The sequence below is a fragment of the Pseudorasbora parva genome, chromosome 20 (assembly GCF_024679245.1).
Source record: "Pseudorasbora parva isolate DD20220531a chromosome 20, ASM2467924v1, whole genome shotgun sequence".
In the NCBI taxonomy this organism is placed as follows: domain Eukaryota; kingdom Metazoa; phylum Chordata; class Actinopteri; order Cypriniformes; family Gobionidae; genus Pseudorasbora; species Pseudorasbora parva.
The window spans coordinates 27741284-27885462 of NC_090191.1; the positions used below are offsets into that span (position 1 = coordinate 27741284).

The 144179-nt window shown below is 37.2% G+C and overlaps 7 protein-coding genes and 1 long non-coding RNA gene across 12 annotated transcripts; 4 read left to right on the forward strand and 4 right to left on the reverse strand.

The window, feature by feature from the left end:
• The first annotated feature begins 13353 nt into the window (after window positions 1-13353).
• Window positions 13354-82153, forward strand: rap1b (RAP1B, member of RAS oncogene family). The gene is made up of 8 exons (XM_067427077.1): window positions 13354-13490; window positions 55380-55459; window positions 65594-65662; window positions 68443-68499; window positions 72691-72831; window positions 75381-75524; window positions 81575-81690; window positions 81849-82153. The coding sequence occupies exons 2-7, from the start codon at window positions 55403-55405 to the stop codon at window positions 81659-81661; spliced, it is 555 nt and encodes a 184-aa protein (XP_067283178.1). The 5' UTR covers window positions 13354-13490; window positions 55380-55402; the 3' UTR covers window positions 81662-81690; window positions 81849-82153.
• A 3110-nt stretch (window positions 82154-85263) lies between these two features.
• mcat (malonyl CoA:ACP acyltransferase (mitochondrial)) lies at window positions 85264-89679 on the forward strand. The gene is made up of 4 exons (XM_067427102.1): window positions 85264-86020; window positions 86165-86252; window positions 86396-86613; window positions 89206-89679. Exons 1-4 carry the CDS (start codon window positions 85616-85618, stop codon window positions 89614-89616), a joined length of 1122 nt encoding a protein of 373 aa, XP_067283203.1. The 5' UTR covers window positions 85264-85615; the 3' UTR covers window positions 89617-89679.
• A 6-nt stretch (window positions 89680-89685) lies between these two features.
• On the reverse strand, window positions 89686-92709 carry bik (BCL2 interacting killer). Of its 2 annotated transcripts, none has more exons than XM_067427103.1 (6): window positions 92588-92709; window positions 92472-92500; window positions 91287-91387; window positions 91063-91203; window positions 90836-90947; window positions 89686-90091 (listed from the first exon to the last, which is right to left on the reverse strand). In XM_067427103.1, the coding sequence occupies exons 3-6, from the start codon at window positions 91379-91381 to the stop codon at window positions 89999-90001; spliced, it is 441 nt and encodes a 146-aa protein (XP_067283204.1). In that variant the 5' UTR covers window positions 91382-91387; window positions 92472-92500; window positions 92588-92709; the 3' UTR covers window positions 89686-89998. The 2 variants fall into 2 exon arrangements, with proteins under 2 accessions (XP_067283204.1, XP_067283205.1); XM_067427104.1 differs by having other exon boundaries at window positions 90836-90944; window positions 92588-92704.
• Window positions 92710-93647: 938 nt separating this feature from the next.
• cbll1 (Cbl proto-oncogene-like 1, E3 ubiquitin protein ligase) lies at window positions 93648-100455 on the forward strand. 3 transcript variants are annotated; one of them, XM_067427100.1, is made up of 7 exons: window positions 93648-93802; window positions 94258-94315; window positions 94966-95124; window positions 95244-95350; window positions 95441-95524; window positions 95605-95678; window positions 99141-100455. In XM_067427100.1, exons 2-7 carry the CDS (start codon window positions 94303-94305, stop codon window positions 100165-100167), a joined length of 1464 nt encoding a protein of 487 aa, XP_067283201.1. In that variant the 5' UTR covers window positions 93648-93802; window positions 94258-94302; the 3' UTR covers window positions 100168-100455. The 3 variants fall into 3 exon arrangements, with proteins under 3 accessions (XP_067283201.1, XP_067283200.1, XP_067283202.1); XM_067427099.1 differs by lacking the exon at window positions 93648-93802 and having other exon boundaries at window positions 94118-94315; XM_067427101.1 differs by lacking the exon at window positions 93648-93802 and having other exon boundaries at window positions 94118-94315; window positions 95247-95350.
• Window positions 100456-101934: 1479 nt separating this feature from the next.
• Window positions 101935-108985, reverse strand: slc26a3.1 (solute carrier family 26 member 3). Its single transcript, XM_067426906.1, has 19 exons — window positions 108646-108985; window positions 108300-108439; window positions 108086-108196; window positions 107362-107522; window positions 107109-107273; window positions 106848-107000; window positions 106660-106742; window positions 105684-105831; window positions 105465-105578; window positions 105302-105379; window positions 104428-104523; window positions 104151-104257; window positions 103993-104062; window positions 103812-103904; window positions 103639-103734; window positions 103141-103365; window positions 102968-103022; window positions 102746-102879; window positions 101935-102644 (listed from the first exon to the last, which is right to left on the reverse strand). The coding sequence occupies exons 1-19, from the start codon at window positions 108771-108773 to the stop codon at window positions 102594-102596; spliced, it is 2208 nt and encodes a 735-aa protein (XP_067283007.1). The 5' UTR covers window positions 108774-108985; the 3' UTR covers window positions 101935-102593.
• Window positions 108986-114436: 5451 nt separating this feature from the next.
• slc26a3.2 (solute carrier family 26 member 3, tandem duplicate 2) lies at window positions 114437-131062 on the reverse strand. The gene is made up of 21 exons (XM_067426905.1): window positions 130803-131062; window positions 124613-124780; window positions 124053-124192; window positions 123286-123396; window positions 121338-121498; window positions 121080-121244; window positions 120553-120705; window positions 120199-120281; window positions 119582-119729; window positions 119371-119484; window positions 118294-118371; window positions 118082-118177; window positions 117756-117862; window positions 116874-116943; window positions 116201-116293; window positions 116023-116118; window positions 115600-115827; window positions 115401-115455; window positions 115093-115226; window positions 114911-114985; window positions 114437-114771 (listed from the first exon to the last, which is right to left on the reverse strand). The coding sequence occupies exons 2-21, from the start codon at window positions 124741-124743 to the stop codon at window positions 114721-114723; spliced, it is 2289 nt and encodes a 762-aa protein (XP_067283006.1). The 5' UTR covers window positions 124744-124780; window positions 130803-131062; the 3' UTR covers window positions 114437-114720.
• On the forward strand, window positions 117796-134243 carry LOC137048691 (uncharacterized). Its single transcript, XR_010899500.1, has 6 exons — window positions 117796-117931; window positions 118059-118108; window positions 121082-121202; window positions 121404-121523; window positions 131891-131971; window positions 134090-134243. It is a non-coding gene; the product is annotated as an uncharacterized lncRNA (long non-coding RNA).
• Window positions 131896-143247, reverse strand: slc26a4 (solute carrier family 26 member 4). Of its 2 annotated transcripts, XM_067426903.1 has the most exons (21): window positions 143147-143247; window positions 142437-142607; window positions 142231-142370; window positions 142034-142144; window positions 140893-141095; window positions 140479-140643; window positions 140140-140292; window positions 139949-140031; window positions 139540-139687; window positions 138550-138663; window positions 138371-138448; window positions 138163-138258; window positions 137807-137913; window positions 137315-137384; window positions 136558-136650; window positions 136347-136442; window positions 135636-135872; window positions 134336-134390; window positions 134082-134227; window positions 132162-132245; window positions 131896-132081 (listed from the first exon to the last, which is right to left on the reverse strand). In XM_067426903.1, exons 2-21 carry the CDS (start codon window positions 142571-142573, stop codon window positions 132058-132060), a joined length of 2340 nt encoding a protein of 779 aa, XP_067283004.1. In that variant the 5' UTR covers window positions 142574-142607; window positions 143147-143247; the 3' UTR covers window positions 131896-132057. The 2 variants fall into 2 exon arrangements, with proteins under 2 accessions (XP_067283004.1, XP_067283003.1); XM_067426902.1 differs by lacking the exon at window positions 143147-143247 and having other exon boundaries at window positions 142437-142753.
• Window positions 143248-144179: the final 932 nt, after the last annotated feature.

Below are 144179 nucleotides of genomic sequence, written 5' to 3' on the forward strand. Positions count from 1 at the left end.
CTCAAAACATAGATAAAACAACCAGACATAAACTAGACAAAACAAGCAAACAGAACAAACTAGAAGAAACGCATTAGCTTAAGCAAACTCAAAAAATAGATAAAACAACCAGACAACCCCTCCTTCTTCTTTCAGCTGTTCCCTTCAGGGGTCGCCACAACAAATCATCTGCCTCCATCTAGTCCTATCCTCTGTATCCTCTTCTCTCAGACCGACTACCTTCATGTCCTCCTTCACTACATCCATAAACCTCCTCTTTGGTCTTCCTCTTGACCTCCTGCCTGGCAGCTCTAACCTCAGCATCCTTTTACCAATATATTCACTCTCCCTCCTCTGAACATGTCCAAACCATCTCAACCTGGCCTCTCTTACTTTGTCTCCAAAACATCTCACATGTGCTGTCCCTCTGATGTATGTACTCATTCCTGATCCTATCCATCCCCGTCACTCCCAAAGAGAACCTCAATATCTTAAGCTCTGCTACTAGCTCTTCCTCCTGTCTAGACAAAACAAGCAAACAGAACAAACTAGAAGAAACACATTAGCTAAAGCAAACTCAAAACATAGAAGATAAAACAACCAGACATAACAAACTACACAAAACAAACAAACTAGAAAAATACAAGCTAAGAACCAGACACGAAGAAACAAAGGATAAAAACAAACCACACAAAATAATAACATTTTGTCTATTACTAGGGTATTGCTATGCATTTTGTTTGCCTTTTAGCATTTAATGTGGTTGCTGGAGTGTTTTTGGTGGTGGTGGTTAGGCCAGTAAACGGAAAACAGCACCTAAGTTGAAAAAGCGTCCATCCCTAAGTATTTGATATTCTGTGGTCTCTGATAAAATTGCTTAACCCATCTATTCTGAAGTATCCTTCATGTCTGTTGCACTTGTCAGGGGTTTACTTTTAACATTTAAGATTACCAGGTCATAAATAAGCATGCCGCAAAATGACAAGGACAGGCTCAGCATCAAAACACAGTCACTGATAAGTGTTGTGCACAGTAACTGACTATTTTATTTTCATGTATACTGTACTTTACACTAAGCAAAAGCAGGTGGTTGCTGGTTGGAGACTGTAGCTTAAGCTGGAAATCCTCTTAGACCTTATGGAAAAACTAGCTGACTGTCTTCAAAACCACATTTATTAAACCTGACACAGTGCATGCAAGACAAACCATGCAAAATCATTTATCTACATGGACGTCTAAAATATGATATGCATTTGTCGTCTCGTGGTTTCCATGATAATGAATCTCATGAACCATTTTTGGGAGTCCAATTCATTAAACAGTGTGACAGACTCATGACACTCTCCCTTTGCTGTGTGTGTGTGTGTGTGTGTGGGGGGGGGGGGGGGGGGGGTTGTGGGTGTGTTAAAATTTCTCCACAAAGATGGAAATATGTGAAATCCTTGTCCTTGTGGAGACGTGTTGGTCTCCATGATGAAAACCGCTTTTAAAACAGCCTATATGTAATGTTTTTGAAAAACAAACAAAAAATGCAGAACGTTTTCTGTGATGGGTAGGGTTAAGAGGTTTCAAATTGGGGTCTGGGGTCCTCCAAAAGGTTCTAAGGGGTCCCCAGAAAATTTCAGAGGAAAAAAAAAAAAAAAGATAAAGCAAAAATGTCTACCAAACATTGTTTCAGTTCTATATGTTTCTCCCCTTTATTGCCATATACATAATTTCCAGAATTGTTGGTTTTCTTTGTATCTCTCTATTGAGTTTTTCTCACTATTTTCCCCTTTATCGTAAACTGCTTACATACATATTGTGAAAGTTGCTTATACAAATAATTTTAAATTGAAAATTGTTCTTCTTCGGGTTTATACATCCAACATTAAAGGGATAGTTCAACCAAAAATGAAAATTCTGCAATCATTTACTCACCCTCATGTTGTTCCAAACCTGTACGAGTTTCTTTCTTCTGCTGAACACAATACAAGATAGTATGAAGAAAGAACAACTATTCTCTTCTATTTTTCCTCTACTATGGTAGTAAATGGCTGTTCTAGGCTATTACAAAAAAAAGGTTTTATTTATCTAATAGTTTAAATGTTTTTTCCGTACATTTTTTTAAGGAAGGGGGTCACATTTGGGGGTTATTTGCAGCATAAAGTTTGGAACTCCCATGGTGTAGGGGAGAGAATATACCGTTTGTACAGTATAAAAACCTTGAATGTCCCCATAAAAAGTGTGTGTGACTATTAATCTCCCCATACCAAATATTACTGTATAACAATGTACTGCAATGGCACTTTGAGAGATAGGCCTATATGATAGTGAATTATCATGTTCAGGTAGGCTACTATGGTATTTACATGGTATTGCCTTAAATGTGGTAGGACTACACTATTTTGGGCTCCCTCTGGCGTCATTAAAAAAATCCCCGCCACCAATTTTTCACCAGCAGAGGGCTGCATAGACCACTGTTACGTTTTTTTTTTTTTTACCCTTCAATGTTGCGCAATTGCTCCAATGGTATTTCTCACTGTGTGCAAAAGCCCGACAAAATATAAAGGCTCATCAGTCAACTGTTCGTTTTTTGCACAACATAATTATGATAGCTAAATATTGGTTAAAACAAAGCCATATGTAGTAATGCACATCTTTGTTTCAAAGATGTTTCACTTTCGCTTGTTTCTCTTACATTTTCTTTTGATGATTCATAAAGCACATCTTGTTTCACATAACCGTTTCACCATAAGTTCATATAGTGTTATGACTAACTGATAATAAAACATTAAATCAGTAGTTTTTTTTCTTAGCATAATAGATTCATTGTCTAAGAATTATGTCTGCTGATTCATATTCATACTGATAACTTTAATGGCAGAACCGCGGCGTTTCATCGAACCGGTTCTTTTGAGTCGTTTCAATTAAAAAACATTCAATGATCCTTTTAGGCTACGTTCTGCTGACATTTTAAGTCTTCACGCATTGTCTACCGCTTGATATTACGTGCTTAAAACATCCCCAGAAAACCATATGTGGGTGTTTATAACGTTTTTAGTTTGTTTCATGTGTCCCAGCTCATAAAAAATAACGTCACTTAGGAAATACGTTAATAAAACGGTCATACCATCGTCCCAAACACATTTCCAATACATTTAATTTGCAACATTCCTACTGTTTGCTATTTGGCTGAATTCGGAACCGCTGACTGGCCTATTATCAAATTCTATAGCAGAAATAGTATAACCGTATTTCTGCTGTTCCGGGCTCGGCCAACTTTTTACGCTAACTAGCTTTTGATTTGAGACCGTTTGAAAAGTGAATCTGTTCAAGCCGTTCATTGAAAAGCTCCGACTCAAAAGAACTGCTAAGTTCACATCGCGGGAATTTCTACAGGTTAGAAGATGTTGGAAACTCCCACAGTATGGAAGGATTAATGTGATGTCATGACATGTAAAAAGGAAATCAGCTCACACATCGGCTGACACAGCTACATTACCACACCAGTAGGACCAGCATTCCTGGTAAGAATTCGAACACTTTTACTTTTGTGTTGGATATTTGGAGGCATTTTGTCTCGCATCTCAATATTTCCCTTATTCAGCGAAACGTTATTTTCGTGTGAAATGTTATAAGCAAAATACACGTTTTTTAAATTAAATAATCGTAGGCTACTTTTAAGATTAGATATATTAATTAGCCTACTTCCGGTGCAAGCGTGGCTAATATGTGCTTCTGTTGTTGCTTCTGTGGACCTCCCAGTCAAAGGCATCCGTAATAAAACATGTCTGGAATCGGCTTTCTGAAGATCTATTTCGTCGGAACCGCGATTTCCCTTCTGGTGGCTCTGTTTGGACTGGTTGATGCAGTTGGGGGTCTGATGTACCCTCAAGGATCCGACTGGGCAGACGACAGCTGGACAGAGAAACATCCCCCCGTGTCTCCATCACGGACTGCTGTTGCTGCCAACAACAAGCGAGTCGGATCGAGATGATATGGATCTTCTCCGCTGCCATCAGTGGCGAGTCTTTGCACTAGAAGAAATAATCGGATTCTTTTTAGGTTGGGCTACTGACCTACTAAAACCTAATATGGAATTGTTTCGTCCTTCGCACTACTGTGAGCTTAGTGATTCATTTGAAATATGAGACTATACACCAATGGCGACTACTAGCCTACAGATGAAATGCAAACGCTTCACATGTTGTTCTGGAAAAACAGGTTGAAACCTAAAAAATACTTTAAAAAAAAGACTGTTCTAAAATATTGAAATAAGAGATAAAAATACCTTTGTTTTTAATGATTGTTCCTTTTTATTCTTACGAATGACAATTAGAATGTTGAAATGTATATATTTTTTGCAACTGTAGGCTATTTACTGACACATTGTTTGTTTTTATTTTTTACTTGTTCTTATTTGTGGGATGAAGGGGGTCTGAAAGAGATGATCAGCCAAACCAAATTCTGTTACTGTTACATTGCCTATGTGTGCACCGAAATAACCACAGAACATCAATCATGGGGAAGTCCCACAGTAAAATGATCAATATGCAAGGAAATAAATGTATTCTTATTTTTATAACTATTTTACTAAAAGAGCACTGTGACCGACTGATACTGTATTTTATTTTTGCATCCTGTTTTATTCTAAACATTTGTACTTTTTTTATTCTTAACTGTTATAATCTGTTTTATATATTTTTTAAATTCTCACATTTTATTATTTTTATTTCTTTGGCTTATTTTATTTCCTTTTATGTAGAGCTCTTTGAATTAACACTGTGTATGAAATGTACTGTAAATAAACTTGCCTTGCTTTACTGAAATTCACTGTGTTCTATGCAACTGAATGCAAATATGTAGCCTACATTAGCACTATTTATCTCTAGCATGCTGATTTTAGGCATTTATGCAATAAAGGTTTGATAAACTTTTTAAACGTATCCTTTATTTATATATATACTATAACTTTATGATGGGTAAAATACACTGTAAAAAAAAAAATTCAGGTCTCTAATTGAAACTTTTTTAGTGACTGATCACATCTAAGTTTTTCAGTTGGCCAAATAGAATATCTGTGAATTGATGCAGTTTAATTCACAGAAATTCAATTTGGCCAACTGAAAAATTTAGATGTGATCAGTCACTAGAACATTTTCAATTGGAGACATTAATTTTCTTTTACAGTGTAAATAACACTGATTATCTCTTTATCACTGCACTTGTTAGTGAGTGGGATATATTAGCAAGTAAACATTTTGTCCTCAAAGTTGATTTGTTAGAAGCAGGAAAATTGTTTGATTTTTGCAAGTATTTGAGTGAGTTGGCCAAATTGTGATGGTTAGACGACTGGGTCAGAGCATCTCCAAAACTGCAGCTCTTGTGGGGTGTTCCCGATCTGCGGTGATCAGTTTCTTTCAAAAGTGGTCCAAGGAAGGAACAGTGGTGAACCGGCGACAGGGTCATGGGCGGCTAAGGCTCATTGATGCCTGTGGGGAGCTAAGGCTGGCCTGTGTGGTCCGATTAAACAGAAGCTACCTCACTAAACTAAAGGATTATTAGGAACAACTGCTCAATTTCTCATTAATGCAATTATCTAATCAACCAATCACATGGTTGTTGCAATGCATTTAGGGGTGTGGTCCTGGTCAAGACAATCTCCTGAACTTCAAACTGAATGTCAAAATGGGAATGAAAGGTGATTTAAGCAATTTTGAGTGTGGTATAGTTGTTGGTGTAAGAAGGGCCTGTCTGAGTATTTCACAATTTGCTCAGTTACTGAGATTTCCAAGAACAACCATTTCTAGGGTTTACAAAGAATGGTGTGAAAAGGGAAAAACATTCAGTATGCGGCAGTCCTGTGAGTGAATGCCTTGTTGATGCTAGAGGTCAGAAGAGAATGGGCCGACTGATTCAAGATGATAGAAGAGCAACTTTGACTGAAATAACCACTTGTTACAACCAAGGTATGCAGCAAAGCATTTGTGAAGCCACAACACGCACAACCTTGAGGCGGATGGGCTACAACAGCAGAAGACCCCACCGGGTACCACTCATCTCCACTACAAATAGGAGAAAGAGGCTACAATTTGTACGAGCTTACCAAAATTGGACAGTTAAAGACTGGAAAAATGTTGCCTGGTCTAATGAGTCTCAATTTCTGTTGAGATATTCAGATGAGTCAGAATTTGGTGTAAACAGAATGAGAACATGGATCCATCATGCCTTGTTACCACTGTGCAGGCTGGTGGTGGTGGTGTAATGGTGTGGGGGATGTTTTCTTGGGACACTTTAGGCCCCTTAGTGCCAATTGGGCATCGTTTAAATGCCATGGCCTACCTGAGCATTGTTTCTGACCATGTCCATCCCTTTATGACCACCATGTACCCATCCTCTGATGGCTACTTCCAGCAGGATAATGCACCATTTCACAAAGCTTGAATCATTTCAAATTGGTTTCTTGAACTTAAAAATGAGTTATCTGTCCTAAAATGGCCCCCACAGTCACCAGATCTCATTCCAATAGAGCATCTTGAGCATGTGGTGGAACGGGAGCTTCATGCCCTGGATGTGCATCCCACAAATCTCCATAAACTGCAAGATGCTATCCTATTAACATGGCCCAACATTTCTAAAGAATGCTTTCAGCATCTTGTTGAATCGATGCCATGTAGAATTAAGTTCAAGTTCAAGTTCAAGTTCAAGAGTTTTATTTGTCACATACACAGTTATACAGAATACAACCGGCAGTGAAATGTAAACAGGTCCGCTCCATGGACAGCAAATAACAATTAACAAAAAAAAAGCACAATAAATTATAAAATAGGGATAGGATAAAATAGGAATAGGATAAGGTGCTATATATATACATATGTAGAATTATGAATAAATCAAGTAAAAGAAATAAGATGTGGAATAAAATAAGTGAGATAAAGTAAACTGGAGACTATAAAAATAAATCTGTGGATAACAGAAGTGCAGGAGTGTAATGTGCAAACAGCATTATAATGAGTAGTTACATGAAACACAAGAATAAAGTGCAGTGCAATATCAGTATGTGAGTTTGTTAATACTGAAGTGAGGTGAAGTCACATGTTGTTAAGTGACAGCGTTCAGGAGTCTGATGGCCTGTGGGAAGAAACTCCTCCTGAGTCTCTCAGTTTTGGCCATCAGGCTACGGAAGCGCTTACCAGAAGGCAGCCGGGTGAAGTGGGGGTTGGCCGGGTGATTAATGTCCTTGATGATTTTTGTAGCTCTGCCTCTGCATCGTTTGATGTAGATGTCCTGCAGAGACGGGAGAGCTGACCCTGAGATGCGCTCGGACAAGCGCACCACTCTTTGCAGGGCTTTGAGGTCGTGACTGGTGCTGTTACCATACCACGTTGTGATGCACTGAGTCAGTAAACTTTCTATCGCCCCTGAATAGAAAGTTTTCAGGATAGCTGGTGAGACCCGGAATTTCCTCAGCTGGCGCAGGTGGTACAGTCTTTGCCTGGCCTTTTTCACCTGAGACTGGATATGTGCAGTCCAGGTCAGGTCCTCGGAGATGTTGACACCCAGGTATTTGAAGCTGCTCACTCTCTCTACTGGTGTCCCGCTGATCATGAGAGGGGAATATGACCGCTGCTGTCTCTTCCTGAAGTCCACAATCAGTTCTTTGGTCTTGTTCACATTCAGAAGGAGACAGTTGTCTTGGCACCATGATGTCAGTTGCTCCACCTCATCCAAGTACGCGGTCTCATTGTTGTTGGAAATGTGGCCCAGGACAACAGTATCATCCACAAACTTGATGACAGAGGTGGAGCTGTGTGTGGACAAACAGTCATGCGTGTAGAGAGAGTAGAGCAGGGGACTGAGGACACAGCCCTGTGGAGCTCCCACACTCACGGTGATGGAGGTGGAGGTGAACTGTCCTACTCTCACCACCTGAGGTCTGCCAGTGAGGAAATCTTCAATCCAGTGACAGAGAGAAGAGTTCAGTCCGAGATCCAGGAGTTTGTTAGTTAGCTTAATGGGAACTATGGTGTTAAAGGCTGAACTATAGTCAATAAATAGCAGTCTTACATAGTTCCCATTCTTGCTGTCGATGTGTGTGAGGGAGGAGTGGAGGACGTGAGAGATGGCATCTTCAGTCGATCTATTGGGACGATAAGCGAACTGAAGAGGGTCCAAGGTGTCGGGGATGGAGGAGCAAATGTTGTTTTTGATGAGTCTCTCAAAGACCTTCATGACTAAAGACGTGAGAGCCACTGGGCGATAGTCATTTAGGCAAGAGGGTTTACTGTTCTTAGGGACAGGGATGATGGTGGATTTTTTGAATGAGGTTGGGACCACAGATGTAGCAAGGGACTCATTGAAGATGGATGTGAGGAGTCCAGCGAGCTGATCAGCACAGGACCGCAGGACACGACCTGAAACACCATCCGGACCAGCAGCTTTCCTAACATCCACACGTTTGAGTGTCCTACGAACCTCATCCTCCGAGACAGAGATCACGTGATTGTTGCAGCTCTGAGTGATTCTGTCTGACGCGTCACTCGGCGGTGTCGCGCTGCCGCGATTGCCATCAAAGCGAGCGTAGAAAGAGTTTAACTCGTTCACAAGCAACGGATCAGCTCTCACTTCTGCAGAGGATTTCGTTTCAAAAGCACAGATGGTCCTCAGTCCCTGCCACATCCGCCGGGAGTCGTTGAGTTGGAAATAAGACTCCACGCGATCCCTATAACGGAGCTTTGCGGCTTTAACGGCGCGTCGGAGAGCATAACAGGATGATTTATAATCCCTCATATTCCCTGTTAGTAGACCGGCGTTGTATGCGTTGTATAAGGCAGTTCTGAAGGTGAAAGGGGATCAAAAACAGTATTAGTATGGTGTTACTAATAATCCTTTAGGTGAGTGTAGCTCAAATTGCTCAAATTAATGATGGCTCTGATAGAGAGGTGTCAGAATACACAGTGCATTGCAGTTTGTTGCGTATGGGGCTGCATAGTGGCTGACCCCTGTCCACCGCCGAAAGCGCCAACAATGGGCACCTGAGCATTTAAATATTCCCAAAGCAAAACTGGTTCAGGAATGGTTAGAGGAGCACAACAACGAGTTTGAGGTGTTGACTTAGCCTCCAAATTCCCCAGATCTCAATCCAGTCGAGCATCTGAAGGATGTGCTGAACAAACATCAGATCCATGGAGCCCCCAGCTTGAAACTTACAGGACTTTAAGGATCTGCTGCTAACATCCTGGGAGGGGAAGCTCTTTTATATATATCCTGAAATAAACTGACTTAAAACCTATTAGTGAAATCAATAGAGATGGTTGGAGTAATCTTCTATCAGAATGTAGGGTTCAGGTTTTCCTGTAGAAAGTGACATGTCTTTGCAAAGCTGAAGTTGCAAATTGGCAGCTTTCAAAAGAACCTTGACGTAGACTGTTGTTATTGAGCAATATGATATTAAGCCTTTCCGTGAAAGCCACAGCCCCACTTAGTTTTTTTACTCCTATTCTGTCTTTCTTAAACATAGCAGTGTGAGTTTATCCATATAGCTTTGTTTAGATAGATTTGTCTTCATTACTGCAGTTTTTCATTTTTTGGTCTGGATAGTCCCATTAATCCAGTGACTTTTGTTTTGGTTCGCACAAGCTGACTCATGGCATCATGAAGCGCTAAAGAACATCCTGTTCCAGTGACGACTCCTTTAGCAAGGATAATTGATATTGATACAAATGTGAGCATCGTATTGGTGTATAACTAATTTAAGAATTAGCCTAGTTATTACACACTTCCTTTATAATGTAGACTTGCATACTAGTTATGCCTGTAGGCTATGTGGAGCAACAGCACTCTCTTTTGGATAAGTCATGAACAGAAGTGCACACACTCACACACAACTAGTGTATAAACTCTCTTAAAGGGATAGTTCACCCAAAATGAAAATTCTGTCAGCAAATCCTCACCCTCAAGTTGTTCCAAACCTGTATGACACAATTTCGTCTGTTGAACACAAAAGAAGATATTTTGAAGAATGTTTATAACCAAACAGTTAATGGACCCCACTGACTTCAATAGTATGGGGAAAAATACTATGGAAGTCAATGAGGCCAATCGACTGTTTGGTTATAAACATTCTTCAAAATATCTTCTTTTGTGTATTCAAAAAATTAATACAGGTTTGGAACAACATTAGCATGAGTAAAAAATTATGAATTTTCATTTTTTGGTGAATTATCCCTTTAAGGTTCAATACTCTCACTTCATATTATTGCTCCCCTTTTTGCTTGCGTTGCACTTGAATGACAACAGCAAATAATCTATTGGCTTTTAATTGTCGTAGAGAAACTGAATGTCTTCCCTGACAGGAAGATGAAGCTAAGAATAGCAAGTACTTGAGTTTCCACCCAACCTCACAGACGTTCCTCTATTAAGACTTAGTCACTCTTACAGGGGCTGATCATCTCAATACTAAGCACTTATTGTTTAAACATACATAATTTAGCAATAATACAACCATAAGTTGCTTGGAAAAAGATGACCTTTATTGATGACCTTTTTCCACTTGCATGGAAAATTAACTTTGGCCCCTCCCTCCAAGATGGAAAATTACACAATAAACATATTACAAAAAACAGGACAGAACTATTTGTGGATCCAGAGATTCACACTCTTGCATATGTTGCCTTATCTGTCTTTGTGCCATGACATTTGAGAATAAAATGCAGTGTGGCGTAGAAGAGTAAAGTAAAATACATGGTTCAGTAAAATATAATCAACTCGTGAAATGAAAAAAAATTAAATGAACAATAAAATAATAAATTTTGTTATACAATAAACATTTTACTCAGTTATTCATGTATTGGCTATTAAATTAGCAGTTTTCCTGCAAGAAATCACACTTCTTTTTCTTCTTTTTTAACTCTTAGTACATTTTAAATTTGCATAATTAAACCAAATCTTTATTTGCTAACTCTAACCAAGGATTTGAGCATGTAACAATTTGCATCTAACCAACATTTCTGCTCATTTGTGCATGTGTTAAATAGTTTGAATATTTGGATGAAAAGAATCTGAAAATTTGGATGTGTTGTATATTTTTTTAAATACGGAAATTTGCCTTAATTTTTTTTTACAGACTTATACAGTTTTGAATGCAAATGTGCAGCTCTTGTTCCTTTTTTTACCATGTTTACTGGAATTGCACACAAATTATGCCACATTGCACAAGTCTTTTATCATTAATAATTTGTTTTATTATTAAATTGTGACCCGTCATCTTAATGCTGAATAAATAAGCTTTCCATTGATATGTGTTGTTTATGACAGGACAATATTTGACTTATATACAGCTATTAAAACATTTGAATCAGAGGGTGCAAAAAAGCAATGCATATTACTTATAATAATAATTTTGTATATATATTTACTGTAGGAAATTTACAAAATATCTTAATCTACTTAATATTCTAATGATTTTTGGCATTAGAAAATCAATCATTTTGACCCATACAGTTTTGGCTATATACCTGTGCAAATTATGACTTATAATTTAATAATAATTTAATACAATTATTATACTATATACTTACTAACTATTTTTTAATTTCTTTTTAAATGTATTATTAATTGAACATGTATAAAAATGAATCTGCGGTCACATTTTACCTCCAATTCCCCCCCCCTCAATTATACAACTCATTAAATAGACTGTACTTCTATCCTACATATCCACATTTTTATCTGAGTTTAAATCGCTAAAGTGCATTTGCCTCAACACCCACATACTAGTCTCTATTCTAAAAGCAAATTTACATTTCATTCCTCTTTTCTCTATTTAGTTCAGTGGTTCAGTTTCATATGATGTTCTCCCTTTCAGCCAGTCATAAATCCGAGTGGCGACATACTAATGTTGTCTTGTCTCTCAGTTTCCTTGTTTAGAGAGACCAGCACACTGGTCACTGATCCGCATCTAAGGACCCCACCAATGGAACACATCTCACCCCTCATGTAGCTTAGGGCCACATGACTGCTGGCAGAGGGGAGGGGTGGTAGTCCACAGCAGGGAGTGGGCCTGCATTCCTGATGCCAGAGAGCATACTTGGCATTCCTGGCTTCTCCTAGTTGCTCTCAATGAGCCATTTGACTGGCGCTGAGGATTTTTCCCCCAGAGTGGCAGAGTCAGCCTCTGACAGATGAGAGTCACTGCTCAGGGAGAATAGGAGACCATTCATGCCATACTGGGACTAGAATGATGCCATTGAAATGTAGCATGCACCATGGAAGATGTTTAAATGTGCAATGTCTCAATTCACTCTGATTTGGGTTGTTTTTGGATATCATAACCCTCAAATAATTACTCAACTAGTGCACAAACATGTAGAAACACTAACAAAAAGTAAACCAAAAATATCTAGTGCAGTCTCTTGAATTGGCCGAATTTCTTTTTCACAAAATGTGATTTCTTTGTCACTATGGACCAACCTGTCCGATACAAGAATGATGTCAAATATGTTTTATAAGAAATACTAATGGTATTTCACTGTAAGACTGTTTTCTGGACATATACCATCCTTTTAAATAACATGCATTTCATTGTAAGACCTTTATTGTAATACTTTGTTTTCTGCCGTAAACCATAATGTCTTTAAATAACATGTTATTTCATTGTAAGACTGGGTTATTTGGACATATCCCTTAATACCTTTAAATAACGTGGTATTTCATTGTATGACTGTGTTTTCTGGACATATACCATAGTAATACATTTATATAAAATGAATGTTTTCACTGTAAGACCTTAATTGTAAGACCATGTTGCTATTTTATAGTAAGACTGTGTTTTTTGGACATATTATACCATCGTAATATTTTTTATTAACAGTATTTCATTGTAAGATCGTGTTTAATGGACATAAACCATATAATACCTTTAAATAACATGATATTTTATTGTAAGACTGTGCTTTCTAGACATAAACCACAGTAATACCTTCAAATAACATGCTGTTTTATTGAAAGACTTTCTGGACATACACCATAGTAATACGTTTAATTAACAGTATTTCTTTGTAAGATCGTGTTTTCTGGACATAAACAATAGTAATACATTTAAATAACATGGTATTTCATTGTAAGACCGTGTTTTCTGGACACGTTTACCCTGAAATAACATTATATATAGGCTATATCGAAGTAGCATGGCATTAGGCTACTATGGGATACAATCACATAGCATACATGGTACGCCACGGTACTTCAGAATTCTTTCCCTATCTTGTACTGTAAGTAGCCTACTGTACATATCTATCAACACTGTCATTTCCATGTGCTACATTAAGCAGCGCTCGTTCTCCGTGCTTTAAACTGCCCCGTTTCCCGTTACTCAATTGTAGGCAGAGCTCAGAAGCGTATGGTGCTGAAACCGAGGCTGTAACGTCATGCTCGACTCTAAACCTCACCCACCCTCCCAGAGGCGAGCAGCTCTTTCACACAGGCACAGGCGCAGAAGGACTGACTGGCTGGAGCTGTAGCGGATTGCTGTAAGTATCGCATTTGCGCGATATTCTGTGGCATTACAGTCGCAACGGCGCGTGTATTGCGCGGGAACTATAAAGGGATTATGATGTCACCGTTTGATTGATACATTGTAGCGGCTGAACGGCGGAATGTTTCAATGTTGTAAAGCAGACCGGCAAAAGGGTTTGCGGAAGAGCAGCTCAGATGTCTAGAATATGGCGGAGCTGGAGTGAAACAGTTCAACTCCTTAGATTTACCAGACTCCGCTTTATGGCGTGAATAATCGCTGGGAAGTTTGTGTAGAAGCGCGCGAGGTTAGCGGTGTTGTGTTGCCCGAAGAATGGCGTTTTTTTGTTGTTTCATGCTCACGGCACTGTGGAAGTTATAGCGGAAATGGAAAAGTTGTACGAATGAGTAGTTTAACGAAGCAAATATTATCAGCTTCAAACCGTCAAAGCCTCGTTTTTCGACATGGTTTACGTAAAGAGATGAGTAAGGAGTGTCAGGCGTTGTGATAAAAGGCACATTTAGCGCTTCTAGTGCTAGTCTTTCCTTCTAGATTTGACTGATTGCCGACCCCGCCTAGTTCTGTTCTGTTCCTCAGTCGAGCGAGATGTCTACTTCATTCAAGAAGAATTGAAGACTCGATTTTCTCTCACGTTGGACTGACTGTCAAATCACGGAGGAATACTTTTCAGGGTCACGGAAAGAATTATTAAAAACACTCATGTTTGCATTCCACTTCATAGACCAGAACACATCACAGGGCCCTTATGGACTCTCCTAGCATTTTGAATGTTGCCCTTTGAGAAGAGATATGAGACTGAAGTCTCTCAAAGAGGTTGTTAAAGAAGATCCTGTTGCTTCTCCATGCATTTTTAATGGCTTGATCTGTAATGATGGGGCTCTTGTCAAATTATAACAGCCTTTCTCTAAAGGCGTCTTTACACCGGCTGCACTGAGGTGGCTTTGTGTCTGCTCTGAAGTCTGTATAAAAATGCCATGTCTTATAAATAACAACTAAAATATGCTAGCTTCCACCTCAGCAAATCTTTATCTGATGCTGCTTTGCTTCTTTGTAATGAAATGCAGCCTTAAGGCGCGGTGCAGCCACATTTACTATTGTCCAGTGAATTTTTGTGGGCAAAGTCCAGTATTTTTAAAAGGAAATCCACATGATCAGGATTTTCACACGAGGGTTTCCTACTTGGAGGGTCAGGTAACTTAAATTTGCCGCACTGACCAACGGGAAGCTGCTTGGTTGACAATTGCCCATCAAATTTTGCCAAAATGTTCACATTTCCATTCATTGTAGTTTTATGTTCATAAGTTAATAGCATTTATTTGTGTTTTGTGTAATTTGTGTAAACGCACCTTTTTTTGTGGTGTAAATGCAGCTTCTGTGCCACCTTTCCAGCGTAAAAACTATTTAGAGTTTGAGGAATTTATGTGACAAATTGTGCAACTGCTAACCGAGTAAATACCATTTCCTGTTTTTGAGCAAACACTTGTCATTCCCAATCGCGGAAAAGTAGACGGCAATATATCTGTCACTGCCCTAGGCAGATAAGTGAATGGCTCCCTTACATTTCCTGTCTCAGAACTGTGTTGTCAGTTCACTAACTTTGAGTTAATGCAGTCATTGATTTTTGTCATTTCCACTTGTCATCTTAATATACGTAGATGTTTAAAAATAGTTCTGTGTAATTTATACATCATTTGTGCATGTCAGAATTCTCAAATTGAGATGCCAAGCTTGTTACTACCCCAATACTTAGCACAGATCTTTTTTGGAGTGGTGGGTCACGACGACCTCACCCTACTGGTGTCTGACCCCGATCCTGTCCCTCCTAGAGCAAGAGGAAGGAAATCCCTGTGATAGTGTGTCCTCTTGGGCACAGAGGAATGCCGGTCTGTTGGCTCTGTTGAAAATAACTAACAAAATGAAGAGATGGACTTCCTTTTTTAAAGAAGGCTGTCCGCTGTTTGAAGACAAAATGTGGGCTCAGTCCTGGAAGAAACTTCTTTAGATAGCTCCACATCAGCTTTGATGTGTCAATTTCAGGTGTATCGCTTTGGCATAGTTCCTAGTTTTGTATAATTATAGTCTCGATTGTTGCGGTTGACAGAGTGGTTTTTTGAGCTGTATCAGAACATCTCAGCAATGCTCTTGTGGGAGTCAAACCGTATGCAAACAAACACGGGGTCTGTCAAGAAAGCAAATATCTCTGACTTTTCTAAATGGCAGTTCTAATACAGCTGTCGAGACTGATTCCTCTGGAGGGCCGTGTCAGAATAACCAGCCTGCTAGCCTGAATTACGCTCTGTATTTGTCTAGTGTCACTGTATTACGGGGCTCTAACCCCTAAATGTTCAGATTATTGGTTGATTGTTCCAATTTCAGATCCCTAAACTTTACCTTTTGAGCCCCTTGAACATCGAGTATTGCAAATAGCTATGCCGTTAGTGAGCTGTGTGGTTTCCAACCAAGGCTTTGACATTTGACTAGGAAACGGAATAACGTTTTGAAGCTAGTGGGTAATGAGATGACAAAACATTAACTGCCAGCTGTCGGTAACCGTTTGAGACTTTTAGAGGAACCAACTGAGCAGAAAGGAAAGGGGATGCTCTGGAGAGGAAGAGCATGACACTGCAGGGAAAAGAAGGCTGTGGGCGTCCCTCAGCGAATTGGACCACTTCCTCTTTAGGCCAAAGGGCCTCATGAAACCTGGTGGCCCTGTCACGCCTTCCTTCCTCCTTTTAAGTCATGTGATTATTGTACGAGACAGAGCGTGTGTCAAGATAGCTGATGTATGCATTTGGTTTGGTTCGGATATTTTGAATTTGTTTTGTTTCTAAATAGTGCAGTATCAACCGGCTCTCAGTGCAGAAAACAGAACTGGCCCTCAAGCGGTTTCCAAGGGTTACTGAGCTAATGTGGTGTAGCTCAGCTTGACGCTCACGTTTTCTAACACTAATCCCAAAGCAATTCCACAATCTTATTCCCACACATCATTGTCCTCATTTAGGCGTGTAAGCCATGACTGATGACTGTGGCAGCGATTTGTGACTTGCAAGATTGGGAACTTTTATTGAGTCTATGATTCAGAAATAGAAGCTTATGATCAAATTGAAATTCCGCTATTTTTATTTTTATTTTTGATGTGCACTGCCATTCAAAATGTCAGGATCTAAATATATGTGTATGTGTGTGTATATTTCAAAAATGATTTCTGGATGGCCATGTGACATTGAAGTCTAGTGTAATGACTGCTGAAAATCACAGAAATAAATTACTTTTTAAAACATATTAATATTAAAAGCTTCATTTTAGCTTTACTGTATGTATTTTGATCAAATAAATGCAGCAGGGTCATTCCATGTTAAAGCAACCAAACTTCAGAAACTTCCCTGGCTCAAATATTTGGTTTTGTTAACATTTTTCTGAAGAAAGGAAGAAGTCTATTAGTAAAATTTGTTTAATTCAGCAATCTTTGTTGCTTTATATGGCCCACAGCGACAGTTCAAAAAAGGGGAAAAAGCACTTCTTGTTTTTTGCCCCAAGTTTGCATGCTTGTAACTCAAGAATATTTAAAATATCTTAATATCCTTTTGGATTTTGTTTTTTAACAAACATTTATTCTGCTATCTTCATTGTAAAGGCCCTATATGGTTAATTCCTGGCCTGGTTAAAACCAGACCATTCTCAGTAGTAACTGAGTTATGGTCTGGCAAAGCTTCATAGACAAATCATTTCCAAAGGCGCGTCACCAACGGACGATGACGTAGCAGTAGAGCGACGGAGAAACATCTGAGACGGCAATTCTCTGTTTGTGATTTTGAGGAAGATGTTGCAATGACTTCTGACGACTTTTGCCGTCGTTGTAAAAGAAATATGATAATAGCTGGTGTCCACCGGCACTCCATCAACATTTTTGCAAAATTCTGAAAACGTAATAGAATCTCATAAAAACTGACACATCTCAGATTGATGGTCGAACAGAAAACAGCTCTGATCGCGTTTGCCCCATTGCAAGGCATTTGTATTGCGATTAGAACGCAATTTGCAATATTTAAAAAAATAAAATTATATTGATGAGTCTTTGGAAAATTATTTCTCACAAACTTTATTCAAATTCAGTCATTTCAGATGTGTTAGAACATTTTCAGGCTTGAGCATAGTTACGCTAGTTTTTTATTTACAATTTTTTTTACATGATTACCAGATCTAGTGTGAGGAAATAAGCACAGAAAGGCCAGATCCAGAGCTCCTGTGTGGTGTTGGCACATCATGCGCACACTCCCCATCCTTCTCATCTAAGTAGCCGGTGTAATCCACATCTGGTAGCCGAGTGTTGTTCTTTGCTCGGGTTTTAACGAAAAGGAAAAGTTTAAATTGCTTAAAACAGATGTGATAGCTTATTCGAACGAGTGATATTCCACGGCGGCAATGACTGTTGCTCTGTTGTTGAAGTCCATAAAAGTGCATCTATATCCATCATAACTGCTTCAAAAGACTCTGGGAGGTTAATAAAAGCCTTCTGAAGTTAATCGATGCGCTGTGTAAGAAAATGATCCATATTTAAAACTTTATAAAGTATATTATCTGGCTTCCGGCGAATCGCTGTCCTTATTCAACTTACGTAAAAAGTGTAGCGCCTGGGCCTCTCGCAGTTCAAAATGTTTGCGCTACGTAAGCATTTTGAACTGCGAGTCGTGCGGGTGCTACACTTTTTCCTGATTGTCATATACACCTAGGATGGCTTGAGGGTGAGTAAATCATGGGCTAATTTAAATTTTTAGGTGAACTGACCCTTTAAAGGGTTAGTTCATTCAAAAATGAAATGTATGTCATTCTCACCCTAATGTCGTTCCACACCCATAAGACCTCCCTCCGTTCATCTTCGGAACACAGTTTAAGATATTTTATATTTAGTCCGAGCGTATCCAAGTGTATGCATACTATACTGTCCAGAAAGGTAAAAAAAAAACATAATTAAAGTAGTCCATATGACATAAGTTAGTTAATTGCAATCTTTTGAAGGATCGAAAATACATTTTGGTCCAAAAATAACAAAAACTACAACTTTATTCAGCATTGTCTTCTCTTCCCTGTTTGTTTTCAAACCTCAAATAAAGATTCAAACAGTTATGAATCAGTGAATCGATCAATGATTCGGATCGCCAATGTCATGTGATTTCAGCAGTTTGGCAGTTTGACACACGATTCGAATCATGAATCAATCCACTGATTCATGACCATTTGAATCTTTATTTGAGGATTGAACACAAATGCGGAAGGGAAGAAAATGCTGAATAAAGTCGTAGTTCTTGTTATTTTTGGACCAAAATGTATTTTCGATGCTTCAAGAGATTCTAATGAACTAACTGATGTCACATATGGACTACTTTGATGATGTTTTTATTCCATTTCTGGACATGGACAGTAAAGTGTGCATAGACTTGCATACACTCTCGGACTACATATAAAATATCTTAAACTGTGTTCCGAAGATGAACGGAGGTCCTACGGGTGTTGAACGACATTAGGGTGAGTCATTAAAGTCATACATTTCATTTTTGGGTGAACTAACCCTTTAATGTGGCTCCATGAGTAAATTGGTAAATTGTACAAATGTGGGTTACTTTGCAATGCATTTAGGTTTTTTTTCTTGTAAAGAACTATCTGAATAACAAATAATGTTAAAATATATATATATATTTTTTCCATCAACTCAATTGCATAGAGCATACCTGTCTGCCATACGTTTTCTTTTTCCAAAGTTTGGATGCCTGTAACTTAATAGTTTTTAAAGATATATTAATATCCTTCTAGATTCTAATTCTTAAACTTTTCTTTTGGAATCTTCATTTTTAAGGCCGTTGATGGCACGTTTTTTATTGGCTGAGATCTGATTTAGAAATTTGCAATGAAATGGTTTGAGCAACAAGTTCATGAAGGGATTTGCTCATCTGTATTACGTGTGTGTAAATGCATCCCTGGGGTCTATATGCTGTAGTCAGTCAGACGTCAGATGTCCTGCCATGTGTTGACATTTGACACTAGAGGTTGGGCTGAGTTCTCATTGATCTCGTCTCCCGTTGTTCCTTTTCCTTCCATAATCTGCCTCCCGACTCGTTGTTTTCCAGTCTCTAAGCGGCTTACTAGTTCTAGCAATAGAAATTGTGCTATTGCCTTAGTCTTAGTGACAGTGTTTTGACAGGGGATGTTTGACACCCCTGCCCTTTGAGCCAGTGTTCATAATTGTTCTGGGCATCGGTTGCCTTTTAGTTTAGTGTAACCACATCCAAAGTGGGGTGGGGTATCTCTGTGTTTACGTTTTAAAGAATATTTCGCAGTTTTCATTTAGCCACTCAAACCCAAATGGCTGCTTTCTTTTTTCCTTGAAACACAAAAGTAGATGTATTGCAGGATGTTCATGCTGCTCTTTTTCATACAATGAAAGGGACCAAAAATGATACATTTTCACTTAAAAAGTTTGAAAAAGTAACATCATACTATGTTTGATGTCAAGGATGAGTAATGTTTTTATTCAGTATATAAAAATTCAATTTGTGCATATGCAAATTGCATCAATGAGGTTTATAATCTATGACGGAGGGCAACATTTTCAGTGAATAACTATTTAAGAGGGCTTTCGCACCAGGTAGTTCTTAGCACTAGCCGCCAGGTAAATGTTCCTTATGGGTCTTTTTCCTGGTGGCTTTCGGACTGCCAGTAGGAACTCTGAAGAGATGCAAGCCACACTTGTTGTTGTTACTCTTATTTTAATGGCGCGGCGGACATTAATTTTGACAGCGCTTTGGATGCCAGAGCCTGTGCACACAGAACTCCCATTCTCCGTCTTCATTAGTTTACAGTCTGTTTAACAGTCCTGTCTAATACGTTATTAGACAGAAATGTTATACAAAAAAAATTAACAGTATATTGGCGCTTTTCCAATGCATGGGCTCTGTACGGCTGATTTAAATAGTACTAAGTGAGCTGTTCCGATAATAAAATGTTGTGTGTTAACACTGCAGATCACTGATTGGTAAGAGAGAATCGCCTCTACAGCGTCATTGAATTTGCAACACAAGACACTGAAACCACTAGAAAATTTTCGTCTCGCAGTGTAAAACATTCACATGCAGAGAATAAAGAACATCATTCTATCGATATGCTCCATTGCGTTTGTTTGTGTCGCATTCACAATGATGTCACAGCAGTAGAGGTGGCGCAACTATAACGCTAATCCCACCCACTTTGAAGCATACTAAACTGCAGTGAAAAAGCAAACCGAGCCAAAGTAAAGGGAACCGTGCCATGCTGAGTTGTACCATGCAGTGGAAATGCATTAGCATTAGCATTTGTCATGTGGTTGATGTCTTGTGTTAGCCTGACAAGCCAGACCCACATCAAGATGTTTGGTGTGGAAACTCCATAGACAGGGCTCAATCCGAGGGGCGGGATAAACGGTTGTCTTTCAAACTCCTTCTGCACGCGATAGGATAGCGCTACAACCAACCGGAGCAACGAAAGTGAAGCGGAGCTTGTTGATAGATTAAACATTCGCCGTATCCGGTCGGCTAAACTTCGAACACATCTTCCCTTTGTAAGAATGACTTGTGCCGTTCTTAGTTTTTTTCCTCAGAGAAAAGCTTAACTCCTAGTCTTCCAGAGTTGCGGTCAAAGCTGATTCGAAAGAGCGCCGTTCGAAAACCTCTGTGTTTACTAGTAGCACGCAAGCGCAACTCTGCCGTCGTTATGTTAAGCCCCACCCACTGACTCTATACACGATGTTATTGGCCTGACCAGAGTTTGGTTTTTACAGCTCAGAACTCTATTGAGCGTTGTTAGACGACACTCGCGGCAGATTAGATTTGCTGCCGCTAGGGTGCGTCTAGATTTCTAGGCTAGTCTAGTGTCGCTAGCTTTACAGAAATGCATAATTGTGTTTCTCTTGGTGTCCTCAAAGTTGCGTTGGATTTTTTCCTTGGCGTAAAGGTCGAGAGTTCCATCTATCACTGTTTTCTATGTTCATAGTTAGTTTGTGGAGTAAATATAGAGGCTATAATCTGTGTGTGTACACAGCTTTTTTTTAATGGCGGATGATGGTTTTTCGCATGCGTTCAGCCAATCAGCGTACACTTAAGTCACTGGTAGTTCCTATTGTGCTTGATTAGACCCTAGTCTGAAGTTGAAGCAAATTTAGTTCCCCAAAAAGGAGTTCTAGAACTAAAATCGCTCCCAGTTCCTGTGGTGCGAACATGCCAAAACGTGGGAACTTTAGTTCTAGTTAACCATTAGTTCTAGAACTACAAAAGGATTCCCCTGGTGCAAAAGCCCCTTAATTTTCAGTCTGTTCATTTCAAAGCTTTCAAATGGCTTCAGAAGACTATGGATCATATGAACTACTGTTTTGATATTTTCATGTTGCTTTTTGTCTTTTTTTTTGCCTTTTTTTAATTCATTTTTTTAAGCGTGGCATGCATCTCCGGGTCACCATTCACGTTTATTGTATGGAAAAAAGCAACATGAAACCTCATGCGTAACATCTTTTTTTTGGTCTGCGAAAAACAAAAAATGGTTTTGGAATGAGTTGAGGGTGAGTAAATGGTGACAGAATTTTCATTTTCTGTTTCTGTGAACAGAATTTGAGACCGCACTGGTTGAGAGGATGTGAGAAAAAGAACAAATGTTCACTTTGGTAAGTCATTTTAGATGCTTTCTCAGCAGAGCCCCCACTGATTTGTCGCATCAAAAGGAAACGCCTGATTGTGAAACAATGATTGCTACTCCATGTTTGTTTTCAGTCATTCTCTTTGACAACCTGTAACCTAGGTGAGTTGATTGACTTGCAAATAACATGTTGGGATTTTTTCTGTTACGTGGGCCCTGAGGTCACTGGATCTTTTCAAGTTTTTTTTAACGCTCCTGCAGCTCTGATCAAAAGGTTTAGCATGCTACAATTGTAAGCCCTTACATGGGCTTGATCATCATCAGTGTTGTGTCCTTCATAATCATTGCTCATAATGAGCCTTTTGTGTATTAGTAGGTCTAAGTTCTGATAGATAATTTGACACCATTAGATTTCTATTGAACCGGTTAAAAAACCATTAATGGCAAACAGTGAGCCAGACTGCTCAATGTTCACCCGTTGATAGATGCTATGTCATTGTACCTTTGATTTCAGTCTGTCTCTGATGTAATGGCCCTTGTGTTTGTTCCTAGAGATGATTGCATGGTTTCATCAAGATTTGAGTTTGAAAAAGACAACAAATACGGTGTTTGTTTTCAGCCCTGCTGTGGTTTGTGTTAATTACAGACAAGAGACCAGTTTATGTAGTCATTACCACTAGACTGTGTTGCTTTGACACAGATTTTCTGCAGGCTATGAGTTGCTATGCTAAATTTGCCAGAGCTTTGATAGCGTGTCTGTAGTCAGCTGCTAGCTGAGGTGCTAATAACTTTGCTGGCTGGTTATTGGCTCCATCCTGACTGCAACAGCACCTTTTGGCTCTCGGAGTTTCTCATGTCTGGTGGATTTAGTCTCACCTGTAGCCTTATCTACCGCAACTATCGGGTTCAATTCTGCATGGGGTTGTTTCACTTTGTGGATATTTTTACTGAATGGTTTTAAATGCCATGAAACATTCTTTTTATAAACTCTGCATAGTCTGTTAAGTGGGTAAATGACTTACTGTTGCTGTCACTATCATAGTGACATATATTTATCATATTTTTTCCTAAAAAACTCATCACGTTTCTTAAACATGTAAAGAAAGACAAATGTCCATGTTGGTTGCAACAATGTGTAAATGTTATGGCCGATATTCAAATTTAAAAAAATATTTTGTCTTAATAAAAAAACAATAATAATAAAACACAAATTAAAATCACGTGATAAAACATTGTTTATTAAATGTTATTCAATTATTGGTGTTTTTAACTATTTACTTTTTAGGTCATTTAAATGCTAATTTACTTGAAAATAGCATAAATGTAGGCCTATATCCAATATTGGCCAACAATGTCGGGGGGAAAAAATTGTAAATATTTTCAGATAAAACATATTATACTGATATTGTGCATTACTATTTTTACATTATATTTTTGTTTATTTATTTTAAAAAATCATTATAGGGAAATACAAAAATGATCAATGGAAAACGCTTAAATAAACATATTAAATAACTTAAAAACCAAGGAATGTGTGTTTATAAATTTGACATGGATAAATCCTATACATTCCCCATATGAAAATAATAATAAAGCAAAGTAAAATAAAAAATTTAAGAATACCCCAAAAAAAAAACACTGCAAAACATTGTTAACCCAATTCTTGCAAAATGCATCCCAATTTTTATAATGAATCCACATGAGGTGAAAACTAGGGGTCAACTCATGGGTTTTTCAAAAACCGATGCCAATACTCATATCAAAAGTTACTGATACGATGCAGATATATACATAATTAGATTAAAATGAACTCTTCACCCAATGTTGACCCAGTGAAACTCAAAATTGAAAATAGAAATAGGTAGACTTCTAATATAAAATGATAATGTAAGCGACTGAATATTGGCTGATTAATCGGTTCACTAATAGTAAAATGTCTTTAAGAATTTTGTGCTTTGGGGTCGTTCGTACAGAATGTGTATTTGCATTACACTGCACTGCTTTTCACTGCATTTTTTCCCCGTTCCACTTACCCCCATTGTTTTTAAATGTATTCTGTGTGAATACTTCCTTTTAAGTCCATAATTCATTGTCTTGTGCTGCAGATTTTTCTAGAAATGTTGCAATTTAGCCTAAATGTTTAAACGGACATCAAAATGCGCATTATGTTTGTGTGGGACCACTTACTGAGAGAAGTGACTCCTGCTGAAAATCCTGCAAAAGCTTCAAGAGTTTGTTTTATTTATGGCACCACAGTGAAGAGATTTTGCTCAAAGAAACCCGCTGCAGAGGGGAAAAAAAGATAACACAAACTGTATGATCGCCTGATGGGTTTCGTCTGGGTACTTGTCTTCAGGGACATGGGAAACACTTAAATGGAACCTGCAACACAAAGCCCAGCTTAAAGGATTCCAAGGACCCCTTAATCACAGTGGATATTGCCTGCTTTCTCTGCGTTTATGTTGCTTATGGCAGTTTAGTGAGGCCTTACACATGAGGAGGAGATCAGATCTAAGTCAGGGTCAGAGGTCAGGCTTTGGGCCTCATGTGTTTAGGGGTTACAGGTCATGGTAGAGACCCATAGAGCCATGTATACACAACCCCATTAAAGTAATAGATTGTGGGAAATTTAAAATGTGGTATCCAATGTTAAAAGCTGTTTTTTATAGAGTCTTGATGGAGTTCTCTGCTAACTACATCCCTTTTAAGAGGGTTAATTAGCATTCAAGCCATAGACACATGATACCATTAGGGAAGTACTCGGAAGTCAATATATTTTTCATTTCGAATATGCTAATGGAACAGAAACTACACAATTTGCTTGTAAACAATCGGTAGAGAAATGCAGAGCACATGATATTGAGAAGTTCAAATAAATAAAATGTTTAGCCTTGGTTTCTTGTAGCTACAATACAGTTCCCTTTAAAATGTGGGATGATATAATAGATATCCTCGAAGCCGTACACTTATAGATTTGTTGCTTGTCTGCTACTCTGTTTGTAGCTGTCGGCTCAGGCCAGTTGTTCTTTTGTGTGGCTTTCTAAATAGGCGTACTTAAACAGCTCTGTGGATTTTAAATGAATCCCAGCATCTTCAGTCTCAGGGACTGTTTAGCGCCCCACTGTAGAGCCCTCATGCATCATCCGTGTGTGCGCGGCCCATTCATGTGCATATGAGTCTCTCTGTTTGCGCATTTGCACATCTTTTGAACGGCAATCTCTTTTATGTTTTAAGTTGCGTTTTTTTCCCCAGCTCCAATGATTAGCACACTCATCTCTCCGAGGATGTGCACGCGCACGTATATTTGCATGCGAGCCTATGTGTGGTGCCGCACGCCACGATTTACCTCCCGCTTGCCTCTCTTGTCGAAATATGAGTTGACTTTTCTGCGGAGTGACGTTCAGACTCCCTCCGATGAATCCCGTGGGAGAACGTGGTGCTTCTCCCCACACTCCTCAGAATAGCAAAGCTAACCACCCCTGCAGATCCCAGCAGTCTGTTCAGCTCCGAGAAAAGAAAGCCGCCAGGCACCAGCAATCCCGACAGGCTGACTGTCTTTCCTCTGCTGTCCTCCTGATTCCATTTTGCACTGGAATTGTCTAAATGACTTTGTTTGCTAAAAACAGTTTTTCTTAGCTTGATTTATTCAAACAGAAAGCAATTATAGTTTTAATTATTCATCTTCCTGGGACCATAAATGGAATTGATTTGGACTTGCCTTTTGACCATAATTAGCTTAATGATTGCTGTTTATTACTGCACTTCTGTTTGCTAAAGCTGACACATCACTTTCTTTTTTGCATAGGAATTTCCCTCTGGGTGTGGATTTTTACTGATGTGCTGCTGTGGTGTAGCATCCATTTAAACTAGAAGGAACACTTTTACATTTTCCACATAGTTGTTTGAATATCATTACAAGCTTTGGCTATCATTCGAGCAATTGTTGCTGGCCACATGTAACAATGGGCGCGTTTACATGCATGTTCTTAAGCCAATTATGCCCAATAAGTCGACAATGAACATGGTCATGTAAACGCTGTAACCAGTTTTCTTTTATCAGAGTACGGTCATAAACGGCGTCAGCATAAACCGGTTGGGACAGGTAGTTTTTTGCCTCTTACCCCGATTTCGCGCAGCATGTAAACGCATTAACCTGCTTTTCTGTCTGCTTATTGAAGTGCACATAGGTGACAAAAACGCAAACTTAGAGCAGATTTAAATGCATCCAGACAGAGCGAGCTGCATGAAATAAGGACATGTATCACAAACGCGAGTCTTTTAAGACCCAGAAAATTGTAAAGATGTGTTCTCTTCTCATGCAGCAGAAGTAGAAGAAGTTCAGTCAAAACGCTTCATCTGTAACTGCATGAGGGATAACGTGAGCCGTAAATCTCCCTCTGACACGGCGCACGCTTTATTTAACATCACAACTGAAGTAACATTTGGAATACTCCGAGTCAGATACGGACATTATGTTTGACGTCACTACAAGGGAATAACCTGGTTTATTAATAAAGTCATGTAAACGAGGTTTAATTGCGTTGTCAGTTTACTGGTTTGCATGCAAACGGGGAAAACTGGTTATTTCAATAAGCTGATATTTTTGAGTGATCAGCTTACTGGTGTGCATGTAAACACACCCAATGACTTTAACGCCAATCAGAAGTCACCTACTGTGGCTACCACCCACGTATCTGCCTTTCAGAAGAACTACTGGAAAATGTTATGCAAACTAATAAATATTCACGAGTCAAGCTACAGTTTACTTTATAAAGAGTTTCTTCCACTTCTCAGAACGCACCTGCTGATGTGCATCCTCTAATGACATCTCTTGGTTTGTCGTAAATGGTACAATATTGCAGCCAATTCGTTTACTGATTGCTCATTACGTAACCAACACACTGCAGACTCAAAATTTCCAAATGAACCTGACTGATATAGTTTCCCCTTAGTTTCAGACATGTTAGGTACAAATCTGTCTCAAAAAAGACCATGATGGGGCATTTTACTAATCAAGTGACGTGGAGTTTTATAGCCCCTCCCTCATCAGACTCCCATTCTGATTGGTTATTGAACACTGTATCTTCTCTAGTAATTATTAGTAAGTAGTGCATCATTGATTAGGTTTTTTTTTTCACTAGTTGAGTGTGGAAATTCCCAAATCTTCCAGTATATGTTGAGGTTTATAGGTATTTTTCCCGTTTATCGCTTTTCATTTTTTAGAACTTATTCAGTCATTGAGAGATATATTGGTACTAGTATTTTCAACATAGGAAAAACGTGGCTCTACCTATGATATTGCAAAACTTACCTATACATTAGGAGTGGGATAAAATATCAATGGCCCTCTTATTGTGATATGAAAATCGATACACTTGTTGTAATAAAATAAGTAATAACTTTTACCATAGTAAGTGCATGCTTTGTAAGCTAATGCGTTTTGATGTTAGTACAACATAACCAGATTCTGATGTGGTAAACTTGCTTGGTAACTCACCTGTGTCCTATGAACCTCAAGCAAGCCACTGTATATTGGCATTTCTGTTAAAGCAAATGTGTTTTTATCCCACTTTTGATTTTGTTTACCGTTTAGGTTGTGTTTTTCTATTTTCAAACATTATTGAGCATTAACCTTTTTAGCGCCACTCTGCGAACTTGTCGTTTTCATGTGTTGCCAAGATACGTTTACAACAACCAACTTTATAAAACAATGGCAGATTTTCGTTCTTCTGTAGGAAAAAAATGAACATGATTTTAGTTCCACTCACTGGACATTTCTCTTGAAAGGGTCGCAGAATGTACAAGAAGTTTTGCAGAAATGTCACAACAGACGTATTTATAATGAGCCTGGGGTGTTTTTTTTACTGCTATCTGAAATGGCTTTACTTTATTATTTCTGGTGGTCTGGATATTTTTTGTTTTGGTCTATGAGTTAATTTTTCTTTTAGGTGCTCTGCCTCCAAATTGAGACTTTTTCAATTCAGAATTGTTTAGTTCAGCACTAAGCAGTATGTTTTTTCTTTTCTTGAAACAGGCAGGCAGGGTAGAATTAAAGTTCAATCCTCTTCATCTGCCTTGGACAGTATCTTTTCATCATCTTGCACAGTGGGTGTTCACTTAATCAGAGCCAGGAGAAATGTCACTGCAGAATGTCATCTGAAATGGGGTGGGTGTTTTCTGTCTTTTGAGATCTGTGGGCGTGGCCTGGATTCTTGGATGGGGGTGTGGCCTGATGGCTTTACTATTGGGTGTGTGTGGCCTGTGTGTTTTGAGACGGTGAGTGGGCGTGTTCGTAGATAAGGTGGTTGTGTTCTGCATCCTTAACATTACAAATCCTCATTACAACTGTGGTGACGTCTTTATCTATGGATACTTTGTTCATTTCCCTTTGCTGAGTTGCTTTTGTGAAGGCATTGCAGTTTACCAGTGCTGGCGGTTTAAGTAGTTTAAAGAGTTTGTCCTTCCTCCTCCAGAGAGGAAGTTGGTGTTGGTACCGAGAGCGAAGTGACGTATTTACAAGCTTCTGTCTTGTACATGAATTGAATACAAGCTCTTAGATGTCTAACAGATGTCTTAAACTGTATCTAGGGACTCGATAATACTAGTCAGCTAAAATGCAGATTAAATTTTAATAAACAGCTCATCACTTGATGTTAGGATGTTTGGATATACTTCAAAGGATTGTTTTTCCCAAAAATGTATATTCTGTTATTTTTTTACTCACCTTTATGTTGTTCCAAACCCATATGACTTTCCTTTTACTGTGGTGCACAACAATAGATGTTTAACAGAATGTTCAAACTGCTCTTTACAAATATGGAAAAAAAACATCCTAAAGGTGGCTAAAATTACTTTTATGATACTTATTCCAAGATTTCCAAAGCTGTACGAAAGCTTTGTGTGAGGAACAGACCACTATATTTACCACTAAATATTTACACTAAATGAAAATAGCATATTTTGTTAGTAATAGATGCTATTTAAAGGAATAGTTCACCCAAAAATGAACACAAATGAAGATTTTTAACTCCAACCGTTTCTCGTATAATGCATGTCAATGGGGTGTATTTCTATGAGAGGCACCATGAGAGTAAAAAAAAACATAGTCATACAAATCCAAATTAAACACAGCAGCTCATGGAGAGAACTTGATGTCTTAACACTCGAAACGATCGGTTTCTGCGGGAAACCGAACAGTATTTATATAATTCTTTACCTCAAATACAACACTATGTACAAACACCACGACCACAGCATCACTTCCTGCAAGTGTGGTCGAATGTACAAGATGGACGCTCTACTCCGAGAGTGTATGCAAGTGTATGCACACTATACTGTCCATGTCCAGAAAGGGAATAAAAACATCATCAAAGTAGTCCATATGTGACATCAGTTAGTTAGTTAGTTAGTTAGTTAGTTAGTTAGTTAGTTAGTTAGTTAGTTAGTAAGAATCTCTTGAAGCATCGAAAATACATTTTGGTTCAAAAAGAACATAAACTACGACTTTATTCAGCATTGTCTTCTCTTCTGGGTTTGTGTTCAATCATCAAATAAAGATTTGAACGGTTATAAATCAGCGTATTGATTCATGATTCGGATCGCGTGTCAAACTGCTGAAGTCACGTGACAATGCCGATCTGAATTATGAATCAATACGCTGATTCATAACCGTTAGAATCAACATACATTTCATTTTTGGGTGAACTAACCCTTTAACAATGTGAAGGGGTGTAAGTAATGACGAAATGTTAATTTTGAGGTGAACTGTTTCTTTAAAAGAAATTAATTAATTAAAGGGAGAAATGTTGTGTGAAACACAAGCTAATGTACGAAGCCTCCATTAGCCCGAGCATTTCATTTGAAACTTAAAGAGACTAATTTGAGGGCTGACATTAAAAACTCATTAGTCTTTCTCTCTCTCCTCCACAAGGATATAAACATGCCACACACACACCATCTTGCATCATTTGTGTTGCCATTATACTCTTCTCGTGATGATTGGCTTTTGTAGAGCATGCCAGTCCGCCAAGAGCATATCACTTACTGAGTTCATCTCATTTCTGAGTGGATTCAGGTTTCGGGGTTCCAGATCCAAGAGCAGATGAGTGATCAGTGCTCATGAGAGCTTTCTCATGCAAAGAACCCAGAGATGCTGGCAGTGAATCAGCGCCTGCCTCATGCGCGGTCATGTCCCCTCTGATGACATCACCTGCGGGAGTCGTGCATGCACACGCTCGGCTATGTTTGGCATTCTGCTCACACACGCATGCCTATGTATGTCAGAAAGATTAAAGAAAAAGGAGCAGAACGGTGCAGAGTGATAATGTGCTAGCGTTCCCTGTTTATTCTCCATCACACATTGTCTTTGTCCTCCTCTTGTGCCCTCCGTCTTCAGTCGCACACTCTTTAGGTCAGTGTGTTAGACAGCCTGGCCTGTTGCCAGGAGCTGTTGGTAAGGTAAGGACTCATAGATCGGCTCTTGCAGTCTGGAATGGGAAAAATAAACACTATAACCACAAGCTAACTCCCCCACTTCTCTCGCTACTGTGTCAATTTCTTTACTAACCGGAGTATTGCAGGGAAGGGTACTGGAAAATGGATGTAATATTAGGGTTCAGTCTACAAATTCGCCCAGACCATTTATGGATAATTTCTGATATCTGAATTCTGTCCGATACTGATACACCAAGCTATGGCCAATAACCAATAAATGGCTGATTTTAAATTCCTTAATTTAAATAAGAAATCAATTACTAAAAAAACTAAAAGCAGTACGTGCGATCCAATGCCCGACAACTGTGTGCTAAAAACAGAATTTGCTTTTTTTTTGCGTACATTCAAAATGATCCCGGTTCTTCTTACAGATCCATCAAAATATATAAAAACGCGGTATTCATGCCAGGCTAGTAGTTCGCAATGTCACTTGTCTTTATAAACACTAGTATATAGACCAACTCGTAATCAGATGCGCATGATTTCACCGTTTTTCACACATTTGCATTTTTGTAGTTTTGTAGAGGCAATAATGGTAGGCCTATTGGTTTCAGAAACTTGCACTTTGAAATCTGTTTTCAAAACGTTGTGTTTTTAGGCCCACAAAACGCCTTTGTCATGTAAGTGAACGGCCAATAAAAAAAGTTTTTAGTTGAAAACCGTGTAGTGTAAATGTCCCATAAGTTTGAACTATAGAATCGAACAGCATGGTCATTTGCATATAGATGTCTTGAAGGTGTGGTATGCAGGATTGCACATGAAAAGGGTACTGCGGTCCAAATTGGAAATATTAGAGACCGTTGCTTCCCCCGCACCCGCACCCTCCTCCTCAGACTCGAAACTCACGCTGGGTGCCAGCTTGAGGACATGCCACAGGAGCAAGCGCCACACTTCCCACACTGTTGATGAGTTGATTTATCGCGTCTTTATATGCTCTCGTTCATAGACATTTTTAGATGGATGATGAGGCTTTTTAGGTTGGGTAGAATCCGCAATATCTGCCCCAGTTTGTTTGCTGGCTTCCATAGCTTCAATTCGATGTGTTTTCCACCAATTGGTACCCGTGGTGTCAAACGTGCGTTATCGCACAGACCAAAACAAAAACAGACATTCCAACACTGAACACGCGTTCCAAAGTAGAATAACTGGCTGTAGAAGAGTTTTTTTCACAGAAAGGAGTTTGTGAACTCAGAATGATTCCTAAATATCTGCAGACATCATGGTATTTTTATGCATTAGGAAACTGAAAAACACACATACTGCACCTGTAACGTTACAGTAGCAAAAACAAGGTCATAGGGTTTAAAATCCGTTCAAAGTAAATGAATGCTGTTATTGGTCTCAGAAACCTTGGACTTCAGGGAAAAAGAAATGCTACCCTTTTAAGGTACACTCATGCTTACTGGGAAACTCTAATCTCTAATGCTTTTCTAAAATTGTTTAAGGCAGAATGGAGCCCAGTGTGGAGATGAACCATAAAAGCTGCCCGTTGATTGCCGGCGCATTATCTGATGCGTGCTTTGGATTCGGACTGCCAACATCACACATCAGTGACTCTGAGTTTCCTTATAAAGACACAAGACAGCGGTTGCATGGAGCCGCCCCTTGATTCTGAGAGGGCGCAGCTTGTGGTTTATTAGGCGCAGCTATCTGGTTTCCGTCACTGCAGGGAGGCCTGGGAGATGGAGGGGCCTGCTGCCTAATCACAACCAGCAAGAGCTTCCTGGCACCCCCCCGTCCACGTCAAAAAACAAAAAACAAAAAAAAACGTGCCATGCAACTTCTCCTGTCAAGCTTAGATGAAGCCCTTAAATCGACCTCAGACCAGCTGCTGCTTTCCCCACCCTCTGTTTGATTGAGTGTGTATGTGTGTGTGTGTGTGTTTAGTTTCTTACGCCAAACCACTACCTTCTTTTTGTTCTCCTGCTTTTGGCCGACAGAAGTGCAAGAGCAAATTCTGTAGTTGGTGTGTACGGCATGTGTCTCACATCTGGCTTCCCCATGCTTTTGGTTAGGGGCTTAAAGAAGGGGCCTGAAACGTAATGCACATATTTCTCAGCACAAAAATCTGTACTGTTGCAAGCTTGTTGTCTTGAATATAGTCTCACAAAATCTTGCCTTAGGGATGTAATGGATGTGCTCTAAAAAAATTTAGGTTTTAATTAATTCATTTGATTGGATGTTATAACATTTTCATTTATTGATTACTGAAAAGAAAGTTTTAGTGAATTTTATTAGCAGTACAAGAAGCACATCAGTGCCTATTTTACTAATGTAAGATTAAATCCATAAAGTATGGGTGTTTCATTATTTAATTAAATTCCTTATTGCAGTTTTGTCACAAGTTCAGTGCATGTCCCGCACATTTTAATACATTATAATATGGAGAACATTTTTTGTTTGCAATATAATTGACTAATTTAATATTGACTGCATATTTTATTTCGTAAATAAAATTATAAATATAATTTAAAAAATCCACACAAAGCCATTAATTACACGTACAATTTAATTTTGTGCAATCTTTAACACGTTAACCATAAAAATGAATTAATTATTTTAATATTGATTGATAGCCCTAATTGGTGCACATGACATTTAAAACATCTTTATGTCCCTTTTTAGTTTTTGAATAATTTATGCAACAATCGCTAATGCTTGTATTAATCTCCTCAAGACGGCAGAAAACACCACAGGTTTATTGTAGAGCTGTTCCAGTGTTCTCTAATAGGTAATCTGCTGTACTGGTAATGCCCAGACTTGTTAGTTGTGAGTGTTGGCTTGCTGATGACTGCATGTAAGTCAGCTGTGGTTGCACATCTTCAGGCTCTCTATCTAGGGTGAGTGTATCTGAATGAAGACATCTTCCCTCTAGAGATCATGTAGAGACATGAAGATTCCCAAAGGGGATGGTAAAGTTCAGATATTCTGCTACTTGTTTGCTGTCATGTTATAGTCTATAAAATCAATTTTAAAAATGTGACATGGGTATGGAAGTGGAACTCAGTTATTTGGTCCACTAAATATGCGTATACTTTTGTACATTCAAAGTTGCATTGTACCAGAAGTAGCAATTGCTCTTTTCTTCTGTATTTTGCATCGGTTGTTGATTTGGCTGGAGGCAGATCTGAATGCAAGCTGGCAGTCGATTGGAGTTTAAGCAGGCAAAATAATTGGTGAATGGATAGAAGGGATATTTAAATTCTGTCATTTACTCAACCTTGTGTCATTCCAAACCCATAAGACTTTGGTTAATATTATAATATTAATTATATATATATATATATATATATATATATATATATATATATATATATATATATATATATATATAAATTATGTGAACTTTCAGTGTTTTTTGAAGATTAACCAAAACCTTATGGGTCTGGAATGACATGAGGGTGAGTGAAGGATGTCACTAAGACATTTAGATTTAAAAATGAAAAGCTCAAAAAATAAAACATACATGGATGTGTCAATTACAATAAGTTCAATAAGATACTTAAAATATAGAAAATAATCAGGTAATTTACATTCCATACCAACTTTAAAGCTGCACTATGTAACTTTTCCGGCACCTATTCAAAACAAAGGCTTAGTTTGATGATGCCAAGTTTGAGCTCAGAATCTTGGGACATGTGGTCTTCACCTCACAGCCAGTGGAAAATAATCAGCATAGGACTCGAGCAGAAATCATGTTTATGAATGCGATTATTAACTTTACTGTAGTATGAAGCAGAGCAGGACCGAGGAGCTGAGTAAGGCCGCTGGAGTTATTGTTACGGAACACACGGCTCGCAAGCAGCAGGACTTTTATTATGACGGGACAGTCGCCGGCGCCATTTCCGCTTTTCCGGTCATGAGTATGAGGTAACGCAGCTCTGTTCATCATATCAGATACATTTAAGTGTGTTTAAAATGATGTTATGATGTTACTCTGTGCGTTCGCTCAGCGGCTGCTGCAACACTTTTTCACACTGCTAAGCGTAAAGTGTTTCTGCCAAATAAAACCGGAAACTGAGGGTAACGCAGATCTGACGCAATTGACTGGTGACTCCCTCAGACATCCCGGGTCCTTGGTTAAAGGAACTGTATGTAAGAAATGTATTTCAATTCATCATAAAATGGCCCTGATATGTCACTAGACATTAAGAAATCATGTTTATTTCAAATACTTATATCCCTGACAACAGTAGTCCGGCCAGAATATTGTCATTTAAAAGTTGTTGTTGCAGCCCTCAACTGATGTTGATGTTGACGTGTTGTGTTTTGACCTGAAACTCCTCAGGGGGTGGGGGGGGGGGGGGGGGGGGGATAGTGTTTGCAGTACCAGCTTTGGCCACAATCTTAAATACACTTCCTTTAAAATAGCAAAATGTACAAATATTTGGAAACATTTGGGATATTGTACGAACTCAAATGAACAACATACATAACACTGGCCTACTGGTTTTTGGATATTTTACTGCAAAAATCCTACATAGTGCACCTTTAACTATTGCTGAAGTTTCTGCAGGTCTAGTGGCACTTTTAAAGACTCATCAGAGGTCTTAAGAAGTAGTTTGAATTTGCTACTATTGTATCTATTACTTCTATTATTGAAAATTGTTCAATCATAGTGACAGAATATCTACTGTACATTTAGTACAACAGTTGCAGCAGTTGATTTCTGTATTAAATCCTTAATGAATGCGTGAAGGATGACATTACTGTTCATCCACTCTCATACTGCTGAATTGGATTGTTTTTGTACTCCTTTATCTCTTTCTCTCACTTTTTTCCACTCACTCGAACATGCATTTTTAGACACTTTAAATAGGCTATGGAAATGCTTCACTGTTAAGCTCTTTCCAGTTCAAACACACTGCATTTGCATTGATGTTATTTCTGGTGTGACGGAAAAACAGCCTGAACATTCTCAAGCATTTCAGTGCTTCCTCAGGCCAGAACCGGCAACGCCCAGGGTTTGGGGGGGATCCCCCCGGGGGTCTCTCCGCGCCTCTCTCTGAATCACTGCTCGCAGAGTTCCAGCCCAGGACAAAAGAGATGCGGCCCTGCTCTACATTCCAATGTGGAATTACACAGAGCACAATTCCATTCCCTCTGGTCTTCCACTTCGGGCTCGGGACCATTTGATACAAGATAGCGGGTCGGCCAAGCGGTCTGTGTAAACAACCGCATTCCACTTGCAATGGAGAAGAGGGAGAAATGCAGCTTCTCAGGCATTGTTCCGCCCTGCCTCCTGGCCTGCTTTGATTTAACTGCAGCAGGAAGTGCTCGCGTTGCACTGGATTAGAGAGTGACTGTAATCAGCTGAATCTGGACTGTGTCTTGTTGACTGTCAGTCTCTGTTGTAAAGAGCTCTTAGTTTTCCTCAAGAATGGGATTTTTTTGCAGGAGGGATCATTAGCTTGTTTGACTGTGCTTTGTGTGAATGCTGTGACTTTTTCTTGTGTGGGAGGTTTCAACCGTGTGGACGAGATAAATCAGAAACAAGTGCAGATAGTGTGCTAATGGCTTGTTGTTATCTCAGATGCTTCAGCGTTTAAAGGAGATCTAACGCAGTGGTTTTCTTTGGGTTAGCTTCTTCAAATAATTTTTTGGGTGAATTTCACAAGTATGAGGTCATGGATCTTATGAAATATCAGCTAAATATACATTTTTGTCTGGGCGAGAAAAAATTTGTTTTGATGTTTTACAGCCTTTATCGTGTTACAGGCGATATTCATTATATATTAATATTTCTGTACAATTCCATTCCACGTTTTACGGTCAGCATGATTTTTTTAGTTTTAAATTAATTAATATTTGTATTCAGTAAGGCTCACTAAATCAAAAGTGACAAAAAAGACATTTATAATGTTCCAAAAAAAAATGCTATTTTAAATGTACTTTCTATTCATTAAGAATCATGAAAAAAATATCAAGGTTTTTAACATTGATAATGATAAGGAATATTTCTTGAGCATCAAATCAGCACACTAAATGATTTCTGAAAAATCAGTGTGACACTAAAAACTGGAGTAATGATGCTGAAATAAATTACATTTTAATATGTATTAAAATACAATATAAATTGTAATAATATTTCACAATATTACTGTTTTTACTGTACTACACTCTTAGAAGAAAAGGTTCTATATAGGAGAATAGCTCAAAATTAAGAAAGTTTTTGCTAAGAAATGCATTTTTTTCTTTGATTTTTATTTTTATTTTTTTGCAGTGTTCTATATAGAAGTGCCAAAAGGGTTATTTCTTGGTATTATAGAACCCTTTTAGCATAAAAGGTTCTTTGGGGTATACTCAACTATACTTCTATATTTTATACCTTTTAAGGGTTCCAAATACGTAGCGCCGATAGAACCTTTTCTTCTGAGAGTGTATGTTTTAGAGACTTTCAAAACAAATTGAAATATTATCAAACTCAAGCTTCTTAACTTTAATCTTAATAACTGTATTTTTTATTATTTTTTATTTAATAATATGACTTACTATTCTGACAAAACAGACACTGGGCCAGAAACACAAGCAGAACTAATTTCTGTGTTCATAAATTCTGAAGTAAATTGTCCCATTTGGCAATTTATATAATAAATGTTAAATGTAATATTTATGCAAAAATATGTATTTATTTCTTACCGAAAGAAGTCAAATTAATTAAATATCAATTTAGATTGCATGTTTTCAACAATTTTTTTTCTGAAATGTACATAAAATGATTTTTCTATGCCCCAATATAACAATTACAATTACTTCTGTACGTAATAATAAATAATATTATCTACATACATATTTTAATTTGAACACGTTAAAGATGCCACACAGGGACTTCTATGAGCATTTTTAAGTGATGATGCAAATTAATCATTTGATTCATTGAAATGGAGAGTCTGAAAAAAGCAGTATGTTTAAATGAATCATTCATAAATGAACTCATTTTAGCTACTGAGTGTTAAATCAGAGATGCTGTTTAGATGTTTCTGCTCTTCTACTTATGGGCATTAAAGCCATAGCAATTATTCATGATGTTATTTCCGTGTATATCGGCAACAACATCATCGTGAATATACCGTAAATATTTGATATATCTCCCAGCCCTAATTGGAAACCACAAGCATGCCTTGGCCAATAAAGTAATCGTTTGTTATTGCCAGCATGTCATGTTCCGCATATAGTGACCTCTCTCATATCTGTGTATTGCATCAATTAATCACACTTAAGCTGATAGGATTCATTGCTCTGTGATCCAGGTTCATTAGGGTTAATGTGTGTGGGTTTTTATTTGCCTATAATGGATTATTCTCCCATCAGACATGTGCGTTTTGACACAACACGTTCGCAATTGCTATCTGAGTAATGACAGAGCAGTGAACTCTGACCTAAAACCACCTCATGGCTCAAAAACTCTGCATTAAAGTCATTAAATTTTGATGGAAAATGGTACAATAACTGACTTAAGGCAGGTATGCTAGACCTTATGACTCCTGGGTATCATTCATTTCCGTGAAGTGCTTATTTGATGGTAATTTAACATCAGATTAAGTCAAACTGAAAGCAGTATCTCTCCATGAATCTGAATGTAGGCTAAGTTTCTCCAGAGCCATACACGCATTATTACAAATTCTGAGCAGCGCGTCATATGTGTTCTGACACGCCAGGAGAGGATTTTGCCATTGGGTCCATGATTCCATACTCATTTTTTGTGACTTAGAGCATAGTTTGTTCACTCATCTGCTGGGATCCACAAACAATGAAGTGTTGGTGCCTTAATCCTGTTAGGATGGTTTGAGTAATTCCCAGGCATCAGAAAGATTTTCCAGGAACGCAGTCTGGGAAGAGGTTGGGCGCCGCCTGACTGAATGCTCACCACTAAACATGAACATGCTGTGTTCGTGCATCATTTTTTGAAATCTCTGAGTTTCACATTGATCGTCAAGGGGCATTCACTCTGACAGAGATTTTGCAGCAATAAAGCCAAGTCAATAAATTCCAGTGGGAGTTACCCGGCAGAGACTGTTGAAGATGCATTTCAAATTGAATGTACCACATGACATTTTACAGGATATCATAAAAAACCAACTGACCATGGCGGTCTGGATTTTTTTTCTTTCTGCATGGTTGCACCCATAGACTGTAAAAAATAAATGGACGTAGTGTCCATGACATTACCCATAGAATTCCAAAGAGCAGTTCTGAAGCTGGCCATTGCAATCTTTCCAGCACGTCACACCCAAATAACAGAAAATGGGCTAAGAGGTGGGACGTCGGCAGAAATGAGGTGAAGCGATGACTAACAGACAGCAGATAAATGGCTATCCACCTGTCAATCAAAGTGACCACGCCCTGAATTATGCAAAACGTTAAGGCTTTATATAATGTAAACAAATGACTTATAAAAAATTCACCCCCCTCACAGTTGTCATGAAGGGCAAAATTAGCCGTATAGACTAAAACTACAATTTGTACCAGGCTGTAAACATGTTATTTTCTGCTGTAAAGTTGGGCATTTTAACATGGGGCTCAATGAGATTCTGCTCCCTTCTGGAGCCTGTCCCTAGTGGCCAGTCGAGGAATTGCAGTTTAAGTCACTTCCATATTGGCTTCAACAGAAACTGGGAGGTTGCCGCTTGGCTGCACCGTGTAACTACTAATGTAGTTTTATGAATTTATTGAAGTAGCTTTTAATTAATAGTACCTTTTGTAATTGTTCTTACTTTTTTATATTTCCATTTATCTTATGTTATTTTAGTGATTCAGCTAAAACATATTTTCAGGATAGTCACAAAGGCACCATTTCTAATTTCCATATATATATATATATATATATATATATATATATATATATATATATATATTATTATTTTATTTTTTTCAGTGTTTTATAAATGAACAAAAACAGTTAACAAGAACAACACTGGCTGCATCACATGACTGTTTTGATGTAGATATATGTGAAATATTGTAACAAAACTTTGCCGTTTTTTAACTAACTATCTAACTTTGAGTAAACATGTTCTTCGTAGAAGAGCTGTAGTCAAATCAATGTAATTATGAATCACATTTTCAATGTGTTTTTGAATAAAATGAATGGATCCCGACAAAATAGCATCCTGTCGTTGACCCTAGCAGTCACATAAAAATGATTACTGGCAACCAACAGTACAACAACTGGGATTTAATCACCATCTAAACGCTCGTTTGAAATAGCGGCTTTTAAATGCACATGCTTTGTCATTGCATGGGTTAAATGACCCTTCCTTCTTGAGTTTTAGTATTTGTGAGTCATAGATTAGTCTTGCGCCTGTCAGAGATCTTGTCGTTGCATATGATTTATGGATCCTGTGTGTTCCTCCTCCTCTTCTCTCTGGCTCGGGGAATCATGCCAGGATCTCTGTGGCCTGACCGTGCCTCACTGAGAAATGACAAATGATGGGTGAGAGGTTGAGGTGAGTCCTGGGAATTGGCCGATGGGGCGAAGGGGCTACAGGTCATTGATACTCCCCTAAACTCTCATTGAGCCATATGTTTTTGTCTGAGCAGAGTGCAATATCTCACTCTGACACCAGGCTTGACCCAGTTGCTAATCATTTCGAAAATGTTCAGAGGATGTTGCATCTCGATGCCAATTTGATAAGCACCAGTGTGGACAAATTAGAGAATGGTCTCTTTAGGTAATAGAAACAACCTTGGGTGGTTGCCTTTGATAAGCGATTGCTTGTTTCTGTTCATCCTTTCCCTTTCACATTGGATCACACTGCATTTAGACACGTGGTCCCGAGCCAAAAGTGTTCTGGGAGTCTGTATGGCTCTGGACTTGTCATGTGAAGGCTGTTTTTAAAACTTCCTCATTGACGCCACATTTTCAAGTCATTATGTTTCATTACATTTGTTCATTTGAAGTTAATTTGTTTACAGTGATATAAAACCGTATAAAAACAATATTAAAGTCCCTCTTTAGTTACTCATTTTATCCTTTAAAACTCATCTTTGATTACCAAAATTACTTCTTTTTTTAATTATGTTTATTGAATTTTCATTAAAATACAATAAGAAATCACGAACCATCACACAAACACATGCAAAAGAAAGAGAGAGAGAGAAAAAAATGCTCAGATTTTTATATAAAACAGGACTACATCATAGAACGGATTAGGGGGAAAAAAAGACAATAACATATGTCAAAAGGAGGACCAAGAGTTATACAGTTACAATATTCCTTGTAAAATAATAGGGCAATGAGTTTCCAAATAGTCCAGAAATGGGGTCCAGGCTTTATAAAACTAGCCTGTTTTTTGATGCAATACATGGGTAAGACGCTCCAAGGGGATTAATTCAAAATCTTATGCCAACCTTTAAGAGATGGTGATTTATCACTGATCAAATTAAGTATAATATTTTTTTTCTGGCCAAAATGACATATTTAAACATTTTTAATGCACAAATGTATATGCATGAATATGCACATTACCCCCGCCCCCACTCTCATTCAGACCAGCTCAGAGATCCATCCAGTCAACTTTACTCAAGTTACAGGAATATAGATCATTATAACATCATAATATATGTCATTAACATAATCTGTTATATTGCTAAATGCACACAATTTTCACATCAACTGAAAAATATACCGGGATAACCTCTTGAGATGCTCAAGAGCGGTCATAGTTATCTATGGCTGCTCCAGAGCGGTCATAGTTTATAGTATGCTTTAGCCTGTCCACACATTGACGTGATTGGATATAAGGTAGTTTGTGACGTAAGAAATAGTCGATTTAAAACCACATTTTTTGAGACTGTCTTTGGATCACTGGAGTTTTAAAGGGGGAAAAAATATCCAGAAATGGTGTTGAATTACGAATTTTGCTCATGTTTTGTCTTAAACGGATAGTTTACACACACACAAAAAAAATTGATGTTTATCTGCTTACCCCCAGGTTATTCAAGATATAGGTGTGTTTGTGTCTTCCGTAGAACACGAATTAAGATCTTTAACTCAAACCGTTGCACTGTGTCAGTCATATAATGCATGTCAATGGGTCAGATTTTATTACAGTAAAAAAAGCATGCACAGACAACTTCAAATGAAACCCTGCGGCTTGTGACGACACATTGATGTCTTAAGACATGAAACGATCGGTTTGTGTGAGAAACCAAACAGTATTTATATCATTTTGATATTTTGGAAGTGATGGCGCGCTCGCTACTGTTGTACATAGTGTTGTATTTGAGGTAAAAAATGATATAAATACTGTTTGGTTTCTCACACAAACTGATCTTTTAGTGTCTTAAAACATCAATGTGTTGTCACGAGCCGCTGGGTTTAATTTGAAGTTGTCTGTGTATGCTTTTTTACTCTCATAGAACTTGACCCCATTAACATGCATTATATGACTGGAACAGTGCAACGGTTGGAGTTAAACATCTTCATTTGTGCTCTACTGAAGAAACAAACACACCTACATCGTGGATGCCCTGGAGATAAGCAGATAAACATCAAAATTTGTATTGTTTTTGTTTGAACTATCCCTTTAAAGGCGCCCTAGAATGAAAAATTCAATTAACCTTGACATTGCGAAATAATAAGAGTTCAGGACATCACATACTGTGAGTCTCAAACACCATTGCCTCCTCCTTCATATGTAAATCTTGTTTGTGAAAAACACAACGGAAAAACAGGCTATTTTCAACATAACGCCAACTGTGACAATTGCTGGAATCCTTAATATGTACGCCCCCAACATTTGCATGTCAGCCAATGTTCATTTTCAGACGGAACTGCGCATTTAAATCATCAGTTCGGCAGATAAACAAGTGACACGCGAGGATAGCAAAAACGGGAGATCATGGACACAAATGTCATGTTCCAGGCTGTGCAGGGGATGTGAGGCATTTTCATAGCCTTCCCACAGATAAACAATGTCAACAGCCATGGTTGTTTATTTACAATCGGATACCGCAACAATGTAATTCAAAGTTGTTAGTTGCTCAGCCCATTTCACCACAGAGAGTTTTTCTAACCTGGGGCAATATACCAGGATTCGGTCAGCGTCTGATACTGAAGAAAGGGCCGATTCCAACCGTATTCCTGCAAGCAGTAAGTAGTGATTTTATCCACTTATTGACTGTCGAACCCATTTCAGATTAAAATTGAAAGTTTCTTAGTAAGACAGCATTACGATAATATCCTGTGTTGTCTAGATCTAACGCAAGATGCTAGTATTGGAAACTCCAAGTAGCACACACAACAGTTTGTCAAATGACAAAGGTTAATGTTATTTCCTGCCAGTGTTGTCATAAAATACAACAGTATATGTATGTCAATCCCTTTTGATGGACTAAAATCTAAATTGGCTTATATTTCATCATTAACACATTACTCAGAAGCTAACTGCGTTTACTGTTTAGTTACAGATCGCTCACTCCAGCCTTGTTGCTAACGTCACCTTCACCATCTAAGTTGATAGATAGTCTTTTGATAAGGCATCTAGTCAATTTGTTAAATAAATATACATTTTTGAGAACCGAAGTATGATTATTTTGCAGCGGGTGAGTAGTAAACATGACACTGACTATTTTTTAGTGGATTCTACATTACTTTATTCGGCTAAATAAATCGACTTTTAAATCAGTACTCTACTGTCAAACTGTAACGTTACTGTAAACAACATATTTACGCGCTACCCAGTTCAGTTTGTGATTCAAAGTTAAGAAGCTATCATTGTAAAATCATTGCCATGACGGATGGTATAGATGTGTTAGCTGTCATTGAGCAGCAGTGCAGTGAAACAGCCAATCAGAGCAGAACTCTGCATTATTATTCATGACCCTTCCAAATAAGGCAAAAACAGCATTACATCCTAGGGACAATTTCTAGCGTTGTAAATGGACCTGTAAAACCGTATCTGGACAATTTTTGACCATAAATAAGCCACATACCCTCTATTTAGATTTCAGAGAACAATTTAAAATATTGTTTCAAATCATTCTAGGGCACCTTTAAAACATATTTAACACCACATAGACATAAACAACAATTAAAACCTTGATTTTCAGTTCACCATAGGGGGTCTTTAATACAAAGAGTACATATCTATTATGGACAATGTTGTGTCATAAATGACAGACAATTCAGTCAATAGTGGGGAAAGAGTTGGAAGGACGTATTTAGCCTTAATGTGTGACTACACAATGCGCTCCCTTCATAGAAGGCCTGTACAATTTGTTGGGAAGGTTCTGTGCTGTGAAGAGCAGATCATTTGTTAATCGAAACACTTTGTGGTTGTGGAGCATATCTGGATTAATGCCATGACCCCCTCCTTCTTTTTTTTGGCACTGTGATGTCACTTTCTCCTCCTTTTCTTTTATCTACGGCTTTGTAAAGTGAGTAACATGACATTATGTGACGCTTCTTTTTGCCTGATGACTGTGATTTCTAGGGCACTATTGAGGCAGTGCCATCACACCTGGGGCAAAGCAGCTGTGTTAATTTAACAGCTGGGCCCACCCCACTTTCATTAAAAGGGCGTTCTGTAACCCTTTAGGAGAGCGGGCGAGAGGGTTAATAGCTCCGGATGGCACAGAAGGGGGTCTTTTAAAATGTTCACGTGCAACTTGGCAGTGGAGTTTCCTCTCGTGTATCTCCGCTCCCAGTGGGGATTCACTTTGACTAATTGCTACCCAAAAGAGAAGTCGGACAAAAATGGAACAGCGGTCCTGATATAAATGGACTAACCTGAGCCGTTGATGCAGGGGCAGAGAGAAAGAGAGAGGTGCAGGGCGCTATTGATTCAGAATCAGAGTTGATGGCGTTTCTAGGGTGTTATTACGCTTACAGTAGCTAAAGCATTTACAGTATTGCTAAGCCTCGCTTTACCACAGAGTTTGTGTGTGTTGTGTGGCCTGTCACAATGCAACCGAGATTTACTGATGCCTCATCCCTGTTCGGTCCCAAAAACTGTGGCCATTTTTAGGCAGTAAGTTGCTGCAGTGAGTCACCGTGTGTGTTTGCATGTCTGTTTTCTTACACTGCTATGCAAAGGCTGCAGCATCACTCCGCATTGTAATGTCAGGCGACGCTTTTCACAAATGGAAATCAGTTTAGCGACATCATGAGACATCGCAGCGCTTAGTTAGAATATTTCGCATTTCATAATGTCATCTTGTAACAAAGTGCAACAGGACACACTTCAAGTTCCCTACACTTGAAGCCAAATACAGCGAAGTCACAGGAATTTGGAATATATTTGATGTTTGATATATGAGATTTCCCTCTGGGTGGAGCTACTTTCAAGTATATTAAAGTTGACTAATATAATACTATTATTATTAAAGGATTAGTTCACTTTCAAATGAAAATTAGCCCATGATTTACTCACCCTCAAGCCGTCCTAGGTGTATATGACTTTCTTTTTTCTGATAAACGCAATTTCCAAGCTTTATAATGGCCGTGAACGGTACTTATGAGTTTGAAGCTCAAAAAAATGCATCCATCCATAATAAAAGTACTCCAGACTGCTAATTAGAGTTATTAAACTAATCCTTTAATAATTATAATATAGACATATATATGTATACTACTACCCTGCAAAAGCTTGGGGTCAGTAATGTATATTTTTAAAGAAATTAATACTTGTATTCAGCAAGGATGCATCAAATACAGTAAAGACTTATAATGTTTCAAAAGATTTCTATTTTAAATAAACGCTGTTCTTTTCTGAAATAAATGTATTATGGTTTCCACAAAATTTGATCTGTTGCAGCCACAGAAAATCATAGGAAATGTGGTTGAACAGCTAAAAAAGTACAAACGTTCACTAAGCTTTATGGCTGTTCTTCATTTACACAAAAATATATCTAAATTGTACAGTAAATATTTACAATTGCAACATATAACGACTAATACCAATTTGGTTTTGCCATGATTCTTAGCTCAAGCTCAGACTTTCCAAGTTGTTGGTGTGTCAGACTAAATACAGCCTCCCACTGGTAATTCTGACTGTATTGTGGCATTCATGTGTACTCGGGTAGTAAATGTGATCATGCCAACATGACATCAAGGCAGCAGTAGTTTTGCAGCCTGTCTTTGTGGCAGCGTAGCTTATCGTTAAACTAAGATTTAATCATTTGTTCTGTTGATAGTGTCAAATCCGTCACTGCTGCTGATGCTTGTAGACTATTAACTAGCTTGTCATTTTAGCACTTGAGCTCTAACACTGTGCACCCTTCACTCTCTCCAGTCGTCTCTGCCTGAGTCTGAAAATAAACGTCACAGACATTACGGCTGGCTAACGCAGACTTTTTCCAGCGCTCACATGCCGAAATGAATTTGGCTGAGATGGAGAAGTCTTTGAGGTTTGAAATGTGAGAACTCAGACCATCTCTCCCCCACCTCGATGCTGTTCGACTTAACGCTCACAACCATCGCTGCTGCTTTGCTCTGAAAAAAGACGCTTCTGATGCTCGCAGCCGTGGAAAGATGTTTCATTCTCGCTGACTCCTGGTGTCTATAGCCTGTCAGTTTGCGTTTACACCTAAGCCTGCCTCCCGGTGAAAGATGCCACCATCTGTCAAGTGCAGATAAACTCGTTCTTCTCTTTTTCCAGTGTTGATTAGTCATTTTTCAGATCGTAATCCGCTCCATGAACTCAATGACCTTTACACTTCCTACAGGAATAAGCATTTGCTGTCCTCCTTATGTGGCGTTGTGTTTATCTTGGGACATTATGTTGAACAAACTGGTGTATGCTCCAGACTTCCTGTTGATGGTGTTGACCATACCATAGGTAATGACTTGGCTGGACATAAGCTGTTTTCCCAAATCATTTTAGCTAATCCTGGGTGACGTGCGATTTGCTACTATGCCAAACCTCTAAAATCTGTAATTTGACGTTTAGTGTGGTGTATCATGTTGTCTAAACACGGCTTGACATTTATGGGTGGGGTGTTACGTCCTGAGTGTATATTTTATGTACTAATTAAGAAGAACATCTGTAAAGGCCACAACACCTAACCAGGGATGTCCTAAAACCAAGATAGCACCCTTTTCTTCCATTTAACACATTTCTTTAATTCTGATGTGCGCTTAAGTCCTCTCAGATGGACTGTGCTCTGGTATAAACCTCTTGTGCTCTGTCATCAGTAGGTTTGTGAGCCAGCTTTAGTAGAAGGCTAACAGCAGCATGTTGAAGTGCTGATGCAGCTCTTTCCAGCAGAGTCTCCAGTGATTAGCTGAATATTGCCCTGACGGCCGACCGGCAAGTTCAGAGCAAGACTGTTGATTTGTTCCGTTCCACATTTTAGTCTCCCTTACCTTAGCACTCAAAAGTATTGGTCAAATAGGCTGATTTGTCTGTTAGACGCTGATGTCTGGTAGACGAGCTCTTTTTCTTCTCCTTCTGTGCTTGATTTAACAGACCTTTTACTTTACTACGCCTGTAACAGCATATAAGGTAATCTTAAACCAAAATGGCAATCTCTTTTTGCAAAGATCTGTAAAGAGGTAGGAGGCATTGTTAGCAAATAGGTCATAAACAAAGCATTGCAGAGATATTATCCGCTTGCGCTGTATTTTGCCTTGGTATGCGTTTAGCGTTTTGCAGATTTATTCAGAGATCTGAATGCTCTGCTTGGCAATGTTAACTGGACTTAATTAAAATGACCATCCTCTTACATTCCAATACTTTCAGGTGATTAGTTACAAGAGCTGCATAGATATGCAATTAATTATTCATTTCAAATAATACATTTGGATGATTCTGTCTCATATTCAACTAAACAGTGACTGCAAGGTTCACATGCAAGAAATACTACAACAGTAACTGGAAACAAACTGTATTTATGTGTGCGTGTGTGAGAGAATAACACTGATTATCTCTTCATCATGTCAGCTGTTAGTGGGTGGGTTATATTAGGGAGCAAGTTAAAAAATTTTCCTCAAAGTTGATGTGTTAAGCCCGTTTCACACATACTCCGTCAGCAATGTGTGTGCGGTCCGTGTTGCGGTGCATATGCAATGCAGGAGCCGCACACGCTGTTGTGCTTTCACATATGCCACGTTTGCGGTGCGTAACTTGTCCGTGGCTGTATACCCCAAACACAACATTTATTCATTATTTTTATTTTAAATGTAAAAGTTGTTAGGCTACTGAACATGGCTTGTCATCATTGCACTTCACTTGTATACACTCTTTCATAGATGTGACGTTTAAAAAATTAAAAAATTACTTTATATTTATATAGCCTTTAGATTTATATATTACATTGCTCACGCAACCCAAGTGGCAAAACTTTTAAACATATATGTTATAGTCAATGTTAAAATCACATAAATTACAATTAATACAAATTACAAAAAAATCTTGTCTTTAATTTCGTAATATTTTTTTTTTTGTACAAGAAATCCAGCAGGTCATAAATTACTTTGTTTTTCCTCCTCCAAGAAAGGATGAAGGACGAGTGCTATCCATTATTTGTCCTTATTTAGCTAAATGCCAGGTATGGTGTCGTTTTCCCTGCTTTACCCGAGGCAAAAAGAAGCCATCCATGTGATGACTTTGAGACAGAGTAGAATTATAAATTAAATTTAAATTATATGCATCTGTGGTGAAATTACTAGATTTTCACGTCAATACGTTTATTTTAATGCGAACAATGTCACTTTAATTCAGCGCATCCAGCACAGCAATAAATAGACTCGATGTGGAAACAATCGCCGCGCTGCTGTATACACACCGCTCCTGGAACGCACACTGACGGACCGCATCCACGTGCAGAGTGAAAGCTGTAATCCATTAACATGGGTACGGGAAAAAAATATGTACCGCATACACTGCAAATGGAGTATGTGTGAAACGGGCATTAGAAGCAGGAAAAATGGGCAGGCGTAAGGATTTGAGCGAGTTTAACAAGGGCCAAATTGTGATGGCGTGATGAATCCGTCTTTCGGATGAGACGTTAAACCGAGGTCCCGACTCTCTGTGGTCGTTAAAATCCCAGGATGTCCTTCGGTAAAGAGTAGGGGTGTAACTCTGGAAACCTGGCCAAATTTGCCCATTGGCCCCTGTCCATCATGGCCTCCTAATAATCCCCTTATCCTGATTGGCTTCATCACTCTGTCTCCTCTCCACCAATCAGCTGGTGTGTGGTGAGCGTTCTGGCGCAATATGGCTGCCGTCGCATCATCCAAGTGGGTGCTGCACATTGGTGGTGGTTGAGGAGATTCCCCCTTCTATGTAAAGCGCTTCGAGTGCCTAGAAAAGCGCTATATAAATGTAATGAATTATTATGTGTCATAGTATCTCCAAAACAGGGGCACCTGTGGGGTGTTCCCAGTCTGATTTATCAAAAGTGGTCAAAGGAAGAAACTGTGGTGAACCGGCGACAGGGTCATGGGCGGCCAATGCTCATTGATGCACGTGGGGAGCAAAGGCTTGCCCGTGTGGTCTGATCAAATAGACGAGCTACTGTAGCTACATGAAGTTTATGGTGTTAATGCTAATGTCTATTGGAATCCATGCCTTGACGGGTCAGGGCTGTTTTGGCAGCAAAAGGTGGACGGAAGGTGGTCATAATGTTATGTATAATATGAAATATTATAATTTTTTTACACTCATATTTTATTATTTTTTAATATTTGCGGAAGCCGTAGTCATAATATTGATTAGGTATTTGCACTATTTTATACACATTTATACATATATATTTTTATACATATATTATAAAATATTTTATACATTTTATAGCTTCAGAATACAGTTTGATTAATGTGATTGGTTGACCCACATCTTGAGACATCAATGAGACGTGACGTCAGGTTTGATGAATGTGTTAGTGGGCTTTTTTCTCTCTTCTATATCAATCTAGATATGCTTGTCCTTACAGCCCTTCTAATGGCTTTAAGTAGCTCAACGCCATGTTTGAGGGTCTTAGATGTGGAATCCACTCACCACAGAATCACTTTCAGTCTCTGTCACCCTCTTGACCTTTTCTGAGGACAACCTGAGGGTTAGCAAATGCAGGCTGCTCAGCCGTTAGCCCAAGAGCTGTTCTTCCTCCACTGTCGCTGTGTAATACAGTCAGGCAGAAGGAAGCTTTGCCGAAACATGTCTGGGAAGATTGTTCAGAGAAGAAGTCGTCTCTTCTCATTCTCATTCTCTTATGATATTACTCCGCTTTTGACTGTAGGTGACAGGTGCCCAAACGATAAGTGGATTCCCTGTTTTGAAGTCTTTGAGAACACTTCCTTCTGCTTCTGTTTTCTCTGTATTCGTCAAGTGGCGGAAATTCAAAAACTAAAAGAAAGAAAATATTTTAGAGAAAAAAGGCCCATCTACGTTTTTTTTCTTCTTCTTGTAAATTAGTCATTTAAAGCCATGGCCTTGATGTTTTTGTTTTTGTCAAAAGCTTGTCAGTTAGTTTCTTAGTTTGCCCTTAACTTGCATGTTCCCTGAGCAGGTATTTTCTATTCATTGTGCAAGCATGCCACTCAGCTTTCATGGACAGAGAATTGTGGGATTGCAGCAGAGTGAAGCAGATGGTGAGACTGTCAAAAGGTTAAAATATGATTTAGCTTTTGCAATTGAGAGGCAAAATACACCTGGCAGTACCCAATCGTTGAGGTTAATTCTTACATCAGAGATTCATGTTTCTGATAAACCCATAATTATTTTCATATTATGATATTGTATTTGATAGATGGCCAATACAAAAAAGCTCTATATCTCTAACACTATTTGGTCTAAATTAAAAATAAACATTTAAAAGCTAGAATCTATCCAGGCATCATAACATTATAATGTACAGTATCAAAAAATATATCTGGGTATGTATGTATGCATGTATGTATGTGTGTGTGTGTATGTATGTGTGTGTATATATATATATATATATATATATATATATATATATATATATATATATATATAAATAATATCGTGTCTACCTAACATTTTTTATCTCCTCAGTTTAAGTGTGTATCTGGCCATTCTAAACACAATAAACTTGGGCGTAAACATGGTTTTTGTCACACATACAAAAGCTGTCAAACCACATGGATAAACATATTTACATGGCTTCCATACTTATATACACAATTTTTTACATGCCTCTTGTTTACCTAGCCTAAAAGGACACTTCTATTGTTTTTCACTAAAGCTAAGTATAATATTGTACTTTTTTGGTGTGAATAAAGATATTCATTTATTCTTCTTATAGAATGTATTTTGTCCTTTTAAAGTCATCCCCATTTTGTTTTCAAAAGTTTAGCTAGGTCATGAGCATGCTGAAGCTCCAGACCTTAGTCATCCTTTAGAGGAAGATCCGAAGCGTCTGCTCTGTTTTTTGTTTTTTTGGGTTTCTTCATCACTGCGAAAATCCTCTTACACAGCGTCATGGGACCTTGCTTCGTTAATTACTAGAGAGGAAGCATTGCAGGAGAGAGATCAGTTCGCAGTTGCAATGCCTCAGTGTGCCTGTTAATTTTTCAACAAGGCGTAGAGGAGACGTGTTAGAGAGCGGGTAGTGTTAGTAAACTCTCAAATCGTGTGGAGATTCCCATCAGAATAGATTTAGGATTCATCCACTTCCTTCTGAAAACAAATTATATTTGATTTGGGAGGGTCAGAGGTCAGGATGAGTTTGGGTCATGTCGCCTGTTTGGTCACACAGACAGATCAGTTCAAGCGCCGTCTTCCTCCGAGTCAGCTTGCACAATGCTGTGCGGCTCGGAGATATTTTGAGCTGAACCTGTCATCACTTGACTTTATAGCTCAGAAGAGGCGTGGTGTGTCAAAGGGGGATGGTGTGAGAAATCAAGTACTATTTCCTGTCATAATCCACCCTGTCATGTGCACACTCTTGCTTAAATATGACCATCGAAAGAGTCTCATCTACACACCCTGAACTCCCACAATCGTTTTTAAACCACCAACCACAGGCTTCAGTAGCCTGCAGTGTTTTTTTGATGCACTGTGATACAGCATCACTGAAGTTCTTGTGAATTACAATTATGACTCAAGCTGTAATTCCCAATAACAAATTCCTTGCATTAGGTAAAGATTGTTTGAATAAAGCCAGATTATTAAGTTATCAGCATGTTTTTCTGCTCATGCACTATTCTGTGCTCGTAACCTTTACTTGAGGCATTATATTAGTGATAATTTCTGTTTATTCTAAGCATGCTCTGCAGTTTTGTCGTCTGCTGCTTTAAATGTTTGAGCTCTTTAAAGTCAGGTCGATTCTGATTGGCTGTCAGTATTTTTATCTTTCATCAGCTAGAAAAGGTCATTCTGTAAGTTATTTCAAGGATATCCTTCCTCGGTTTCGTTATATTGTAGAATGTTTATTGAAACTATACACTTAAAGCTACACTGTGTAACTTTTTTAGTTTATTCTTAGCTAAAAACACTTAGTTCTTTCAAAAATATATGTGCTTATTGATGTATATTTGCTTCTTTCAAAAATATATGTGCTCATTGATGTATATTTTCTTTCAAGTAATAAAGTATTCTCGTAATATGCCATTGGAAATACATACAGGTGAGGGGTTCGAATGCCGGTCGCCATGTTGCCCCTCCATCTTGAAAGTACATTAGCCAAAGAGGGATTTACCCGTACATTCAAGCTTCGCCTTCCGCGTTTTAACACTCGATGGCACTCATGGATGAGGTCGAACTGGAAGCCATGTTAATCTTGGACTAAATCAGCCACCATAGGAGTTAAAACAAAATTCGGAATTATGAGGAACAGAAACTATTATTCACTGGATGGTCATAAAGCTTTTCACCGCTAGATGGGGGAAAATATCACACAGTGTAGCTTTACAAAAGCCTTTTTTAAAGATTTATGCAATTTAATTAATAGCAAAATTCCATCAAATTGAACTGAATAATTGATTAAGGATTGTTCAATTTATTCAGTTAATTTAATTGAGCACAATGTCTGTACATTGATGATTTATGACTCAGTAAAACAGCCAAGAGTCTCACAGAAAAAGGTCAACTCGGTTGCTCATTTTCCAATTGTTCAGATCTGTTTTGGCTTAAAAAATGTTACAATAAAATCGTAATGGCCACCATTGCTGTCCTCTTACACACCAAATGTTCTTTGCTAACCGCTATTACACCTATTAAATGACCAGAAAATAATGACAGATTACCACCACCTACTGGACTGGAGTGTAGAACGTTGGCTTGAAATGATAAAAGGGACTAAAAATTATGTAGACTTGCACTAAAGGAGCTTTTTCCTTCAAATTTCTTGTTTCATATTGAAGAATATCTGCTCCAAGAAAGCTATCTTGGATCTAAAAAATATATTGTGAGTTTATAATTTATTATTTTACTTATGCAAGACATACACATTCAATCCCTCACACTTTACCAATCCAGAATGGCCCTGAAAGCTGCAATAAAGATGATTTCACAGCGATGTCTTCTTCCCACAAACCCAGATTCCCCTGCTTCTGTGATGTAAGCCTGTAAATCCCTGGTGCCTGAGGGCTTCATTGACAACCAAAAGCATATGTGGAATGCATATGTGAAGATCTAATCAGACCTTTCCCTTACGAAATGGACTGATTCACTCTGTTGTCAAGATTTATATAGATGCAGTCAGTTTGACCCAAACAACCGCAGTTGTTCTCACCACTTCTGGGCTTTGTTTCTTATTTCAGCTACCAACTTGTGTAGTCACAAATAAACAGTTAGTAGTGTACACTGTATAAACCACATGTGAAGAAGAACTAGGTCTTCAGAGGTTACGTTTCCATTTATATTTGCGTTTGTATATCTCTAGACTGACACATACAACGATACATCAGTTTAAAAGATGTTTTCCATTTAAAACACAGTATTCCCATATTGATAGCGCGTCTTATTCTATCAGCCTCACATTTCCCACTCAGTTTTCCACACAATTCTTCTCTCCCTCCTGCTCCATCTCCCGTTCCCTCTGTACTTTGCCAATGTAAATGGAAAGCAGAGCACTAGATGACAGCGGAGGATTTGTTCTTCAGCACGGAGCTGCTGGCACTGATCTGTTGCTGAGAGGGGAGTGCAGGGGAATGGGGCAGCTCTCTGTCTCAGATACTCTTGTGTCTATTGCATTAGATGTAAGTGGTAATCTCTTTTATCTGAGCGTGGTCTCACAGTCAGTCTGGCTCCAGATTCAGCAGTCATTGCCCACTAAAACCCAGCGTGCTGGATCTGATATAGGCCTCCTGTTTTCCCCATTCCACTCTTAGTCTGCTCTGTGGTCTCATGATTGGGTGGAATGAGGGGAATTGTTTTGTTATTTTACCTATATTTATGGCTGAAGTATGTGAACTGTGGACGACTGATGATACGTGAGGATCAATTCTCTTGATACAGCATCGGAATCGCAAGCATTTACACTTATTTTCACACGTACACCTGTGTGTCTTAATCATGTTACTGACAGGACCGAAAAAAGGTAGCCAGAAAAACACTTGTCCAATGGGTCCAATGGATATTTTCCCCCGCCACACAGGGCCTCTCCCACAGACATATTCAGCCAGACATATATGACCGTTGCCATGTGTTTCACATTGTTTTTGAGCTCCTCACCTTTTATAAATGTCTCCCATGACCAATTTTTGGGTGTTTGAGTAAACGCCCCCCCTAAGAAACGAATCCAGCTGGGGTCAGGTGAACACAAAAACAAGCTCGTTTTGTAAGTTGTTGGTTTCTGAAATGTGTCAGACTCAAACTCAGTTGATAATATAATTGAAGAATGTGTTGCATTCTCAAGGTTGCTATAGCGAAACTGCAAAACAAGGACTGAAATTCTCTAAACAACCAGCCATTGGTTTGCCATGGCATGAATAACTCAAAACGATGCCATTGGTTGTTTCAATGTTGCTATGTCTGGCTGGTCTTCGCTTCCATAGTCTTTACACTTTTGGGGTGGAATCAACCAACGAATGATTGGTCGCCACTTAATTAGGTTTGTTACCACCACATCAATACGAGCTCACGTTAAGTTGGTGCGTTGACCATGTGTTCAGTACTGCTTTTGCATACATAAAGTGTTTTTCAGATCCACGCCACCACACATTCGTATACTATATCTGTATGTAATTGTATTACTCTAAGCGTTGCATGAGATTGCTGAGGAATGAGAGAGACACAGAAAGACCCAAGAGACAGGGTGTGGAGCGGTTCACATCTGTCTATGTGTGTGTGTGCACGATGTGTGTCATTTATCTGAGATCTGTGTCAACCCCAGCACACCGCTCTTGTTCCACTCTCTTCCTGAGAAGAAGGAAATGGCATGAGTGCACACATTTGCGACCTCAAACCAAACACCTTCGTGGCCAGTGCAGCTTTGCGTGTCAGATGATCGATAGTCTTTTTGAGGTGTTACAAATGCAAAAGCTGAAGTTGCATAATAATTGTGATGTCAAAGGAAACTACATAATAGTCTTAATTAATGAGTGGGCAGGAGTCTTGAGGGTGCAGTTCAGATTAGATACTCAGCTTTATAGCAATTTCACGCTGGAGGACTTCTGATAGCTATGAACTTGAGAGCCAACCACAGGTCTAAATCTACTTTGTTACTTGATTGACTACGCCTCTCAGCTTCGGGTTATCCATTGAAGTCCTTTTTATGAACTTTTTTTGTTAAAAAGTTTAAAAGAAAGTCAACTGAATAAGCTTTGAGTAACTTAAGACTGACAAAATGGATAGTTACCATCTTTTTTGTCTTGTTTCTTCCTCAGGTAGTTAACGGACACACTGCACAATGCGTGAATACAAGTTAGTAGTCCTTGGATCAGGAGGTGTTGGCAAGTCTGCGCTGGTAAGTGGATTTATCCTTCCCTGCTTCATTCCTGTTATCTCTCTTTTCATGCTCTTTCCTTCTGTACGTAAAACAACACTTTTCAAGTCGATTTATCTTTTGTAACTATCTTACAACCTGGTCCTAAACTAGACCTTAAAATGTATTAGGGGTGCATGCTAAGGTTCTTCCATTATGACTTTTTGTGACGCCAACTCAACAAAGATCTCCAATTCAAGCAATTCGGTCTAGGGATGTTATACCGGTATCGACAATAGCCATTCTACGGATTTTACACCGTAGAAACCTTTGTATTGTACCTAGAACTAATGGCGGATGTAGCAACTTTTTGGTGTGCTCGCACCACAGGAACTAGGACTGATTTTAGTTCTAGGAACGCCTTTTGGGGGAACAAAATTAGCTTCTACTTCAGTGTAGGGTCTAACCCAGTATAATATGAACTACCAGTGACTTAAGTGTACGCTGATTGGCTGAATGCACGCAAAACACCAGCATCCGCCATTTAAAAAAGCTGTATATACACACAGATTATAGCCTCTATATTTACTCCACAAACTAACGCTACGAACATTAAAAACAGTGATAGATGGACCTCTAAACCTTTACACTAAGGAAAATATCCAAAGCATTTTTGAGGAGACGGAGAGAAACATGATTGTGTATTTATGCCCAGCTAGCGACACTGGACATCAACAACACAGTAAACACTAATGATTTTTCATATACTGTCTACTTTATTTGTACAGATCAATCTAATATATCGTATTAGACAGGACTGATAGACAGATCACAATTGAATGAAGATGGAGAAAGGGAGCACTTTGTGCTCAGGATGTGGCGTTCTCAGTGTCGTCAAAATGTCCACTGCACAGCCAAATTAAAAGTCGCAACAACAAGCACAGCTTGCATCACTTCAGAGTTCCTTGCTGGCAGTGCGGATGCAACCAGGAAAATGGCCCTAGGGCGGTGGTCTCAAACTCAGGTCAAAGAGGGCCACAGCCCTGCATAGTTTAGCTCCAACCAGCTCCATCTCACACCTGCCTGCTAGTCTCTAGCAATTCTTGATTAGCTGGATCAAGTGTGTTTGATTAGGGTTGGAGCTAAACTCTGCAGATCTGTGGCCCTCCAGGAATTGAGTTTGAGACCAATGCCCTAGGGGAACATTTGGTACTCAGGAAATCACCCTGGTGTCTAGTTCTTATTCCTAGAACTACCCGGTGCGAAAGGGGCTCTTAAACCACATATTAATACAGTGCAAGTATCTTGTTGATACTCCAACATAGTAGTAGGTGGTACTGCAACTTAACGCTGTTTGGCACTTGTCATAAAATGGAAAGAAGACGATGACGCAATGTGTAGCTACTACTGCCTCATGTAATAATGTCATGGAAGATAGCAGGTAAATGTGAGACACTCACTAAAAAAAAGTTTGCTTGCTAGTGTAAGTTCGTATATATACACACACACACACACACACACACACACACACACACACACACACACACACACACACACACACACACACACACACACACACACACACACACACACAGACACACAGACACACACACACACACACACACACACACACACACACACACACACACACACACACACACACACAGAGGGAGTTGTATATAGTATGTCTTACAGTATATCATTGTATTTGTCATTGGTTGAGACGTTCAAAGAATAGTTCACCCAAAAATGACAGTTCTGTGATCATTAATTTATCCCCATGTCATTTCAAACCTGTTTGATTTTATTTGTTCTGTGGAACATAAAATATAATTTAAGGGTTATTTTTCCTTCTATTTTTGAAAGATCCCAGTTACTTTCAAAAACTTGACCCCAGTTACTTTCAAAGATTTTTTTTCAAAATATCTCCCTTTGGATTCTACAGAAATCAATCTGTACAAATCATATAGGTTTGGAACTACTTTTTAATCCATATGAATTGTTCTTGCCTGTGGTTTCCATTTTATGAACCTCCCTTACCACATATAACAAATTGCATTTTATATATGGGGGAAAAAAACATACTTTATCTAAGAGGAATTAGTTTCCCCATCTGAAAGAGCTGCTATTCCGTTCTGTCCAGCGTCCCTGGAGAACATCTGTCTCCAATCAGGTCGGTAAAGGTTGTGAGAACTAAACCGGCCTCTGGTTGGTTGCAATGCCCTTTCTGAGCCACTAAAACATTGCAAAGCTGAGTCACGGAAACGGATAAATGACTGTGCCTCAGTGCTTTGGCATTTTCTATTCAGTCAGCATAATATATGTCAGAACAGCATTGTGAAACCACAAATAGTTCGGCAGCTCTTCTTCAGAAATTCAGTTGGTCAGAACGACAAAACCTTGTGGAAAAATGTCTGCTGCATGCTAGCTGAGAATATTAACTTTTAATTTCCACATTTGATCTGCCGCTTAAAAACAGAGGCTGTTTCCTTATGAATTATCTCTTATCATTGAGGTCACCGTTTGCTTCCTTAGCTCGCTAACATGCTAGTACTCTGCATGTAATACTGAACGTCCCGCTGACACCACTTTGACCTAGTTTGTTCCATCCCAGTAAACTCAAATGGCTCACCCATTGGAGAGCAGCCACAATGGCCCGACCCACTCACCTCAGGGCCCAACAAAGAGCCCATTGCCTGTATGTGTGCCACAGGGTGTGAGAACCATCCACCTCCATCCTCTTCCCTTTCGGCGCAGACCTCTTTCAGCGTAAAGCACATGGACTTTTATTGTCCATTAACTCTAATTGGAGCACTATGGATGGGTCTGGATGAAATGGCCACACAGAGTTAATCGTGTTGTAAATGCATTCGCATTAAGCTCCTGTCCTGCTCCATGCAGACAGCGGCAAAGAAACAGGTCTGTAAAATCAGATCATTACTATGTGGGGTCAGCCTGGTGTCCTGTAATGGAGCTGTATAGACTACAACAATGGCTGCCCACTTTATAAGTGGCCCCGCAAATCTGCCAGAGAAACAAATACAGGTCTTACCGAAATGAATGAACTAATTGTTCTGTAAAGGTTGGTACATTACATATTCAAATCACTTTAAAGTATTTAAAGTATGGGAGATCGTTTTAACGTCTCTAATTTAGTTTTTTTTTTTCGCTGCATGTCTCAAATTTGACATTTACATATTTGTCTATTTCAAATTAAAGCACTTTATAAATCCACAGCTGATCCCTGAACTGTACACATTAATGTCAAGTACAAAGAGTGCTATTGTTTGTTTCAAAGAATTCTTACTATTCATGTTTCATATACACTACCATTTAAAGGGGTCATGAACTGCATTTTTTTGTTTTATAATGTACCCCTTTGTATGCACCCCTTATACATTTGTTTTATTTTTTTTTATAATTTCCTGGGGTGCACTTATAATGTTAGTATGACTTTTTTTTTCATTAAAAAATATAATAAATAAGAAATAAAAGGCATTTTTCTAGCCTTATTTTAGCCCTCTGATTTGATCACTCTGTTCGCTGTGAGACTTCAGTATAAACGCCCACTGCTGTGATTGGCTAACATCTTTGCATTTGAACTGAGCATTACATGTGGAACTCTTTCGAAAACCTTTAGCGCGTTTTTTACTTTTACAGCTCCCAAGGTTAACTAGTCGTGAAGTTTTGATTATAGCATTATATTTAGATTGTGTCAAGAAAGGTTGCAGCCGATCACAGATGTGTTGAAAGCAGCGATCTCGTTATTCTAACTCAATTTCTGCACACGAACGAAATGCTTTCATCATAACTAAAAGTGCAAACACAATGTAAGTAAGAGATTTGTTTATTATAAGGGGAGTTTTGGTGAGAGTCCAGAACTCGTTTACTGATAAACTCACATTGTTTGATTGACGATCGCTTTTCATATATAATTTAGTCACAGTTTAAATAAGATTATTTTCATCCTACTAAGAGAAACAATGTGAAGTTGACTGTTTATTCACTGGTTTGATTTACTGATATGTAGATAAAGAACATCTGACTGTACATGAATCATTACATATCAGAAATCACCGGCCACAAGTCAGACATTAGAATTAACACAGTTCATTCAAAGCCTGCGCCAAAATTTTAAAACCAAAGAATCCACGAATTTAAAAAAAGTACCGAATACAAATAAATAATGCTCAACTGAGACATTCACATCATTGAAAATGAATAACCACATTCCTAGCATTAGGATCCTTTGGAAGGTAGTGTGATTTTTTGTCCAGTGATCCTGTATCACGCTTCTCTCCTCGTCATCTCACTAACACGCCAGTGGGCGGGACCAAAGTTGCGATGATGAAGCAGACATTCATTTTCTCCTGCAGAGGGGCTTTTTCACCTCATAGGTACATTCCACAGTCATTCGATGTAGTTCGCTGGGCTTGGTTACAATAAAAGTTTTCAGTTGAAGTGAAACTTGCAGGGTATTCTTATAGTTTGATGACCACTTATATGTCAAAATATTAAGGAACATTAGATTTCTCAGTTCACGACCACTTTAAATGTTTAGGATCAGAAGAAGAAATGAATACTTCTATTCAGCAAGGATGAATTCAAATGAATAGAACAGTAAAGTAGCATTTGAAATGTATTTCAAATAAATGCTCTTCTATTGAATGTTTTATTCATTAATGGAAAAAAAAATGTATCATGGTTTCAAAAAAAATGTTTATCCGCATATTAGAACGATTTCTGAAGGATCATGTGACACTGAATACTGGCCCTCTTTTACATACACAAAAATTACATTTTTAAATATATTAAAATAGAAAACAATTACTATAAAACTCAATGTTATTTATTTTCAAAGCAATGTGTTTGGTGACGGTTGTGCTCTGTCTGAATAGTGAAACTCTAAAACTGGAAAGTGTTTTTTTAAATGTGTGTTTTCTTAAACCACACACTGTGGTCAGGAGTTTGTGGCTATATGGTAAATAATATTGTTGACATGTATGACCTAATGGCATGGATTCATCTTTGGTCACCATGAGTGATTTCTTTGGTTTTGTTCAGAAGTTACTCATGTGTTTGTGTGTTCATGCTAATACTGCACCCTTGACTACAGCAACTAAAACAGAAAAGCGAGTAGGGCTGTTCTCAAACATTGACTTGGTCTCTCTGTTTTGAGGAACTGTCGCATCACTAGGCAACGCCCTGTTCGTCAATCCGTCGGATGAGTTGAGGTAGTCCAGGGGAGTGCAGAGAGTCGGACAGAAGCAACAGGGTCAGCTTGTGCTGTAATGATGGATTGCCATAGCTAACACAGAGAGCCCATCTGCCTGCAGGCAGGAGCGGATCCACTCAGATGGGCATTGTGCCGACTTCTGTGTGCCTAAGTGAGACTGCACATGCTAATGTGTTGTTGCTCATCGATAGCCTAAAAACAAAAGGCACCTTCCGCCAGGGAATAAAGGGAATAAAAACATCATCAAAGTAATCCATATGTGACATCAGAGAATACTTTTTGTGCACAAAAACAAAAACGATGACTTTATTCAGCAATTTCTTCTCTTCTGTGTCAGTCTCTTGATGTTGTTACACATCGTAAACACAGTGCACCGCTTTCGGGTTTACATCAGAATGCCAGCTCTGTATTGGCCGACACATGAGAAGAAATTGTTGACTAAAGTCGTTATTTTGAACACACAAAGTACTCATTGCTTCATAAAATTAAAGGGTTAGTTAAACCAAAAATAAACTGTAAAAAAATATCATTAATGACTCACTGTAATGTTGTTCCACACCCGTAAGACCTCTGTTCATCATCGGAACACAGTTTAAGATATTTTATATTTAGTCTGATAGCGTATGCAAGTGTATGCACACTATACTGTCCATGTCCAGAAAGGGAATAAAAACATCATCAAAGTAGTCCATATGTGACATCAGTTAGTTCATTAGAATCTCTTGAAGCATCGGAAATATTTTGGTCCAAAAAAAACAAAAACTACGACTTCATTCAGCATTGTCTTCTCTTCCGCGTTTGTTTTCGATCTTCAAATAAAGTTTGGCAGGGTCGCCGCTAGCTTAGCTTAGCATAATGAATGGAATCCTATCCTTTTACTCGGGACATGCTAGCTGACAACATAGGACTCCATTCATTATGCTAAGCTAAGCTAGCGGCGACCCTGCCTATTATATATATATAATAAATGCTGTTCTTAGGAACCTCATATTAACAGTTTCCCCAAAAATATTAATGTATATTAATATTATCAAACATTTATTTTTGTTGAGCGATTTCTTTAAGGATCTTGATCAGCAAATAAAAGTTATGTTCTTTGTGAGATGATAAATTGCCCTGTGCTTTTTTAATACCCAAATGAAAAATGTAATGCAATTACAAACCCTTCCTGTTTCTTAATTGTAACATAACAGCTTTTTTATTACATGCATGACCTTTACTAATCCTTTGATACCCCTTTCTCCACAATATTTGTTGCCTTTTCACTTGAAGTGGCTGCTGAGATATCAGCATGCTGAGCGTGCCTGTGTGCATTTGATCTAATTGCTCAGAGCAGAGCAATGCGTATACACACACACACACACACACACACACACACACACACACACACACACACACACACACACACACACACACACACACACACTCCTCTCTTTAACACATCCTCACTGCTTTTTGTTGGAACCTTGTAATCAGTGGCCTCCATTGAATTTACATGCCTTGGTTCCACATCTCTCACCATATATGGATATTTTGTAGCCCACTGTGTGTGTGTGTGTGTGTGTGTGTGTGTGTGTGTGTGTGTGTGTGTGTGTGTGTGTGTGTGTGTGTGTGTGTGTGTGTGTGTGTGTGTGTGTGTGTGTGTGTGTGTGTGTGTGTGTGTGTGTGTGTGTGTGTGTGTGTGTGTGTGTGTGTGTGTGTGAGTGTGTGTGAGTGTGTGTGAGTGTGTGTGAGTGTGTGTGAGTGTAGAGCAGGCCGTAGTTCAGAGCTACTGTAAGAAACCGAGCCTCTGTGTGTGCAATATCCGAAATCCTTGTACTTGTGGGGACATTTTTAGGTCCCCATGAGGAAAACATTTTATAAATCACACAGAAGGAGTTTTTTTGAGAAAGTAAAAATGCTGAATGTTTCCTGTGATGGGTAGGTTTAGGGGCAGTGTAGGGGGATAGGATGTACAGTTTGTACAGTATGAAATCCATTACGCCTATGGAAAGTCCCCATAAAACATGGAAACACCACATGTGTGTGTGTATGCGTGTACACGCATTAGAGAGGCACTAGTGTAAACCAGCCAGAGAGAATGAGGAACAGAGCTGCAGGATAAAAGACTTAAGAGCATATGTGCCAGCCAGCTGACTCTCATGCACATGGTCTGGTCTGTCTGTCTGGAGCACATCAGTTAAACTCTGCTGCATCAGCACACATTACCTTTCCGGGGCCACTGGCAAACCTCGGGCATCCTTACCGCTGACTTAATGCCCTAATCCTGCCTTACGAAAAAAAGGCACACATGCACAATGTCCTCCCCCCAGGCGCTCTGCGGCCCAGCAACAGCCTTGAGGTGCATGGCGCTGATGGAGTGTGACGAAGACAGGGAAGGACCGCCAACAGCAAGAGTTGGTTCACCAGATAGGTGGCTGTTATAACTGCCAAAATGCTCAGATTCAATTCTCTGTTTACAAAAAATATTCTTTGCCGGATTAAAGCCAATCAGTAAACTAGCCACACTCTTGAGTAAAGATGTTTGTATGTTTGCGATGTAGACATCTCACCTTGCCATTCACCGCTGAGACATGCGGACACTATATTTGGCATAAAGGAATCATTTACTTTTTACACTACTTTATTTTTCTACTTAAAATGTGAAAATACTTCTTTTTTTATGTATAAACTTTTTATATACATTTTTGTATACTTTTTTTTATTAGTTTATGTATACAAATAAAAAAATGTTTGGAGTGTCAACACATTGACATTTTACAAACCACGTCTTGTTAAAACAATAGAGTTACTTGACCTTGACACTCAGGCATGAGGGCTCTCTGAATGATATCATTTCCTGTTTAGTTTTTTTTTTTTTCTGCATGCGCCTGCATGCTGGCTGCACCACATGACCTTGATTTGGCAGGCAAATGTTCTTCAAATATTGATAAGCAGCAAAGCAGATTTTTTTCTAAGAAATAGTAGTTTTTCTTTTTTTAAATGTTTTCAAAAGACATTTTTTAAATATATTTTGAAGCCTTTTCTTCTTTATTATAAGGACAGTTGTCACTGTAACATTTTTTGACTTAATGCAAGTGACTTATGTAAGTGGTGTATTATATGTATATTTATTTATAAAGATATTGACTTACTTATTGTTATTTATTTATTTTACATATCTATATATAAATAGATAAATACGTAAAATAAACTATTTAAATTATAATAAATAAATACATTATATATATTAATCGCAATTGATATATTGATTAATCCTTTGACAGCACTAACATTAATATATATATATATATATATATATATATATATATATATATATATATATATGTATGTATGTATGTATGTATGTATGTATGTATGTATGTGTATATATATATATATATATATATATATATATATATATATATATATGGATATGTATGTATGTGTGTGTGTATATATATATATATATATGGATATGTATGTATGTGTGTGTGTATGTACTGTCAAGCGATTAATTGCAAAAATAAAAATAAAAGTTTGTGTACATAATATATGTGTGCATACTGTGTTTTTTATATATTTATATGCTAAATAAATGATATCTTAAATATATACGGTATGTTTGTGTATCAAAGCAATGTACACAAACTCTTATTTTGGATGAGATTAATCGCAACTAATCGATTTGACTGCACTTATATAAATAATATAGATAAACATTTTGGGGAAACTAACCTTTTGAGGTCCATTTAAATCATGCTATTGACTAGTTTCATCTCGACAGATTTTCCAAAAGACAACATTAGCTGACCATATTTGACAGCGCACACACACTAATCGAAATGCATCATTATTTCTTCACTCTTCAAGGATCTTGTTTGTTTATCTTGAGTGCACATTGAGGCATTAGGTAAACAAACGGTCTCTTGCTCACCAGGACAAAGCCTCCTGTATGTGGCGACTGCTTATACAATGAGATCACTCGTACCTCGTGACCGACATCACCTGCCTTTGCTCATTTTTCTCTCTCCCTATCAGTCTCTTCCTCTCCCTCCCACAGTTGATCTGCATCTTTAATGCTTTTCTGTTGTATATGCCTGTGTGTGTTGGATCCCTGTCCAAACAGAGCCCTTATTAATGAATCAATCCTGGGTGAAGTGCGCATCAAAAAGAATGATCAAAGGTCACCCCTGAAGCCCCCGCAGCTGTGGGCAGCATCACATGATTTTCATATTCTCCGCCACCCCTGCACTTCCTATGTAGTCATGGCAAGCTGATCGCTCTTAATTCGGTCCTTTGTTTCAACACAATTAATCTTCCACCAGTTTACCTCCTACCTCTGGTTGTCATCTATAAATCTTTCTATATTTAAATTAGTAGTTAATTGCTAGGTAACCAGTCTCCTGGCAACGTTGGAATGCTTTCTGATCCTTGACCAGTGAGTGCAGGTTGCACTCGTAGGGCCAGTTGCATAAAGAGCCATTATGTTAAGACTGTCTTAAAAACGAACATAACCAACAAGCAGTTAGTTAAGAGTAATCAGTCTTACTTTTTGGTATCAAATTAATCTGTGTTTATGTAACTGACTTAATAAAGTTATGAACGGTCTTAAAAAAAAAAAAAAAAAAAAAGCCTAACTTGTAAGACTAGTCTTAGCAGTTTATACGGCTGGCCCCTGGGCTCTTTCTCTGTGAAGCGGCCATTCTGTGGAATCATTGCCCTCTTCGTATGAGCACCTACGTGGTTTTGAGGGCAAAGGAAACCATAGTGACACGCAGTGGCTTGTTTATGTCATAAACCAACGCAAAACATCCAAGAGCCTTTCGAATGGAATTCCCCATCAGCCCCTGGAAGTGAAAGTGATTTTGCACTGTGTCAACATGCTCATGTTTGAGTATCGTGACGTTTAATGGGCATGTCTTTCTCTTTGTTTTTCCCTCTCTTCTCTCGCTCTCCAGACTGTTCAGTTTGTCCAAGGGATCTTTGTGGAAAAGTATGACCCCACAATAGAAGACTCGTACAGAAAGGCAAGTTATGCTTTATTGTTATTGTGAATCAGTTGTCAAACCAATGTCTTTATAATGGTTTCCAGACTCAAAACCCAATTTAATCTTTTCCCAAGAGCAACACATGTTGTACAGTAACACATGGAATGGGCCTTTGACTCTAAATATCCCAATATAGTCTAATTTCTTTTCTTTTTTTTCCTTCTTTTTTTGCAGTAAATGCAACCTAAAAATGTTTTATATATTGCATACACTGAGTAATCCATACTAATTTTATAATTGAGTGAATTATATAAAAAATAAATAATAAAGTACATTATATCAAAATCTCATTGGATGAGCCATTTGTGAGCCACCAATGTGTAATAACCAATATAAACAGTTACATTAATACAGTGCTGGGGAAAGTCACTTTGGTCCCACTTTACATTAGGTGGCCTTAACTACTATGTACTTACAATTAAAAAATAATAATTACAATGTTCTTATTGTGTTCATATTGTAGTGCAAAAACACTTTTGCTGATATTAAGGTGGGATACGGGTTAGGTTAAGTTACCTTTAACGGGTAAAGTTAGGGACAGATGTGGAGGTTTGGGTTAGTTTTAAGAGTTGGGTGTAAGGGAAGGGAAGTGTGTACTTATAAATGTAACTAAATAAATAAATTACAGATGTAATTACATGCAAGTATTTAAAAATAAATCAAAATAAGTACAATGTAAGTACGTGTATGTACACAATAAGTGCATTGTATTAAATTATTAATTTAAATGTTTTTACGTAGTAGTTAAGGCCACCTAATATAAACTGGGTCTGTTACTTTTAAAAGTAATGCATTACAATATTGCATTTCCCCTAAAAAAGTAACTAATTGTGTTACTTAGTTACTTTTTATGGAAAGTATTGAATTGCATTGCTTTTGTGTTGCTTTTTCTCACTTGGGTGGAGCTTGCTTGTTTGATTTTTAATATGATTTTTTTTTTTTTTTTTTTTTTTGGCAAATGTAAAGGCCCTTTCACGCTAAAAGTTAAATGAATAAGCCTCAGGCTAACGGAAAGTAGAATTCATGTCCGAACAGCTCAAAGAAACATTGAAAACAAATGCAGGAGTAAAATGTTCAACACTCTTACTTTAGCAATAAAAGCTAAACAAACAAACAAACAAAAATAACATGCATGATGTCTAACTTAACAAAGTTTTGCTTATTCGTATGGTTAAAATAGATCAGCATACTAGAGTTTGCAGCTGACACTCAATAAATGGAAACAGTATTTTGAATTGCTTATTTTGAAAAAGTAACTCAAATATTTTGTTGTAAATGTAAGAGTATTTTACTAGTTACTTGAAAAAGTAATCTGATTATGTAACTTAAGGTGATAATACACAGAGCAACTTTTTGAGCAATGTTGCTGGGCAATGTTGTCGTCAGTGGGCGAACCAGGTGAGAAATTTCTTGCCCATTCTCAACAGGAAAGTGCCCAAGCAACATTGCTCAAAAATCTTCGCAATACTTGTAATGCATTACCCCAAACAATGAAAATATATAATAATATAATCCGGATTAAAATATAACACTATATAACACATATTTATGTCCTAAATTGTTAAAGAACCTACAGTTACACCAAACCCAAATGGTGCAGACTGCAGTGCTTTGCATTAAAAGTAAATGACTCCCATTATAATCAATGAAGCTGTCTATAATCGATGTACTGTAAACGGCCATCTGCAACACAGCTTTGCAGAGTAGAACATAGTTTTCTGCTTGCGTCAGATTTTTTCAAATTGCACTGCGGGTATATCATGACAGAATCTCTATCAATTGACACATTTCTACAGGACGTATACTGTCCCACCCTAGTAACACACGTCAAAGCAAATGCTGTGTGTGTGTTTGTGGGATGTCTCATCGACCCCGCACTCATACTGCTGCGTTCGATGATGTTTATATTTTCATGGCCTCTGTCCAAGGCCCTGAGACAAAGGCCGTGTCTATAAATGAACCTTCCCTCAAACAGTAAAAGGAAGTCCCATCTTGAGCAGCACCTCCCTTCCTCGCCGTAGCTTATGCTGCTGTCCCATGGGCACTTCCTGTAGGCGAAGCTTACCGGTGTTGATGTACAGTATGATATTTAAATCCTAGATTTTATTCAATCCCCAAATATATTTGGCTATTTTTGGACACTCAATTCATGCCTAAAATATCTTAAAATATGAATTTCATTACGTTTAATAAAAAAAACAAGTTTTTAAAAACAAACTTTAGACAAACAAGGTAGTTTTTAGTATGTGAAGTCAGCCCATCAAATTAACTACAAACCTACTATGTGACAACTAATCTAACTAATTTGAAACATAAAATAATTATGCTTTATTGATTTATTTTTTGAAGTGTCCAAATACATGCTGGGAACCACTGTACATGAACTGGATAAACATTATTGTATTGAAATCAGATCAGGAAACACTAAGATCTGGACATGCTAGCACATATAACATATAACTTAGGCTAATATGATGATTCAATCCGGAAGTGTTATAGTCTTTTTGTGCTTAATAAACCCCCATAGCCTCTCTTTAAATTAGTGATTAATGCAGAAAGTGTGCTGCCACCTCAATTAGAGACCACAGGAAGTTGGCCGTGCTGGAATGTTCCTTATAGAACTCTGCGGGAGGTGGCAATGATGAGCGCTCATAAACAGTACAGGCTCATATGTCATTAGATGCTGGTTTTTTTAATGATGCAGCTGACGATGCCTCTCAGTTTGTTGTTGATTTTCTGTGTTTTTTCTATTTTTACAGCAAGTGGAGGTGGATGGGCAGCAGTGTATGTTGGAAATTCTGGATACTGCCGGAACGGTAAGAGTTTGTGATCAGAACTTTCGTTGGTAACTTGCATATTACTATAAATCTGCAACCTTTGGTATAATAATTATTTGTATGAATGTACTTCACATGAGAGAACATTTTTAAGCCAGTAATACAGGTTTTAATATTATGATAATTCAAGTCACCTTTGTTTATATAGCATTTTATACAATACAGATCGTTTCAAAGCAGCTTTACAGTGACAAAACAGAAAAATTATGATGCAAACAGAATTCAATTATGCTGTAAATCAGCTCTAAAATGACAATATTAAACGGTCATTATTCAGCTGAAATCAGTTTACTGTTGATTCAGTTCGGTTCAATAGCTGTAAAGATGATCAATTATGGAATGATTTCAATTAATCTATAAAGCAGCTCTGGAGAAAGCAGTGATGTCATCCTCCAGCTCAGTTTAGTTCTCATCCGATAGCATCAGTGCAGTCAAATCAATAATATTGCAGAAAATTACGTGTATTAATAATAGATTAGTGTACATTAATACACTATATAATGTGTATTTATGTATATAATTCTATACATTAATACACAAATATACACTATAATATATCGCCTACAAAGAAAGCTTTAATGTTTATATATATATATATATATATATATATATACACACATAAAGTGTATATATGTGCATACATATATATAGTTACATTTATATATATGTATATGTTTGTGTCTATACAGTATACACACACATATATTATATGTATTAGTGATTTCAAATCAATTATAAAAATGTTTGTATATACATACATATTACATCTATAAAATATATACTGATTATTTAAATATAAACCTTTATGTTCCATGATAATCAATTCTAAATTATAACCTATCCCACTGTATTTCTAATAAAAGCACACATGAAAACTAAATTATTATTAATTTTACTGAATATTAATATTACTTTATTTGGTATCGAGTGCTTTTTAGTACAGTATATTGATCAGCTGATGAGCTTTCAACTAGATGCTTTAATAAAATAACATGGATTTATATATATCATAACATAGATGTAATGATTGTTCAATTCAGTGTTTAGACTAGTGTTTAAATGTTCCCTGACGTCACAGTCAAGATAAAATCTTGTATGGTAGCTGCCAGTAAGTCATCCATGTTAACTTTTAACTAATAACCTGGAGATTAAATAGATTGCAGAAGAAACAAGCTGTACGCTCAAAAAAAAAAAATTTTTTGTTGTTGTTGGTGAAAATATCTTAACGTAAAACAATCGGACTGTTTTTCTCTCAGATGATGAGAGAGCTATTGCTGAGTGTGTGTCATGACTGTACATTTTAGTGTGTTGCCCCCTACTGTAAGTTAAATGATGAATAGCTGTGTACATGCGCATCTTCGTGGATGTCCTCATACAGGTGCAGGAGGTTACAGAACATTTTTGACCCCTGTGGGGGATAAAGACATACTTCCAGTTCCGCAAGCCTCTGTTTTACAACTCTGAGTTGTAGTGACAGATGGTGAATGTTGTCCTTGGGCTCTCTGCCCCAGAATGGAGCCACGGTCAAATGAATCCGAGCCAAAGAAACTGAGAATATTACTGTCAGAGATGCAAACTACAAATTGGCTAGTTTTTGTACAGTAGGAGTGGCACTTGTTCCGAAATGATCACTATTAAATCTAGTGCTAATTGCACTCAAGAACATAATCTTAATTAAATCTGAAAGTAAGTGAGCTGAAAACACAAAGTCAAGAGTTCAAGGGGACTTAACTTGTTGTATAATGGCTGAACTAACTTAAACTTTACACGACAAGTCGATCTGCAAAGTGCAAACAATATGTATCACAGCTATGAAAAGGATAGTTCTCCTTAAAATTAACATTCTGTAACATTTACTCTCTCATGTTGTTCCAAACTTGAATGACTTTACTTCATCTGTGGAACACAATATATGTTTTTTGAAGAATGTTCACGCTGCTCTTTTCCTTGTAATGAAAGTGAATGGTGACCAACATCAATCTCCAAAAGGGATGAAAACATTCTTTAAAATATCTTCTTCTGTAATTCATGGATGTAAGAAAGATTACACAAGTCCTTGAGTTTGTTTTTGTGTGGACTTCTCCTCAACAAATCCAAAGCTCATGCCCACTCACTAGCACGTTTAATGAGACACTGTTGTGTCCGCTGGAGAGAAAGATCATTATTTCTCCTTCCTAGCCTTCCTTCACTACACATATTACACGTTACCTTTGACAACCATTTTCATTCTCCGCGGGTTTCAGCAGCTCTGACCGCATTCAGCACACTGACCCAGAGGAAACAAAGCTGCGGAGATACTGATGTGCCTCTGGCCTTAGTAACTTAACAGGACAGGACTGTCTAAAACCGCAATGTGAAAGATGTTCTCAGCTTTATTATTAACTTAGGCCCTGTTTATTACACCTGGTATGGATGTGTTTTGGTCGATCACAAGTGGACAGCGCTATATATACAAGTGCAAGCTGTGTCTAAAAGTCGACCCCTTTCAGAAGTAGTCAAAAATGCATTTGACCAAATTGCTTTCGATGTGTTCGAACAGCCATAGAAGACCGCCTACTGACCTACCACATAAACATTATAAGAAGCGAGCTAACCAGATGGGATTTCTACTTTGTCGGCTAGAGACCAAAGTTTTGTTTGAAGACGAAAGATGTACCAAGCACAATGCTCTCTCACCATTTCTGATTTCTATCCCGCATTCACAGCATTTGCTGCTGTCACAGTGAAAGCTCGTATGTTTTCCGGTCGTCTTCAGTCGCATTCATATGTAAATTGTCTATTGGATCGAAAGATCTGGAAAAAAAATACATTTACCCACCCATAGACCCTCCTCTCAAAGAAATCAGCACAGAAGTGGTTGAAAGTGGACAAAAGCACTGGATTAAAACACCAGGTGTAAACGGCAATGTGTCTCCCTGTGAGCTGATCGACCAAAATGCATTTTACTACCAGGTGTACACAAGGCCAAAAAGTAGAAAGTCCCCCCTCTTGCATTTGTTTCTTTTGTTAGTCCAATATATACTACCATTCCAAGTTTGGAATTAGTTTATGAAAGTCTCTTATGCTCACCAAGGCAGCATTTATTTGATCAAAAATACAGAAAAAAGTAATTGTGAAATCTAATTTCAATTGAAATATTTTCTAAAATGTTTTCTATTTAATATATTTTAAAATGTAATTTATTCCTGGGATGGAAACGCTGAATTATTCTAATATGCTGATTTGTTGCTCAAGAAACATTTCTTATTATCAATGTTGGAAACCTTTAAATGAAAATTCTGCCATTTACTCTCCCTCAACTTGTATAAGTTTCTTTCTTCTGTTGAACACAAAAGAAGATATTTTATAGACTCTCAGTACCCAAACAGTGGCTGGTCCTCATTGACTTCCATAGTAGGAAAAAAAAAACCTCTTCTGAGATGAATACAACTTTCAAAAGAACGTTTTTGCAACATTAAAAAAAAATGTCTTTAATGTCCCTTTTGATCAATGTAATGCATCCTTGCTGAAAGGTATTAATTTATTTAAAAACCAAAAAACATATGACCCCAAATTATTAAAGGGAAGTGTAAATTCATGTTTCAGGTAAATACTCAGGAAATGCATTTAAAGGGTTACTTCACCCCCCAAAAAATTACGATTCTGTCATCATTTTAGTCATCTTACGACAGTTGTTCCAAACCTGTATAAATGTCTTTGTTCTGCTGTACACAAAGGAAGATATTTGGAAGAATGTTTGTAGCAAAGCAGATCTCGCCCCCTATTGACTACCATTCTTCTCTCCTCTATGTTAGTTAATTGGGGTGGCAGGCGAGATCTGCTTGATGACTTCAGGGTGTGTAAATGATGACAGAATGTTTTTACTACTAATAATATTTTTGATTAAGTGATCAATAAAGCCTCTTCATGTTTGCAGCATGTTATATATAATAATAATATATCATATGTAGATATAACTAGAATAAAACTGTAAAAAATTCTGTGTAGTTTTTGCACAATATGTTGGCATCCTGTCAGTTATTTAAAAACTTTATCCGTCCGTGTCATGCTTTGTACTCCCTATTAATCTTTTGGAGTGTTTTAGAGATTTTTCCCTAATTTGTCTGTCAGTAACTCAACTCCTCCGTACACTATCTGTGCTCTTCCTCATCCTCTTTCTCTCCCACTCAGGAACAATTCACAGCCATGAGGGACCTGTACATGAAGAACGGCCAGGGCTTTGCACTAGTATACTCCATAACAGCACAGTCCACCTTCAACGACCTGCAGGACTTGAGAGAACAGATTCTGCGGGTCAAAGACACGGATGATGTGAGTCTCATCCAGCACTCCACTTCATCGACAAGAACTCCATCATCATCATCCTTCACTCACCCTCAGCGTCTGCTCCCCTGTACCTTTAGCTTTCAGCTTAGCCTGTCGTCAGCACCGCTATCTCCTTTTTCACACCCACCCTGAGCCCTTATGCTTGCCATTGTCAATAAGGGTGACCTTTCAGCTCTGAAGAGGTTTGCCTTTGTTGACATACGGGCAGAGTTTTTCCCTTCTTGAACACCTCTTTCTGTTTAATAGGTCTGCTTGTGCAACCAAACTGTTTAGTAGCAAAGTTTACTTATAAATGTTTATTTAGGTGTTTTTTGGGTTTATCGTGTTTTCACACACAGAAATGTTATCTCTGGAGTTGCTAGGCATTCTTTGTTTGCAATGTTATTTGTAGGCTCACAAATGAGCCCACAAAGGTGAGGCTTTATCCTCACAAGTCCATGGGCCATATTTAAATGATCTGAGCACATGGTCTAAAGCGCAGGTGCATTTAGGGCGTATCCGAATCTGCTTTTGATATTTTAACGATTGATAAAAAAGTCGGTGCACAAGGCACATGGTCCCAGTGGGTTGTCTCTATTCTCTTAATGAGTAATGGGTGTGTTTTGGGCATAATGTGCAATAAACCAATCAGTCTCCTCATCTCCCATTCCCTTTAAAAGCCAGTTGAGCTCTCACCATGGCGGATTCGCTATTCAATTTGCAAGGTGAAAGACTGAACGCTTCTCCAGAGAGGAATCTTTTATTTTGTAATATTTTAAATGTTTGTGTGCTGCTGCGCATCTCTGTATTTGTAATAAGCAGATTCTACTCAAATTGTGCACCTGTCTAAATGTGCATATTTCTAATGCACTCTTTAAATAACACAAAATACTGACGCTATTGACTTTAGACCAGGTTTTTGTTTGTCAATAGTGCAGTCGTTTTCAGTTGCCTCAAGATAGTGAAAATGGACGTGAAAATGATAACTGCGTTGGGTTAAAGTAGCACAAAAAAAAAACACTAGTGTCGCATTGCACCGGGTGTATAATAGGACCCTTGTCTTTGGTCATTTTAGACCTAAAAATTGTTCTTTGAATTTTTTATTTGATACATGCAATGGTTTGAAACTTAGTGACTTTTGGGGCACTTGCTACATGAAGGGATAAAAAACTTTGAAAAAAATCCGTAATAGTTCTAAAAAAAAAAATGATTGGGAAATATGACAAATCTGAAAATAGATTTTTTTTTTTTTACAACAAATCAGCTACTGTGACGCAGCCTTTGATAATGTCTAAATGTAGAATAAATATTATTGAAATCAAATATAGTACATTAATTTAATCAGTTCATTTTGCGCTTGTTTTCTCTTTTGAACAAAAAAGGAAAACAAGTTATTCATATTCCTAAAAAGAAAAATTACTTTTACTTTGCAAAATATACGTACAAATGTGTACACTCACATTTATTAAGGTGTAAGGAAGTATTACTTGTATTACTTTTTACTTATGCCACGTGAAATTTTTAGTCATTAATTCAAAACTTTGAAACCAACATGACTATAAAGAGTACATTTTCATCATTTATCATTGACTATTGTATATAAATTACAGCACAATGCATATTATAACCAAATTCAATTTATCAATGCATGAATCAAACTCACTTAAAATCAACAACTTGTTTTGAAAATTTCCTTAGGATATAATTTCTTTTGCCACAAAATCCGACTAGGCTTGGGTTGAATTGCGGCCAACTTTGTTGAGCGTGGGAGGAAATGAATCCCAGTAAAAGGTGTGTGTGTGTGTAGGAACTCGTTCTAAATGGTTTCTGAGAAAGATGATAGTGTGATGACCTCAGTTGACCTGCACTATTTCTGTCCACTTCCTCAGCTGAGCTGATTTAACACAGGAGGACGTTTCAGTTATTTATTCTGCCATGGCTACCTGCTTGGGTTTTTATCGTTTATGCAATATGTCCATTTCCTTGTTGCTTTGAAAGTATCAGCCGAAAATGAATGCAGATGTTGTGTCGCATAGTTTCGCTTCTGCTATTATATCTGGACTGTGTTTCGCTTGAAAAGCTGAGCGTTGTGTGGGAGTTGTATTTGTGTTTATGGTGTTATATGCAAATATGATTCCATCTAGAGATTCGAAATGACCAAAGGGGTTTCTTCACTCTTTTTATTTATTTTTTACCATCTTTTTTTTTTAAATTAAGGAAGTACAACAGCTGACGCAAACTCTTGCCCCTTAAGAATGATTTCTGCTAATCTTGCAACACATTTTTCTGCTGATGTCTCTAAATAGCTCCCTAGATAAAAAACTAATAGAGAAGCATTTGTACATCAGGAAATCATGACCTTGCGAACTTATATGTTAACTTTTTTTTTGTTAATCTAATCAACTACTTTACTACTTCTCAGTGGTGTACTGCAAATGCAAATTAATTATCACTGCTTCTCAAATGCATAATTAATTTTTTTGTTCTAATCCCTAAACCATTGAATTACAGTATCATCTTATTTCTTTAAACTCAGCCGATGCGTTTCCCTTCAGGTGCCGATGATCCTGGTGGGTAATAAGTGTGATCTGGAAGACGAGCGGGTGGTCGGGAAAGAACAGGGCCAGAATCTCGCCCGCCAGTGGAACAGCTGTGCTTTCCTGGAGTCCTCTGCAAAGTCCAAGATTAACGTCAATGAGGTGAGTATGATTTGATGGAAATGATCAAGACCTCTCTCTCACAGAACAGTTTTCACAATACATTCCAATATTTATTTATAAGAATACATGGCTACTTTTAAATTGCCATCAAAAAAAAAATGTAATGGCGTAGTCACAACATCTACCAGCAGGACACTTTTTTATTCTACAAGTATATTTTAAAATGTACACAATCAAATTGATTGTATATATTTAAATACATTTTATTAAATAAATAAAAAATGAAAACATTTTTTTTATAAATAATAAATAAATAAATACATTTAAAAGAAATCCACATGTGTGTGTGTGTGTGTGTGTGTATATATATATATATATATATATATATATATATATATATATATATATATATATACACACACACAGTCAAATCGATTAATCACATCCCAAATTAAATGGAATATATATATATATATATATATATATCAATGAGTCAATGAATATTACTACTTTTCTTCTATCACTGACCTTTAAATTAAAAAAGACCTCAAAATAAAAAATATTAAGACATCAATAATGCAATAGCTTATATATATATTAAGCATTTCTTCAATATATATACATGCATGTGTATGTATTGAAATATAAGTAATAATTGTGCACAGTACACACAGACATATATTATGTAAACACAACTTTTATTTTGGATGGTATTAATTGCAATTAATCGATGAGACTACATAGGTTGTGTATGGGCATTATTTTCTACACTTTTTTCAGTTCAGGTCAGGCTTGGGTTGCCTTGACGTGCCTGTGCTGGCATCACCATGGAGCTGCTCTTCTCTGTTGGGGTCTGAGAAGAGTGTCATTGTCAGCTAGTGATATCTCTCCATGAAAGCGTAGTCACACATTAGCAAAGCAGGCAGTCAGCTGCGGCAGTCAGACACAAAGCCCCCTTTTGTGAGCAGCACGACTCTGCCTACATGACATAGTGCTGCTTTGAGTTCAGTCAGTTAGAAAGTCCAGTTGGTCATAGCAGTATGACTGTGCTTGCTTGGTTCTCCTTACAAGCTGAGTTATACGAAACCCCTGTGGTCTGGTAGTTTATGAGGGGTTACTGCAGGGCAGAAGGTGATGATTTGAGGTCTTCGCCTTTTTTTTTATCACGCTTTGGCGTTGCTTCAGGATTATTCATTTACTCATGTCAAAGGGCAGACCCTCGTCATCATTAAATTCTCAGACTCTCCCGTAAGCGGAAAGTCAGATACCGAGCTTATTGAGCTCTCTCTCAATAAGATAATGAGGAACTTTAGTTGCGAATAGTGATTCATTACTTTCAGTTAACACAGCCAGGCCGCTTTACTTTTCACAAGCGTTCATGTTTCTTGGCAGTCTCAAGTTCCAACAGCCACTTCTTTATTTTTGTAGCCCAAAGGTACTAAAAATCCACTAATAATCATTACTTAAATAATGACAGTAGAAAACAGTAGAGTTATCTGCTAATATTTTAGTGCAAAATAACTGAATTAAGCATTTCAATATTAACCCAATAGCTTATATATATATATATTTTTAGCTTATATATTGAGTATTTTGCAATAAAATGTTAGAAAAAAAACAGGGTAAGACTTTATTTAAAGGTGACGTAGTTACACATTACTACATGTACTTACTATATATAGTAATAACAGTAAATTAGGCCTATGCCTAATTTCAATATAACTAACCCTAAACCAAACCCTAACAGTAACTCTATAGTAAGTACATGTAGTTAATTAATAGTACTTATTTGAGTAATTAATTACAATGTAACTATGCCATACCAAAATCAGATCTTGACAAACTTTTTTCAGTCATAAACTACAATATAAAACACTGTGCAAAATACATATTTATTCATTTTAAAATAGTTTTAATCTATACTTATTCAAAAGTTGAATGTACAAGTGGTGTAGAGTGCCATATTTAGTATAATTGTTCAATATTTAACACTTTCCATTGTTCAACAACAGTTCATTTTGCTTTGGTTTTGTTCAAAACTATTTTCAATGGTGGAGCAACATACATTTTCAACACAAAGTCAAAGTTATTTTGTGTAAAAGTTGTAAAGTTGTAAAACGATGCAAAAAGCTAATTAGACAGGACATTAGTCAGGAAATGTGGTGCTTGCAGGGCTTTCTCTCTTGGTTGGAATTGCCGATATGGTCAAATCTGTTTGTTTATTCACTTTCCATTCAATAAATGAAGGGAAAAAGCCATTATTGATTTGATGAGGTTCAGACAAGCCCATTTGCTCTGTTAATCCACATAAGTTTGCTACTTTGTGCTGATTGTCAAAACCTTTTAGTAAGGTGCACCCTGTACTTCTGCATCTCTATATCTAGCATAACTGAGTTCATCTGTTGTTATGAATAGCAAAGCATGGATTATGAGCTTATCCTTCTCAATTCACATCCCAAATCGGCTTCTCTACACAACACATGGTGGCAGAGACCTTACTACAAATCCTGCTTTATTACCGGTGTTGTTTAACATGTTTCTGTCTGCTACAATAGTTTATCTTTGGTTATTGCGTAAAAGCTGCAGATGTTGTGTGGAACTGATTGATGATGCAGGAGCTCTTTTGGCCCCTCTGGGAGCTGAACATCTGTGCGAGGAAGTGTCCACACCTATGAATGAGTGATTTCTCTCTGTTTCAGTCTAGAGCGATATTACTTGTCCCAGTTCAGGAGCCAAGACACATTTCATTTGTGTAAAAACCACATTTTATTAGCTCCACCTGAATATGCTTTGCATTAAGAGTAGGGAGCTTGGTTTTATGTTTCGCTGTAAATGTGATCTTATTGCCAAAAAGGAGACAACATACGGTTTCCACACACTGTATCATTAGAAAAGAAAAAAATTTGTATAATGTAGTATAACTCTAATGTGACACATTTATGAGTGAAACAGGATTCAAAGTGATAAAACGCAGGATAGACATTGATCCATCTATCCATTGGGTATTTATTAATAAAATGGTTGCTGGGTCGTGGTCTCACAGGTGGTTGGCGAGGAGGGATTGAGTGTCGTCAGCCCAAAAGGAACATATTTTTGTTTTGTTTTGGTTCTGTTTTGTCTTTTGTTTGGTGTTCTTTTTATTTAGTTGAGCTGTTTGTTTTTGTTCTCAGATGTGTTTTGTTTTTATATAGTTTGTTTGTGTATGTGTGTTTTTGGTTTGGTTTTGTTAGGTCTGTTTTTTTCTTTTTTTTCTTTGTGTTTTTGTTTGGTACTTGGTTTTGCTTTGCATTTCATTTAGTTCTGTTTTTTGTTTTTAGTTTTGTTTTTTGTTTTTAGATTTGTTTTTTGTTTTGTGTTGTTTTGTGTTTGTTTCATTTTATTTAGTTGTTCCATTTTTTTGTTGTTTTATTTTTTTAATTCGTTTTTTTTGTTCTGTTCTGGTTTCATTTAATTTAATAGTTCAGGATTTTGTTGTTGTTTTTTCAGATTTGTTTTGTTTTCAGATTTGTGTTGTTTTGTTGTGTTGTGTTTTGTTTTCAGATTTGTGTTGTGTTTTCAGATTTGTGTTGTGTTTTGTTTTCAGATTTGTGTTTTGTTTTGTTTTCAGATTTGTGTTGTTTTGTTGTGTTGTGTTGTGTTGTGTTTAGTTTTCAGATTTGTGTTGTGCTTTGTTTTCAGATTTGTTTTTGGTTAATTGGTTTTGTGTTTGTGGTTTTGGCATCATTGGCATCAAATGAAATTTTCATTTAGTTCTGTTTTTTTTTGTTATTTTGATTTAGTTTTCAGATTTGTGTTGTGCTTTGTTTTCAGATTTGTTTTTGGTTAATTGGTTTTGTGTTTGTGGTTTTGGCATCATTGGCATCAAATGAAATTTTCATTTAGTTCTGTTTTTTTTTTTTTTTTTGTTATTTTGATTTAGTTTTCAGATTTGTGCTTTATATATATATATATATATATATATACAGTCTTGTTCAAAATAATAGCAGCACAATGTGACTAACCAGAATAATCAAGGTTTTTAGTATATTTTTTATTGCTACGTGGCAAACAAGTTACCAGTAGGTTCAGTAGATTCTCAGAAAACAAATGAGACCCAGCATTCATGATATGCACGCTCTTAAGGCTGTGCAATTGGGCAATTAGTTGAATTAGTTGAAAGGGGTGTGTTCAAAAAAATAGCAGTGTGGCATTCAATCACTGAGGTCATCAATTTTGTGAAGAAACAGGTGTGAATCAGGTGGCCCCTATTTAAGGATGAAGCCAACACTTGTTGAACATGCATTTGAAAGCTGAGGAAAATGGGTCGTTCAAGACATTGTTCAGAAGAACAGCGTACTTTGATTAAAAAGTTGATTAGAGAGGGGAAAACCTATAAAGAGGTGCAAAAAATGATAGGCTGTTCAGCTAAAATGATCTCCAATGCCTTAAAATGGAGAGCAAAACCAGAGAGACGTGGAAGAAAACGGAAGACAACCATCAAAATGGATAGAAGAATAACCAGAATGGCAAAGGCTCAGCCAATGATCACCTCCAGGATGATCAAAGACAGTCTGGAGTTACCTGTAAGTACTGTGACAGTTAGAAGACGTCTGTGTGAAGCTAATCTATTTTCAAGAATCCCCCGCAAAGTCCCTCTGTTAAAAAAAGGCATGTGCAGAAGAGGTTACAATTTGCCAAAGAACACATCAACTGGCCTAAAGAGAAATGGAGGAACATTTTGTGGACTGATGAGAGTAAAATTGTTCTTTTTGGGTCCAAGGGCCACAGGCAGTTTGTGAGACGACCCCCAAACTCTGAATTCAAGCCACAGTACACAGTGAAGACAGTGAAGCATGGAGGTGCAAGCATCATGATATGGGCATGTTTCTCCTACTATAGTGTTGGGCCTATTTATCGCATACCAGGGATCATGGATCAGTTTGCATATGTTAAAATACTTGATGAGGTCATGTTGCCCTATGCTGAAGAGGACATGCCCTTGAAACGGTTGTTTCAACAAGACAATGACCCAAAACACACTAGTAAACGGGCAAAGTCTTGGTTCCAAACCAACAAAATTAATGTTATGGAGTGGCCAGCCCAATCTCCAGACCTTAATCCAATTGAGAACTTGTGGGGTGATATCAAAAATGCTGTTTCTGAAGCAAAACCAAGAAATGTGAATGAATTGTGGAATGTTGTTAAAGAATCATGGAGTGGAATAACAGCTGAGAGGTGCTACAAGTTGGTTGACTCCATGCCACACAGATGTCAAGCAGTTTTAAAAAACTGTGGTCATACAACTAAATATTAGTTTAGTGATTCACAGGATTGCTAAATCCCAGAAAAAAAAAATGTTTGTACAAAATAGTTTTGAGTTTGTACAGTCAAAGGTAGACACTGCTATTTTTTTGAACACACCCCTTTCAACTAATTGCCCAATTGCACAGCCTTAAGAGCGTGCATATCATGAATGCTGGGTCTTGTTTGTTTTCTGACAATCTACTGAACCTACTGGTAACTTGTTTGCCACGTAGCAATAAAAAATATACTAAAAACCTTGATTATTCTGGTTAGTCACATTGTACTGCTATTATTTTGAACAAGACTGTATATATATTCTATAATAATTTAAAAAGGAAAAATTACTTGTATGCTGATAAATGCTGTGTTGACTCTACAAAAAAGTTTTGGATTAAAAGTGACACTTTGAACCACAACACTGACATAAAAAGTACAGGTTGACTACCAAAGCTCTAGAGTAGACTGTCATCATGAGAAATGGGTCTTGTCTCTTCTGAGATCTGGCCTCTTTACAAACACATCCAATCTGATCGTACATGTATGAGTTCACTGAAATTTTTCTCTCTCTCTCTCTCTCTCTCTCTCTCTCTCTCTCTCTCTCTCTCTCTCTCTCTCTCTCTCTCTCTCTCTCTCTCTCTCTCTCTCTCTCTTTCTCTTTCTCTTTCTCTCTCTTTCTCTCTCTCTCTCGCTCGCTCGCTCTCTTTCTCTCTCTCTCTCTCTCTCTCTCTCTCTCTCTCTCTCTCTCGCTCGCTCTCTTTCTCTCTCTCTCTCTTTCTCTTTCTCTCTCTCTCTCTCGCTCGCTGCAGATCTTCTATGACCTGGTTCGGCAAATCAACAGGAAAACTCCAGTACCTGGAAAGGCACGCAAAAAGTCCACCTGCCAGCTGCTCTAATATACAGCTGTTCTTTTGCTCTGAGCCAGGTAGGATCTAGAGCATTACTGTCTGAGCAGAAATGATTGACAGCTCAGCACAACTAATGCTCCAAAGCCCTTTTTAAACTTATAGAAACCATAGAATTCAGGTTATATTTAGATTCAAAAGTGATTACACTTCTTTTTTTTCCCTTTTCTTCCTGCAGGTCTGATTTACTGCTGTGTCTTTCAGCAGTGCCAGCATTCCGACGTTACTAAAACCTAACATCGAATGGACTTTCCTATGTGGTGATGCCCCTTTAACAAACCAACCAACAACCAACAAACCAACCAACCTATGGAATCAAGGCTACAGTACCATGACAGTTTTTTGCACATAGATAACCATCATCACTTTCCAATGTCGCGAGAGAGATTTTTACATATAAATATATAAATATATATTCTAACTGTATGCAACTGAATAAAAAAAATAAACGAGTAAATGAATACAGAGCTAGACAAAAAAAAATACAGAGCCTACACGCAGTGTTATCGCTAACGGAGACAGCCACCGTTGTAAATGTAAGGAGGGAATGTCTAACCAGGCTGTGCACGTTGCCATGGCAATTACAATGATATTTATAAGCACCACTATTTTAGCCAGAGAGGAGAGGAAGTCCAAAGAGCTCCTATATAAACCATTCTTACAGCTAACTTTCACTCCTTTTTTTTTTTTTTTACTTTATTTTGCTTTTATTCTAAACATGATCTTCTGCCTTTTTTCTCTTTTATAAAATTACTAGATTATGGAGATGTTATATTCACAACAGCTATTGAGTTTTAATTTAGGAAAAAACCTGTGGATACAGTGATGTACATGTAAAAAGTTCAAAAAATATAATTTTTTCTGTCACTATCATTGTCCTTAGCCTCAGATGTTGCCTTCAAATGTGTTAAGTCCTTTTTTTCTTTATTTCCCATGAAGACTCCATCTAAACTTATATTTTCATGATCTTAGGTCCATCTCATAGGCCATGCCGGGTTTCTTTGTTTTGTTTACAAAGAACTTTGTACAGCAGGCTTTTTAAAAAAAGGGGTATTCAAAATAAAGGGTTTGAAAATTTAGTTTTAGTACCCCCGTATCTGTCGGAAGCTCATCTTTTGAGTGGTTTCATAAAACATATTCAAATTCCCTCTTGACAACGCTGATCCTGATCAAATGTAAGACAGTATGTATTTTAAAGAATTGGGAGTTTTAATACACAGAAACAACATAACTGTCATCAGAGATGTCACTCTCGATACTCAAACTTCGCCCCCTTCCCCTTGCTTGCATCTGGTGTAAACTGAGGATATGAAAACCAAATATTGGATCCTGTCAGTAAAAGAGTGAGGAACAGATGTCTGTTAGTGACCGTTTCGACTTTGTAATAATTTTCCGTTTTCTGTCTTCGTTACTGTTGGATTAACTGAATGTGGGGGGTGTGGGAACTTTGTGTTAAGCGAGAAAAAAATGGGAAGAATTGATTTAAAAAAAATAAAGAATTAATTGTACATCAAGTGCAATCATAAAGAATGTTCATAAAAGAAGCCGAATGCGCTCTAAAGCAGTTGTAGCATTAAATACTTGTCTCTTTAAACATCAGAGCGACAGGGTACAGCATGCCGTATGTACACGCAATGAATTGTTTATGAATGCTTTGAGGATTTGCACTGTGTAAAGTGAAGAACATGACTCCTAGGGAGTGTCCGAGCAACAGCGGACAAAGGTAAACATTACGAGTCGTGTGGTGTTCTGATTACTGCAAGCAAATGCCTTAAAGCTGATTAGTTTTTGAGGGGGAAAATAAAAAAAAAATAAAAAAACTTGGATTGAGACAGAGGTACAGTATTTCAAATGCAACATCATCTGCTTCTGATGGGCGGCGGGTGGAGGGAGGTAAGGGTGGGTGGCTGGATGGCCAAGTGTCAACTTAAAAGCCTTAATTAAAAGTGGTGCAATTTTGTATAATCGAGCATCTGTGGTTTAATAAATTGGATTGCCATGCAAGGGCTCACAAGAAGCCAGTTTTTGCCGGTTGAATGTTTTGTGTATTGTTTCAGCATTTTCTGTCAGTCCAATAAAAATAAAAAAACGAAACCATTTAACTTACTCTCTACCATGATGACACGTTTGCTGCAGAGGTATTATTATCTGATTAAGATAAAAATGGAAGGTGGTTGCTTTGCATCAAGCATGGAATTGGAAGGAAAACAGGATGTCGGGTATTTTTCATATCCCAGGAATATAATGGATGGGTTTTGTCAGTATGGTTAATGCAGATGAAAAATATTGGTCTAGCATACACTTATCCACTGATGATACATTCAGCCGTCTGGTGTTTAACTTGTGATTTCAAACCTTGCATCTCTTCAGAATACACCATCACTTATATACACAGTACACACATAAATAAACACACATACATACATACATACATACATATATATATATATATATATATATATATATATATATATATATATATATATATATATATATATATATATATATATATATATATATATATAATGTGTGTGTATATATGTGTATATATATATATATATATATATATATATATATATATATATATATATATATATATATATATAATGTGTGTGTGTATATATATATATATATATATATATATATATATATATATATAATGTGTATATATATATAATGTATATATATATATATATATATATATATATATATATATATAATGTATATATATATATATATATATATATATATATATATATATAATGTGTATATATATAATGTGTGTATATATATATATATATATATATATATATATATATGGTTATATACATATATATATTATACACATATATATGTTTATATATTTAAATATATATTTATATGTGTATATATATATATATATATGTGTGTGTGTGTGTGTGTGTGTGTGTGTGTGTGTGTGTACACTGTAAAGTTCCTAGATTCCATAGAAGATTCCAAAATAAATTTGTTTTCATAATAATTATGTGTACACATGTATGTGTTATACACACATTAAAAAACATATAAATAAACACACACACACACACACACACACACACACACATATATATATATATATATATATATATATATATATATATACACACACACATATATATATATACATTTATATGTATAGTCAAACCAAAAATAATTCATACAGTGTAATCCACTACATACCTTTCTATCAAAGTTAACTGACATTATCAAGATTAATTAGTTCTGACAGTTTAACTCTGAGTTCTTGTCATATTTTATTACCATTTTCTATAGCAAATAAACTGATAATGTGAGAAAATGTTGAAGGTTTGACTGTATGTGTGTGTAGCTTTCACTTTTTGACTATTTAATGACTTTCCAGTCACATTTAAACAGTATAATGGAATGCATTCACCAGAAATCTACATATAATGGTATAGGCCAATACAATTTCAACAATTGTTTTGACCATCAGATCAATGATAGGCCTACTAAATAAAATCAATACATTTATAACAACTAAAAAAATGTGACAACTTGGCCCGACCTGTGTGCCCTGACAGCTTCTAAGTCAAATTTTTCGGCAGATATATTTATATAGTCTATTGAATATTAAATGTAATAGTTTGCATATGCAGGAAGTAAACACTAATTATGACACCCAGTACACTAGATGACGCTGTGCTTTTGCCGTTTGCCAGACTAAACTCGATAAACGAATAGAAGGAATATCCACACGACATGTGAGAAACGCAAGAGTGCAACTGAAGGATTTTCGTTTGATATCAGCTAATAAAAATCATGATATCGCAGGGATACTGCACAGTTCGTGTGACACACCTGCGCGTTGTTTTCCTGTCACGGTTTTGTGTTTGACCTCCGCAGTAGTGTAACTTATTCTGAAACATATGTTTTGAAATTCGTTTTAACACAAACGTTTTTATCATGAATCTCAGCGCGACTTTCAGGTGTTGTCCTAAAGTTCGTCTCTTTCGAAATAAGACGACTGTCTACCTTTGCAGAAAACTGTCAGATGTTCCCATCTTATCTGATGAAACCGAGTCCAGCACTGGGGAGAAGCCCAGGAGAACACGCAGAGTTCCGGGGAGCGCGTCTGTTTTTCTGTTCCCCGGTCAGGGCAGTCAGTTTGTCGGTATGGGGAAAGGTCTGTTGAAGTATGGAAATGTCAAAGAGATGTTTGCTGTAGCTCAGAAGGTGCTTGGTTATGACCTGCTGTCGCTCTGCTTGAATGGACCCGAGAAAGATTTGATGAAGACTGTTCATTGCCAGCCAGCTGTGTTTGTCTGTTCATTGGCTGCTGTGGAAAGACTGAACCATGACAATCCTGCAGTAAGTTATTGGCAAGTTATGAATATTTATGAATATTTGTATGTCTTTAACGGGACAGCTAATCTATTAGAATTGGCAGTGGTGTGCATACATAATTAATAATATGTGGTTAGTACTAATGTTAAACCCATTGACCCTGTTCAGGCTATTGAGAGCTGTGTGACTGCAGCAGGTTTCAGTGTTGGTGAATTTGCTGCTTTGGTCTTCTCTGGTGCAATGAACTTCGCTGAAGGTAAAACTCACCCTTACGTTTATAAAAACATACCAAATTAATTTTTTTATGCAAAATATTATTAGCCCTGGACATGTTATTAACAGTTTTCAGGAGATCCACGCACATTTATTTGATCAAAATGCCCTGTGCTCTGCTGACAGCTTTGTTTGCAGTAAAAGTGAGGGCAGAAGCAATGCAGAAGGCCTCTGACCAAGTACCTAGTGGCATGTTGTCTGTGATTGGCCGACCTCAGGCCAACTACAAATACGCCTGCGTCCAAGCTAGGGAGCACTGTTTGTCTCTTGGTATCCAAGAGCCTGTGTGTGCCATTGCCAACTACCTTTTTCCAGATGGGAGAGTAATAGCTGGCCATAAAGAGGTGAGATCCATCATTTGGAATCAATGCAAAAAGACCAATAGGCCTACACTATGACCAGAAAGAACTCTCCAAAAGGACAAAAACCTAACTGTTAAAGGGTCGGTTCACCCAAAAGGAAAATTCTGTCATTAATTACTCACCTTCATGTCGTCCCAAACCTGCAAGACCATGGTTCATCTTCAGAACACAAATGTAGATATTTTTGATGAAATCCGAGAGCTCTCTCATCCCTCACAGACTGCAACGTTATAAACACTTTTAAGGTCAAGAAAGGTAGTAAAGACGTTGTTAAAATAGTCCATGTGACTCCAGTGGTTCAACCTTAAAGGTTAGTTCACCCAAAAATGAAATTGATGTCATTAATGATTCACCATAATGTTGTTTCTTACTCGTAAGACCTCCGTTCATCTTCGGAACACAGTTTAAGATATTTTATATTAAGTCCGAGAGCGTGTGCAAGTGTATGCACACTATACTGTCCATGTCCAGTATAAATATAAAATATCTTAAACTGTATTCCGAAGATGAACAGAGGTCTTACGGGTGTGGAACAACATTAGAGTGAGTCATTAATGATATAAATTTTATTTTTGAGTTAACTAACCCTTTAATTTTATGAAGCAATGAGTACTTTGTGTGTTCAAAATATGACTTTATTCAACAATTTCGGTGCAAAAGCAGTGCACTGTGTTTACGATGTGTAGCAACATCAAGAGACTGACACAGAAGAGAAGAAATTGCTGAATAAAGTCATTGTTTTTGTGCACAAAAAGTATTCCCGCCGCTTTATAACATTATTATTTTAACCATGTCTTTCCTGACTTTCTGGGCCTTAAAAAAGTGGTTGCAGTCTATCGGGGGTCCGAAAGCTCTCGGATTTCATCAAAAAATATCTTCAATTGTGTTTTGAAGATGAACGAAGTTCTTGCGGGTTTGGAACGACATGAGCGTGAGTAATTAAAGGCACAATATGTAATGTTTCAGCATTAAAAATATAAAAGATCACTATATCTATGTTATATATTTTTTAAAGTTGTGTGTTTACATTATCCCGACAGTTCCAATTAACTTCTAAATCCAGAGAAATTAAAATTTTAATTCGAAGACACGGACCGTGTCTTTATTTCCGTTATGTCGCCAGTCTTTCACGTCATATCCACGTTTGCGTCTTGCTTCCTGCGAACTCGGCGGAACCGCCAAACTCAAAGAGGAACACTGACAGACAATATAAGGGGAACCCCCGTATAAAAAAGTCTGTATGATAATGGATCATGACTACTCTTTGCCTGTACGTTTTGCCAGCTCAACAAAGCGCAAACGTACGGGTGAAAAAAATGACCCGAGAAGATTTTGGGACAGTAGAAGAAGCAAGAGACGTGTAAACCTTGGAGAAGCCTTTGAAAGATGGCGAAATCTTCGTGACAAGCTCGGACTACAGAGAGATGCTGATCTCGCTTGCGTTTTAATAAACAGGTCATTTAAGTAACCATTCAGCTAACATAATAATCATATAATCATAACATGCTGTATGTTTGCATATTGCATAGCGATCTTGACCACATTGAGACGCGTTTAGCTGAATACGTAACATTTTTGTATCGGCTTTTCAAACAGGCGGATTCTCTGTTTTTGGAGACTGAAACAGCTATTTTTTTAAAAACTGATTCAAAAGTATTTCTATCCGTATATTTGGTGACACGATGATGTCATGTGTAAAACGCAGATGGACTAGCTATTATTGGTTTTATATGTAGCTGGAGAAAGTAACGTTAGCTTCATAAGGTAATATGCCACTATCTTGGTCAATTAATATAAGGTGACCTGTCACTTTTATCATATGTTAATACTAGCTACATATAATATTGATTTAATAATGATCTACTTATTCATATATCTGTGAGTTCCAAAATAAATGTTTATTAGAATGATTGATGAACGTGGTGAGCGACACAGCGCGTGTTCCAATAAACAACGTATTGCTGGTGCTGGTTCTCTCATTTACTATGTTTTATGTTGGTAATGATAAACTTAATTGAAATTTATTTCCTTATTGAAGAGTTGATATACAGAATGTTCGACAATCGCGGATGCCATGTCAACATATCTATAATTTGAGTAACTCAAATTATGATGCGCGGTTAATATGTCAACATAGCCTACCAACTTATAGGTATGTTGACATAGCGACCGCCCGCACAACATTCTGTCTCACACATTATCTAACGTTACTGATAAGTTTGTTAAGTAACGGTAGCTCGCTGCTATTTCATTAGATTGACATTACATAAAGTGAAAAGCCGTAACTAAACTTAACAATAATAGAGATGTAATATAACAATTACCTTGTCAGTGAACATGTTTTCTGCTGGAGATGCCAGATTCGCTGGTTGACAGTGGCAATAATGCCAACAACTCCCATGAGCCCACGCACTTTCCCGACGTCATCAAAGTACGTCTGTTGTTATTATTTTGAATGAGTGACCCCTAGTGGCCAAAAGTTGCATACTGCACGTTTAATGACAGAATTTAAATTTTGGGTGAATTAACCCTTTAAGACTTTGCATTGCTTTTAACGGCCATTTTCTCACACAGGCTTTGGATTTCCTTCAAAGCCATTCCAGAGAGCTGAAATTCATGAGAACGCGACTTCTGCCGGTTAGCGGGGCCTTTCACACCGCACTGATGGAGCCGGCGGTCGAGCCTCTAAGGGACGTCCTCAGACAGATAGAGGTACGGCGGCCCGAGATCTCGGTGCACTCCAATGTGGACGGCAAGCGTTATATGCATGACAAGCACGTACGGAATCAGCTGGCCAAACAGCTGGTGTCTCCAGTGAAATGGGAGCAGACGCTGCATGAGATTTATGAAAGATCCCAGGGGCAGGAGTTTCCTCACACCTATGAGGTGGGACCTGGTAGACATTTGGGTTCAACCCTACAGAAGTGCAACATGAAGGCCTTTAAGAACTATACGCATGTTGATGTTGCGTTAACAGAGAACTGATCGGTGATTGTGCTGTATGTTACGTCTGGTTTTCTTCTATGCTGATAAATACAAAAAAGCCAAACACTGTTTCCTTTTTAAAATATTTTAATGCGCTTGATGGTTTGGAAAGTCCAGCTTCCTTTAATAATGCAGAAATGCCTTTAGAGGAAGAGGTAACAATTCATTGGCCCAATTTTCCAGCAATAGACCCAATACACACACAAAAACGTTTAACTTGCGAAAAACTGCACATATATGAATTATATATGTGAACCAGCACTTAATTTGAATCAATTATAAAAGATAATGCAAAATAAGCAGTTTTTTTTTTAAATGGTTATATTTGAGCCAAAGACCAGCTCTTGACCCTCTCATGTCACATCCAGCCTTCATATCCATTCTAAGTTACAAGGAAGATAGAGACAGCGACCAGTAGTAAAGCAGACGCCAGTATGTATGTGGTCCTTCGAGACCAGTCAGAAACGTTGGACACCTGAGAAGAGATGTAAAAAAAGAAAGTTACTTTTTCATATCAGTTTCACTTAAATACCAAGGTTGCCTCATTCATGGAAAACCTGAAAATATGCAAGAATTCCTAGGCTTGTGCATTTCATTAAAATGATCAAATTACACATAAAAAAACAACAACACGTGAATATATTTTTTTCTACATACGCATGGCTCTAAATATGTATTCGACTAGAAATTACACTTTGCGGATGCTTTATGAAAAAAAATGTAAAAATCTTAGAAATATATTTAAAAAGCATAGGAATCCTCAAATACTTCAGTTTATGTACACTAATGTTCAAAAATGGGCAGTAAGATTAAAGATGTTTTCTTTTTGAAAGAAATTAATACTTTTATTCATCATTTACATATTAAATTGCTCAAAAGTGACAGTAAATAGAAAATGATGTAATGTTATTAAAAAGCAAATGCTGTTCTTTTGAATGTTCTAGTCATTGCAGAATCCAGAAAAAAGTGCATCACTGTTTCCACAAAAATATTTGGCAGAACCATGTTTTCAACATTGATGATATTAAGAAATCTTTCTTGAGCAGTAATTCAGCATATTAGAACGATTTCTGAATGATCATGAAAAAACATTAATCCCAAACTTTTAAACGGTAGTGTATACTGGATTATAACTATAAATTGACTTTTTAAATGTGTCTTTACCCAACATTGATGCATATTTATGGCTATTTACAGACACAAGAAATATTGTTCTTACCCAGGCTGCCCACTTCTTAGCCTCTTGACAGCCATTTTGAAGCTGTGGAATCAACCAGGATGTCCTCAACATCGGCATAATTTTAGACCCCCAGAGGTTGCCGAGGATCCTGCTTAATACAGTTCCATTTTTATCAATATTAATATTATTCACCCTCTTTATTTAAAACATGCCGAATGGAGTGCTTTTGGCATTTGTTCATGTGGGAGTAAATGCTCTCTACTCACCCAGAGAACCCTCTCCTTGTTTGGACATAAAGATAAATCCCAAAATTCAAGGGCTGCAATTGGACAGGAAGTTGTTCACGCCATTTGTTGTCCAATTCGTCCCCTATCTGAGCCAGCTGACGTCCAATGAGGTGGGTGACTCTGATATTCAGACCAAATAAGACTTGTTTAAAATGTTATATTGCGTTTCACAATATAACACTTAAATCTGAATAAATGGTTACCTCATATTGATGGCATAGAGAGTGTTGTGGTCTACCTCGCCAGGTCCAGCCTGGAGGGATGTGACGTTTTTCGGCTGTCTCGTTTCTTCCACCATTGTGTTCTGAAAGGTGTGATCATGTTTATGACACTAATTCAACCGTCTCTTGCACCGCATTTATCCCTCTATTTGCCTTAATTCCATTGTCTATTTCCTTTCTCTGCTGCAGTTCTTTATTTTGTTTGTGTGGAGGAAGAGGACTTTGTTATTTCGCCCTGCCCTTTGTGGTCTCACGTGACTTGATTCAGCAGCGACTGCTTTCAACGGACAAGTATCACTCTGTAAACACACAGGTCATGTGACCTGAGGACAATGGGTGTGTCTTTTCTGTTGCTGCCATAGTGTTAGAACATGACATCATTGCACATACAATCAGGTTTTAAAAACACCTGCAGCCATAAAGACAACTTCCTGCAAGAGTACTCTGCTCTTCTGTGCTAATAATAAAAAAACAAAAAACGCAGACGTTCATAAAGCTGACTCATTCCTCGCCTTCGGCCTTACTTTCACTATTTGATGTTATGAAAGAACATGTGATAAAAACACATTTTGATTGTTTATAGTATAAATAATACATTTATCATTTATGAGGGTGTAGTGAATGAAAAACAAACGTGTTTTCATTCTCCTTCATGTGACTGTTGAAATCATCAGGTTTAATGCAAATGCTCATTCAAATCAGCCAAACTGCTCAAAGCCGAACTGAAATATTTTTCTGAACAATAACATTTTGTCGACGTTAAACCTAAAACGTATATGTTTTCTTTGCAATGACAGACTACTGTCAAAATAAAACGTGACGCAGTCATCATTCTGAGACCAAGAAAAGATAAATAAATAAAAAATAAAAATCTTATTTTTTTACTTTTTCATTTCTTAAAGCTTTTATTTTTACTACTTAGTCTTATCAACAACAACAACACAAAATGTAAATATAATGTCATCTTTAGATGGCTACAAAAGTACTAGGTTTCATCTTTAGGCACGCTACTGAATATTTTAAGATAGATTTTTAATATATAAATATTTGAATGTTTCTAACTGTTTTTCACCATAGATTATTTTGGTGTTCTTTTTATTGTTAACATTCAAAATGTGCGTGATAGCAAAGAACAGGTGCATAATGGAAAACAAAACAAGATCATACCTTGTTTGTAGATTAAAATGGACGCCGCCCTGCAACATTTCAAGATACAATTTCATTTGAAGGAATATTTGGTTTAAGTATTGTGAGAAATATATTAATAATTTTCTGTGACTTACAGCAGCGTCCTTTAATCTTCGTCTCGTCCTGTGATGTGTCTCAGTACAGTGATCACCTGCAGCCACGCCTGCAGTTTTCCACTCAGGAAATGAACTGTGTCCGCAGTTGCAATGGTGTCACTTTCATTTGGGACCAATAGAGGACACTAAAGGGTTCGATATCCCTACATTCATTCATTAAACACGGATCTGGAGTCATGATCTCATGTTTTGATTCAAAACATGCTGGACCATAAATGTCTTTTTTACATGTCAAAAAACCTAATGCCTTTAATTTTCTATATGTCTCTGGTAAGTAAATATTTTGAATATTTTATGTATGTGGGTCTTGTTTATTTTTGAGCATGCCAAGCAACTTCTTTTATGCACCTAAATGACAGTTTCCTCTTAACCTGAGAGAGAGAGAGAGAGAGAGAGAGAGAGAGAGAGAGAGAGAGAGAGAGTAAATATTAATGTATATATTAGAGAGGCACCGATGTAAACATTTTGGTCGATACTGATACATGATCATTCTTTTTATTTGAAAGACGATAACCAATATATTGAGCGATAAATCTAAATCCATTTTATTTTTTATTCTGATTACAAAAACAAAAGTCGCACCATTAAAAGCCATGTTCCAAGCACACAATTATAATGTTCACATTATAATTTTGTGTAGCCTATATGAGAGACTTGTGGTGCACATGTTGCACATAACTAGTTTCATTTTTTTTTTTTTTAAGTGATTTCAATCACCTCAGGCCATTCAAAAACAATCATGGCAAACAGTGCACAAGTGTCTCAGCTGAACGAAACACATTTCTAGATTGTTGTGCACAGTGATCAAATGCATTTTAAATATTTGGTAATATCTTGATTGGCCAAAACTGTATCACAAAAATCCAAATTGCACATGCTTTTTGACCCTAGGCACAAAATGACCAGCTTCATATATGATATATTATTAGCATATATGGGAAAGTGTGAAGGAGTACTAGTCAGGAAAGAAAAAAAGAAAAAAATCAAAACCTGCAAGAGCAGCTTCTCCCAATGATCCAGGAGTGACGTTAACTTTATGATCTGTGCCTTTTCCAGTTAGATGGTTGAATGTGTCACAAGGAATGTGTGATAATGAAGTGGCTCGGGGATCATTGAAATTTTGGATGCGTGGCCACTGGCCAGTCAACTCCCTGGATCCTGATCCCATAGAGAACCTGACCTCAATCCTCAAAGGCGAGTGACAGGAAGTCCACAAGTTGTCATCATCTCTGAGCACTAACAAGGCCAGAATTGATCCTCATCATCAGTCAGGATTTGTCACAGAAGCTGATATTCAGATATTCAGCATGCCAGAGCAAATTACAGAGTTATTGGGTCAACATTTTAAACACTGACTCTTTGCATATATTGAATTTTATTCACAATAAAAGTATTTAAAACGTATGAAATTCTTATCATTGTTTAGTATTTTATAGAAGCAATTGAATAAATAATCTATAAATAGGCTACTTAAGCAGTAAACTTTGTAAAACACTACATTTGTTGGTCTGTACATAAATAGGCAATTTTAGAAAATCAGATGTAAACAATAATTTCACGCATGATGTTAAATGCATTTATTAATTCATTTTATGTCTTTGAATGGTTTCATTTTGCTTTGAAAACAACCAGATACTTTTATTTTGAAGGGAACAAACCGGAAGCGCAGTTGAACGTTGGCTTCACACACGGTCATGGACCACAGTGGTAAGGAGGGAAATTTATGGTTTTCATTTGCAGGTTTATTGTACACAAAACGTGTGTCATATAACCACAAAAAAAAAACTGCGCTTCGCTTTTATATATGTTTGCGTTTAGAAAAACGAGCTATATCTTGTGTATGCCTGCTTAAAGCCCCTTTCCTATGTCACCATCGGTTGTGGCCTCTATGTCAATGTGGCGTTTATCTTCCTGATTCCATTTGATCCCGTTTATTCAATATCTAGAATAAAATTAAATAAAAAGCCTGCATCATGATAAAATATAAACCCAAATAAGTTAACGCGCACAGTCTTCAAGGTAATTTAGCGTAACCAGTTTTACCTGTATACAGTCTATGAGTGTGTGTAAGTTAATCGCGTGTGAGCTGTGTTGTAAGTTATCGCTCACATCAGTATCAATGTTAACCTCGCAGAAATATCAAGTCTTATGTACAAATGCAAATATTTCATCGGTTCTAGAGATTTTATTTGAATTAATTGATACAGACTGCATGAATATGCGTGATTATGTTCAACGCTAACGTACACAGATCAATACGTTCACTGATTCTGTTTCTAATGATGGTGATTTTATTTTATTTATTTATTAACTGAAGGTCGAAGTTAACAGTTAATTTGTCTTTTTTTTTCATGCAGACAATGATATGCAGGGTACGGATGGGCCGTTAGGTGGTCCTGATGTCAGGAGGAGGATCCCAATCAAACTTCTTCCCAAACAGGCCAGGAATAAACCTGCCCCACGACCGCAAAGACCAGCGGGACGGTTACCACCCAAAGTCCATTCTGTAGAAGAAGGTATTGTGTGTGTAAATGTTTTCAGTTATGTGCTTTTCTACATTTTATCAGCCATATTATCAGATAATGATGCACGTCAAATGGAGCTTGTTTTCTAAACTGCTTTTCGTTTCTGCTAGAAGGGTTTAACTTCAAGCAGGAGGACCGATTTGATTGTGGTGTGAAAGCAGGAGACGCATTTGCAAGTCAGCGCCGGTTCCCACAGCAGATGTACTGGGATTACAAGGTACGCCTATAAAAATATATATTTTAAAATGTACTTGCCTCTCAGATGCTCATGTTTCTGTGGTCACTCTTGTTTTTTTAATTTTTCTAGCTAAACTTGATCGGTGAAAAGGATGAGACGCCTGTCCATTTCTGTGACAAATGTGGACTGCCAATTAAAACATATGGCCGTATGGTGAGAGCAGTTGACATGTAACGATTGTGTTCAATTTGCAAGGGAAATCTTTATGGTGACATTGCATTGTTTCTTTGCAGATCCCGTGTAAGCATGTTTTCTGCTATGAGTGTGCATTGCATCATGAAAGGAAGGGTGATAAGATGTGTCCAGGGTAAGAATAATGAGCAGTTTTTGCCTTTTTGCTGAAGTGTTTGCTTACAAATATGGCTCTTTACAGTCATTTTACACTATAGAGAATGCTTGGCTTGATGCAGGAGATATAGGACTGGATGATATACGCTAATGTTTAAAAGTTTGCAGTCGATAATTTTTAGTTTTTTGTTCCTTGAAAGAAAGAGTTTTATTCAGCAAGGATGCATTACATTTATCAATAAACAGACAGTAAATAGGTTTGTAATATTACAAAAGATTTCTATTTCAAATAAGCTGTATTTTTTAACTGTTGTCAACATTAGTAATAATCAGAAATAATTCTTGAGCAGCAAATCTGCATATTAGAAGGATATATTTTATATTTATATTTTTGAAGGATAGTGTGACACTGAAAACTGTTATGATGCTGTGCCATCACAAAAAAAAAGAAAGTAATTGATGTATATACAGCTCTGGAAAAAATTAAGATTGGTATAAAAAAAGATGTTATTCTCTATTTTAATCTATTCTCATTTTTATGAACCAATATTGATTCTTAAATCCCAAGAATCGATTAGTCTATCCTGTTTCCAGTTGATGAATGAACCTTTGTAGAGCCACTCCCATGCAGTAAATCACTATAATCTTTGTTGTTTTACTTTCAATAATGAATGCAAAGTCTCAGATTTCAAATTACGTCTATGTTATTATGAAAGTTTTTAAAAAAAGAAATACCGTTTTGGCACTGTTTAATATATGACATAACAGTAGTGCAACTTAGCTCAAGAGAAGCAGCAGCTCACGTGAACTGATCATCTCCTCTACTTTATTGCCAGTTACAACGCTAGATAAACATGAATGAACATCAAGGTATGTTAAAAGATTAGTACAACGCACTGAAATCTTCATCACGTCACATGTAATTGCTCAATCCGCTCAAACCGTGTAAAGACTTCAGTAAAACAGCTTGTGAACAATGTCACGTTATGTCACATTCAGTGATGGGGTAGCTACTAAGTAATTAGTTACTGTAATTTAGTTACTTTTCCCTTGAAAAAGTGAAGTAAGGGATTACTCGTATTTCTACTGTAATTGAATGTTACTTCATGAGTAATTTAACTGAATACTGTGTGTAGACTATAGAACAATTATATATAATACAATAGCGGAATTAACATCAAAATTTAAAGTCTAGCTTTAAAATGTGTTTTTATGTGTCCTTCTCACATTTCCCATTTGTAATACTTTGATCAGTTAATAAGAATAATTTATGTAATTTTGTATGATTTATTTTAATGGATTAAAAGAGCCGTTTCATGTTTATCCTTAAATTACTTAACTAGTCGATATTGCTATAGAATTTAGAAAGTAATTAAATACTATTTTGAGAGAGTAATTTGTACAGTAATCTAATTACACAATTGACGATGTAATTACTTTTTAAGAGTAACTTACCCAACACTGGTCACATTTACCTAAGAAAAAACATTCACTGTCCATAAACTCATTAGTCAGCTAGAAAAAATTTACTCTAGAGATAAGCGTTTGATAAATATATGCATCACATTACATGGGCTATTATCATTTTTAATGGTCCTCAATAGTAATGGATGTTTGAAAAAATCTGTCAAGTTTTTTTTATTTTTATATACTTGGTAGTTCGCCATTGTACTATTCTTTGAAATGACTGGGTGTAACACTTTTGCGCTTTTAAACCATTAGAAGTCAGCGGTGGGAAGAAGTAAGTTACACACGTGACGAACCCACACTACAGAGGAACCAAAAAAATGTGTAAAAACCCAGTAAGCCTTGAGATTATTACTTGTGTCTTTAGACCCAAATATATGGATACGAGAACATATGTATGAAAATATATTAAGCAGCAATCTCTTAATTGTTGGTTCACCCCAAAATTAAAATTGTTCTGTATTTATTATGTCCAGCGTAGAATGCTGCCACAAATGAGGAAAGATTGTAGAATAAAGTCATTTTGTTGTTTGTGTTTTATGCACAAAAAGTATTCTCGTTGCTTTATAAAATTAAGGTTGAACCACTGGAGTCACGTGGACTATTGGGGCTCGAAAGTGTTAATTAAATTGATAGATTGGTGTCCGCAAAAGTGTAACAGAAGCAGTAGAAATGAATGTACAGGTTTCCAGACTGAGTTGCCGGCCGAAATCAAATCGCCGGCAGATCAGGCTGGGTTTACTCAGTCTAGGGTAAGAGAGCTCTCAGATTTCATCCAAAATGTCTTCATTTGTGTTCCGAAAATGAACTAAATTAAAAAAAAAAGTTTTTCATTTAATTTTTTGACATTTGTATAAAACATGGACCTTTATTTTGATTAAATTGGCTTATTTTTGCTATTGTAGGCTCCTTTTGTAAGCATTTAAGTTAGACAAGCTCAAACTAGGTGCCAGTACGATGCCAGGGCAGACATAGCTGCTCGGCCAGAATCATCTCAAAGTTGTGCATCTTTGGAAGTGGAGCCTCGCAGAAAGTTACTAAAAATGCTGTGTACATTGCCACACACAATTGGGTCTTGCACACTCTTTTTTGCCGCGCTTGTGCAGGTGCAGCAAGTATAAACCATTTAATATGGTATTATTTTCGTACATGTAGGTAAATATTGCATGTACTAAAACAATTCAAAACTAAAATACCACCATATTGAATCACAGTTATGAATTAGATTTTCCAACTTTGACACCATTTTGTTAGCCTGACAAGCCAGACCCACATCAAGATGTTTGGTCTGGGAACTCACCATAGACAGGGCTCAATCTGAGGGGCGGGATAAACGGATTTCTTTCAAACTCCCTCTGCACGCGATAGGATAGCGCTACAACCAACCAGAGCAACGAAGGTGAAACAGAGCTTGTTGATAGATTAAACATTCGCCGTATCCGGTCAGCAAAACTCCGAACACATCTTCCCTTTTTAAGAATGACTTCAGTGCCGTTCTTTGTTTTTTTTTCTCAGAGAAAAGCTTAACTCCAAGTCTTCCAGAGTCGCGGTCAGAGCTGATTCGAAAGACCACCGCCGTTCGCCAGTTTCTGTGTTTACTAGAAGCACGCAAACACAACTAGGCCATCGTCATTATGGCCCCGCCCACCGACTCTATACACTATGTGATTGGCCTGGCAAGATTTAGGGGAATACAGCTCAGAAGGGTATTGAGAGTTGCTAGACGACACTCGCTGGCAGATTAAATTTGCTGCCGCTAGGGTGCGTCTAGATTTCTAGGCTACCATTTTAGTAGTTTAGTTTATACTAGAAAATCTATTCACAGGTAAGAGGGATTGGGAAACTGACTCCTAACGGCCAAACTGGAGACACAGCATTCTCAATGTTGCTCAATATTAAATTGCCTGCAAAATTTGTGAATATGTAAAATATCATCCAGCCCTTGTTTGTACTAATGTGCATAACGTTGACGTTTTACTGATGTTGCTTCTCCATATATCCTCTCTGTTTCCAGTCTAAACATGTACAGCTGTACAGACCCAGTCCAGCGGATTGAACAGTGCCAGCGTGGCTCTCTCTACATGTGTAGTATTGTTCAGGGTTGCAAACGCACCTATCTGTCCCAGAGAGACCTGCAGGCCCACATCAACCACCGGCACATTCGGTCCAGCAAGAGCTCCAGCAGCCGCTCTGACCCTCTCCACCTTCCTCCTGCCTCGGAGGTGTCCGACCGCTTCCGTGTGCCTCCGCCTCACCTGCCCAAGCCCCATGTGCTCATCCCTCCTCCTCTGGCTCATCAAAGTCACGACCCCTACAGTCAACCTCCCTCTGGCTCCCACGATGACCTCCGACCTCCGCAAGGCCAACCGCCAGGAGACATGGGGCCATCCCGCTCTCTTGCTCAGGAGACCTTCCGCATCTCGACCGTTACTACGCGAAAGCATAGCAACCTCATCACGGTCCCCATCCAGGACGATTCTGCGAGCTCTGGACCGTCACGTGACCCACTTCCACAGCCCGGTAACGCTCCGCCCCCTCACCATCACCCTGGAGACTATCCAGGTCAGTCTGTCGTGACCCATCCGCATCACATGATGGCGCCGCCTCAGCAGCACTACGGACCCCCTCCGCCCCCTCCCCCCATCAGTCACCCAATGACGCACCCGGGACAAGGCTCTAACACACCTCACATGGTTTTCAACCAGGCCCCTCCGCCACTGTCATCTGTGCCCCCACCCATTACCCCCCCTCCCGGACACCTCATTGGTCAGATGCCCCCGTTTATGAACCATCCTCCACCTGGGCCGCCCCCTCAGCATGGTGGTCCCCCTGTCAACGCCCCACCACCCCATCATTACAACCCCCAGTTTCCAGAGGACAAGAGCACACTGAGCCCACCTTTTAACCAGCCAGGGGGCTTGAGTCCAGGAATGTGGCCGGCCCCTAGGGGTCCTCCTCCCCGAATGCAGGGTCCCCCTCCACAGGGACAGATGCCGGGGCATCACCCGGATCAGGGCCGCTATAGACCATATTACCAGTAATAACATGTTTTTTTTGTTTTTTGTTTTTTTGCTAAACAAAGTGATTTAGTATGTAAACCTGGCAGGGATTCAAATGCATATTTTGAAATTGGCTGAAAATATGAACTGTATAGAAGAGATCAGTACTGAATGATGTTTTAAATCGTGTCGTCAGATATTCAAACATTTACTTTTAATAATTGAGCCCATACATGCTGCATTTTAGGGGCTTTTGTTCATTTTTGAATGTTGTTTCTTGAATGTAATCCAGATTAAATGTACAAATTAAATGCGCTTCTATTGCGTTCATCTGCTCTCACCTTGTGTCTTAAATTCGATATTTAAAAAAAACGCTTGATATAAAATATATAAAAATGAGCTGAAGTTTCTTTATCTTTTTTTGAATGGTTCTGAAAGGTTGGCTGAAAGCGATTAGGCAAATGTTACATAAGTAATTGCCCTAAATGTGTTTTTTTTTCCCTCTCTCTTTTTATATTTGGCTGTTTGTTTGCAATTTTTGTAAAACCAAATATGTTCCATAAATGTTCACATATAAGCTGTCTACCATGAAAATTAAAAGCAGGTAATGTATAGTTCTTCTAGTTTTATTACAATACATTTGTTTACACATTCATTATAAAATCACCTGTATTTACATGATGATGATTCCAAAAGCAAATACATAGATAAAAGATAATATACATTAATACATAATTCTAGTATTGAATTATGGTTAAATTGGTTTGTCCAAAATTCTATACAGAGGAAATGGGTTATGAATTGTTAAAATTTACACACAGTTTACACAAATAAATATATAAAGGTATAAGTAACATTGTCACTGCTGCAACATACATTTTTGTTGTGTGGACTTCACAGGAAAACTTGAGCAGATTTATCAATACGAAAAGATATAATTAAAGTAAATGAAACACTTAAAGGGGGGGTGAAACACTCAGTTTCAGTCAGTGTCATGTCAATCTTGAGTACCTATAGAGTAGCATTGCATCCTGCATATCTCCGAAAAGTCTTTATTTTTTTTTATAATTATATAAGAAAGATGCGCTGTTCCGAGTCTTTCCGAAAAAAGCCGAGCGGGTGGGGGCGTGTCATGTGAGGAAAGTGATTCGCCCGCCGCGTGAGGAAAGTGAGTCGCTCTGTGAGGAAAGTGATTCGCTCAGTGAGGAAAGTGATTCGCCCGCCGCGTGAGGAAAGTGAGTCGCTCGGTGAGGAAAGTGATTCGCTCAGTGAGGAAAGTGATTCGCCTGCCGCGTGAGGAAAGTGAGTCGCTCTGTGAGGAAAGTGATTCGCCCGTCGCGTGAGGAAAGTGCTAATACAGATCGACCGCCGGCCTATCAGTGGGTAAGTCAGTAGCTACTGGTTATATCACCTGTTTAGCATCCTACAAGCCAGCGCTTTGATGGGGGTAGCCTGTTGCTTTCGCTCTCTCCCTCGCTCTCTCTCACGCGCTTCCGGTAGAATTGTCCGTAAGGCCCATACAAGGAAATTCCGCCCCCACTAACGTCAATGGGGACGCATGATCTCAAAAAACTTGCCGAAACTTATGACTAACCGGAAGTAGTATTTTTGACAAAGAAATACTCCCATCAAACGCCCACCTTAACTTTTGAAACTTTGTCTATGTTTAGTATGGGATTCCAAGTCTTTAACAGTGTAAAAAGATCAGTATGCATGAAACAGCATTTCACCCCCCCTTTAAACTCAGTTAAGTGACTAGACAAAGCTATATATCTATAATCATTTCTAGTACATTTACTATTTCCCGGATATAATTCAGGTAGCTCGTAAAGTTTTTAATTGGTCCGTCTTCGCGTCGTGACTGCAGATTTCAGAAACCCATCCACAGCACTGACTGAAACACTACGCTTTAAAAACCAAATAATACGTTATAGTTTCTGCACTTTACATTATATTCCTTGTCCTTACACGTCAAAGAGGAAACATTTGCACTCAGGACCGTGGATAATGGAAATCACCTGTAGGCCTGGAAAAACACGTGCGACGGCAGATAACCATAAAGGAGGACCAGGGGGTTATAAGGTAGGATTTGTTATCATTAAACGTTAAATAAAATAGTCTTAACCTATTACATTTGTAATGTCCAAAGTATATAGGCTTCTTGTGACATTTTCTCCTATCGCTAAAGCCCAAACAACATGAATCAATTCACTGTAAGACCACTAAATCACCAGTAAACATGGTAACAACGAATGTATGCTGCTGTAAACTAAAATGGTGCATTTTCTTTTCTCAAAGCAGCCCGAGTTTATTGTATGTCCACTCTCCAGACTTAAATATAGTCCAATAATTTGCTTTGACAGTGGTGAAATGCATCTCTGCCCATATTGTTTGGCTGTACTCATAAAACATTTACCACAACCTCTCAGGCAGGATTTAAAGAGTATTTCAGCAGAGTGTTCTGTTCCTCACACAGTTATACTGTCTCTCTGAATGACTTCGTAGTTTATGCTTATATCCTGCAAACATTACAACACAGATAGACACAAATAGATCAGCATTGTTGTAAATTAAATATTTATTATCACAATATTGGATCAAAAGGAACCATGTCCTGTACCTTTTCTAGTTCTCCATGATCTGGATGCATCTCAAGAATATGCAAAATGGCATCATGTAGTGTGGGGTAAAAGATGGACGTCTTAATCTCGTCATCAAAAAATGTACATCGATGAAGTTTCTCCATGATGTACACTGGAAAATGAACAGAATTGTCTAGATGAAGAGTTTTTAGATTACAATGTCTGGGGGAAAAATATTTTTTTAAAGGAGGTTGTTTTACCATCGCATGAAACTATATAGATGTCCACCTCGATTCGAATAAACTCTTTTAGCATCTATAAGAAAAACAACAGTACTGTTAATGAGGTAAATTAGGAATTTTTGGCCATTTTAGAGGAAACCAGGCCCAGTGAAAATAAGCAGTATTATGAATCTCATAGTAAGCCATTTTACCGTCTTAAGACCTTTGAGTGCAGATATATCTAGGAATGAGACGGCAGAGAAGTCCAGGACCAAACTGTGCATGTTCACAGGAGGGACAGAGATGTTGGCAGGCAGTTCTGTGTTCCAGTTCACCTGGATTGGAAGGCCAGAGAAATCTGTGGGCTGGTCCAGACTCTCCATGCTGCTGTCATCTTCTGATGCGTCTATTGATGGTTGTCTCACCTTAAGGCCTCGCTGGATCAGGAAGGACGTGAATATTACTATATGCATTTCAGATCATGCAAGAACCCAGCTTTTCTGTTTTCCTATATATATATATATATATATATATATATATATATATATATATATATATATATATATATATATATATATAATATAGTATACTGTATGGGAAGTAGGATAGTGTCTTCTTACTAATCTTACTTAAAGTATTTTTAATGTCATGGGAAACATAAATTAAATGTGTCCAAATGTTTGAAACGGATAAATCATAATAGGACGTACATCTGTCACCTCCAGTTCACCATTACGCAGCATTTTTCTGATCTTTCGCAGGGCTTTGTTCCTTTTCTTTAACACTCTTAGGGGACTAAAACCCACCTAGAAAAAAACAAATAATTAGCCCAGAAAAATAACACCTAGCTCTTTCTATATCTGGAGCATAACAAGAAACGTACTGCTTGGACCAATTTGTCTCTGAAGAAATCAATGTTAGCAAAGAAGATGGGCGAGGGGATTTTGAATATTTTCACTCCGTCAGGTTCGGAAGTCTGAGATGGAATAAAAGCACATTGAAACAACATTTTGGTATTTGTAAAAGAAAGAAGAATCTAGAGGAAGGGCAAGAACAGCACTCACAGAGATGTAATCTTTGCAATCCCTGTAGATGTCAGTTCCTGTAATATTGGCCAGGACGGAACAGCGTGGGCTGCAGCATACAAAATATTATCATGCAGGGTCAGTAAAAATTCAATAAAACTGTATGGCATTGATATGTATCATGAATCCACTCTTACAATTGAGTCCTGAAGACCACAGTGAACAATTCTGCCCCAAGACCCACAGCCAACCCCAGATCCAACCCCAGAAAAAGAGAGGCCAGGAAGGTCACCACCCAGGTCACCTGTGAGAAACAGAGCTCAACATTTTGATCTGGACCTCAGTTTTTTCTTTGCAAAAGTGTTTTCAATTTAGATCAGCATATGCTTAGGTTTTAGATTGTATTAAAATAAAAGCTGCCAGGTTATTAGATAATCAAAGATCATTCTCAAAACCATAAAAAGAAAAACTCACCAAATCAGGCCGGTCATTCTTCCATAAGAACGGCAGCTCTCTGAACTGCATCAGCATGCCTTTCAGATTAACAATGACCAGAGCACCTAGAACAGACTGAAAAGAAAAGCAATTTTTTTAGTTAGACTGACTCCTGCATCTCACACAAAAAAAGGTTCTTCAGTGGTTATTTGGGATGGTTGAGGTGCTGTTTAGCACCACTACAATGTAAAGAACCTGTTGAGCCTTTTTTGGTTGTTCAGTGGTTCTTTGGAGTGGTTAAGGTGCTATATAGCACCACTGCTATACAAAGAACATGTTGAGCCCTTGTGGCTCTCTAACTCTCCCTTTGTCTCTTAGTTTAGTTGGGGAAAGGATTAAAACAACATTAAAAAACTGTATTTCCTGAAGATAGCATGGTTCTCAACCTTTTTGCCCCCAAGGCCTCCCTATAAGGAAAGATTCCAGTGCCCCCCACAAACAAGACTTTTTGCCTCAGATTCAAAACAGATTCAAATCAGCTTTTGCCATTGTTGTAAATTCCCATTTATAGCAAACATTTGAGAGTGTGGAGTAACATGAAATGGAGAATGGGGTGGTGGTGGGATGCAACAAGACTGTTTGGATACTGAGAGCTGTCGGTTGCAGTTTGAATTATGTGGAAGGATGAGTAGTGTTGGAGGATGAGAGGAAGATAAGACATGGTGATTGGCTTTAGTCTTTAAATGAAAATACCTTTTATGGTTCTACATAGCTTTTAGTGGTATTTAGCACCATTTGTATTTAGAGTGCAGTCAATAGTTTGTATGACTAAAGGGACATTTTTATGTAAAATTTAAAATGTGAGATTAGCTCTAAATCGATTCATGCATTTTGTATTTAGTGTAATTCTCACCCTGGGCAACGGTTCAAGTAGAAATCCTACTGCGACAATCACAATCAGTACCATCATGGCTGAAAGAACTCCAGCTATCTACAAATGTTATAAAACAAACATTAATCATTGATTCTTTGTTGTCAGCAGATGGTTGCAGATCAAGGAATAGCATGAGTTTTACCTGCGTCTTCCCTCCCGTGCTCTCTTGTATAGCTGTCCTAGAAAGTGCTGTGCTGGAGGCAAATGAGCGGAAAGATGCCCCAAACATGTTGCTTACCCCGAATGCAATGAGCTCCTGTTACAGATACAGTATAAAACGGTGTCTGTGTTATTGGCAAAATTACAAATTCAGCCCTGTTTAGAATTTGCATTGTGTACAGTGATTAGAGCCTCAACTGACCTGGTTCCCATCAATCGTGTAGTCGTGTTTGACGGAGTAGACTTTAGCTACTGAGAAAGCCACAGCAAATCCTACAATGGCCATAGGGAAGGCCTCCACTGCACTCTCCTCAATGACTTCTAGGTTTGGAGCAACTGGTGATTCATAGCTAAGAAAGAGATGTTTACATATTAGATGTTGATTTGATATGGCTTAATAATATAAACTTTAAAAAAAAGAAAAGTTTACATAACTTAAAATTGTAACAGCGTTACACAGCGTTTTTCAGTTTACTTAACTTTTACACAAAGTAGTTAATTCAACTCAATTAACTGAGTAAGGTCACATGTCTACCAATTTAAGATCTTTTATTCCGCTAATTGGAGTTTTTATCATTTTTTTTCTTATAGTGTATCGTTGGATTTCAAAACCGATTGTACATTTAGCACTTTGACCTCCTGTGAGAGTTACTCCCACAGACATTAAGAATTAGCCTATGAATCTCAACATGCTTCATGCCGCAATGCATGCTGGGAGCCATGGATGAGTTTATATTTATATATATATATATATATATATATATATATATATATATATATATATATATATATATATATATATATATATATATATATATATATATATATATATATATGTATGTATGTTCTCCTTTGTCTAGTTTAAACGCATTTGCATGAATAAGAGTGGGATTGAGTTATGTAATGCTAGCAAAAGAATGATTAAAAAATGGTTGCTGTGTTAATTGTGTAAAATATTTGGTATGTGTTAAACTGAAAAAATTAATAGCAAGTGTTAATGCGCTAATTTTGACAGCACTAAATAATATAAATAAAATTTTATCTAATTAATATTGCACTTTTGCATAATTTAGAACAATCACTTGAAATATATCTGTTTCAATTGAATAGACACATTAAATCTAGTCACTTTTTTTTATGATGTCAATTTTGTATATTACATATTGTTAGATTCTCACCCGTTCACCATCTCCCCAACCACGACTACACCAAACCGCTTCTCGAAATTGAATGCATAAGAGACTCCACAAGCAATAACAGTCTGTTGGGTAGATTTGCATTAAGTTTGATAGATTTGATATTGGATAGATTTGCATTTGGTTTATAGAAGTGATATATTTTGTCCTAGTGTGGTAATTTTACCTACCATGATGACTTCTATAGGTATCGGCACAGGTAGTTTCGACTTGAATCTGTCATTGATCTCCTTTACAATAAGCACCAGGGCCATGATCACAATAGATGTCACCAGGTCAGCTACATTCGTTTTAGTGATTCGACTAAAAACTTCCACCAAAGTCTGAAATCAAAGATGAAAATCAAATGTTTGGTATATCCACTGAAAAGTCATATGGAGCTACAGTATGTGATGATAAAATGTTTATATTGGGGAAGAACATTAACTCACATGTACAATGGCAAGTGGCCCGTTTATACCAGGAAAGTCCAGTCCCAACACAAACCTGAGCTGGGATACCAAAATGTGAACAGCAGCTGCAGTGGTGAATCCTGACACCAGAGTATCTGACAGATACATGACAATGAAGCCCACCTGTAGCAGCCCCATTATAAGCTAAAAAATGAGACAAAAGAAAATGTTACAAATACAAAAATTATATTTATATTGGGGTTTATATTGGCTTGTCTTTTCGAGAATATACCTGAAATGCGCCCATGAGAAAAGTAACCGAGGAAGCAACTAGAACTCTTTGCTGTTCCATGCTCAGCCCTTCAAATCCAGTGATGTTTGCTGAGGGTCCCTCATCAGGCACCAGTCGTGTGACAACGGCACCCACCATTAGACTCAGAATAGGGAAAGCCCCTAAAACATGGTCCAATTAGAAAGTGCTACCTCATGCACTCATGTCTAAACCTTCACTTCTAGTTCATTAGCCTCCTATGATGTTGTGTGTACACGTACAGTCAAAACAAAAAATATTCAGATACCAGATATAATTTTTTAATAGTAGGTACAGGACACTATAGGTAATTTATGTAAGTGAGGTTAGCAAAATAAAGTAAACTGTGACAAATTATCCCCAAAAATTCTTCGTACACTGGACTACCAGTAAAATTGATACAAATCTGGGAACAAAATGATTCAGACACTTTGACCTGACCATGTGTTACTTTAATCGCTAATGCGACCTTTTCACCACAGACTGAACAAAATTAAGCATTGCTTGGTCATTGGCTGACCTAAAATGTAATCCATTACATACATTTCTATCGAAGTTATCTGACATTATCAAGATGAATTAGTTGACACAGTTTAACTCTGAGTTCTTGTCATAATCTTTTACCATGAGAGATGTTTGAAGGTGTCTGAATAAATATTGATTTGACTGTATCATGTATAAAAGCAGTTGATAATATATCACGCACCTACTGACAGGTGTCTGGAGGTGCCCAAAAAGAAGTAGACTATTGCGGGGAAAAATGCAGTGTACAGTCCATATCCCGGTGGTAAGGAGGCCAGCAAGGAAAATGCAAGTCCTTATACACAATAAGGGTGTAAGTTATTTTTTATAATCTATTTCTGTATCACAGAAGTCTTCAAAAAACTTTAGCCAGTCTGTGTTAAAAAAACATGCAATACCTTGTAGCACAGCCACTAGTCCAGTGCTTATTCCTGAAACAATGTCACCCAGCAGCCATTCTTTGATGTTGTAGTTCTTCATCCATCCAATGATTGGAAGAAAGGAAAGAGCTGCATTCTTTGCACGATTCATGTCACAACTACAGTGTACAAAATAAAAACACAATTTGCTAAAGCTTCCTGTTGCCTCACATGGAGCCATACATTTAGATCCATTCGCTATCTCAGTAACAACTGGTACCGTGCTTGTAATACGATACCATATTTCAGTTTATTATAAATGCATTATTTAAGACAAAGACTAACAATAAATGAATGGTGACTATATGAACGGACAGATTCTTACGTGAAGTAGTCTTTCAGATGGTGCCGTAGAGTTTTGCGGCTCCTGTTGACTCTCTCATGCTGCTCTGCAAAGGAATCCTCTGAAAACAGAGGCCTGACCACCACATAGTGTCTGCCGAAGGGCTGCATCCTGATGATTTAGTTCTCAGATGCATCTCGAGGGCTTTATATAGTTTGGTTTGGTTGATGAGGGAGCCATCATTAGTCTTATCACAGATATCATGGGCTGTCTTTTGCGAGCATTAATCATTGATGGATTTTATAACTATTTTTTTTTCAGTCATTCTTCCTTATTTTAGTGAAGGAAACAAAAATAGAGCTGCAGGAGAAGTATGTGAACTCACGTGGATTTGAATTTATGAATAACTGCATGGAAGTCATAACAGTGGATGGTGATTAACTTCCTCCGTTTAGCCTAATGAACAGCTTTTGAAATCCGCTAGGCTTTATGCAACAATATGAACAATACTTATATTCTCCAGACTGATCTCTCTTTTGTTCGAGGAATGGTTCAGTTTCAGATACAATGTTTCTTGTGAATGCTAATGTCTAACCTACACTTGCAATCTATTGTTTGGACTCCAGGTCTTCAGCTTTGCAGGTTAGTCTCTTCACACTATTTTGCTTAGTGGGTTCACATAGCTTTTTTCACTTTGCACTGTAAATGTGTACTCAATTAACTTATTACTGACATTAAAACGTGCCATTGTTTGTGCATTATGTGTTATGCAGATTGTTTATATGGCTTAATTGAAGAGCAAGCCACATTTTATGACCGATTTATGTTTAAAACCACATTAAGTCCAAAGGTTCACAAATACTTTTTTTCCCTGCTACTGAATTTCCTTTTGCCCGGATTTGAAATTACTCAGACTAATTAAATACGTCAGGTGTTGGCTGTTAACTGAGTCAACGAGTGCACGTTGTATTTATATAAAGTATTGTGCGATATGACTGCAACTTCCACTTTGTAAAATGTGATTTAACCAAATAGATTTTGTTCCTGGATCAATATCCTGTGTTTGTCCAGGAACCACATTTCAATCACACAGATTAGTTCTATAACCGTAATCCTAACCTACACCTGAAATCGGAGAGGCATTATTAGGTTATCTTGTTGTTCAGCCTAATTTCTGATTGGTTAATATGAATGTTGTTCCATACCGGAAAGGAGGTTACTTCTTAAATCACATTAAGTAATATATTTTTACAGCATGTGTTTCTCTTTTGTTTTTTTTGATGCAGCATATAATTATAATATAATGCAAGTAAAATTCCTTTATGGTTCGATTCCAGGAAAGAGTGCTTTATGCTGCTTCAACTTACTAGAATTATCCGAACTTAACTTAGTCACATTAATTGACAGATTAACATTTGATCAGTGTTTTATTGCTTTTTATTTCATTTTATTTTTTTACATTTTTCAGTCCTGTTTTCTCTTTAATAAGTTGACCTTTTTAATCATGTTTGAGCAGTGGTTTTAAAGTGTTTGAGTAAATGTAATTAGATACTGTACTTAAGTATCTTTTTGGCTACATTGCGAGTATTAAAGATATTAACATTGTTTACTCTCTCTTGATTGCATTTTTGAGTATGTACTCTTTAGTCCAATACATTTGTATTGAGTAATGCAACTACACATTACGTTTTTCATGGCCCCTAACTTAGATGCGATGTTGCCATTTACAGGGAATTGAAGATACTACTGTGCACTTTACTCCCCCAAGCTTACCAACAAGGCTACTGACACGAATGTGTGTGCACTGTGCATTAGCAGGTAGTTGCTGAATCGCAGGTGTTTCATATATGAGATGAGGTCATGATGCATCCGGTGATGAAGTCTAAACCAGCATGTCGATTCCAAGTAGGCTTTGACGTTTTTAGGCTTTTATAATAGTTGACATAATTTTATTTATCCATTTATAATGAAGAGACCTTTCAAAGATATTGGTTGTGCTCTTTTTGACAACTTGAGCTTAACTAAGACTTGAGTGTGTGTGTAGGCATTTAAGAGGCTGTTGTGTTGATTGCAATATTGAGATATTTTATTTTATTTTATTTATTTTAAAATAAAAGTGTTTGTTCTCCTCACAGGTTTTTTTTTCTTCTTTTTTACTGGGATGTCTCTTAGAAGTTTAGTACTAGTGCCATTAATGACTCACCCTAATGTTGTTCCTCACCCATAAGACCTCCATTCATCTTCACACACAGTTTAAGATATTTTATATTTAAGTCCCAGAGCATATGCAGTCTATGCCCACTTTACTGTCCATGTCCAAAAAGCCAAAACATCATCAAAGTAGTCCATATGTGACATCAGTTAGTTAATTAGAATCTCTTGAAGCATCGAAAATACATTTTGGTCCAAAAATATCAAAAACTAGGACTTCTTTCAGCATTGTCTTCTCTTCCGTGTTCCTCCAAAAAGATTCAAGCGGTTCATGAATCAGTGAATCGATCAATGATTCGGGTCTGAAATCACATGTCATTGGCGACCCGAATCATTGATCGATGTCACATATGGACTACTTTGATGATGTTTTTATTATCTTTCTGGACATGGACAGTACAGTGTACATAGACTGCATAAGGTCTTACGCGTGAGGAACAACATTAGGTCATTAATTACATAAATTTAATTTTTGGGTGAATTAACCCTTTAAGTAAAAGTAAGTAAAATACTTGCTAAAGTAAGTAAATCTTGCCCTGGAGGGCCAATGCGCTGCAGAGTTTAGCTCCAACCCTAATCAAACACACCTGAGCATGCTAATCAATGGCTGCGTCCGAAACCTGGAAAATGCTGCCTTCAGAGGTAGCGTTTGAAGGCACGAAGGCATCAATCCACGTCAGAATCTAATGTTAGCTTCACTTCCTGTCTCCTGAGATACCTTCATCTGATCAATTTTTGAAGGCAGCGTACATGTATTCTTCGCTGCCTTTGATATCCCACAATCCTGTGCTTTCCATTCAGTGACAGTTGAGCTGGGAAAATAAGATGGCGTCCAAAAGTTGCGTTTGCTGATCAATTTGTGTGTAAATGAATGTTTTTTTTACCTATATTTTCGAGTTGAAGCAACAACCTTAGTCCTAATGGGTTGTTATCATGGCTATCAAAATCCAGTGTTCTGTATTTTGCGTACGTGAGTTTTTGTTGTAGGTGGCTATTGTAGATGGCTATATAAAAAAAAATATATAAAAAAAAATTCTGTACTGTGCTAATTAATTGAGACTTCTAACAACTCTTACAGGTTGTTGGCCTTGTTTGTTTTGTTGCTTCTATTGCTCTCCCCTTTTTTGTAAGTCGCTTTGGATAAAAGCGTCTGCTAAATGACTAAATGTAAATGTAAATGTTTCCACTTCTAATGTAATTTCTAGCAAGAAATTACTAATGTAGTAATTAAATATGTGTTTAGTTTTCCCTGATGCTCTCTCTATTTTGCTGTAGATCATTGAACTGTTACACTGCCTTAGACGTCTGTCTGAAATTAGCTTTGTGAGGTGCCTTCGTGCACAAAACGCTGCCTTACAAGCCATTGCCTGATAAGGCAGCGAGGCAACGAGTCAGCTGTCTAGGTTTTCGGACGCAGCCAATGTCTTCAGGATCATTAGAAAATCACAGGTGGGTGTGTTTGATCAGGGTTGGAGCTAAACTCTGCAGCGCATTGGCCCTCCAGGGCAAGATTTGAATAACCCTGAAATAGATATTCTAGGGACAGGTTTCACAGACTGGGTTTAGAATAAGCCAGGATTAGGCCTTAGTTTAATTAGGACATTCAAGTCCACATTTAAGAAAAACAATGCTAGACAGTACCAAATTAGGATTCTTTGGCTTGTATAAGTTTTATGAAGATTAGTTATTAATATTGTTTTTTACTCCTCTGTCACTGTATGTAGCTGATATGATGTGCACATGAGAAATCCACAGTAGTGGGAGGGTTTGCACCATGGAGACTGACGAGAGGCAGCGTAGGCGTAACAGGAAGCCCCCTGGGTGGTACCAACGTTACAGGGAACCAGGGAAGTGGTGGGAGCCATGGAGGCGCCAGTAGTTCAGGGAGCTTGGCTCGGCCACTATGGCCAGGGGCATACAGCACATCCTACACACCACCCCCAATTTTAATGGAAGGAGCTATGGTGTTGTGAACCAGAGCATACTCTGGAGCGGGGTGTGCGGGGCCCAGACACACAATACCAGCACCATCATAATGCTCTCTGTGCTGAGGGCTGTAATTTCTCTCTTGAGAGCAGACTCGGGATAATATAATAGTGTCACATTTGGAGGACAAACAACCTCCAAATGTGACACTATCTGCCTGGTCTTATTTTTTTTTCATCTTTTTTTCACTTTTTTTTCATCTTGTTGTTGCCTCTATTTGGGTTTTACATAAAATAAAAATACAAGTAAAAATAGCCAGATCTGTCAGTTAGGTATTTTTTGTTTTTTATTGACATGACAAATTGTAGCAAAAATTAAAGTGCTCTAACAACAGTTATTAGTGGAATAAATTTACTGACATTGAACATGAGATGGATGAAATGAAGACCAAGTTCCAGTGAAATATCTTCATAATCCTATATATGTCTTAACGTACATCATGTGTGTATTTTGTGTGGCATTTTCTCTTTGCAGATAATGAGTTAATGAAATGTGACAGCATTTAACTGAGTTTATGTAAAAACAATTGTTTGTGAAGTCCAAAATTAGCTAAAATTTGCAGTATTTGAGTACTTCATGATAATTGAAAAAAGTGGTATAAAGTCATTGGATAACTTTAATGTTTTTGTGCCTATATTTATTAAAACTATATCTAACACTAAGGATGATAAATTAAATATATATTTTACTTTTGTTTATCCTTAACTGAACAGAGTAGGTCATACTTGCATGTTCTGTTAAACTAAAAAAAAGAAAAAGACATGATTGGTAGGAAACCAGTTACAGAAGTTAAAGTTTATTGACATTTTAAATAAAATGTCAATACATTTTAAAATAAATCATTTACTTTTTGAGAGTGTGCTGACAGTCTATGTAATTGATATGCTGAGCTCCAGAAAAGCAGTAATGGGGTGGCTTTGACAGTTACAGATTTGAAAAACAAAAAGAATATGAAGAACCGTTTCAGCGTATAAAGGGTTCTTCAGGATGATAGAATAGAAATAAATAGAATTGTTTCTGCACGTAATTGTTACATTACTCTGGTGTGCATCTTGAGACTAAACCATGGCACTGACACTTGGTCACTTGGTGACACTTAGTTGACACTTGACTGTGAAACTTGGGGCAAGACTTTTACTCAAGCTGTATTGAAATTGGTGACTTTTAACTTGTAATGGAGTCATTTTCACTGTAAGGTTTCTCAACTTTTCAGGTACTCTTTACAAATCTCTAATTGAGACTAGAATTGGTCTATTCTTTAGTGTAAAAGGAATAAAACATATTTTTTTATATATTACATGCATGTATGTTTCAGCCCTGTTACACTGTGACTTTACCAATTTGACATTTATGATCATATTTGATGAAGTCATCATCAATAGCTTTTGAATTTTCCTTATGACAAGTTCTTTTGTTATTCTTTTGTTATTCCTCTTCACTTCCTTGACAATAACTTCCTTTCTCGTACAGTTAGTTATTCATTTACTGCTAGGAAATTGATTTATAATACGTATTACTCCAGTAAAAGTAAAACAACTTTATTTGCATGCTGCACATGCTTTTATTTGTTAAGGTTTGTCTCAAATGCATGCTTTTTATTTGATATGGCTTGTCTCAAATCAGGAAGGACGGTGTATATTTAGGAAAACATATTTTTTTTATTGTAGAATAAAAATAGTGCACATAAAAATACATACTATTCAAAAAGGAAAAAGTAAAAAAAAAGTCACTGATAGTGAACCGATAAGATTGTTTGTACAACATGTTAACCACAAATCCAATAATTTAGTGACACATTGGCATAATCTAGAGCTAATTCATTCTGCATGCAGCACAGTACACAGAATAAAAAATAATAATTCATTCTTATATACATTGAATGTAAAGTTCTACATAGTGGAGGTTTCGAGTTGGTTCGCTTCAGAACCTCGTCTCTGGTTTGGTGTCTGTTTCAACTTCCATTTTCATGTCCTGCAGGAAAAAAAGAGCAGTTTAACCCCATTCAGATCTTCAAAAATATCTTCAAAAAAGTTATCAAGGATTGGAATTCAATTATTTATTTAATATTTCATTTTAACAGGTTCAATCCCTTGTTTGTTAGGTCACCTACTGGGATTTCTTGGATCGTCAACTCATTGGACATGCTTCTGCCATTAATGTGTTGGTATGGGAAACGTCCTGAAACCTGTTTTTCAAATCAGACACATTTTAATAATGCATTTTTGATAAACAAACAACAAATGAAGCTTGTATGTTGTTTAATGTTTTTTTTTGTACAGTGTTTTCCTTCACCTTCTCGCTCACAGTCTTCGTTGGATGGGACTCATGAATGAAGAGCATTGCATCATGGATGGTCAAAAAGAAGATGGATGTTTTGATTTCATCATCAAAAAATTTACAGTTCTTCAGCTTCTCTATGATATACGCTGGAAATGACATGTCAAAGGTTTGAGTTACTACACAGTTTTATTATTACAGATCATTATGCTGCTACGTTATAATAGCAATGGCACTGCAGATAAAGGGAGAAATACACTACATTGTAAAATACTATACAAATACCCTTTAACCTGCAATCTGGAAGGGAAAAAAGGACTTACGGTCACAGCCTACTATGTAAACATCAACATCAATGCGTATAAATTCCTTTAAGGCCTGTAAACAGAAGTGTTTGTGGTTTATTAGAGCATTTTCAGATAATGAAATTAGAATGTAATGCATTGCACAGAGAAATACTAAGAGATTAACAAAAATGATTAAATGTACACATTGCTTTTAGAATGAACACAGCTGCCGTACCGCTTGGAGACCCTTGAGTGCAGATATATCCAGGAATGAAACCGCAGAGAAGTCCAGGACCAAACTGTGGATGTTCACAGGAGGGACTCGGATGTTGGCAGGAAGTTCTGCATTCCAGTTCACCTGGATTGGAAGGTCCGAATAGTCTGTGGGCTTGTCTAGATCCTCTATGTTGCTTTCATCCTCTGACTCTTCAATGGGCATTGAATATGTGGCCTGTAGTCCGTTCTATAGCCGGAAGATATTACAGTATAACTTTAGATAGGTATCTCAATGATAAGACTAGTTAATTTAGTTATCATTTGGATGTCTAAGATTTAGATATCAAAGCTGTAGACGGAACACAGCTACATTACATAATTATATTTATTAAGAAGTCTTTGAGGTCATTTCTATTGTGTTTTTTTTAACTTGAGGACGTACGGATGTTAAGGTCAGCTCTTCTTTCTTTATCATTTTCTTAATCTTCTTCAGGGCCTTGTTCCTCTTCCTCAGGATTCTCAGAGGATTAAAGCCCACCTGCATTAAAGTAAACAGGTTAGGTTGTGATTATGTCAGCTGGTGGAGTCATCTGAGGTCTGGGTTAAACTACTACACTCACAGCATCCTTCAGTTTGTCTCTGAAGAAATCTATGTTTGCGAAGAAAATTGGAGATGGGATTCTGAAAATCTTTACTCCCTCTGGCTCATAGATCTGTAGGAGATTCAGAAAGAAAGAAAATTACAATATAAAGCAAAATGTTGTTTCTTAGATTCATCTGCTTTTCAGGTGCACAAGTTGTCTATATTGTGGCCATTCATGTACATTGACACACCAAACAATATATAATAGGGTCATATTTTTATCAGGCGTCTTTAGCTTCTATGCACTGGCATTAAAAAAGAATAATGTTAGTTACAATGCAGTTGTGTTCATGTTCTATTGCAAAATATTTTGCTGCTATTGTGGTAGGATGCAGGTAAGGCTAGGGACAGGTTTGATGGTATGAGGGTGTTAAGGGAAGGTTCGACAGTCTTATTATAGATGTTATTATAGATTTAATAATAGATTCATTTCTTTTATTCAAATTAATTACCGCTGTAATAACATGCTGGTGTTAAATATAAGTACAATGCAAAAATGTACATAAGTGCATTGTATCAAATTATTAATTTAAATGTTAGTACACAGTACTAAAAGGCATGTAATGTAAAAGTGGGACCAATAATAGAGACAATACATGATGATTATATTGCTGAATAAGGTCAAGAGGATGCATCTGTGGTGGACTTACATTGACATAGTCCTTGCGATCTCTGTAGATATCTGTCCCAGAGATATTAGCCAGGACACTGCAGCGTGGACTGAAGGTCAGAACAGATAAATAGATTATCAAAAGTATAACAGAATAGATTATAAAAAATAATAGGTATGTGATGGTGATTTGGAAAAAAACTAAAACACATTTCACTCAATCCCCTGGTTTCACAGACAAGGCTTAAGTTAGTCCCAGACTAAAATGCAGTCTGGGACTATCAGAAAGCAACTTGCTCTGATATATTTTAAAATATGTCAGTGCCACTGTTTTTTTCTCAAGATGCACACAGTAATGTTTTTTGTAAGGCATGTTTGTAAAATCTACTTAAAGGAATTGTATGTAAGATTGTGGCCAAAACTGGCACTAGGTGTATCCCCTCTCCCCCTCCTCCCTGACTCGAGGTTGCCAGATAGGCTGCAGGATCCAGCAGGAACGTTTGTAGCTGCAGCTGTGGTAACTAGAAAAGATCTGGCAGCCCGGATGCCCAAACACTACGGGCTTTGTGATTGGTCGATAGGTGGAGGGAGGAGCTTCATGTCAACATCAACATCAGTTGAGGGCTGCAACAACAACTTTTAAATGACAATATTCTGTCCGGACTGCTGTTGTCAGTGATAAAAGTATTTGAAATTAACATGATTTCTTAATGTCTAGTGACATATCAGGGCCATTTTATGATTAATTGAAATACATTTCTTACATACAGTTCCTTTAAATGTCTTGCGTGAACTAAGGCCTAATTCTGGCTTAATCTAAGCTCTGTCTGTGAAACCAGACCAATATATTTAAAGAAGCAATATTGATAACATATTCTAATTGTTTTATTTTATCTAGATATTTGGATCTGTCAACACTTACAACTGAGCCCTGAAGACCACAGTGAGGAGCTCCAGACCAAGACCAATGGCAAGTCCTATGTCCAGCCCAAGGAATATAGCTGCCAAACAGGTCCCCACCCAAACAATCTGGAGGACAACATAAGGACAGAGGAAGGCATGCATCAGAGACATGCCACTTGACATTGCATTTCTAAGGTGATTTTATTTGGCATGTTATCTTGGATAAAATACTAAAAGTTCACTAATTATTAAAAAGCTGAAATTTGAACTCTGTTTGTCTATTTGGATAACATATTTTCTGAAATCCCTTCTTTGCATTTAGAGGGAGTGGTCAAATGCTCTTACACAGTCAGGACGGTCTTTCTTCCACAGGTAAGGAATTGTAACCACCTGCATCAACATCCCCTTCAGGTTCACGATCACCACTGCTCCCAACACCGACTGCAGTCACACAACACGCCACACAACTACGTCAAACATTAAACTCAAAGCTTTCTGTTATCGAAGACAATATGTGCTTGTTTAACAGGTTTATATGTTTTGAATTTGATTCCTACCTTTGGTAGAGGTTCTAGCAAAAACCCAATCCCCAAGATTACCACCAACACGATAATGGCAGAGAGTAAACCAGCTATCTGAAAAGTGAATTAAAACGATTGACTAAAGGAGAGATTTATAAATGTTACAAAAGATTTTATTATTCCAAAATATTCTATTATAATATTCTATACTATTCCAAAAAAAGATGTTCTTTTGAACTTTCTATTCATTAAAGAATCCTAGGGATCACGATTTACACAAAAATATTAAGCATCACAGCTGATTTTAACATGGATAATAATATAAGAAACGTCTTGAGCAGCAAATCAGCATGTTAGAATGATTTCTGAAGGATCGTGTGACACTGAAGACTGAGTAATGATGCTGAAAATTCAGCTTTGCATCACGGACATATATTACAGTTTAAAACATATTAAAACAAAAGGGTTATTTTAAGTTGTAATAATATTTAACAATGTAATAGTTTTTACTGTATTTTAAATCAAATAAATCTAGCCTTGGTGAGCAGAAAAGACTTTTTGAAACTTACCAACAATTAAGAAATCTTACCAACTCATTAGACTGGTTATATATGAAGAGTTCAGATGCAAAAGCCACTTTGGTCAAAAATGAGATGAATACTGAGTAAATGCCCTCTGCATATAGTATAAATTCATAAAATACCTTCACTTTAAACTCACTAAATCCCAGCCTCAGCCCATTCAGAAGTACCAGTACTTCAGTAGAAACCTTTGCATGGAAGCATGGCAAAATGCTTATTTTAAAGAAAAACATAAGAAGGATTTAGAGGCTTTTGCATCTGAACTCTTCGTTTAGTGTTTCAAATGAACATTTACGTTTATTCAAGTAGGAAAAGGTTGTTATATTTATGGCACTGTTTTGTTTATCCTAGAATTTACCACATGTCATGGCTCTTTCTGAGCACTAGAGGCCAGTATTTCTCTGTGGCTGGAAAACAAATTCCCTAATTGAGACGCCACAGATGCAAAATTACCTTTTTGTGTTCCAGCCAGCTAGAAAAGCTTGCAAACAGTTTTACAGAGGTTGAACATCTGATCCTTAGAGCTGTTTACCTGTGTTTTTCCTCCGGTGCTTTCTTGAACTGCACTTCTGGAGAGAGCTGTACTAGCTGCCAGAGACTTGAACGATCCTCCAAATATGTTGCTTGCCCCAAACGCAATGAGTTCCTGCACGATTATATGTGTCATTTCAGATGTTCTTCCACTGACTGATTGTGTTCTCACATTTAGTTACATTTTATGTGGGATGTTAATCAGGGCTTACTTGATTTCCATCTATAACGTAGTCATGCTTTACAGAATAGACTTTAGCCACTGCAAAAGCCACAGCAAATCCCACAATAGCTATTGGGAAAGCCTCCACTGCTGTCATCTGGAAAATCTGCATGTCCGGAGCCATTGGGGTCTCAAACCTGAACAGATGAAAATGTGTTTATTTTTCATGCCACCTTTAGGCTCTGTTAGTTTTGTGTTTAAAGCATATGGACAAATATTTTTTTTTATTGCTTTGTAACCGCTGTGCGTAAAGAACCTTATAAATGTTTAAGAATGTTTAATAGGCAACATTTGAAATTTTAGCCTATGTTGAAGCTTTTGACAAAGTGATTTTTTTGCACCTATATGCATTAAAATTGTATAGGCTTCCTGGAAAATTAACTAAAAATATTGATAACTTTTTTTTTTTTGTCCAATCAAATGCTCTTTGTAATGAGACTGCCCTGCCCTAATTTTTTATATATTTTTTTAAAGGGCCCTTCAGTATGTCCTTTCTAAATGTGTACGAAAGTCATCAACACAAAAAGGAAAACATATTTCATGGGGCCTTTAAATCATGGCTTTATTGGTGCTGTTTTAAAATATTATGTAGCTTGCGATGCTTACGTGTTTGGAATTATCCCCACCACGTCCACTCCGTGATTATCCCTGAAGTTGAACGCATAGGACACACCACAAGCTATGACGGTCTGTTGGGAAAAGTACTTTTAATGTTTTTTTGAATGACATTTAATATTTGCTCTGAAAACAAAAGATAAGATTTATGGGACTCATGAACTAAAGTAAATGATATGCACTTATTAACTCATACGGTGTTTGGCATGATAATTTGGTAGATATACAAATATACTGGCTGATAAACTTTATCATGTCATAAAAAGGAATAACATTAGTAAATCCACTTTCAGACTACAAAATAGGTTAAGGAGATAGGTACAGAAATAGGTTCACTCAACTCACCATAATCACTTCTATGGGAATGGGCACTGGTAACTTTGATTTGAATCTGTCATTGATCTCCTTAACGCCCAACACCATCACCATCACCACAATTGAAGTGACCAGATCATGGATATTTGTGGAGGTGATCTGGGTAAATACACTCTTAAGAGTCTGCAGATAAAACAGTGGACACAGATCGTTTACAGGAGTCATTTGTCACTATAGTCTACTTCTATGTATATATATATATATATATATATATATATATATATATATATATATATATATATATATATATATATATATATATATATATATATATATATATATATATATATAATTAAATTTAGGTAGTAAATGTATTTCAATTTAGGGATTTTTAGATATTTATGTTAGACCTCAAGACAGAAATACTGATGAAGAACATAATTTTTTTTGCAGTGTAATAGAGAGTAATTTAAGAGTGTAGAGATAAAGCTTTTATTTTTTTATTTTGTTTAAGCAAAGTGATTGTGACTGAGAAGCAAACGTGTCTTATGACCTACAGATATAATAGAAAGTGGTCCGCTGAAACCCGGCACAGTCAGTCCTAGTATAAACTTGAGCTGAGAAACCAGGATGTGAACAGCAGCCGCGGTGGTGAATCCTGATATCAGAGTATCCGACAGGTACATGACAATGAAGCCCACTTGCAGCAGCCCCATGCCAAGCTGGAAATAAAGAGAATGAAGATAAGCATTGATGTGATTGTGATGGAAAACAGCCATTGCTTTTAAGTTTAATAGTGAGAGTGGCTGATGTACCTGGAATAAACCCACTAGGACAGTGAGGGAGGCAGACACTAAGATCCTCTGTTCATCTTTTGTCAGCCCCTCAAAGGCAGTGATGTTGGCAGTCGGACCCTCATCGGGCACCAATCTGGTCACTACTGCCCCCACCATGAGACTCAATACAGGGAAAGATCCTGGTGCAAAGAACAACACATACTGGTGAGTACATTTACAGTACATTAAATGATAGCCTTGTTTTGATATCTGTCTGATTAAAGTCCATATATTTATAATGTGTTTATTACACGTTACGTTTTTTTATTTTTTTATTAAATTTTAGTTTTTGTGTGTGCGTGTGTGGGTGATTTGAACCTGTGAAACAAAATTCATGATATAGTTGTCATTTTTGTTGTTGTTGTGTTTTGGGTGATTTGAATATGTTATTGAAGCATAATTTCAAAGATTTCAGTCTTTCTCCATTTAAGTTCAAAAGAAGCTGCGTTTCGCATAATATAGCTGGCTGAGGACGGGCACCGGGTGAACTGACTTCCCTTAGAGATTGAGCACAGCTGTGCCAAATCTAAATTAGAGGCTACAAAATTACACAATAAAAATGAATGGTGTGATAGCATTATATCTAAAAAGGATTTTGCAAACTCTAGACAGTTCTTGGGCCCATTGCATAAACTTAGCCACTATGTTAAGCCACTATGTTAATATTTAGGCCTGATTTCACAGACATGGTTTAGATTAAGTCTAGCTTGGATGTCAGCCGAATTTAGCCCCGCCAACACAATTTTTAGGTTGTGCAGTTCGGTCTGGCCTCGCTCCATAGAGGAGTAATTATCCCTGAACAGAAACTGTTCGGACCAATGAAATCATCAGGGCGGGCTTTAGACGATGACGGACAGATGATCAACAGTAACGTAATCATGCACATCATCAAAGGCGCTTGGATTATATTTGTTCAAATCCTAAACGGAGAGCTTGTTTGTATCTGCATTCACCATCACAATTTCTCACAGAAATTATGATCATGTTAGGTAAGTACTCTGTGTATCACTAAATTATTTAATTTTTTTACAACACCGGCAAAGATCATTTATTCCAGCCTGAGTTCAGCTCCCGTGCAGACAGGTTCGTTGCTTCGCTGCTCTGATTGGTTGTAGGTCTATCCAATTGATGTCTTTCCTGGTTCGGTTGAAAAACGCCCCATAATCACAGCCCAATGGAGCAGTTTCAGACTCATATTCTAACTAGAATTGAGTATGACCATGTCAGGCTAGATTAAGTCAGGATTAGGCCTTAATTTCATTAGGGCATTTAAGTAGCTATTATAAACGTGCCTTACAAAAAAACATTACTGGTGTGCATCTTGACACAAAACAATGACATATCAGAGCAAGTTGCTTTCAGTTAAAACAGCTCAATGCATTTTAGTCTGCGACTAACTTAAGCCTTTTCTGTGAAACCATACCAGGGGAATAAATGTAATCACTGTTAATTGTCTTAAAGGGATAATTCACCAAAAAATGAAAATTATGTCATCCTCAACCACAAGTTGTTCCAAACCTGTAGTTTCTTTGTTCTGCCGGACACAAATGAAGATATTTTGAAGAACCATTGACTACCATAGTATTTTTCCCCCTGCACTATGGTAATCAATGGCTGCCGAGAAACGTTCTTCCAAATATCTTCCATTTTTGTTCAGCATAAGAAAGAAATTCATACAGGTTTGGAACAACTTGAGCGGGACTTAATTAGTAAAACCTAGCAATCAGTCTTACATTTCCAATTCAAATTAGACCAATTAACTTTTTTATCTAACTTGTTTTTTTAAAAAAAAGTTAGAATCAGTTTTGCAGAAAAAAATTGGAGGAATAACTTTTAAGACTAGTCTAAGCAGCTTATTCAACCGGCCGCTGTCAATGAAACAATGTTGTTGGTCTCATTCACGTAACCCGCTCACAATAGAACTTACCCACTGAAATGTGTCGTGAGGTGCCCAGGAAAAAATAAATGATGACTGGGAAAAAAGCTGCGTACAATCCATACCAGGTAGAGATGGAAGCCAGTAAACTGAAGGCTAGACCTGAGGGAAAAAATATTTATAAGTATTAACTAAACCCTGGTAGCATAGTTATACAATCTTTATCTGATCTGTGGATGCCCTCATTCATTTATTATCCCCCCTTATCAACACCCCATTCGCTATGTTACAACTTCTCTCAAGGCCATCACAAATAAGAATGTTATTGATTTTTTTATTTTTTGAAGTGTGTGGATGACATAAGCAAAAATAGTTCCAATTTTTGTTAGATGGAAATGCCAGGCTTGTGATAGCATACAGTAATTGAAAATAAATTTACTAGCTCTTTATGTGTGTATGTATGTATGTATTTACGTACGTACGTATGTATGTTTCCTTTACTCAATACATTCTGCATTTCTGGATTATCTTCTATTGGTGTTTATCATTTCAACCACGGTCAGATAAATCCATTTTTTGCTTATTTTGACACATTTAATATCACGTCATGTCGTAGTTATCTCATGAAACAACTGCATAGTCACATCAGTCACAAGCAATCACTCAATCAGTCACAGTCCTCAGTTCATTAAGATAAACTACATTCTTATGGCCTGATGTCATAATTCATCTAATATATATCATGAGTCTATTTCAAGAGCTTGAGCTGTGAGCGTTCCTGTTGAGTAACTCTTTAATAAGAGCTTCATAAGTGTTACCTTGTAGGACGGCAACCAGTCCAGTGCTGACACCAGACACAATGTCATTCAACAGCCATTCTTTGATCGAGTAGATCCTTATCCATCCAATGATAGGCAGCAGAGAAACGGCAGCATTCTTTGCACGTTCTGAAGTACAACTAGCAAACAATGTGCAAACATCAAAGATGTTATTTGTCTCTCTCTTCATGCAAGAACATGCTATCTAATACAAGACACAATGATATCATTCAAGTTATTGAAAATGTTTTTATATTTTTCTTTTTCTCACAGCATATAAAGTGTTATTACTCACAATAAAAAAAGGATGACAGCTATATATGATTTTGCTATATTATATTTTGAACATATCCTAATTGAACTGATCTGAAAATGTAGTAGTAGTAGTAATAATAATGAAATTCTTTTTAATGTTAATAATATTAATAAAGACACTTTTATTAAAGTATTAATAAAACAAAACAGAAAAGAAAAGAACAGATATAACATTTAGTGCCTCTGGTTTTTATACATTTCGCTGCACTGCTTAATAAATGTTAAGAGTTAAGTTGTGTACTTACGTGAAGTACTGTTTAACATGGTCCAGAAATCTCTTGTGTTTCCGATAGACTTTCGCATGTTCCTCTTCAAAGCCGTCTTCTGTGTATAGTGGTCTGGTTACCGCATACTTCTGCGTTGAGGGTCGGAGCATTGTGCGCCGTAGAACTGGGGGCAAAAATCCTTCTGATCTGTGTGTGGTGACCAAATAAAATTAATTCATGAATATCTGCCCCTGCTCTGGCAACTGTCAAGCCGAAACTGTCGCTTTTGTATTTATATTGGCAATCATGGGAAGATGTGTAAGATGAAGGTGTTTACTCAAACGCACTATGAGTAAACATCATGCAACTACACAGTGTAAGTCATGTGTTTGTTGGTGAGTTCATCATATTTGTATGATAGTATGTGCGTGTCCAACTTCACTTTTAGCCTGCTATCTCTAAGAGGGATGTTTCTATGGGATTTTCCACAGTTTAAGATGCTTTGCTCTTTATGTTCATAAAGCTCATAAACATATTCATGCTAATTAGGATTTTTGTCTGCAGTTCTGTTGTCACGATCTACTGTAGGGATCATCAGCTCCAAATCACATTAAATCATATTGTTTTAAAAGTTTAATCCCAGAATCCTTTGGAGGATTAACATGACTGATCAATACCTGTTTGAAAATTAAGCATTTCCCCTCTATCTTTATTACTTTTTTGTTTACACCATATATACTGCGGGTTTTACCTTAGATTTATAATTTTTTAGTCCATGGAATGACCAGACTTAAAGTTATATAAAGTACTTTTTAAATGTTTTGTATTTTAAAAAAGAAAAGAAAGTAATACTTCAAACAAGGCAAGGTAGCATTAAATTTACTTTTACATTACAAGAAAAATAAATATAAAGCTGTTTTTTCATTAAATAATCCTCAGAAAATGTATCACAAATCATATTTCACAATATTACTTTTTACAGAATTTTTGATCAAATAAATGCAGCCTTGGTGAGGATAAGAGACTTCTTTTAAAAAACATTTCAACAATAGTGTATTTTTGCAATGTATTTATCCTACCTGTTCTTAGTTCAGTGTGGTATTAAATATTCCCTTTTTGTTGTCCCTGTGTTGCTTCAAAAGTTGCTTGGTCTAGCTAGAACTCTAAGTCTGTGTCTCTCTATAAATTGTTATACTTATCATGTCTGTAATTATTAACAGTTATCAAGATACCTTCTTCATATTGCAAGCCACATCTCCCCCTTATCCCTGACCATTGTTCTTTCTGATAAAAACTTGGCAAAAGCCCCATCCGCTTATCAATTTCTTTCTTTCGTCCCCTCATACCTCATACGGCAAAATCTTTTGATACTGCAAATGTAATTTGCAAACCACATTTGTTTGTTCTTTTTCTATTGTGTCAAAAATGTCCAACTAAAAGTAAAGAATGTGTATATCATTTTATGTTATTAGAATTTTTATTAGTTCTAATATTGATACTAATATTGGCTGATATGTCAAAACAGCATTTCAATCATGCCACATTAATTGATAGTAAATATTATCAGCTATGACGACAAAAACACCTCTTCACCTAGCTATTGTGTTTATGTGCTGCAGTCACAGAACGGCAGTCTGTTATTGTTTGCGTCATTTCCTGATGCCTAATGAATTCCATGCTGAATGAAAGTACAATTTGTACAGTCTGAAGGTTCAATTTTGACATGAACTGACATCCTCGAAGAAAGGTCTTTTTAATGACACATAATTCACTTACATTCTGAGAGTCACTTAGATTGGAGATTCATTTTCATGTGATTCTCTGGAAAACATTGTAGAGATGTCATCCTTTTATGAATTTGTTTAATTTTATCCAAATAACTTCCATATCTTTAACTGCAAATGAGTGATGTCACGTGTATATTCATCACTATGCTATTTTTTGTTGCTTCAATGGACTGCATTGAGAATCTTTGGATGCAGGTGTCTTTTTGTGTGAATGTACACAAAAATAGTAGTAATTTTTTTATTTAAAAAAATGTGTAAATGCAGTAGTATAAACCTGTTGATCACCTGTATTAAACTAAAAAGGCAATACATTTAATTAGATCTAAATTAATTCTAAATATTGTTTTAAAAAGTATAAATTACCTTTATAACATTTAATTTTCTAAAGAAATATGTAGGCTTTATGGTATTGTTAAATTGATATTGTTTTATATGGTGATGGAAAAAATATGAGATGGGAGGGAAAAAAATATTTCAATGCTTTGTTCTCTCGCAAAAGTTTCCCTTGAGAAACATTGTGTTTGCTTGCAAAACATTGACGCTCCAAGAGAAGCTGCATTTTCTCGCAAAACATTTGTGTTATGAACTGCTCTGAGACTTGGACTACAGATTCAAATGCAGCTTTTATTAGGACTATCCATAATTGTTATCCATATAACGAGCAAAGGGTCAAACACAGACAAACAATCCAAATGAGTAACAGGGCAAAAAAGAGGCAAAAGGGAATCCAGAATATGGACGGAGAATCAAAAAAAACAACGCAAACAGCATAGAAATGCAGTGTAACAACATATTTAGCAAAGACTTAGCACTAGAATGAGTGAATACACAGGGCAAATGGTGCGTTCAAGTCATCCTGGGATGTTTGTATTTACGAGGTGAGAAGTCGTGTTTACCATATGAGAGATGGTTTTTCACGAAAATACAGCAAGGTTAACTCTGCTTATAGAAAATAAAGAACAAAGAATGTGCATCGGATGAGTTTTAATCTTTTACGTTTTTAATGAATCTATGAAGCCACTGTAAATACTATTGTTATATTACAATTAGGCTATTTGTTATATTACAATGCTAGCTTACTTTGTTGTAAATGACAAAACCTGACAGCCTCACTGCTAAATACCTGTTATAGTCAACTACAGACAGCGCATCCATTGATTTTGCAATGTTTCTCACTGACACACCCCCAACTCATACAAATCGGGGCTCAAATAAAATCCTGAACTTCCCACTGGTAGTTACGACTTCATGGTGGCGTTCATGTGCTTGTACGACATGACTTGAACGCACCATTAAAAAGGCAACAGTAAACAAGATCATGACACACAGGTGGAAGTAATCAGAACATGACTAGTCCAGGTAATGGGTTTTTGCTAATGTAGTTTGTGGTGGGATAAAGCAGATGGAAGGAGTGCCTTTTGCTGGAGATCATGGGATCAGCTGGTGGTTGTGACAGTTTTCGTTTCCCCAAAAATCTTTGTGTTTATGTTCCCAGAAAAACTTTGCATTTGCTCATAAAACACTTGCCTTCGCAGAAAAACCTTGCGTTTGCTTGCAAAACATCCGTTTTCCCCTAAAAAAATTTGTTTGCATTCCCTCAGAAACTTTGCGTTTGCTTGCAAAACATTTGTGTTCACCCGAGAAACTTTGCAATCACACGCAAAACATTTATGTATGTATTCCCCCATGAAATGTTGCGTTTGCTCGCATAACGTTTTGTTCCCTCGCAAAATATTTGCGAGAGAATGCAAACGCATTGACATCATCTTTTTCCATCACCATGTCCCTTTTGTTGCTTCACCTTTTTATAAGTACAACTTAACAGCCTCCTAGAAGATCCTGTGACAAACAATACATTTGTATAGACTCGTAAATGGTTCTTAAATGGTTCTTTTGCAGGGTGTATTGTTCCATGAAGAACTTTTAAAATCCAAATAACCTTTCCAATTGCACAAAAGGTTCTTTGTTGTGCAAAAAGATTCTTTAGACTATGAAATTGTTATTTAAAGAACCTTTCACAAAACGGTTCTTTGGGGAACCAGAAATGGTTCTTCCATGGCATCACTGTGAAAACCCATTTCTGGCACATTTATTTTTAAGGGTGTAGACTTTATATTAAAGGTACCACCTGTATGATTGTGAATATTTTACATTACCAACCTATTTGAGCAATTTAAACTGGTTTGTAATTGTCATGTAGGCTATGTTACGCACAAAACAAGATGAAGAAGAATCCAAAAGAAAGATTTTTAATCATATGATCCAAACAAACATGCAGGAGATCTCAGAAGCAAAACTATAGAACACTAACCACATAAATGCACAAAAGATCTGACAAGAAGATACTAAAACACAGAGCTTAAAAACACAGGGTTAACAAGGAAACTAAATGAGCAACAGGTAAACTAAATCAGTAACTAACTGACACACACCAGGAAACTAAAAGACAAACTGCCAAAACACAGTCAAACTGAACAATTGTTACAGGTATATTAACATTAGATAATTGAATACAGTTGGGAATGGTAAAATATACAGTCAACACAATGTCAGGTTTTACATTTTTAACCCTGTATTAGTTATGTATGGCATATATGTTTTGTTGTTTGCATTATTTTCTGTCATTTCCAGAAGTAAATATTTGGTCACCATGTCCTTATCAAATTTGTGAATGAGAAGATCCAGACATCCTTGCATCCAAACCTGCAGCTTTTATCATCAAATTAGTTTATGCTTCTGTTTTCTTCAGGTCCAGTAGCTTGCATCAGAACTGGCAGCTCTTTGATATACGAGGTTTGAGCTGTGTCTGCTACACTGAAGACTACATTGTAAATGCTGTTTCAGATTACTGCATATGTGAGCGCAGGTACAATCCTTTTTATCAGTAAAATGATATGATTGAAAAGATGTGCTTGATATCTTGGGTTATATTCCAGCTTGGAGATCCACACTGATATGCTTGTTGACCACACACTGCAAGCAGTTGAACGGGAAAAATAACTAATGTAATGCGATTTGATTTTATACACTTATGTACACTACCATTCAAACGTTTGGGGTCAGTAAGATAATTAAAAAAAAAATGTTTTTTAAAGAAGTCTCTTTAGCTCTAATCCTGTATTTATTTGACTACACTTATTTATTAATAATAAATAAATAAAAATGACATTGAAAATAGTTAATATTTTAAATTGTAATATTTCACAATATTACCTTTATACACTGTCAGAAAAAACGGTACAGTGCTGTCACTAGTGTAGTACCCTAAGGTACAAAAGTAAAAAGGTACATCTTTGTACCTACTCACCCCTAAATGGTAAATATTAGTACCTTAAAAGGTACATATCAGTACTTTAAGAGTGCAAATTAGTACCTTTAAGGTACATAGTAGTACCCTAAAGGTACATATTAGTACCTTTTTGGTTTTGTACCTTAGGGTACCGCCCCAGTGACAGCAAAGTACCTTTTTTTTCTGACAGTGTATAAAGGTAATATTGTGAAATATTACAATTTAAAATATTAACTATTTTCAATTTCATTTTTATTTATTTATTATTAATAAATAAAGCTGCATTTTCAGCTTTATTTCTCCTTTAGTGTCACGTGATACTTCAGAAATCATTCTTATATGCTGATTTGGAGTTCAAGAAACATTTCTCATTATGATCAATGTTGCAATCAGTTGCACTACTTAATATTTATATATTTTTTTGATGAATAGAAGGTTCAAACAAGCAGCATTTAATATACAGTATATGCCTTTTGTGTAACTTTTAATCATTTGAATGCATCCTTGCTGAATAAAAGTATTATTTATTTTTTGTTATCATACAGACTCCACATTTTTTGAACAGAAGTATATATAATACAGATACATATAATCATGCATGAGACACAGTAACACTTATATAATATTACTTTTATACTTTATATACATTTTATGTGTTTGTCCCATTTTAAAAGTAACTTTTTGTCCTTGTATCATTATCATTGTTTTCTTATATGCATCATCACTGAGAGGAAAAATTATATAGCATTATATATCAGTACACTAGACTGATATTTACAGCGTAGACTTTACACCTAGAGCCATAATTATTATCAAGGAGATCACTGTGCGATCTTTGCAGATAAGGTGTCAATCCTCACCGCAGTAATTAATCAGTTTATTTTAACTTTTACTGACGTCAGCCCACGACACGCATTACAACATAAGTCTTGCATTAACAATTAAATAGTCATACGTTTCTTGGGAAAGGTGTGTTAGCGACATAGAAGCGATCTATTGACTGTGTGACTGCTGTCCTTGTTTATGCCTAAATGATGAGTTACCTTCTGTTAACCCCTTACTGTTCATTTTTACAGTGCATTCTCGTGTTAAGTTGAATTATACACTACTACTAAAGATCATAGAGAAGGAGACAGACAATTTGTAAACGTACCTTTGAAATCCAGAGTCAGTCAGTCAGTGAGTAGTCAGGGATGTGTGTGTTTCAGGCAAGCATGTCCTTGTGTGTTTAATGCGCTCAGTTACTGTTACTTAATGTTTAAAGTACACAAAAGACCTCCAGATAGAGCAACACAGGAATGTCAACAGAAATTAAACAAGTGCTTTTTTGTTGCGCATGTAATTTGTTTCATCTTAGGCAAACAGCAAGGTCTCTCTATCCCCTTCTGTGTATCTGTGTGGAAAATTCCGAACATTTTATTGATGATGGTGGTCTAGACAGGTCAATTTTCATCATGCATCATGTTTAACTGTTTAGCAAAATTGGATGTGTGCCATTTAGCCCGTGTCTGTTTGCTTTGAGGTCAGAGCAAATAGACATGTTGACCAATTTCACTTTTAGCATTTAAACTTTAATCTTTTCCTTCCGGGAAAATAAGGAGGACTACACATTTTTGTCCAATCAGATCCTCTCTAGAATGAAACTGCTCCGTCGCGAATACAACTTAACTCTGAATAGCAACACTAAAGTAGCGAAGTTAAAAGTAGCAAACCATGACTCATACAGTTGTGTAAGCTACTGGTACTTTAAAAAGATGGGATTATCCCTTTAATGTGCCTCACTCAAACTTCCTATTTTTAATAGGAAATACATCAACACATGAAAGATTATATTTGACTCACTCAGTTTGACTTTACACATAATGTTTCACACAAAAAAACAAAGATAAATTTTGATAACAGACCTTTTTTAGATTCTGACCACAGTAACATCCCATCTAAGACCAAATCAGGTTTGGCAGGTTAAGTAAACACACAAAAACACACAGCATTTTTATTATATTTATTTACAAATATCAAATGTTCATTGATTTATGACGTTCAGTGAACAGTTCTTAACAAGAAATATATCAAAAAGAGCTTCCTTCTGCAGTCCGTACTGATGAACAGGCCTCCACGGGATGAACGTCCTGTATTGTGCTGATTGTCATTTGGTGTCTTGGATTTGCCTCAAAAATAAGGCTGTACAAATGAAAGCACTAAATGCTGTTTAACTTTTGCATTTGGTGTCGTTTTATCTAGTTCAGATGTGGAAGAACATGATGAACGAGACTGCAAGATTTCTTCCTTGTTAGCGCCGCTTTCGATCCTTTCAGGACAAAGGTAATCGCCTCCTGACTCATTATTAGCAAATGAATAAGAAGAGAATGACTGTCTTTCCCAGTAACTCTGAACACAGGGAGTTTCTCTCAGTTTGAAAGTCCATGAATAGCCTAGACATGCAAGAGAAACACTTGTTTGGTGGGTTGCTGATTTGAATTATCTGATAATGTAAAAGATGGAGGATGCTTACCAAATGTTGATTGTCATAGGTCTCAATCAGGTCCTCATCCTCAGTAAAAGGAAGCGGCTCTTTGTCATCGTGCAACTGTGAAATCTTAACACAGATATATATATATATATATATATATATATATATATATACACACACACACATACAGGATCTTCAAAATTGCATATTAACATAATACTCATATACTCAGTACTCAATGCACAGTATTGGGGATTTTTAATAATAAATACAAAGTTTGTAATTTAAGTAATTTCAATATTTTACTAAATGCAATTTATTTGATTGTTAAAAAGCTAAGCTTAAAAGCTAAGTCAGTGCCATATGATTCAGTACTCAGCATTTCTTGTTATCCGTATTGTAGCTTTTTGATAGTTTTGTGCAAACTGTGATACATTTTGATGAATAGAAAGTTCAAGAAACATTTATTTGAAATAGATATCTTTAATAACATTGTTTTTTCTGCCACTTTTGATCAAATCACTGCATCCTCGCTGAATAAAAATATACATTTACAAAAGAAAAAAAAGTTTCTCACAAAATAGGCTGTGCTCAATGTCAAAAAGTGGCTAAATGTACCTGCATGCAGTACAATAGTATTCCTTTCTGAACAAAATCATTGTGTTGCATCATGTTACAACCGGCCACTTTAACTAGCCATTGTATTTCTAGATGGGATTGATTTATCATCAGAACGTGGCAGAACATTCTTTTTGTTATTGTATCTTTGATTATCAATATTTACACGTGTCCCCAGATTTTGCTACAAGGAAGTGAGATTTTGCTGTTTTATGTTTAAGACTCCCAATTCATTTGACACCATGGGCCCTATTTTGGCAATCTAAGCACATGGTCTTAAGCGCACAGTGCAAGAGCACTTAGGGTGTGCACTGAATCAGCTTGTGCTAGTTTAACAATGGGAAAAAATTGTCTAAAACAGTTGTCCTTATTCTCTTAATGATGAGTAATGGGTGTGTTTCGGGCGTAACATACAATATGCCAATCAGAGTCTCATCTGCCATTCCCTTTTAAAGCCAGTTACGCTTGCACCATGGTGGATTGATATTTACATGGTGGAATATGTAAGCGGAAAGACTTAATGTTTTTCCTGAGAGGAATCCTTTATTTTTAATATTTAAAAATGTTTGTGTGCTGCTGTGCATCCCTTTGTGTGTAATAAGCGTTAATAAGCCTATCAGTGTACACGCGTTGTGGGCCCACCTATAGACGCATATTACTAACACGCTCTTTAAGTAACAGAAACAATTCTGCGCTTTTGACTTTAGACCAGGTTTTTGTTTGTCAATGGTGCAGCTGTTTTCAGTTGCCTCAAAATAGCAACACACCATCAATGCGCCTGAACACAACTCGTTTTCAGACCTGCACGCCCATGGGTGGACAAATGGGCGTAAATGCATTTCCTAAATGATAACTGCGTCTGGCTAAAAAAAAAGCAAAAAACACTTGTGGCACGCTTAAAAATAATAATATTTGTGCTACAAACCAGAGTGTTTATTATTACTATAATAAATTAAAGTTATATGATGATAAATACTAGTTGTTTGCAAAACAGGTTAATGGGCTGTTTTTGTACAGCTTCAATATCTAGAAGCGGACGGCATCTTGCACATTCAAATGATAAATGCCTGCACCCGCTCTTATATTTAAAAAAGGTGGATAAATCAACAAGACATTTATTAGTAAACCTCAGTAGCCATTTATATTATAATCACTCAGTTAGGCCAAAGCCATTAGCAGTTTTATTATGAGACAATTTACATGAATCTGCTGTCATGTCGAAGATCTACACAGATACTACATTTGCAGAATATTGCAGAAAAGCATTTTTGCTGTGAGAACACACTATTCTGTCTATTCAGTCTCCCCTCAAGCTGAAAATCAAATTAAAACGATTAATTTTACCTTCTCAGCTAATGGATCCTGTTCATTTCCACTTGAGATTTCCAGCTGGATGAAGAGAATGGCATCATGGACCGAAAGGAAGAGAAGGTCTCTGGTAACCTCCTCGTCAAAGAAGGACAGGGCCTCCATTCTCCTGACAAGCTCACCTGTGACACGAGGACCCTTTAGGTTATTCACTGTGTTCTAACCTGCCATTATCAGGCTGGAGTTTGGCACAGCTTGTATTAACATGTTGTTATAGTGCCAGGCCTTACCATCACAGCCTGCGATATAGACGCTAACCCCAATTCGGATGTATTCCTTTATGACCTGCGAAGATTTGAAGTGATGAATTAGCTACTTCTTAAAGGAATACTTAAAGCCACATGGTATTTTAAATAAGTTTTTATAAATGTTTTGTCAATGAAAGTCAGTGTGGTCCGAAACAACCGATTTTCATTGTATAGACCAGGGTTCTTCAAACTCGGTCCTAGAGGGCCACTGTCCTGCAGAGTTTAGCTCCAACCCTAATCAAACACACCTTCCTGTGAATTTTTTTCTTTTTTTTTCTATGCTGCGTCCCAATTCGCCTACTTGTACTACATCCTAAATGTATGTACTCTTTTTGTGAAGAAACAGTAGATACTTTTGAATGTGTAGCAGAAAAGTATGCAAGCTTCAGGATATACTTCGCCATCTTTAACGGACTCTGTCGCTTAGTTGCGTGGATCCCGTCACCGTTTAACTGCCCTGTCAGTCATCGTCAGATTCGTCACAGTTCAAATCCTCCACATTCAGTTTAATCTCCTACCGTATCGGAGAGAAATGTAGCCGCACGTTGATCTGCCATTTGTGTGTCTTTAATGCAGAGACTCTCCTCATGTGTTTGCAGTTTAAATGTAATGATGCATTTAAAAGTTAACGGCCAAACGTGTCATTATATAAGTTCACAATGCTGCTGCAGGTGAAATATAATGTGGACAACACTGAATAAATATATTTTTGTCAGGTTAAATATTGATAGTTGGTCACTCAAACCCCTTTATCTAAACTTCTCTACTTAACCGTCAGACTCGCACCTCCGTCATGTTTGTAGGTTTTTAACGCTTTTTATCCGCGTTTGTAGTTCTAATCGAATCCTCGTCCAACTTGCAATGGGTTGTGGGCAATATCAGCCGTTAGAGTGCCCATCGATCCATACTTCGAATTCGGACGGGATATAGTAAACCATCTGGGTATCTTTGGAATACTCTTTTTAATATTCTATGATTTGGGACATACTAATTCTATTTTTGGAATACTATTTAGTATGGATAGTATGCAAACTGGGACGCAGGGCTAGTGATCCCGAATACATTGATTAGCTTGCTCAGGTGTGTTTGATCATGGTTGGAGCTAAACTCTGCAGGACAGTGGCCCTCCAGGACCGAGTTTGAGGAACCCTTGTATAGACGTTTGTGTTCTGCAGAAGAGAGAAGGTCAAACAGCTTTGGAAGGATTTGATGGTCACAATCAGATTGTGGCCATGCATTATTGCAGTAAAACCATGACAACAGAGAAATAAAGATGGCGCACCAGTTTGAGGGACTTGGCTGCTACCACGTCCATGAATGAGACGGCTGAAAAGTCTACAACCAGGCTGTGAATGTGCACCCTGGGTACTGACACACTAATAGGCAGCTCAGACGTCCAGTCCACCTGGACCTTCACCTCTGAATCTGGCTGAGACACCCCCTCCTCCAGCTCAGGACCCTGCTCGTTTTCAAAGGCTTTGTTTTCTACTCCCATTGAGGCCACTGGTACCAAACCAGCCTGTGAAGGACAGCAGATATGGGAGATAAGTCCAGAATGTGATGTCATGAGCTCAAGTCAGTGAAAATTGGCTTTTAATCGAATTCAAACGTACAAAAACTGTTCAAACTGTCAGAAAAAAAGGCACACTGCTGTCACTGGTGCGGTATCCTAAGGTACAAAACTGAAAAGGTATTAATATGTACCTTTAAAGTACTACTATGTACCTTTTAAGGTACTAATTGTTGCACTTTGAGATTCTTCGGAATGAAAAGTGCATTACAAATTAAATCTATTATTATTAATTTGCACTCTTAAAGTACTGATATGTACCTTTTAAGTACTAATATGTACCATTTAGGGGTGAGTAAGGTACAAAGATGTACCTTTTCACTTTTGTACCTTAGGGTACCGCACCAGTGACAGCACTGTACCTTTTTTCTGAGAGTGTATGTGCGCACAATAGCAAAGTATTTGCAATATGTTTCAAAGTACCTCTGTAGCTTGTAGTTTCCCTTTTTTAATGAGCTTGTGAATTTTTTTCAAAGCTTTGTTCCTTTTCTTGAACACCCGCACTGCATCAAACCCAACCTGTATGAATTCACACAAAAAACTTTAAAGGACAACACAATTATTATTCAAACTCCAAATGTCATATACAGTAGTTTATTTCAGAATTTAAAATTTGAGCAAAAAGTTAACTTGCCTCATCTCTCAGTTTTTCTTTGAAGTAATCAATATTTGCAAAATAAATGGGTGATTTGCACTTGAAAATCTTAATCCCTGGAATTTCATCGATCTGAAATTTTTGGGAAATACCTTATTTATTATTTTAAGTTATTTTAAGGAACTACATTACGTGGATAATTATTATGCAAGTTGCTATTCTGATCATATTTTTTATGCACATTTAAACACCATTTAATTCCAAAACACATAAATCTTAATAACTACTATTCATTTTGTATTTAATCGTTTATAAGTGAGATAATTAACGAAGGCTGTAAGTGAAAATGCCATATTTAGGTGTGCATAATTATTAAGCAGGTTTTCTTTTACAGGTAAAATAGGCGAAAAAAATATTTAAATTCAAAACGTCAAAACATGACAAAAGAGAAGTGCAATCTGCTTTACACAGAATGGTGCATCACCTCACCTTTCCTCGTATTTTTAATTTTCAAAATGCGTCAAAAATCATTAAAGGCTCATGAGAAGGATGCAATACTAATGCAATACTAGATGTTGCGAAATTAAGGCATGACCAATGGACAGCAAAACACTTGACAAAAACAGGCCATGGAGAAAAGGGAAAAGGCAAATTAAGGTAAAGATGGGAAGATTCATGTGGTTTGGAATTGGTAAGATGTGCATGGGAATATTTTTTTCTCCCCAAAATATCAACTTGAATAATAATTATCCATGCACTCTATACATATAAGCATGGATTGTAGCATCTTACTTACATTTTTGTAGTATTTCATGTTTTTGTAGATATCGGTGTTTGGGAGATTTCCAAGGGTGGTACAAGAAGGGCTGAATAAAATGAGAGAAATCAAGGCATTAATAATAAAGACTTCCAGTATGGTATGTAATTAATTTCCATTATATAATTGTTGTCTAATTTCTATTTTACAGTAATCATTCTCTTATAATTCTTCAGTTAAATATTACAAAACAAGCATTTAATCATGACCTTATTATATTGTAAAAATCATAGTTTAAGTTATATCATAAGCATCAAGATGCACTAATTCAGATTAACAGTTGTCACGTCTCCCCAAATATAACCAAACTCCCCTAAAGAAACAAAACAAAACATATTTGATTTGCTTTGTCAAATACAAATTTAAAAAAAAATGTTGTACACTAAAAAAACACTATAAATGCTTAATTAATTAATTAATTCAGTACACTACTCAAACTCACTTAAATATCCTTACAACTTTGCTACTTACAACTGTGTTCTGACCACCACCGTGCCCATCTCAAACACCAGACCGACCAGCAGGCCCACATCTAAACCCAGCACGATGGATGCCAAGCAAGTAGCTAACCAGATGAGCTGCAGATGAATGAGGATTCATATGCGCTCAATTCACACACAGACAGCTAGTATGTAATCTCATTTTATACAAATAAAACAAAATGATTCACATGATTCCATTTGTTGATTTAATGGTTTAATGACCTCAAAACAGCATTAGCTTAGAGAAACTCTTGTACAGTCATGCATATCTTATGTTTTGAATAACATTTAGCTTGCAGTACTCATTTCATTCTGTTCTTTTATTAGTTTTGTGATGATACTTACACAGTCTGTCCTGTTCTGTCTCCATAGTACAGGCACTTCAGAGATCTGCACCAACATGCCCTTCAGGTTGGCTATAACAATGCCAGCTAGCACTGACTACGGGACAGAAAGGGGTGAGTTGCGTGAGGAATTTTGCCTGTATTTAGTTTTTATTGTGAAAGACATTGTGAACTGTTTTAATTTAAAACATCAGTTTCCTCTATCACACCTTCTGCAGAGGCTGAAGAAAGGGCCCAAGAGCTAAGATCACTATCATCACCATCAGAGCTGAGATGATACCAGCAATCTGCAACAGTGAGATTAGAGAACAGTTAAATGTGGGTAGTAGTACTGTATTTGCACGCATACATGCATGTAAATTCTGTAGTAAGAGAATATGCATTTTACCTGACTCTTCCCGCCTGTGCTTTCCTGTACTGCGGTCCGTGACAGTGCAGTGCTGGCCACAAAGCTTGATAAACATCCTCCGAAAATGTTGCTGACACCAAAAGCAATCAGCTCCTAGTGGGAATAAAGATGTAGTAAGCCAGATCAGGTGGTTCATAACCAATCTGTATCAGTTTGTTAGAATTAAACACCAGCAATGGAGGCTTTACCCTTTTTTAGTATCCACTAAACAAAAAAGAAATGTGCTAGATTTGAAGACCAATCACAAATCAGTATGCGAATAAATCTAGAACAGACAGCTAATTCGAATCTTTAAGGATGATTTTTGTTTACAGTGCTCAAAACAATATTTATATGAAAAGATAGAATATGATATGAATACATAAGAGAGATGTAGGGGAGGGGTACACAAAACTGACTGCTTGGTACATAGGCCTACCTCGGTTTTGAAGTAACGGTTCACAAAACAAAACAAAACAAAACAAGCTGTGCCCTAAAGCTTTATGCTGCAACGCCAGGTTTAGAAATTATATCAGCTGCAGTTGCAAACTCAAATTTCTTCTGTTCTGGCAGGTTAAAGTGACCTTGAAAGGCCGACTAGTTCTTTCTGTCTCTCCCTCGTGTTACTGTAATTTCTCCATCTGTGGGAGAGCGTTGGTCCGACGCTTATTATACTTCACAAAATATTTCACACTCACACAAGCACCCTTGCAAATTAAGTTCCCCAGTACTTATTAATGGCACATTTCTTGATGTAAACCAACTAAAGCTTTAATTCTCAGCTGTTTTTTCCCCACTCAAATTCAAAGCACAAAAAAAAACGCACAATGTCACAAACCATTTAAGTGTTATTTACATTGTTAACTTTGCCTAACTGTATGGTTCGTTGCATTTCATTATGTGCATTTATAAGCATTGTGGACGCACTATCCATTTGCCCAAATCATGCTTGTAATGTCAGAGACACATTCATAAACTAATTTTATATACCTGGTTGCCATCAACTGTGTAATCATGTTTTGCCGCATATACTTTTGCCACTGAGATTGCTACTGCATAGCCAACCACTGCTGTGGAAAAACTAGAGCCCAAGATATTCCCAATAAGTGCTATATTTGGTGGCTGTGCTGGTGCAAACCTGTGGAGACAAGCAGACACATAGTCAGCTTTTGTATTTATGCTGTTGTCTCTGATTAATGTAGGTAGGATCTAATAATAACCGTTTGCTGTTATTATTGGACAAGGCTTTCAAACTTTCTGTCAGTGTCATTGTTCTAGAGATAACATTTCTGTTGAATTTTTTTACAGGGACAATAATAATAGTTTGTCAATATTAAGTGACTGAATATGCACCCAGCCCTCATCAGGAAGCAGGAAGTGCCACAGGAAGTGCTTTTACCCCCTGGGGAGGCTGTGGACAATGCTGGCGCCGTACTGGAAGTTCAGGTCCATCACATGGGAAATTGCAGAAGCTATCACTGTCTATCAGATTGAAAAGTGAAAGGTTAAAGGCAATCATTTGTCTTAGAATACAGGCTTAGTTTGCGGTTTAACAGTTGGTTTTGAGAATTGTGGGGAAACTGTACATACCACAATCACTTCAATGGGAATCGGCACTGGGATTTTATGATGAAATTTTGTGTTGATCTCTTTCACAACCATGACAATAAAGATTGTTAGTAATCCAGCGATCAGGTCTGCAATGTTCGTCTGGTCGATGTTCCTACCTACATCAATAAGAGTCTAGATGTTGAAAAAAAATTTTTAAAAAAAAATGTAAAAATTCAATATTAAAAAAAGGAATATATGTTAACCATTGCTAACCATATATATATAATATATATAAATAATATATATAAAAATAATATATATAAATATGCAAGTTCTTGAAGCTAAGATAGGTGTATTTGTGATATTAATAAGACTCACATAAGCAAAGGAGAAAAGTCCATTATGGTTGTGGGTAGGAACAGACAGGATGGTTTTAATCTGAGATATGAATACGTGAAAGGCAGCAGCTGTGGTGAAGCCGCCCACCAGTGGGTCTGAGAGATACCGGACTAGAAAACCCACCTGCATAAGCCCCATAACCACCTGAGAATCAGCAAAACAAATTTGAGTTGCAGCACACCACCTTGATATTAAACCACAATACTACTGTCTAATGCTTTAGAATGGATTTCTACAAAAGTGCAGATTTCGTTTTATTATGATGATAACCTTTCATGCATCCAATATGCTTGAAGTATACAAGTATAAACATTAAATATTGCAATAATTAAATGTTTAAATTGTTTATTTTAGCTGTATCACAGATTTTAATTTTGAATGTTGTGAGTTTACCTGGATTAATCCAACCAGCACTGTCATAGTACAAGCCACCATGATTCTCTGGGCCTCTCTGGCCTCTAAATCCACCTCCATTAACCTTTCATCTGTCACCGTCTCATTCACAGCTGTTATGTTGACTGACCGCAGGAAGTGCTCATCGGGCGCTAAGGTCAAAACTACAGAGCCCACCATCAGACAGGTGACAGGGAATGGACCTAAATGGGATATAGATTAAGTAAGAGAATTGCTACTTATTCAGTATGCATAAAATATACTTACTACATTTGTGTATATCAGTGCACGCTGTACAGAATACTGTATTAAAATTTAACCTTAAAATCTGGGAACATTTTTGGGATTTCCACCTGGATTTGGCCTACACAAATTAAAAAGCTTCCCATACACACATACAGTGGTCTAAGTTCAAAATGCCGGTGTCATTTTACAGGAAACCATTTGAAGTTACATAAAACACTGCTAAAAGTGATACACATGTAAGTATATGTTATCTAAGGTGTAATAACCCCCCGCCACCCCCCCCCCCCCCCCCCCCCCCCACACACACACACACACACACCACCATTATTTATTACAGGTTATTACAGCTGAGACAACCTATACTTAGATTTTTATTACTTTTAGCAGTGTTTTATGTAACTTCAAAGGGTCTTCTCTCCTGTAAAATGACACCAAACTTTTGAACTTAGACCACATTATGTGTGTATGGGAAGCTTTTTAATTTGTGTAGGCCAAATCCAGGCAGAAATGGTACCAGAGTAATTTAGTGTAAATATATTACTTTGTCTAAAACAAATGCCAAAGTGATGCGTACCTCTAAGCTTTCAAATGGTACCAGATATGAGGTCAGAGCTCCTCCACAGACATTTAAAATTGAAAGTATACACAGGATGATGTACAGGGTCCGCGGAATTAACAAAACGTATAATTAACCATATTTACAAGATAAATGCATGCAATTTTTACAGAATAAAACATGCAATTTATCCAGATCACATAATGTAGTAGTAGCTACTGTGTTAAGCATTTACCATTAAATCATTAAATACACTATTGCATGCTGTTTTGCATTAAATAGTAAGTGGTATGCAGTAAGCAGTGCAGTAGTGGTTTATTAATAAAGACATAGACCTACCCACAGAGATGTGTCTGGATGTTCCCAACACAAAATATGTAAGAATTGGGAAAAATGCAGAGTAGAGTCCATAGACTGGTGCTACAGAGGCCAGCAATGCATAAGCCACACCTGTACGACAATAAAAAGCAATTACAACTATAAAGAGGCATCACTGCAGTATTAATATGGTGTTTGGTTCACAGAGTGCATCTTACCTTGTAAACAGCATACTAGACCTGTGGTGACCCCAGAGACAACATCGCTGGGTAACCATTGCTTGACTGGGTATTTAGGAAGCCAATCTAAAACTGGCAGAAGCCCCTTCATCTTCTGAACAGCCCATTTATCAGTGCATCTGTGGGAAATTCAATGAATATCAATGCAGATAAAAACACTTGATGTAAGTAACACATGTACGCACCCGCAGGCTCTGCTCATCCGTTCTCGTAAACTCTGGATATCTTGTTCTCGTCTCTCATGAACCTGGTCAAAATCCCGGTTTGAGTAGATACGTCGCGACACGAGGTAATCTTTTTCGTGAAAACACTCATCCATCATATTGCCTGATTGTTTTCTGTAAATTCTATCGTATCTGTTAGAGAAAAAAGCAGATTGATTAGATTTCAGATTCATGAAATGAAATTATGCATAAATGAGTTACACTTTTTTTCTACTTACCGTCACCTGTTCATTTTCGTTTTTTCCTAGGATGGCTTATCCAGATAAGCAAACACTTAGAGGATCAAAACAATCTGATAACAGATCAAAAGAGCCCTTTCTCCCTTTCTCTGGCAGTATTGCTGTGTTCAGTAGACCAGCTCTCCTAGGACTGCACTAAGATCACTGAACCCACTGACATTAGAAACCCTTCCAGAATTTGGGGAGGGATCCAATCTCCCACTCTGAATGAGGAGGTTTGTGTCCACCACTCTTTCCCTCACACATGAGAACCGTAAGTACAAATACAATGAAAAACCTTCTCATGAAACCACTCTTCATCATTTTCACTCTAATATCATTGATGGTAATGAAACCCCACATTTATTCAAGAATATCTGAATAAATTGATTTCTTGTTCATTATTGTTTTTACCGAAATACCTATTTGTCGAAACTGATTAAGAAGTCTTACCTGTTTTGAGTACGTCAAATTGACATTTCACTGTCAAGAAAGGCTGCATCCATGCCAGACGTCTACTTAAACATGCATATTTTCCATGTCTATGAAGTCGGACTCTCTTAATGGGACCAGCATCCCTTTCTTTTGTATTTATAAGCAGAGTTGGGATGTGGGAGGTGTATCAGGGTTAATCACCAAGGGGAAGCAGAAGGGAATTACATCAGCGGCCCACTGCATGCATCCTGCCAAGGGTGACTGTCCCTCCCAATCTTGTCAGAAAGCATGTGTGTCTGTTACGGTTGTATTTGTGATAGTAAGGGAGTGAGGGGGTCTGGGATGTGTCAAAGGCATGCCGGGTTGTTTGTGTGTGTGGGGAGTGGTGGTTGTACATGTTGACCAGTGCAGGTGTGATTGAACACTCGAGAGGACGATATGATCTGACCTTCTTAGCCTTTTAAGTCAGTACAGAATGTCTAGATATGCCCATATCTCTCCTCAGAACTTGAGCAAGCTCTTTAATACATAGTGCCTGACTATCTGTCAGTAAGCCAGAAATGAGCCAGGTTGATCATTTGCCTGAAAAGAGGTGGTTAGTGAGGACGATAATATGATCAGGCTCTTTTTATTTAGGCATAGTACTTTTCTAGTTTCTTCTTAGTGCACTTGTGACGTAATAAGGATTACTACAAATGTACTGTATTAATTTGATGGAGTTTTAAATATTTAATTTTGAATGTGTTTTGAATTTTGAACTTCATTGCATTGTGTTTTAGAGTTAATGAAAATGACTGGACAATATCTGGTTATGAAGCTGCCAGTGACCAAAAATTATTTAGATTATTCCCATTTTTATTTTAAAAGGTTACAGTGAAAACATTGAGGCACTTAAAATAGAAGTGAATTTTTGAAATTGAAAACAGAAATGTAAACCTTTTAATTTTATAAAAGCACTTTATTAATTCTAATTAGTATTAATTTCTTCTAAACTTGTGTATTATTTGAGATGTAAAGTTACCCTTATTATTTTTAGTTGTTTTAGGGTTTT

What these genes read in the sequence shown, in the direction of transcription:
- rap1b (XM_067427077.1), top strand. Translation starts at nt 55,403, where the DNA reads ATGCGTGAATACAAGTTAGTAGTCCTTGGATCAGGAGGTGTTGGCAAG. An exon ending in TTCTGGATACTGCCGGAACG is followed by an intron (nt 68,500 to 72,690) that starts GTAAGAGTTTGT and finishes TCTCCCACTCAG; the next exon opens with GAACAATTCACAGCCATGAG. An exon ending in CCAAGATTAACGTCAATGAG is followed by an intron (nt 75,525 to 81,574) that starts GTGAGTATGATT and finishes CGCTCGCTGCAG; the next exon opens with ATCTTCTATGACCTGGTTCG.
- slc26a4 (XM_067426902.1), bottom strand. Translation starts at nt 142,648, where the DNA reads ATGAATCTGAAATCTAATCAATCTGCTTTTTTCTCTAACAGATACGAT. An exon ending in TTCCCATTGAAGTGATTGTG is followed by an intron (nt 140,032 to 140,139) that starts GTATGTACAGTT and finishes TCAATCTGATAG; the next exon opens with ACAGTGATAGCTTCTGCAAT. An exon ending in CAGCCAAGTCCCTCAAACTG is followed by an intron (nt 134,391 to 135,635) that starts GTGCGCCATCTT and finishes AAATCTTCGCAG; the next exon opens with GTCATAAAGGAATACATCCG.
- bik (XM_067427103.1), bottom strand. Translation starts at nt 91,381, where the DNA reads ATGGTGGAAGAAACGAGACAGCCGAAAAACGTCACATCCCTCCAGGCT. An exon ending in CTCTATGCCATCAATATGAG is followed by an intron (nt 91,204 to 91,286) that starts GTAACCATTTAT and finishes TCTGAATATCAG; the next exon opens with AGTCACCCACCTCATTGGAC. An exon ending in CTAAGAAGTGGGCAGCCTGG is followed by an intron (nt 90,092 to 90,835) that starts GTAAGAACAATA and finishes ATCTCTTCTCAG; the next exon opens with GTGTCCAACGTTTCTGACTG.
- mcat (XM_067427102.1), top strand. Translation starts at nt 85,616, where the DNA reads ATGAATCTCAGCGCGACTTTCAGGTGTTGTCCTAAAGTTCGTCTCTTT. An exon ending in TGAACCATGACAATCCTGCA is followed by an intron (nt 86,021 to 86,164) that starts GTAAGTTATTGG and finishes GACCCTGTTCAG; the next exon opens with GCTATTGAGAGCTGTGTGAC. An exon ending in TGCAATGAACTTCGCTGAAG is followed by an intron (nt 86,253 to 86,395) that starts GTAAAACTCACC and finishes CTCTGCTGACAG; the next exon opens with CTTTGTTTGCAGTAAAAGTG.
- cbll1 (XM_067427100.1), top strand. An exon ending in AGATGTACTGGGATTACAAG is followed by an intron (nt 95,351 to 95,440) that starts GTACGCCTATAA and finishes TAATTTTTCTAG; the next exon opens with CTAAACTTGATCGGTGAAAA. An exon ending in TTAAAACATATGGCCGTATG is followed by an intron (nt 95,525 to 95,604) that starts GTGAGAGCAGTT and finishes GTTTCTTTGCAG; the next exon opens with ATCCCGTGTAAGCATGTTTT.
- slc26a3.1 (XM_067426906.1), bottom strand. Translation starts at nt 108,773, where the DNA reads ATGCAGCCCTTCGGCAGACACTATGTGGTGGTCAGGCCTCTGTTTTCA. An exon ending in GGCCACTTGCCATTGTACAT is followed by an intron (nt 107,001 to 107,108) that starts GTGAGTTAATGT and finishes CTTTGATTTCAG; the next exon opens with ACTTTGGTGGAAGTTTTTAG. An exon ending in GAGACAAATTGGTCCAAGCA is followed by an intron (nt 103,735 to 103,811) that starts GTACGTTTCTTG and finishes GTTTTTTTCTAG; the next exon opens with GTGGGTTTTAGTCCCCTAAG.
- slc26a3.2 (XM_067426905.1), bottom strand. Translation starts at nt 124,743, where the DNA reads ATGCTCCGACCCTCAACGCAGAAGTATGCGGTAACCAGACCACTATAC. An exon ending in GACCACTTTCTATTATATCT is followed by an intron (nt 120,706 to 121,079) that starts GTAGGTCATAAG and finishes TTTTATCTGCAG; the next exon opens with ACTCTTAAGAGTGTATTTAC. An exon ending in AGAAAGACCGTCCTGACTGT is followed by an intron (nt 117,863 to 118,081) that starts GTAAGAGCATTT and finishes GTTGTCCTCCAG; the next exon opens with ATTGTTTGGGTGGGGACCTG.